The sequence below is a fragment of the Rhipicephalus sanguineus genome, chromosome 2, assembly GCF_013339695.2.
Source record: "Rhipicephalus sanguineus isolate Rsan-2018 chromosome 2, BIME_Rsan_1.4, whole genome shotgun sequence".
NCBI classification, from domain to species: Eukaryota; Metazoa; Arthropoda; class Arachnida; order Ixodida; family Ixodidae; genus Rhipicephalus; species Rhipicephalus sanguineus.
In genome coordinates, this window is record NC_051177.1 from 182,000,160 (window position 1) to 182,144,338 (window position 144,179).

At 48.4% G+C, this 144,179-nt stretch overlaps 1 protein-coding gene across 1 annotated transcript; it reads right to left on the reverse strand.

The window, feature by feature from the left end:
• Positions 1-5,750: 5,750 nt before the first annotated feature.
• Positions 5,751-110,870, reverse strand: LOC119382077 (uncharacterized). The gene is made up of 7 exons (XM_037649808.2): positions 110,707-110,870; positions 90,328-90,502; positions 76,575-76,690; positions 45,777-45,924; positions 39,238-39,456; positions 7,022-7,147; positions 5,751-5,945 (listed from the first exon to the last, which is right to left on the reverse strand). Exons 2-7 carry the CDS (start codon positions 90,475-90,477, stop codon positions 5,751-5,753), a joined length of 954 nt encoding a protein of 317 aa, XP_037505736.2. The 5' UTR covers positions 90,478-90,502; positions 110,707-110,870.
• Positions 110,871-144,179: the final 33,309 nt, after the last annotated feature.

Sequence of the window (144,179 nt, forward strand, 5' to 3'; positions counted from 1 at the left end):
GCCTGCAGGAACCTCGACAACAAAGACCCGCTCGTGTCATACCACGAACTCACCTTTCATCATAGGTTAGGACGCCGAACTTTTCCTCCTCCTTACACAAAGCTCAACAGAGCACAAGCAATCACTTACAGACAGTTGCAGACTCGAACATGCATCACACCAACGACACAAAGCGGGATCAGTCCTGACTTTCCTATTGTATTCCCACACTGTGGCCACGAATATAACAATTTAGAACACATGTTATGGCTGTGCCCTGCCAACGCGGGCACAGACTTTTCTGACCAATCCTCGTGGGACTCAGCGCTTAGAAGCACAGAGCTCATTGCTCAGTTCAAGGCTGCCCAGAGGGCCCGGGCCGTCGCCGAAGGACTCTGTCTACCGGCCCCGACCTGGGTGAAAGCGCCGATTTGATTGGCGGGGCCTTCGGCGCCGCTTCCTTTCTCCTCAGGACCTCAATAATTAAAGTTACACTAAAGGCAAATAATAAGTTGACGTTATTGTTGAAATAGCGGTCCAGAAACCTCGTAGTGCTAATTTTACGCCAATGAAGTGCTTATTTTGAAATAAAATCGCGTTTTAGTGGCCCGCATCACGTTAGCGCACTTCAAATCACCCGCCTGAAAGCGGTATTTCGCACGTCACTCGCACGTCAACGTTGCCCGCCTCTACTACGCGGCGGCGTGCACTGGCGGCGTGCACCATTCGGGCATCCGGCAACATCACATGCATGCGGTATTTTGCCGAACTTTCTGTCAGAGCGACTTTCACGAACGTGCAAAACACACGCGGCAGTACACGATACCGAAAATACCACTGAGACGCGACCGCGTGAGCCAAGCAGCGCGCCGGGCGAAGCGCAGTTCGGCGAAAACGAAACTTTCGAACCACGCGCGCCGTTCCCCATGGCAACGCCAAAGAGGTTCTTTTTTCCATGAATCGAACAGAAACGAACAGGCAGCATTTTATTACGTCTCTTGATGCACGGAAGGTTCTTTTTTATTGCAGCTAGTTTGATTACTAGCGATTAATTCTATTCAGACTCTCTCACGTCATCGGGATCACTCCCAAAATGTCCCACTCGTGGCGCTCGTCGTGTGATACACTTAGCCTAATTTCTCGGTAAGTAGGGCACTGCTGTTGATTGCCGTTTTAGAGACCCTGCGAGTTTTTTATTGAGATAGCAATTAAATGGACAGTCTCGGCTGGAGTTTGCCGTATATATATATATATATATATATATATATATATATATATATATATATACAAGCTGCAAAGAAAAGCAATTCAGAAAAATGCTTCCGAAGCGCGGAATCGAACCAGGGACCGCTTGTTCTGCAGCGAGTGGCGCTAACCACTACGCCACGAAACGCAGATCCTCCACGTAGCTAACGGCGAGCGTAATATACACACTTTTTACCGCTGGACGGACTCGGAGACGGCCGGCGCTTATAAGCGTTTCTTCATTACCAGCGAGATGGCGCTAGGAGCGCGACGGGCGCACTTAAAAGTCGTCGGTAGTGGTTTGAAGAGGAAAAGGCGCCTAAATTCTGCAGCCCGGTCGAAAGCACGGCGCAGCGCCTAAAAAAAAAGCCACAGTTTCGCCGCAACGGCGAAGAAATGATTGCGATAGCAATAAATTGTAATGTAACGCGAAGAACGGAAAGCAGCTCGAAATTGCCAGCGCATCGCTCGAGCCCAAAGGACGCACGAAAATAACGCACTCAGGACGAGCGCGAACTAATGCGTCACAGCTCGACGCTTGGAGCGCACTGCTCAAACATAAAGCAGGACGCACGAGACAAACGAACAGGTACACACAAGACGAGCGCGAACTAATTGTCACAGTTGTTACTTATTTCTGTTTGAACAGCGCGCTCCTTTCGCAAACGTGGCCGCTGCCGCGAGCGAAGCGAAGCACCCCACTGGCCGCCCCTTCTTTCCTTGAGATAAGGGCACGAAAGCGATGACGCCCTGTAGAGCGAACAGCAACGGCGTTCGCAGGGGCGGGGCGACGATCTTTAAAGCGCGCAACACCCGCGCACGTCGCGCCATCTATGTGGCCACTAAGAAAGCATGCTGAATTACATGGTGTATATAAAGAGCTCGCCGTTAGCAGGCTGAGAGACGGTGCCGTCGTGGCCTAACGTCTAACGCGGCGGGCTGCAAAGCGAGAGGTCGCCCGTTCGATTCCGCGCGTCGGAAAGAATTTCTTAATTATTTTTCTTTGTGGCCTTTTTATATATATACATACTTATACATATACGGTGAATGACGGGGACGGACATTTTCCAGCCGAGACTGTCCATATAATTGCTATCGCAATAAAAAAAAAGTCGTCGGCGAGCTCGCTCGCTTCTTATATTTGCGCAGGGAGAACCTTGCCCTTCCGCTGTCTGCTCGCGCGGTTTTCTCGTGGTGAAAGGAAGAGGAATGTTGCGTACGAAAGTCACTCGAGCTCAAGAGACGCCGCTAAACGAACAAACAGAAGATGAGCGCGAACTATCAAGTGTCACAGCTCGACACTTGAAGCACGCTAGTTTCCTTCGCTGCTTCGGCTGCCTTCGCAACAGGAGCGCTGTTCAAACTGAGAGTATCCATTGGCGAGTCTCACTTCGTATAACATTAGTTTCTTGCTATCGCATTCATTGCTTCGCCCTTGCGGCGAAACTGTCACATTTTTTTATTGAAAACTTCTTTGATCCAGTTGATAATTTCGGGCACGGCTTCTAAATCTTTCATTATCTTATGTAACAAAATAAAATAGACAGAACTGCACAAATTATTTCTCATGCAGAGGGAGCCACTCTGGACAACCAAATTTATGGCAACAAAAATTTCAGCACGATATCTACGATCATAAATAAAACTCTGGTGCATCTCAAAAAGCCCGGTACATAATCTCAGAAGAAGGCGCGAAGAGTTCTCGAATAAAGGACTTACAGCCGCCTGTTTTGGAATGCTGCGAAAAATGCATTTTCGGCTTCCCACATGTCCGTGTGCTCATGAAGGCAGTATTTTAAGCATATTCACCTTTTGCACTATTCGCTTTAAAATAGCACCATACAGAAGCGAAAGTTTTTAAAACTTGTTCAGCATGTATTGATTCATTTTAATTTGAGAAAAACAGCGAAGAACAAGAAATGAGGTGAACAATATACCCTCTCGTTCTTCATCTTTTCATTCAATGTGCACTTTCCATATAAAGAGTAGGAAATAGGTACTTTTATTTTTATCTTACCTGGGAGACTTTGATTATGGCGGCATTCACTGCATTGCTTAACTCGATGAACTGAACAAGGCAGGTATTGGTTCGTACTGCCGTTGGACAATGAGGCTTCTCCAGAAATGCGAACTAGTTTGCATTTATTATGCGTTTAGTATCAATACCTGCATGTGTTTTGTACACCATTGAGTGTAGTGTAAATGACAGCATTTATTGGTGAATACGGTATATTTTCGCACGTTGTGTTCGTAAGTAGAAGTAGTCAAAATGCGAGCTACGGAGTGAAGTTGATCTATTTCAGCCACATTGGCTGTGTCCCCTGCATTATTAACATGACACCGTGGTTCCCGCATAAATGCTTCTTGGCAGTGAGTATTACAAAATGCCTGTATTTTACACTGATGAGTATCGACGAGAATAAAGAGTGCGAAAACTCACTACTTGCCACGTTTCATGAAACTATTTCATTACCATGAAATCGCAGCTCCTTTTGTATGTAGAAAAGATGCGGGTCACATGAGTGAGCATTAGTGATGAAATGACTATGTATATTTCAGGTGGTTCGTGGACAGCGGCATAGAGGTGGTGGTGCACCTACTTAGTCTGTGGAGAGCGGTTTTGGACATGATAAATCGACACAACATACCCCAGAAGGTTCACAGCCACCTGTAAGGCTGAATTCAAGTTCCAAGTGTTGTACTGGAGGCTAAAATAATAATTCCTTCTCCGGGTACTTATAGTACGTGTTCCATTTCAGGCAAAAGTACACATGGGATTACCTCGTTTCAACACTTTTTTTAATTGCCTACATTTGAAGATGGTTTACCTCAGTCGCACACATACGTAACGTAACAATTTTGTTAAGAACCACGTTCCTCTGCGCTAGCATGACAGTGGACTTAGGAAACATAAAAAAAAACATAAAGTGGATGCGTTAGTTGGCACAGCTGATCATGCTACAACACACCAATAGCAAGGGCTTTTATGGTATAGCTCGTTACAACCTTCTAGCGCATAGGTCAAAGGGTTAGGTATCGCTCATCACACCCGTACGCCATATACAGAAGCGGGTAAAATATGTTTCTATAACACCATCAGTCTAGAGGCTTTAATGAGCAATATTGTTAGCAGGCATTGTGCATGAGCACGCCATCTAAGAGTACCCAGAACACCCACCAAATTGTCATAGCGATCAAGAATACAAGGAAAAGACGGAAGCGAGTAAATTACAATATTTACAAGGAGCGATGCAACAGAATGGCTGTTAACATCACACGCGGCATGCCACCTTCTTCTGTCTCTCTTCGCTGATGCGTAGTCATCAGCGGCGTGCTAATGCAGAATACCTCGTAACACTATTGCTTATTGCTTGTCATACCAGTTTTTCCTCAAGTAATGAACCAACTAGCTAGCAACAAGTCCTATTGCTTATTATACCCTCCAGGCTGAAGGCGTTATAGGAATCAAGGTACCCGGCATAGAAAAGTAATCTCCCGTAACGTGATGCTTAAGTCTTTCATGTGTGTGTGCTATATTTCAGTGTTCTGCCTTAAAGTACCAGTATTAAACTAACGTGCATCGATGGCCGAGACCGTTGTTCTGTGCATGGTCGCGGCGTGCAGCCTCGTCAAAATAAAGCTAGGATTCCGACTAGGGCGGCGAGATGTCATGCGAGAGCATTAGAGCGCACACTCGAAGAAAAGGCCAAGCCAAAAGCAAAATATAAATCACCGCTTTGTAGACTCATTTATTGGTGCTGAGTTAGCTTCGTAATTAGAAATGATGGCAACTTTTAAAACTGTGGTTACCTGCCGCGGAATGGAAATTTCTTCCTTAGAACAGGAACTTTGTAAAATTCGCTTTCGTTAGATCGAGTTTTAACTGTGTATCTGTTGAATGTGTCATGCTGAGGGTTTTAAATGTGAATTTTAAATGTGATTTCTAAACTACTCACGCCTTGTGTAGAATACACGAAATAAGTAAACACCGGAGTCCACTATAACTCGCAATTTCCAATTCAGATACATCTTTCTCATACGCAGCCACACTTCGTGTTACGCTTCAAGTAGTCCGTAATGATGAATCAGGTATTCTTGGTGTCACACCTATTTTACCCATTTATTAAGATATTATTCGTGACTAGACTACCGACTTTCATGCCTAGATGATCTACGTCATGAAGAATAGACGCAGCTCCATTTACACAACAAACGAGGTTGTTTTCTTTAAATAGGCGCTGCAAAAATCCTGTAAGTACAACGAAGTTTAGCCTTTGAGATGAAAAGGCAAATGAGTGGAGTACCTTTCATGAATGACTAATTGATCAGTGACGCTAACTTGCTTCCGGTCATTTCAACGTCCCCGCACTTATGCGCTCAACGGCAAGCACCGTCTCGCCATGGCTTGAAACAATTGCCATTTGCGATAATCTCACAGTGGTGCAGTGAATATTCCAAAATGGGAATCAGCGAGCTCCAGACTTCGTATTGAGACCATGCTCTTTTATAGAATTTTTCGCCTACTTCTAGGTGATTGCCAAGCATTCTGCTTCCTTGGCGGGAGATGTATAGCTGTAAGAAAAGAATTCCGACAGCCGCTTGAGCATGTTGAGTCGCGGGTAGCGCCCGTGCCCGCACGTATTGTTGTAGTCCTCGTATTGAATGTCCACGGCCGCCATGAAGTTTGTGACGTTTGTCGCTAACCTCTTCAAGTGGCATAGCTGTGTCGTCATTCATAGGAAGAAAAGTTAAGGATGGTTAGATATACCGTGAGAGTTGCAGATACACAAGCAGTGTCAAAAATTATATACAAAAATAAGTGAATGGTCTGCTTCGTTCTTGACTCTAAAACGTAGGTGGTTGTCACGCACAAGCACAGTTTCAACGCTGAGGCTTAGAAAAAGATGCAAAATATTAAATTGATACCTGTAAGCTTGCTTTCTCATTTGAGTTTTGAGGCTATCAGCAATGAAATTGATCACGTGTGCGCAAGAGCTGGTACATTTCATATAGTGTTTTGTGAACCACTCAAGGACCAACCTCACCAGCTGTAGAACACAAATTCGCTCCTTTAAAATTTTTACTTCCGCGTATGCAACGCCCAGAAAATCTGGGAGCCTAGTAAAGACATTTAAGAAGTATCGAAGCTAAATGGGCAACAACAAAATCAAAGGCGCGCCTGAATAAAAACGTGGGATAAATTGCAGTGCATGTTTAAAAATTACACCATCTCCCGCTAAAGGGGACCATGAGGCGATGCGAAGCCGGAGCACTTGCACGATCGCGTTTCGTTGGCGTTCGTTGGGCATGCTACCGACCTCGCGTCGTGGAACGCGAAGAGGGACGCTACGCGCGTCGTATCTTCCATTTAGCCTGGCCATTAATTCTCACAGGGCGAGCGGGGAACGCGGTCGACAGGCGGGCGAGAGGGGGGCAGCGTAGGAAGGGGAGAGAAGGGGAGGGGACGCGCATGCGCTCGAGCTCATCGCGGCGTTGTGCAGGAGAGAATTTTGGCATGTCTAGCCCGCGTTTCAGAGGAAGAGTGGAAAGGGGGAGGGGAGAGGGAAAGTGGAGAGGGGAACGGGGAGAGGGGTAGAGGACAGGGAGAATTGTGAGGGGGAGTGGAGAGGAGGTGTGTGGAGAGGGTATGCGCATGCGCAGTAAGGGTGGTCACGCCGCACACCACCACCACCACCGGATTGAGCTCCGCCTTAAGATACTTCGCATCTAAAATATGATGAAATCTGTGTTTATGTGAAATCCTATGTAGTGGTTCGGCACGAGCAAGTGGATTCACCTTGGAACGGAGGTTGGAAGCGCTGTCATAGGTGAAGATTATCTCTTGCTTGACGTCAAAGGCAACGAGCGCTTCAAAAGTGGTGTCCAAGTAGAAGGATCTATTGTAGGCAGGTTGCATGCAGGCCTGCAGAGATTAACAGAGATGACCATTAGTTTTTCATTTATATCTGCAAGTACCATAAATATCAGCAACCGCTTTAGAAATGAAGACTGTTTTTACACTGGTGTCGTACTAAGTGCGGGTCCCTGTGCCCTTTTCCATCGTGTGGTGATAGGCTCTCGTACGTATTTCTACTAAGATATTTGGTTACCACATTCTAGCGCCATTTTAAACCCGACGGCGACGGTATTGTAGTTACAGTGGGTCAGCAGCACAGAATATGCTGCGTCTGCTGCGCTCAATGCACCCGTCTTCGACACCTTGCCTGCCGGCGCACGAACATGAATGCAAAGCTCCACCAGGTACTTTGCTGCAAAACAATCGACTCTGACGATCGCAGGGGCTTGTCGACAGTGAGACTCCTGCTGCACCATAACAAACAAAAGTGATTTAGGTAGCATCGGCTTTCACAGAATGGGACATGGCGGTTGTTTTAAATATGAATTTCCGCTACCACTGTCACCTGAATTCCCCGCGAGCGATCAGTACACATGCGAATGCATGGGACTACATTTCGTGGCATTCTGCAAATGGGACTGCCTCATGGCTAATAGTGCTGATCTCCTTATTTCTGATTCAAAAACTGTGTGGTATAATTATGTGGTATATATCTGTCAACTGGAAAGGTTGTCTGTAGCAAGGCCCAAGCTTTTTAGCTAAATATATTCTATGTGTTACCAATGTAACAGTCTCGCTATCTTTTGCTACATATTTCGTGGCTCCAGATGTTTCTAGCAGAGTCCTGTTATATCGACACATATTTTCACACGAATATTCGTGCTTTTTCTTCATAAATTCCAACTGGAATTACGTGGCTGCTGTAAATATAGCGCAGACCAGTGTAGTAATCGTCGCTCGTTTCTAGCTTTTCTTTTATTGCTCATAATTTAGTCATAACAAGTCCTGCTAACAACCCATGGCACGCATTTTCCTGCATCCAAAAGCTGAGTGTTTTAATTGATTTCTTTCTATACCATGTAAAACTGTGATGCATTTAAATCATTCTCACATTAGACTAGCAAATATCCTGTAAATTATTTTGTGTGAGCTTCGCTGTTACCGCATTGTGTATGACATACACAGTTTCACCCTTTCTCTCGACTTTTGCTTATTACACTCGCTGCAACATTTGTGAAATCACCGATATGGCGTATTGGCGCCTAACGTAATACATCCCTTAACGTTTGAGAAATCATCTTCGTGGCCCCTGCAGTGTGCGAAACTACATAGGGTTGCTACGAGGGAGCCTTTTATTTTCATGTAATAAAAGATATTTGTCCGGCAGGGCGAGGACAGTTCTTCACTGGAAACCACTTGGGTCAGTACACTGCAAACCGTTTCACACCCTTATAGGTGTATTTGCGATAAAACACCTATCGTACACCCTTTTTTCTGTCAATATTATCCGAAAGGGTGTAATGTCTTCATCGCACAACCTTCGCACACCCTTTTTTCATTTTTGGGTGTACAATGGGTGTATGTTCTGTTAAACACCCATGGGTGTTCTTTGGATTTTACACCTATGGGTCAATTCACGCAGTGAATTGACCCGTAGGTGTAAACAGGTATCGTTGTACTGCTGAATGCAATTAACTGAGACATTGAACAGCACGGGCAACGCCTCCTGAAACCACGGGTCACCACCCTGTTCGACAGAGCGTCTTGGCACAGGATACTGTTTCACGAGGCACCTGAGTGTGAAGCTACCTGCTCGTGAATCAGTAATGGTTCACCTTGGTCTGCTAAGCTTGCCACTCAATTTTCATTCTTTTAGTTGTGCATCACAAGTCTGCTGTAATTGCAAAGACGCATGTATTTCGCCTACTTTATTAGCAAGTGGTAGTGAAAATAAAATATAGCATTGTCGTGCCTGATGTTCTGAATGCAGTGAGTCAACTGATGTTACTTATTTTGAGCTCACATATATTTAAGCCCTTACATCCAGATTTATTTTTGAGAAATCATTTCCAAAATAATTTCATTTATTGCTTGATTGGATTGACACGTTGAATGAATGCCCGAAATACATTCGGAATAATATATGTATTTGTTTAGCATTCATAAGCATTTGTTCAGTTTAGAGACAGTTGGCTTCACTGCTCTGTGATCATCGCAAACACCTCTCCTAACGCTTAATCTATAGCATACATATACAGTGAAATCTCGTTGACACGATTCTGCATAATACGTTTTTTAGCCTAATACGTTTTCGTTTTTATTCCTGCCAACATCCCTTGAAAAATAATGCATTTTCATGAGTTTAATACCATCACATTTTGCCAAAACTGGATAATACGACCGCGAAAGTGGATCTTGACCGATATATCGAGAAATCCTGCGTTTATTCTTCGCTATGACAGCTCGCACCGCGTTCCAACAAGCCACGATCTGCGCGTAGCAGAGCCGCTGAGACCACAGCAGCACCAGTTTAGCGGCGAAAAGATCGCTGCTAGGCGATCTTTTCTTTGACATTATATATGTACATATATATTGCCGCTTTGTGAGGGCCTCCCCTCCAGTGAAGGGAGACTTTAAGCCCTGCTTGAAGTCAAGCAGCCCTTACTGTGTCGTCGCAATGCTTACTGCGATTCGAATACACTGTGTAAAGCATAACAAAACATAACACCGCCGCAGAAAGAAAGCTGCGCCCACGCGATTCAACAACGGCCGGGGCGCCACCTCCTCTGCCGGCGCAGCCGCCGCGCGTGCGCAGCCGATGGCGCAGCGCGCGGAACAGCTCTATCACCACGTGACCTAAGCAACGCGCTCAGACACGCCGCCGGACTCCATCGTTTTCTGCGTGCGTTGTGCATCGCCTCCCGATCGGTCGAGTTTTGCAATCGGTGTGTTTCGGTTGTTTGAAGTGTGCGTGCGCTGTGTGCTCGTCCTTTACCTTCTGCCAGTGCTGCTTATTACGAAGATGCACTATACTCAAAGGGAGACCTGCAGCTTCATATCGTGGAGCACTCGAACTGAAACGGTATGTACCACTATCACGTTGCTACGGCCAGCGCTTTGTTAACTCCGAGAGCGCGATCTAATGCCGTTAACTAAGCTTTTCTTAACTGGTTGACGATCGGTGAGCATTTGTTAACGTAGCGAGCATATGTGAGTGTATTGTTTCATCGGGATGAAGGCAAAGTTGTGTGACATTAGGCGCGGGCAAGCTTTGCTTTGTTTGGTGTTGAAAGCAGTGTGCGCATGCGCGGCTGTGATTCGGTGGGGGATTTGAACGCAGTTGTGGCGGTGCCCTCCTGTCGGCGGTGGTGTTGGAAGGGGGCCCCGCTCTCGATGAACCACTATTTTGATTTAAGAATAGTTGGGTTGTGACGGCGCCTGTTACCTCTAAGCGTCAAGCATGTCTAAGGCGCGTATGCTTCGGCCTGTTGGTAATTCAAGTGCATTTTTTTCGCACAAGAAAAACAAACAGGACAGAAAACAACGACGTGGTGTCCGCGTCGTTCTTTTCCGTCCGTGTTCGTTTTGTGCGCTAAAACTACCGTGATGCTCGGGTTGATGCGTGTGGGTCATTTTAACGCAACATGTTGCTTCGTTTTAGGTACGCCGCGCGAAGCTCGCCTAAGTGCTAATACATTCCGTTTCGTTAAATTCGTACCGACGTTTTAATTCATCCGTAACATAGGTTTCCTGATAATGCCGGCACCCGTGCACGGGGAGCCGTTCGTTGAACTTGACTTGTGTTCGAATGAATTTTTCATGTCTGTGTGTGGCCGAATCGCCTTAACTACCTGAACTGTGCAAGCGCTAGTTCGAGCATCAGTGTGCACTTAGACGTGCGCAGGGTTCCCCATCAGGGGGGAGGGAAGTAGGAAGGTTAATCGCTGCCCCCCTCCCCCGCCTTACTACAAAGTCAAAGTAGGGGGCAGACATTGCGCCCCCCCCCCCTCTGTCTGAATTGACTACGGGTGTGCGCCCCCCCCCCCCCTTCGGGCGTACGCCTGAGTGCCCGCGTTCGAGCACAATTTATTTTATTCTATTTGTTTCCATTATGTCTAGCTTTCATTATTTTGTTGTGGTTATTAAGAGTTATATGCGCCTCGCCTCGCTTTGGCGTTGTAACTTCGCTAAATACTTTTACATGTACAAACATTAAAAAACGCAGTTTGTACGACCATCTCCAATGATATTATTTGGTAAAAGACAAGCCTAATGATTTATAAGACCTTTGATTATAAGATTTATAAGACATTCAAGGCTGCAACTTGCAGCCTTGAACAGAAGTCCTTGTGCAGAGTTTTGTTTTATATGCTTTTTATTGCTGTGCAGGAATCCTTCATGCCACTAAAGAATGCTCCTTTTTCTTTAAAAATGCGGATGATATTTGTCAAATAGTACTTTCTCTTTCCCAAACAAGCTAATTGCACGTAGGAAAGCTGTTAATTCTCTCCAGTTCTATATGGGCCATGTTATGAGCTTCATTTTTGGATGGTACTATCGTGAACAATATGAGCTCGAACACGCGAGCGCGTGGCGAACAGCCTTCAACCTTACGTCGGCTGATTCGCAGCGGCTAGAGTCACTGTATATGCTACCTTTAGGTAGCAGAGTTGCGCATAGGTCCGGCTAGCAACCAACGCTATGCGGTGAAGTCGCACTCCGTTTGTGCAGGCGACATGCCTACCGTGTCGGCGATTAACATGTCTCGCGTGTCGAAGATCGGCGATAAACATTGGCTCTCGATGAATAGTGTTAATTCATTTCGCTGCAGCGGCGGCGTCGAGAAATACAAAAATTGGCCCGAGCGCCAGCTTCTCCGCAATGCGTGGTTGCTAGCGGCGTTTGGAAGACAGATGCGCAACTCTGCTACCTACAGGTAGCATATACAGTAACTCTAGCAGCGGCGGCTGTCGGAAACAAAGCGGAAAGGGCGCCGCGCTTCCACTAGCTGTTGACCCTCCCGCTTCGATATTGTTGATGCGAAACGGCATCTTAGAGAGTGTCAGTGGCTGCTAGCGGTGATATGAATTCCCATCAACGCGAACAGCCACATCAGACTAGGTAGCTGCTGAGATATCGGCTGTGACGTAGCCTGCCACGATGCGCAGGCCATGCTTGCGCATCGTTATCTCGGTGGTGTCGGCTGATGATTTTGCTGCGCCTAATTTATTTATTTTGTTATCATTGCTAGCGGTCATTGGCACGCAATCAGCCGACATCTCGCAGCAATGCTAGCGAGGCGGGAGTACCAACAGTCAGCGGAACAGCGCCCCCCCTCTCCCTCCAGTTTCGGTAGCGCCATCCACGTATCACCCTATATCAGTTTTAAGGCTATTTTCCACGTGCTCTCATGTTCGAGCTCATATTACTCACGATAGTACACGGTACAGAAACTGTTATTTACTGAACAAATAATTGAAGTCTGCGTAGCGCTTTCCAGACAATGATCTTTTATTTTTTATCATGCAGGGAGCGAGCGTTCCAATAACACCTTGCATTGTGTACGATGGCCCCGATCTTCCCTATGCAAGCAAGCTTTTCCTCCATGTGGACAAAGAACTGCTCTTCAGTGGGTCCAATGCCGAAGAATGAGTAGCTGCACTCATGGCAGCACATTGGCTGTTAAATATCGACTGCCATCACAATGCGTTCAACGTTCTCGTCGCTGTTGAATGGCTCCTTCTTGGCCAGTGGGTAATGACTCCGAGGACACAAGTAGTAAAGCTCCTGAACATTTTCAAGAAAGCCTAGAAAATAGGCCTTAGCTTCTGCTTAAAGTATGTCGCCACCTGTGATTAACTCGAGCTTAAGCCATAAAGTTATATTTTCATATGGTAACGAGCAGTTATTTGTTTTACGAATACTATGGCGGTACTAGTATTTCATTTCAATTTCTTGCTCACTTTCTTGTGACATTTTAATACAAGCCATATTGTCTCTGCCGATTTCAACATGTTCTCACAGGTCATTCCACTTTGTGGGTTATTGGCTTAGTTTTTATATTCAAAGGAGTTTGTGACTTTTTTGCAGTAGTTTTAATAATTGAGATCTTTTGCTATAGAAACTTTTGCTTAACAAAACTGCCAGTACTTGTCAGTGAAATCATTGCATCGAATATTGTTTTAAAATTTATTTTTGAGCTATATGACAAGCTTTAAGTTTTGTCAATATTTTTAAAGGAAATAAATACTCGTTTTATTCAATTACCAATGATTCTGTTGTCTTTGCTTGGAAAGGGATAATCTTTAAATTTCTCTGAACATGCCCGTGTAAATTTGATTGAACTGTTGTTATGTAGGTAATGCTTCTGCAGGGCTGTCGTGGTCATAACGTCTCTATTCCCATGCATTTCCTGCATATTACCGCATTCAGCATGCGCTGCAACGTGCGCGTCATGGCCCGATTGCTCACTTTTTTGTGTTGGAGCCACAATGCATTGCTTTTGAGAAAGTGGGAAAGATTTCATAATTCCAGCAATGCGCACAGTTTTCTACTTCACTCATGTACTTTCCCAGAAAAGAGATAATATGGAGGCCTGCTGTGGAAAACGACATTCTGAGTCCTTAAAATGTTGCGTGAGTTGTCACGGAGCATTGATACCCTGCTCGTGTATCAGCTACAGCTGTGTGATGACAGTGTTTACCCTACTAAGAAAGTCGACAACAGGCACAATGGTGTGGGCATTGCTGGAATTTTGAAACTTTATCAATCCATTTTCTCATCAAGGAATTGCACATTTCTTAACTATCTCTTTAACATGAGAACGACCAGACAGTACCTTGTGTGTTCCTGTTGATTTCAAACACATACACTGATGTTATGCAGCCCATTTAAGACGATGGCACCTTATTTTATCAACTGCATAAGTGCAGGTATAAGAAGTGGCACCAATATTTCCCTTCTTAGGAAGGGCAACTACAGCGGGAAAATTCATGCTGGGGTGCGCCCGAAGGGACCAGGTGTCTGTAGTGCCCCAATGGGGCTGACAGGGAAGAAGATTCATTTGTGCTTCTCCCTGTAACTGCTACCTTTTCGAGGGCGGTTTCATCTATTACACCCCACTCGCACGGGTGTAGCTTGTTCTAAGACCCATACTGCACTATGCGGCTGTGTTACAATGAAGCATGTTAAATTGAATTCCTCATTATGAAGTGGAAATAACGCCCTTGCTTCATATTTTGACACAAACGCCTTGGTCATTTGTGCTCCATGTCATTTGTGCTCCTTGTTTGGCGGCATACGCGATACCGCTCCGCACACTCGAAAGGTCATTGAATACCGTAGAATTTGTCTCGGATGTACGAGCTTTGTGTTTATAAAAGCTTGGCTTTATTTTGTACTATTGGATAACTGTGTGAACATCTTGCAATGTGTGTCAACACTTTTTAGGTAATGACTTTGTATCCAGTCACGATTGCACTGTATATGTAAGGGCCATATATGCCGTGCTTCATATGCACCACAAAATCAGTGCTGCTGCCAGCATTTTCCTTCTGTGACAGGAGCCACTATAATAGGTCATGCGCCCTTCAAAGGACTGGCTAAAGGGTAAGCTTTCTAGCGTTTCAATGGGAGCCAAGTTGGAGGGGGGAGCCACTAGAATTATGGAAATTTTTGCCTGGGTGTTTGGGTGTAATTGTGCATAAACACCCTAACGCCCTTTTTCTCGTTTGGGTGTAATGTGCTTTTACACCCTACACCCTTTTTTTCATTTGGGTGTAATATGCTTTTACACCCATTGGGTGAAAGTTTGAAATTACACCCATTGTATAGGTGTAATACTGCTTGGTACACCTATTTTTTGGGGTGTAGGGGTGTGAGTTATAGACACCAAGTTACACCCATACGGGTGTAAAGTGGTTTACAGTGTAGTTCCTTTGAAGCAGTGTTTTCATTTCGATTCCTTACACTAGACCAACGGCAATATGGTGTCATAAATGGTCAGGGGGTAGGTGTTCGTTTCCGACTTACTCCACCGTAGTTTATTGCGTCTGAATCTGTATGTCCGTCCATTCACATCGTGACAACTGCGCACACCAAGATTTGCCATGCTTCCGCCTTTCAACAGCTTGCCGAGTTATGCCCTCCGCCACTGTTTGACTTCGATAATCGCGTTTAGTGTACCTCGTTACTGCCACAATACGAGGATTAAATTTCGCTTCGGCCTCTTTAAGGCTACGACGAAAACTGAGGTGCGCTCCATGCTTCACTGCATGGGCCTGCATGCCCGCTTCGTATTCGCGACAAGGTCTGACAGACTACACTCTCGACAATGTTAATATAGATTGAAGATAGAGAGTGCATATGCACGCCGTAATTCGTAGAATGCATAGTTTTCTTGAGGCACTGGAATGAAGAAACGCGTCTAATGGTTGAGGCCTTGCACATGGACAGTAGTGGTATCGCATGCGTGAGCCAACCATTGGTTAACTTGCTCAAAGCAGAAATCAAATCTCTCCCACGTACACCCCCCACGCGTGCCGGATTGATAGGTACTGCCTCTTGCTTGGGCATGCGCAGAGCAGTTTTTGTTCCTACTTTCTTTTCCGCCACTGTGGGCCTCTTCAGTCAGTAATAGGCGTTTGTGGTGACTTGACTTCCCTCTTGCGTCCGTGTTTGCACGCCCTGTCTCTTCAACATGAATGCGTACCAACTAGCTCTCAGCCTTCCCTTTATTGTAAGCTTGCTTTCTAAGTAGTTATTTCATCCGCTTGGTCGGCTGTACGAAACGGCCCACTTTCACTGCCCTGCCCGACAGCCAGGGGAAACTGCCGTGCCGTCAACCCCTGTCATGTCAGTAATAAAGCACTGCAACTACGCGACGCCAGAATACCAAGACATGCTCGGCTCTGTACGCTTTTTTGCCGGCCTGCTCAACCGTAACTCTCGGATGAAAAGCAAAACGCGGTTTCACAATTCCGGCAGCATGAAGACTTAGTGGCAGAGCGCCGGCCACGGCATTCCGCAGATGCTCCTCCCCTGGCTGTAGACGTCGCTCCCGTTTGTAAAGTTGACGCTTCGTCGCCGGACACATCTAAGACAAAAGGCCACGCTTTTTCTGGGCGCTCGTCGCAGGAGCCAGCTGTTTGTTTAGCTCGACATGGCACGTACGACATATGCCCCCAGAGCAGAAATTGTAGGTTATCACAAAGACTAGGGTCGTTCATACGAAACCGCGGCAGTTGGGTTCCACTACGAAGAGCTAGCACTAACCGTCAGATAGTCTTGGAAGTTAAGGAGCTCGAGCAGTACCTCCATTGTGTCAATCGAGGAGGGCGCCACCCACTACTTATGGGTCGCAAGTCTTCCTGTGCTGGCGAGTGTCTAATAACTTCACGCATGTCTGCATGGCAACCCTGGCAACTTCACAGAAAGTTGGTGTCATCCAGGAAGTCACAACACGCGACGGGAGGAAAACCCGTCCTTCTTTTTTTTGTAGCGTCGAACGTGAGAAATCAGTAGAGGGTTTCATTGCGCACGCATGACAGAGCCGCCTCGCTTGGCCTCACGGAGTGGCATAGATTAAGTTAAACTCTACGGTTAGCATGCCTTGCGTCTAATCTTGCACGCCGCTCGAAATGCGCCTCAGCAAGTAATTCGGTATGGTGTAGCGAATCTAGACAGCGCAAGGAAGCGCTCGGGAAATTAACAAGGAACGGGGCGTGTGTCACTCCGTTCTTTCTGATCCCACAGTGACCAGGTATGCACAGTTTAGACGCAAGCATGAGAAAGTGGACATGGAAGAGGTTAGATAGTGTACATAGTACCAGTACATAGATTTTATCTCATTAATATTGTGTGTAACTAAGAATTGAGAACTTAAAAGTCATAGTATTTGCTTGAGTACATAGACATAGATACATAGTACATAGTACATAGATAGTGTACCACTTGGTAGATAGTGTATTGTCATGTGCGTGCGAAGTGTCACCTAGGAGGCTCGACAGGCGGCTTCACTATTTGTGCGCTTCAGCAAATTGCAGGGATTATGTGTTGAGCAGAGTAACGGCTTTTGCAACGGCCGTGATATCTTCGCGGCATCACGCGGCGATGTTTCAACGGAAGCCGCAAGAGAGTCGTACTCCATCCGAAGATATTCTTGCCCGGTAGCTAGTGATGCAGAACTATCCATGGTACTATCGATACTATCGATAGCTGAGTCACCATCAAACTATCGATGGTAACAAATACTATCGATAGCGCTCTCGATAGTAAAAAATTCGATCGTACTATCGATAGTATAAAATCAACAGAACGAACTCATTGCAGAATAAACTTGGTTCCCCGCGCGCGTGGTATACATGGGAGCCGAAGGAGCAGGCTCAAGGGCAAGGTTGACATGCTTGTGTTCTTCACCTGAGTGCTTTGCTGACACATGATCATAAAGTCAAAACTATTCAGCTGTAGCAGAAAGGAAGGTGTTGCATGTACCGGAACTGCGCGGCTTCAAATTTATATTACATTTTATGATTTCTAAATAAATAAAAATATCATGAACTAAGTTTCTTAATTGCAAAGCGTAACTGGTTGCTTTTGGACGTGAACTTATTGATTTATTTATGGACATATTCCGCCATTTTCACTGTCGAAGTAATTTATTTCTTTTGCCAAGAATTGTTCATAAATTAAGCGAAGCTGATAGTAGACTATCGCAAATATTTTGGCAATATGGCCGGCCCGCAACAGCATTATTATTCACAACACTATCGATAGTATTGACACGCGGTTGTAACGGTGAAGAATGCTGCAGCGAGACTGGGAAATAATAATAACTGCTGGGGTTTAACGTCCCAAAACCAATATATGATAATTAGAGACGCCGTAGTGGAGGGCTCCAGAAATTTCGACCACCTGGGGTTCTTTAACGAGCACCTAAATCTAAGTAGACGGGCCTCCAGCATTTTCGCCTCCATCGAAAATGCGGCCGCCGCGGCCGGGATTCGATCCCGCGACCTGGGGGTCAGCAGTCGAGACTGTCAAATACGGAGCTCTTTATTTGGGCGATCTGGTGCCCAGAAAATCAAAACTCAGAATACAAGCGATACAGACTACGCACTGATAGCGGCGAGAACAGTCGTCGGCCGTCGTGTAATCTGATAATCGGTGGAACGCGTCGTCTTTTGTACATCAATCATCGAACCACGGCCGCTCGATGAAAAACGCACGGTGTGGCCTGCCGCGTCGCGGCGCAGGCAATTGGCGAGAGCAGGGAAGCGGAGTTGACACTTGTCGCCGCATTTCGCTAGGAGGGCGCCAGTAGTAGGGGAGGGCTGGGAGGGCCAGAGGGGAGGGCTCCACGCGATGCGCGGGCGGGAAGGAGCGCGCGTTCAGCAGGTAGGTCGAGGTAGAGGTTGTTTTTCTCCACATGAAACGCTCGCACTGAGTGTCACGCAAGACGGTTTGCGCATGTGTGATATTTTATACGTTAGGCAAAATGCCGCGTAACTGTTGTGTGCCGTTGTGTTCCACGAATGCATCGAAGCACCCAAAAATACGCTACCACGAGTTTCGCAGAACGCAGGACAGCTAGGCTGCGAAACAATTCCCGTGAAGGACCCGGCGGGAACGGAAGAGTATGGCAGCCTAATGACAGGTTCCTGGTGTGCGCCTTGCATTTTACGGAGCAGGACTGCAAGAAGACCGAGAAGTTGAGGATACTTTTGCCAACGGCTGTGCCGACAGTGTTCCCCGGTTATCTAAGCTACATGAGCACGAGGAGCAGCTACATGAGCACGCTCCGAAATAGAAGCCGATAATGCGCAGTCGCGTGCCGAGTGCTCGGGCAATGCTGCTTCAAAATAGCCGTTTTTTCATTAGTCAAAACGGCTCGTCAAGTGACAGCACTGAAGCCACGACGCCCAACAACTTTGAACTAAGGAATGAAACGTGTGTGGAAATGGCATCATTTACAGATGCATCATGTCGAACTACATTCGACCTTGTTAAACTGAGAGAAGAAGCTAAAAAAACGCGCTGCTTCCAGGCGAAGATCGCTCGTATGAAACGAGCACTGCTGGCCCTTCAAGAAAAAGTTGATGAGGCCGAGGAGCGCACGCAGTTTTATGAAAATAACACGGACATTGCCTGTTTTATGCAGGTACTCAATGGTGCTGCGCAAGGTCACAAGACTGCCGAGTTCGTTAGAAACCAAGTGCGCAGTTTCTCGACGACCAAGCCCCACTACAGTGCCGTCATTCTAAGGGAACGTGTAATTTGGAAGGCATGCTTCAACGAAAGTTATGAGCATGCAAGGTACAGAAATATCTTTCAGCTCCTTTGTCGCTCAACGCTCCAGAAATATGTAGGCCATTCAATAGGTGAAATCGGCGTCACTTCGTTGATAAAGGAGCGGCTGTGCATTGAATTCAAGGGTCTCACTGTAGAGCAAGAAGCGTTCTGCTCCCTGATCTTTGACGAGATGGCCATACAGCAGAGGGTCATATACGGCCGACAAGTCGACAACCTTTTTGGTTTCGTTGACCGTAATGAAGAAGAGCACTCAACAGCGGTACCCCAAGGGGCAAACCGATTACTATGTTTTGTAATAAGAGGCTTGTCCACGTCATATATTATTCCTGTCGGATATTTTTTCACGAGATGTCTGAAAGCTGACCAGCTGTTCTCTATGACCATGGAAGTGCTGGAAGTGGACTTGCGGGGCGGACGACCACGCCATGGAAGTCTGCAAAGCTTTCATGAGAAAGCTCTTACGAACGCTTCTTGCCAACTGGGCAGGAAATGTTAATATGTCTGTTGAGCGCCTCGTACGCTTGGCGCAAAAACCTCCGGCCAGTAAAGTGCTGCGCCTGTGATTCCAATAACAAAGTGATCCTTTTTTCACGCACGTGCAATAAAGCAATTATGACTCCCCTGATGTTCACAATGCCTTTGTTTCTAAGGTGTGAGCAACAGTCATTCCGGAGATACAACCGCACCTGTCAATGAGCGACTCTCCTGTTGATAAAATAACTGTAGCACAAACATACATTATCGAGGGTGAACAGCGCAACGGCAACAAAAGAGAGAAAACATGACGCGAAAAGTCGCAACTCGCACGAGCAACCACTTCAGATAAAGCTAACACTTGCTCCATTTAGGTTGAAGCATCGCCGGCGCACATTCGGTAGGACGATTGCCAATATAGCTAACGCTATAGCAAGTTTATTGTAACCCTTTAAAAACTAACAAGCGCATAGCAGCTGCGCTGTCAAGCCGCGATACACCGCAATAATTCCGGCGCTCTCGCTTTCAGTCTCCCCAGAGGCTCCCCCACTGGTGGCGCCGCGGCGGCAGCCAGGAGCAGTAGGCGCGAGACGCAGTATCCGCTCCACGCGGCAGGCCGCAGCGTGTGTTTTTCATCGAGCGGCCGTGATCGAACCTTCCAGCATTATCACTGGTTCTCGCGTAAGCTCTCGAATAAACTTGACTATTCGCGTCCGGCGCGTAATCTTAACAGAATGATCTCCAACAATCGTGAAGCTTCTCCAACATTACTGCGCGGTCTGCGTCAAACTTGCTAACAGTCTTTGTGGGTGAAACCCGAATACATCAGAACAAAGCAATAAACAGGTGTGGCAGTAATATCGCTAGTAATATTAACCATGGTACTACCGATTGCACTATCGATACTTTGTCGGTAGTAGTACTATCGATAGTTTGTCCACACTATCGATAGTTTCAAAAGAGCTATCGATACTATCGATAGTCAATTTACCGATAGTTCTGCGTCACTACCCGTAGCGCTCAGAGTTATGAGACGGAAATGCGTCGGTGTAAGTTATCCATTCTCCTCTGTTTTTGGCTCATACTTGGCGACACCTTCGTAACTAATCTAAGTCAACGTGCATTGGAACAGACTTGACGGTGCTCTCGTCGAACGTTGTCAATTGGACTCAGGTTTATTATAATGCGAGGAAGGTCATTTCGAAAACGTGCCCTGGCTCATCTGGCGCGTCACCCGACAGCTTCACAGAGATTATGCGTGCCATCGCGCAGCTGTCGCACCAGCTCAATTGCCTGCCGCCTTTCCATCATCGACTTTCCGGGAACTGCCTTAGCTCCGCGGCTTCCTTACAACGCCAATATTTAGGTATGAACAGTCAATGCGCTCGGCTCTCGCCATGCCTAGATCATCATAAATGGTTCGTTGTCATTCATCTTCACGATGGCGCCAATGCATGGAACAACTACGATGGCGTCGGGCAGCCTGTGGTCATCATGGAGTCCATCCCTTATAGCTGCTTTCAACAATATTCGCCATGCAGACAGAGAGCACAGCCAGACCTGAACCGAGGGCGCAGCTCAGGAGGCGCGCCACCTCAGTGCCGCAACTGCGCACTCGAGCTCATCGGTAGGCAGCTTCAGAGCCTGTCCTAACATTTAAACTAGACTGAAGCTGTGCTCGAAGACGAAGCGGGAGACTGAGCGGGAGACGAATTACAGCTCATGATTACTGAACTGGATACGGAAAGTAGAAGAGTAGGTCTGAAAATTAATATGCATAAAACTAAATGTGGAACAATCTTGGCAGAGAACAGTGTTTTGCGATAGGTGGTGAGACACTGGAAGTTGTAAAGGAGTACGTCTACTTAGGACAGGTAGTAACCGCGGAGCCGAACCATGAGAGGGAAATAACTAGAAGAATAAGGATGGGATGGGGCTCATTCGGCAAGCATTATCAAATCATGAATGGTAGTCTACCACTATCCCTCAAGAGGAAGGTATATAACAGCTGCATTTTACCGGTACTTACCTACGGAGCAGAAACCTGGAGACTTACAAAGAGGGTTCAACTTAAATTGAGGACGACGCAGCGAGCGATGGAAAGGAAAATGATAGGTGTAACCTTAAGAGACAGGAAGAGAGCAGAGTGGGTCAGGGAACAAACGTGAGTCAAGGATATCATAGCTGAAATCAAGAAGAAATGGATATGGGCCGGGCACGTAGCATGTCGGCAGGATAACCGGTGATCATTAAGGGTAGCTGACTGGATTCCAAGAGATGGCAAACGCGTGAGGGGGAGACAGAAAATTAGGTGGGTAGATGAGATTAACAAGTTTGTAGGTATAACGTGGCAGCAGAAAGCACAGGACCGGGTTGATTGGCGGAACATGGGAGAGGCCTTTGCCCTGCAATGGGCGTAGACAGGCTGATGATGATGATGATGAAGCTGTGCTCACCAATTTGTGTCTCGAGCTGTGCGTTGGTATTAGATGCAAATCAAATCAATTGGCCGAGGCTACATTGCAACATCAGATGTCGACGACGCAGCACCCACCTTATATTCCCTGGGTGACATGGATGGGTCTGCTCCTTCCAATCTACTATTCCAGAAGCATAGCTGGCGACAGATTCCGGTAACTGGATGGACGCTCTACCACAACAACGAGACGTCTCCGCGACTAGCAACAAGATACGTTCGCGCCAGACGAAGGCATAGCTGCGGATTTACTAGCAGTCACTGGCCCTGTGCGAGAGTTTATTTAGAAGACACTAAGGTGTCTTAAGAAGTTGAAATACCTCCAGCCACAAATTCTTGGAGGAAACCCGACGTTTCGAGACCGGCTTGGTCTCTTCTTCAGGGGTGACTGTGCTGATCAGGGAGGCTTCGTCGCGGCTTGTTTGTGGCTCCGCCTTTCTCTTTCCCTCACGTTCCGGAGGCCGTGCACGTAGATCGGAGGCATTGTTCCGAGGGACCGGTTCACATTCGCAGGTGTGTTCTGGATGTGCCACGACTCGAGTAAGAGCCTCCTTCTCAGATTCCTTTCCGTTTCTATGATGGAAGCGCCCTCGAAGTCAATTTTGTGGTCGTGCTTCTCGCAATGCTCTGCAAGGGCACTGCGTTGCATTTCCATCTTCCTGACGTCGTTTTTGTGTTGGCGCATTCTTTCCGGGAAGCACTTACTCTCGCCTATGTAGCTCGCTGGACAGTCAGCACATGACACTTTGTAGACCACGCCCTGGTGTTGCTCCCGGGATGGTCGATCTTTCGGCCGCGGTAGTAAGCGAGCGAGCGTTGAGGCCGGCTTGTGAACCACCGTGACCCCAGCTTTTCCGAGAACCCTGGCGAGCTGTTCGCTAGTTCCCGGAACATACGGGATGACGACTCGTTGGGCTGGTTTCTTCGATAACATTGTATCCGGTGGGGTGGCCAGCGTGGGAGGGGGGTCGCGTGTGTCGTTCGCAGGTGCGTCTCCGCGGTGGGGAAGCTGATCTCTCGACATGCGGCGTGCCACACGGCGGATGAAAGCTGTCGTGTATCCGTTCTTTCTTAACTCGGCCACGACCCTCTCTTCTTCTCTCTTCTTCTCTCTTTCTCTCTCCTTCTGATGTGCAGATGACTCTTGCTCGTGAAAAGAGTGCCGACACCACGGAAGCTTTGTGGGCAGTGGGGTGACTCGAGGTGAAATGCAAATACCTGCCGGTGTGCGTTGGTTTTCTGTACACCGAGAAGGTCATGCGTTCGCCTTGTCGTCGTACTAAAACATCGAGGAACGGTAGCGCTCCGTCTTGTTCTCTTTCCACCGTAAACTGGATTGCTTGGTCGACGGAGTTAAGATGTTCGAGGAAGCTGTCTACCGCTGTCCTCTTTATGATGCAGAAGCAGTCGTCCACATACCTCACAAATACTTTCGGCCTGTCAATAAAGGAACGCAGTGCCGCCTCTTCTACGTGCTCCATTGCGAGGTTCGCAGCTGTAACGGAGACGGCTGCTCCCATCGCGGTCCCGTTGGCCTGTCTGTAGAAGTCCCCGTTGACACTAAAGTATGTTCCCTTGAGGCAGTACTCCAGTAGGCGGCACAGCTCATCGGTGCTCAGGCAGGTTCTTTCACTCAGGAGTTCGTCGTCATTCAAAGCTGCCCGTGCGCAAGACACCGCTAGTGCTATGGGCACGCTGGTGAACAGGGACACGACGTCGAACGAAACGAGGCACTCATCACTGCTCACGGTCACTTCCTTCAAGCGCTCCACGAAGTGGCTGGCGTTGCGTATGTAGGTTGGTGTTTTTCCCACGAGCGGCGCCAGAGTCCGGTGGAGATATTGGGACAGCGCACGGAGTGGAGAAGATGTAAAATCCACGATCGGACGGAGCGGGATAGTGGGCTTATGGATCTTTGGAAGCCCGTAAAATCCTGGTTCAGAGCCGTTCCTGCAGATGAGCTGGAGATAGATGGTTCTTGCCTCTTGGTGTCCTTTGAAGATATCCGCCAGAAGCTTGTTCAGTTGCCTTTGGACTCTTGGTGTGGGGTCTTTCGTCAGCTTTTCATAGGCCGGGCTTTGGAGCAAATCCTGGACTTTGTCGTCGTACGCCTCCCTATCAAGCAGGACCATCGCGTTGCCTTTGTCGGCCGGGAGGATGACAATCTTCTCCTTCTTTCGGAGCGCACGGATCGCATTGCTCTCCTCTCTCGACAGGTTGTGCTCACGGCGTTTTCCTATTTTTGATAGTACACCGATGGCCTTGAGACGGATGTTCTCTCGAATTCCACTGTCGAGTCTCCTGATGCCTTCCTCGGCAGCCGCAATGATCTTTGGTAGTGGCGGACACGTCATGGTCGTGTTAAAATTGTGTCCCTTTGCCAGCACGTCGTGCTCGGTCGGGGAGAGTTGTCTGGAGGACAAGTTGACGACGAAATTTCCGTTGACCGGACTGCGGTGGCGTTTCCCTTGAAGCGTCGCAAGCTTGCCTTTGTGAGCTGCTTGTTGCTTCCGAGCTGTTGTTGCAGCCACATCCCGCGCGAATTCTTTCAACGACGGAAAGATGTTGGGCAGTCGATGTTGTAGCTGTCGTCGAAGGAAGAACAGGTCTAATTCCTTCTTCTTGATCACGTTGTGGCACTCATGGATTCGGGGTTTGAGCAGGCGTCGTTCAGCTTGTGCAACGATCTCGTTGCCCTCCGCCGTGTGCACCATGCGTTTAAGTTGAAGGCTTTGCGGTATTGCGTTCATCTCCCGGCAGGTCTTCGAGAAGTCGAGATGAGTCCGATAGGTCGTGATGCCTCGTGCTACGTTCACGTAACGCTTTGCGAGAGGAGCCGCCTCTTGACCAAAGTCAGTGCGTAAAGACTTAAATGTAAACATTTCGACAGAAGTCTGTCTGGCCGGGTGGAAGAATTAAGAAGTTGAAATACCTTCAGCCACAAATTCTTGGAGGAAACCCGACGTTTCGAGACCGGCTTGGTCTCTTCTTCAGGGGTCACTGTGCTGATCAGGGAGGCTTCGTCGCGGCTTGTTTTTGGCTCCGCCTTTCTCTTTCCCTCACGTTCCGGAGGCCGTGCACGTAGATCGGAGGCATTGTTCCGAGGGACCGGTTCACATTCGCAGGTGTGCTCTGGATGTGCCACGACTCGAGTAAGAGCCTCCTTCCCAGATTCCTTTCCGTTTCTATGATGGAAGCGCCCTCGAAGTCAATTTTGTGGTCGTGCTTCTCGCAATGCTCTGCAAGGGCACTGCGTTGCATTTCCATCTTCCTGACGTCGTTTTTGTGTTGGCGCATTCTTTCCGGGAAGCACTTACTCTCGCCTATGTAGCTCGCTGGACAGTCAGCACATGACACTTTGTAGACCACGCCCTGGTGTTGCTCCCGGGATGGTCGATCTTTCGGCCGCGGTAGTAAGCGAGCGAGCGTTGAGGCCGGCTTGTGAACCACCGTGACCCCAGCTTTTCCGAGAACCCTGGCGAGCTGTTCGCTAGTTCCCGGAACATACGGGATGACGACTCGTTGGGCTGGTTTCTTCGATACCATTGTATCCGATGGGGTGGCCAGCGTGGGAGGAGGGTCGCGTGTGTCGTTCGCAGGTGTGTCTCCGCGGTGGGGAAGCTGATCTCTCGACATGCGGCGTGCCACATGGCGGATGAAAGCTTCGTGTATCCGTTCTTTCTTAACTCGGCCACGACCCTCTCTTCTTCTCTCTTTCTCTCTCCTTCTGATGTGCAGATGGCTCTTGCTCGTGAAAAGAGTGCCGACACCGTCACGGTGGTTCACAAGCCGGCCTCAACGCTCGCTCGCTTACTACCGCGGCCGAAAGATCGACCATCCCGGGAGCAACACCAGGGCGTGGTCTACAAAGTGTCATGTGCTGACTGTCCAGCGAGCTACATAGGCGAGAGTAAGTGCTTCCCGGAAAGAATGCGCCAACACAAAAACGACGTCAGGAAGATGGAAATGCAACGCAGTGCCCTTGCAGAGCATTGCGAGAAGCACGACCACAAAATTGACTTCGAGGGCGCTTCCATCATAGAAACGGAAAGGAATCTGGGAAGGAGGCTCTTACTCGAGTCGTGGCACATCCAGAGCACACCTGCGAATGTGAACCGGTCCCTCGGAACAATGCCTCCGATCTACGTGCACGGCCTCCGGAACGTGAGGGAAAGAGAAAGGCGGAGCCAAAAACAAGCCGCGACGAAGCCTCCCTGATCAGCACAGTGACCCCTGAAGAAGAGACCAAGCCGGTCTCGAAACGTCGGGTTTCCTCCAAGAATTTGTGGCTGGAGGTATTTCAACTTCTTAATTCTTCCACCCGGCCAGACAGACTTCTGTCGAAATGTCTACATTTAAGTCTTTACGCACTGACTTTGGTCAAGAGGCGGCTCCTCTCGCAAAGCGTTACGTGAACGTAGCACGAGGCATCACGACCTATCGGACTCATCTCGACTTCTCGAAGACCTGTCGGGAGATGAACGCAATACCGCAAAGCCTTCAACTTAAACGCATGGTGCACACGGCGGAGGGCAACGAGATCGTTGCACAAGCTGAACGACGCCTGCTCAAACCCCGAATCCATGAGTGCCACAACGTGATCAAGAAGAAGGAATTAGACCTGTTCTTCCTTCGACGACAGCTACAACATCGACTGCCCAACATCTTTCCGTCGTTGAAAGAATTCGCGCGGGATGTGGCTGCAACAACAGCTCGGAAGCAACAAGCAGCTCACAAAGGCAAGCTTGCGATGCTTCAAGGGAAACGCCACCGCAGTCCGGTCAACGGAAATTTCGTCGTCAACTTGTCCTCCAGACAACTCTCCCCGACCGAGCACGACGTGCTGGCAAAGGGACACAATTTTAACACGACCATGACGTGTCCGCCACTACCAAAGATCATTGCGGCTGCCGAGGAAGGCATCAGGAGACTCGACAGTGGAATTCGAGAGAACATCCGTCTCAAGGCCATCGGTGTACTATCAAAAATAGGAAAACGCCGTGAGCACAACCTGTCGAGAGAGGAGAGCAATGCGATCCGTGCGCTCCGAAAGGAGGAGAAGATTGTCATCCTCCCGGCCGACAAAGGCAACGCGATGGTCCTGCTTGATAGGGAGGCGTACGACGACAAAGTCCAGGATTTGCTCCAAAGCCCGGCCTATGAAAAGCTGACGAAAGACCCCACACCAAGAGTCCTAAGGCAACTGAACAAGCTTCTGGCGGATATCTTCAAAGGACACCAAGAGGCAAGAACCATCTATCTCCAGCTCATCTGCAGGAACGGCTCTGAACCAGGATTTTACGGGCTTCCAAAGATCCATAAGCCCACTATCCCGCTCCGTCCGATCGTGGATTTTACATCTTCTCCACTCCGTGCGCTGTCCCAATATCTCCACCGGACTCTGGCGCCGCTCGTGGGAAAAACACCAACCCACATACGCAACGCCAGCCGCTTCGTGGAGCGCATGAAGGAAGTGACCGTGAGCAGTGATGAGTGCCTCGTCTCGTTCGACGTCGTGTCCCTGTTCACCAGTGTACCCATAACACTAGCGGTGTCTTGCGCACGGGCAGCTTTGAATGACGACGAACTCCTGAGTGAAAGAACCTGCCTGAGCACCGATGAGCTGTGCCGCCTACGGGAGTACTGCCTCAAGGGAACATACTTTAGTGTCAACGGGGACTTCTACAGACAGGCCAACGGGACCGCGATGGGAGCAGCCGTCTCCGTTACAGCTGCGAACCTCGCAATGGAGCACGTAGAAGAGGCGGCACTGCGTTCCTTTATTGACAGGCCGAAAGTATTTGTGAGGTATGTGGACGACTGCTTCTGCATCATAAAGAGGACAGCGGTAGACAGCTTCCTCGAACATCTTAACTCCGTCGACCAAGCAATCCAGTTTACGGTGGAAAGAGAACAAGACGGAGCGCTACCGTTCCTCGATGTTTTAGTACGACGACAAGGCGAACGCATGACCTTCTCGGTGTACAGAAAACCAACGCACACCGGCAGGTATTTGCATTTCACCTCGAGTCACCCCACTGCCCACAAAGCTTCCGTGGTGTCGGCACTCTTTTCACGAGCAAGAGCCATCTGCACATCAGAAGGAGAGAGAAAGAGAGAAGAAGAGAGGGTCATGGCCGAGTTAAGAAAGAACGGATACACGACAGCTTTCATCCGCCGTGTGGCACGCCGCATGTCGAGAGATCAGCTTCCCCACCGCGGAGACGCACCTGCGAACGACACACGCGACCCTCCTCCCACGCTGGCCACCCCACCGGATACAATGGTATCGAAGAAACCAGCCCAACGAGTCGTCATCCCGTATGTTCCGGGAACTAGCGAACAGCTCGCCAGGGTTCTCGGAAAAGCTGGGGTCACGGTGGTTCACAAGCCGACCATCCCGGGAGCAACACCAGGGCGTGGTCTACAAAGTGTCATGTGCTGACTGTCCAGCGAGCTACATAGGCGAGAGTAAGTGCTTCCCGGAAAGAATGCGCCAACACAGAAACGACGTCAGGAACATGGAAATGCAACGCAATGCCCTTGCAGAGCATTGCGAGAAGCACGACCACAAAATTGACTTCGAGGGCGCTTCCATCATAGAAACGGAAAGGAATCTGGGAAGGAGGCTCTTACTCGAGTCGTGGCACATCCAGAACACACCTGCGAATGTGAACCGGTCCCTCGGAACAATGCCTCCGATCTACGTGCACGGCCTCCGGAACGTGAGGGAAAGAGAAAGGCGGAGCCAAAAACAAGCCGCGACGAAGCCTCCCTGATCAGCACAGTGACCCCTGAAGAAGAGACCAAGCCGGTCTCGAAACGTCGGGTTTCCTCCAAGAATTTGTGGCTGGAGGTATTTCAACTTCTTAATTCTTCCACCCAGCCAGACAGACTTCTGTCGAAATGTTTACTAAGGTGTCTAACATGGCTGCGGTTGCTGTCATCGAAGACTAGCCGATGCCGCAAAAGTCCGTGGCTAGGGGCATGCCTTCTGTCTGGGCCGCCCAGAGTGCGCGCAACGCGGCTTCACGATTCACTGTCGTGAGAACATCGGAAAATGCTGCATCGCGACAACGTTACAAGAACGAGCTGTATCGCAAGCGAGCACTTGAACACGGCCCCACTTTCCGGACGTCTCCGGAGCGGACGTCTCCGCTCAGTGCAGCAAGGAGCGCGGTACATCATTCATAATTGCCTGCCGTGTTCTCACAACTGCTAGGGGATAATTGACGGGAAAACATGGGACCTAATCGAACACTCCGTGTCTGCCAAGGTCACTCGCGTTAGCCATTGCTGACGAATTTGAAACCCAAGTCTCCATCCCACCGAGACCTTCGACCACTACGGTACAGCCAAAATCGGCTGAAAGAATTATGTTTGCCACATCTTCAATACAAGTCTCAGCGTAGCCGAATCCGACCACCGCGGCACAGACGATAGCGTCCGTCATTCATTTTCGGAAGCTCCACTTGCTCGCGCTGCGGCCGAGTTGAATGAAGTAGTGTGATACCAAGGCTCAGGCGCTCGCAGTGGGAGCGAGGAGAAAAAGGAGAAGACGAAAATCAGAATGAAACATCCGGCTCCGAGAAAGGGTGTTGTGTCTTTTTCTATGTGAAATATCAAACACTTTCGTTTTCGTTTTAAACGTTACCGAAAAGCTTGCCCCTGGGCACCTGGGAAGCCACATTACGAACTAGCTGCCAGTATCAAAATGAGAGAGAGAGTAAACGTTTATTAGCAATTCCTTAAACCTTACAGCTCAAGTGGGTGGCCCCTTTCGTGCAGTGCTCTACTGGGTAGAGCGAATCGACGGGCCTGGTCCAGGGTTGCCAGTTGGCTTCCCAAGGCCTGATCCAAGAGTCGCGCCTCGCACGACCAGAGTGGTAATGTGTGTCGTATTGGTACAGCGCAGCTCAGTTTTAGCATGAAGAAAAGAGGCAACAGCGAAGAAGGAAACACAGACAACAGGATGAGCGCTAATACGATATTATAATGCACCAACTTGCCCAATCTGCAGTACTTGTAGGTAATGTGTGTTTTTATGAGCGCCGAGTTCCCCGCCACAGGACGTGAGGGACAGCTGTATGTTACGTGTGTCAGTGTTGGTATCCCTCTGCACCAGGGGCACTCATCGAGATATTCGGAAAGGTGTACCTTAGAAAGCGTGTGTAGGTTGGGGTATATGTTATCTGTAGTCAGAAGTCCGGCGGAATCCCGTCTGGTCGGAGACAAACATGGTGGAATATAACAAAAACGTCGACCAAGGTAAACTACACAAAAATTAAAAAGACGACGTTTCGGCTCCCCACACGGGAGCCTTGTTCACAATGACCATTGTGAACAAGACTTCCGTGTGGGGAGCCGAAACGTCGTCATTTTAATTTTTGTGTATTTTAGCTTATTCTGAACAAGGCTCCCGTGTGGGGAGCCGAAACGTCGTCTTTTTATTTTTTGTGTATTTTACCATGGTCGGAGTTTTTGTTTTATTGTATCATATATGTTATCTGCAGTCGGCGCCAGTCTCTAGATTGCTCTCTATTCAGTTTCAGGTGAGGTGGTGCCATGGTGCTCCAGCCGGTGAGCTTGGAGGATGTCGGCTCGACCGGTTAGTCACTCATCGTCGGCAGAGACTATGGCTTCGTCGACAGGCGCGTCCGTCGCTCGGTATGTACTTGCGTGAGCGTGTTGGTCGGCCCGTTCATTCCCTGACGCACCCATATGTGCCAGGCACGAAATGATGCCGTGGTCAGATGCTATGGGAGAATTTAGGATTTTAAGAACAGTGCGTGGTAGTGTGCCATGCATGCACACTCGACATGCATTAGAGTCCAAGCTTTCGTGCTTAGCAAACAGCATTTTGCTACTGTAAAGGCGTTTATTGACGGCACTAGGCGACGATGCACAACGACGACAGTCAAGACGAAGCACGGACTCTTAGCACGAGGGGCGTGCTCTGAGAGACGAGCCGAAGAGGACGACCCACTAGAAGGCGCTCGAGAGGACGACCCATTACAGAGTTACAGCGCTTCGCTTCAATTACCCAGCGTACACGAAAAGGGAGCCGCCTGGCGACCTAAAAGCTTGTCACTATGAGCGGGTCATGGTAGGGCTTGACGCGCTCGACGTTGACAGTTTCACAATTTCACACCCTCAACGGCGCATTCCCGAAGATTGTTCAATGGGTTCGATCAGGTAGTTGACCGGGGATGTGTATTCGACGGCACGGTAGGGGCCTTCGTATTTCGGCAGCAGTTTTGAAGAGAGGCCAGTTGCAGTGGTAGGGACCGAGAGCCATACGAGCGCTCCAGGGAGGAACGCGGGCGCAGAAGTGGTGATGTCACCGCGAAAGCTCTTCTGCCGCTCTTGGTCATGCGTAGTAAAGGTCTTGGCAAGCTCTTCACACTAAGCAAATCTGGCTGTTGCAGAGATAGGCGCAGACTCAAATCGATCCGGCTTGTATGGAAGGATTGTGTCGATTGTGTGCGACGGGTGCCGGCCGTACAATAAGAAAAAGAATGAGAAACCAGTGGTGCTTCGGAAGGGCAGTATTGTAGGCATAGGTGACGAAGGGCAGACGGCATCCGCATTTGTGTGATTGGCGGCAACATACATGGAGAGCATGTCGCCGAGCGTGCGATGAAAGCGTTCGATGAGGCCATATAGCAGTAGTTTTGCGGTGAACAACGTTGACTCTTTGAGAATGGCTTCGACGACTTCCGACAAGAAGACACGGCCTCGATAGCCAAGCAACTCTTGGGGTGGAACGTGGCGCAACATGAATCGGTGGAGCAGGAAGGAGGCAACATCGCGTGCTGTAGCCGCTAGGAGGGCGGCAGTTTCGGCGTATCGCGTAAGGTGGTCCACAGCGACGATGGCCCAGAGGTTACCAGCCGACGTCAGAGGAAATGGCCCATACAAATCGATGCCAACGTGCCCAAATGGCCGGTCAGGGCAAGGTAATAGTTGTAGACCGGCTGGCGACACGTGCGTTGAAGGTTCTCGGCGTTGGCAATCGAAGCAGGAGCGAACGAACTTCTGCACGTAGCGGTACATCCCTCACCAAAAGTACCGTTGGCGAATGCGGTGATAAGTTTGCGATACTCCAGAGTACGCACACTGCAGATCAGCGTGGAACGATTCGCATATGTCAGAACGCAGACTGCGGGGTATTACTAGTAGCCACTGGCGGCCGTCGGCGTTGTAATTGGTTCGGTGAAGGAGGTCGTCGGGAATGACGAAATGGTGGGCCTGACGACGCAAGGCGCGAGTGGATGGTGTTGCCGATGAATCAGTGAGCAAGTTTACCAGCGAAGCGATCCATTGATTCTTGCCGTGTTCGGTAGCGATGGTGTGAATGTCGATGGAAGAAACGGCATTGGGAGACACTGAGCTGTGGGTATTGTGGTCAGGCAAAGGGGAGCGTGAGAGTGCGTTGGCGTCAGCATGCTGGCATTCGTTGTGGTACAGTACGCAGTAGTCCTGCAGGTGAACTGCCCCGCGAGCGCGGCGGCCTGAGAAAGCCTTCAATGAGAACAACCAGCATAGTGCATGGTCATCGGTGACATCAAATGCGGCGATCATACGAGTAAGGTCGGAACTTCGTAAGCGCCCAGATGATCGCCAGGTATTCCTTTTCGGTGACAGTGTAATTGGTCTCGGCTTTAGTAAGCGTATGACTTGCATATGCTACGACATATTCAGGAAACCCTGGTATGCCCTGCGCAAGGACAGCGCCGAGGCCAACACCGCTGGCGTGTGTGTACCTCTGTAGAGGCCGTAGGGTCGTAGTCAGGGGCGTAGCCAGAGATTTTTTTCGGGGGGGGGGGGGGTTCAACCATACATTTGTATGTTCGTGCGTGCATGTGTATGTGTGCGTGCATATATACCGAAGCAAAATTGAAAATTTTCCGGGAAGGTTTGAACCCCCCCACGCCCCCTTGGCTACGGCCCTGGTCGTAGTGGTGTAGTATGGGAGGCGACGTCAACAAACGACGGAGCTTTGCAAAAGCGTCATCGCACTCTGACGACCACGAATCGAGGGGCCCCTTACTTCCGAGGTGCTTCGTCAGCGGTGATATGATAGTAGCGAAGTTTCGAATGAAGCGCCGTATATAGGAACACAGTCCTACGAAACTGCGCAGTTCTTTGATGGACGTAGGTTTGGGGAACTTTGTCACGGCCCGAAGCATGGCTGCATCGGGGAGAATTCCGTCCTTGGACACGACGTAGCCGAGTATTGTCAGCTGCCGTGCTGCAAATCGGCACTTCTTTACATTCAGTTGCAGACCGGCGCCGCTCAAACGCGTCAAAACATGCCGCAGGCGTTGAAGATGCGTGGAGAAGTCCGGAGAGAAAACGACGACGCCGTCGAGGTAGCACAAGCACGTGTGCCATTTCACTTTGCGCAGAACGGTATCCATCATTCTCTCAAAGGTGGCGGGCGCATTACACAGCCCAAACGGTATGACGTTGAATTCGTACAAGCCGTCGGGCGTGACAAAGGCGGCCTTCGGTCAAGCGTCATCAGTCATAGGTACTTGCCTGCACCCTGAACTCAAATCGAGAGATCAAAAGAATTGTCCTCCTTGCAGGCTGTCATTCACGTCGTCTATTCGCGGTAGTGGATACACGTTCTTACGAATGATCTTCTTGAGTCGTCGGTAGTCCACACAGAACCGCACAGAACCGTCCTTCTTCGCAACAAGAACGACAGGAGACGCCCAAGGGCTGTTAGAGGGTCTAATAACATCGGGTCGAAGCATGTCGTCGACTTGCTCGTTGATTACACGGCATTCTGTGGAAGATACGCGATATGGACGTTGCCGCCAACGTTACTAGAACAAACTCAGTTCCAAAGCTCCGTATCTCCTCCAGCGGAGGAGGGTGGTCCGAACGGCGGTCGCGAGAACCAGCGGCGCTGCAGTTCCGTCTTGCGCCACTATCGGCGCGTCGTCTGCTGCCACGGCATATAACGCTGCGGTCCGCCGCGCAGTTGCTCGCGGCAACTGCGCGGCAACTTTATTATTGTACTAGTTAGGTGGACACTTAGGTGGATATGCATAAGGTCGTCTGTTTGCATTGGCCCGCGTACGTTGTTCATTAATTGGCTAAGAATCGATGTTCGGTCTATATTGCCACGCCCACTTCTTGTTTCATTTTGATGTATTCGAGTTTGACCAGAAAGGACGGTTATCAACGCTCGACACTGTCCGCGAAGCAGAGTTGGAGAAGCTTCGCGATTGTAGTAGATCGTTTTGGTAAGATTGCGCGCTGCACGCGAATGTTCCAGCTTTGTCGAGAGATAACGCCACCACCAGCGATATCGCTTGAAAGTTCGATAGCGCCTGTATAAAAGCCGACGCGCTTGACCGCTTGTCAGTTGATCGACGGTCGACGCTCTGTTCGCCGCTATCAGTGTATTGCTGTAGTTTGGCTTTCAGTTTCCCGGCCACAAGTTCGGCCAAATAAAGAGTTTCATCTCGGACCAGCTGACTGCTGCCTTCGTCGACGTCACGACCCTGTGACAATATTTTCAAGAGCTGTCTACATTGCGCTTAACTTCCAAGCATAGGAGTTTCTAAGCGAATGAATGTTTTCAGAGTAATTTTTATAACTACCACCACAATTTTAGCCGCTGCCGTCATATCTAGACCAAGAACAACCCAACACGTTTGTAAAAGCCTTTATAGTGCACAAAGAAGCGTACTTACTCGAGATACAAAAACGTTCTAGAAAAACAGTACTCATGTTTCTAAAATTTATTGAAAAAAACTTTCTCGAAAAACATCACCAATGCTTTGCAATGTTTACAAGACAAGTTTTCGCGACGGTTAAAAGGATACTGACCCAAAATCGGAAGATTTTACGAGAACTCGGTAAATGAAATCTCAGTGTGCGATTACATCGAATAGATGTCATCTCTGAGCAATTTTTTCAGCGAATAGTTGTATTTTCGGTGTCTCATCTTTCTACGTCGCATCCTTCTACGATGCCTTAAACAATTCGAACAGATCGGCCGTGATGTGAGCACCGAGCAGTTATTCGCGCGTACTGTGTCGCTAGAAGAGTCGTCAGTATTCAACTTCAGTTTTTCAACTTCACCGAGCAGATGTTCCATGCCCGCAGCACTTTACACTGTACGAAAGCCGTTTGCGTTTCGTATTGTAGCCGTTCACTACGCAGTTAAACTGCTCGTCAACTACAATTATCTTTTGCACAAGTAAGTCTCCGTTCCCAAAGCAAAGTGCGGGATTGGGCTAGTTGGTATTCCATTATTAAACTGCTCAGCGCAAAGAAGTTGACGCGGTACACATAGAAAAGACGAGGACCAGCGCTGGTCCTCGTCTTTTCTATGTGTACCGTGTAAAATTTTTGCGCTGAGCAGCCCGTTCCCGAGCCGGCGAGTGTAAAATATTCCGCACATCTTGCTCAATACCTCGTCTTAAAATCTCTCGAAAATCCACTGCTTTGAAGGCATAGCGACAGCTGACAACTGATCGAATGTTAGTGTGATGCAACTCTCAGTCTCGGTAGCGTATATAGGTAATCGCCTGCCTTTAGTTTTGCTGTTCTATTTCTGGCGGCTCCTCCTAATTGGGCACTGGGCTTTCGCGGGACGCCGTGCGTTTTGGGGGGGAATTACGCCTAAACCCCGAACATTTTGGTTTTGAAATGTGGGGTGGAAGTGCTGGGAACAAGCGCGGCACGGCACCTGGCGCGAGTTCCCACTTTCCACGTGGGATCAAAACTTCTTGTCTCGCAACGACACGACGATAGTGCTTTACAATGTCGTCACTCTCAATAGAGTGTACTAAAGCAGGGGAGTGCCCGGAACGAGCTTCAAAAAGTGAAGCCCAAAGAGGGTCAATCCGCTTGTAGCGCTGCGATCGGTAGTCTGCAATGTGTCGTTGTTTAAAGAGTTGCGCGCGGCTCCGCGAAAGTGGTGCAGTGGTACGATCCCCGCTTCCCACTCAAAATGCCCGGGTTCGAATCGCAGCTGTACAGGGTGGGTTTTTATTCGTAGTGTCTACCTTCATAGCTGTACTGGTTTCCCTTACTTTCTTAAAACTAGCTTCTGTTGCTACGTATTGCTGCAAAAAGTAACGCAAAATGAGAAGTAAAATAAAAAAATTCACAGTTAACAGTTATTTGCAGCACCATCTCGTGGGATTCAATCTCGGGGGCCATACCTTATGTTTTTGTTGAATTCCGCGGGATGGCGCTTCAAATAACTACGCTCACTGTGAATTTTTTTTTCTATTTTACTTCTCATTTTGCGTTACTTTTTGTAGCAATACATAGCAACTGAAGCTAGTTTTAAGAAAGTAAGGGAAACCAATACAGCTATGAAGGTAGACACTACGAAAAAAACACACCCTGTACAGCTGCGATTCGAACCCGGGCCTTTTGAGTGGGAAGCGAGGATTGTACCACTGCACCACTTTCGCGGAGCCGCGCGCAACTCTTTAAACAACGACACATTGCAGACTACCGATCGCAGCGCTACAAGCGGATTGACCCTGTTTGGGCTTCACTTTCTATACATTGGTGCTGCGGCCGTTCCGAGCACTCCCCTGTTCTAGTACACTCTACTCTCAAAATGCACGTCACAGACCTTGCATTTCGCAGTAAGTTTTCTATCTTTGCGATGCAAAGCTTGAATGGCGTAGGGTCTTTTGCAGGTCCGAAGAAGTGTCGTGAAGCGGAGTCGTCGTTGCGGTAGCCGCTCTTGCAGCCCGGCGCAAAGCAAGTCGGCATACCGCACTGTGAATCTGTTCGCCCTCGTTACGCTTCGTACATCATGCACGTGTCTCCGTACAAGACGCTAAGCCTGGTCAAGAACAGTCGCAAAAATGACGAGCTAACAAAGCGCAGACGACGCTGTAACCCACGTGCGCTCGTACATCGGCGGCGCCGATCACAACAAGCGCCAGCCGCGGGAGCTAGACGTGACTGCAGCGCCACTAGTTCTCACGACCGCAACACGGACCACCTCTCCGGCGGAGCTTTTAAACTGAGTTTGTTCTAGTAACGTTGGTTGCCGCGTTTGTTGTCCCTGGGTTGTCTCCAACGGCGTGCTCATGCAGAATGCCTCGTAACAATATCGTCCTGAGTATCTTCCAACTCGCCCAATTCAATAATGGGTTCCTAGGGCGCACTAGTTGGCTCAGGAACAGTACGGCAGTAAAGCGCAAAATACAGGACAGGGAAGCACGCAGGACACAGCGATGAATATCAACTGATTTTAAGTGCGTAGCATTCTAGGGGCCCGACAATCGTCTGCCCAGCATGCGGTCGTCGTCGACTCATGTCGCTTGGCGTCACGAAGTCAAAACCATTTATAGCGTAACCACGTATAGCATAGCCATGTATAGTACAGCAAAACAAGGGGGAGGAAAAGGGAAGTGAGGTTGACGAGGAGTGACGTGAGGGCGAGGAGGAGGAGGTAAAGGAGGAACAAAGAGGGTAAATCATAGCGCAGCCATGTATTGCGTCAAGCAGGCAAAACCATGTATAGCATAGCCATCTAAGTATGGTGTAGTAAGGGTGCGAGGAATGAAGGTGAGGGTGATGAGGAGCGAAATGAGGAGAGGAAAGGATAAAGCATTGCATAGCCATGTACGGCGCTACGCAGGCAAAACCATGTCATGTATAGCCCAGTCTTGTATAGCATAGTTATGTATATTCAGGATAGCACGGGGGCGGGAAAGGGGAAGTGAGGCTGAGGAGGAGTTATGTGAGGGGGGAGCATGGAAATGGGGAGGGGAGAACGTACATCATATCATAGTCTGCATAGTATAGCATAGTCATGTGTAGTGTAGTATACCAAGAGGTGAAAAAGGGGAAAAAAAGGGGGGGGGGGAGGGAAAAAGAAAGGGGACGTCAAGGACCTGAAAAATTACAGGCCCATCAGCTTACTGTCCGTTGTCTACAAGCTATTTACAAAAGTAACTGCAAAAGTACTTGCCGCGCTGCGCTCGGCGCCTTTGTTGCCCGAACGCACGTGTGCAGCGGCGCGCTACTTCACGCGAGGCGACGGCAAACGCGGCCCTGGGGCTCGCTAAGTCCGAACCCACGCTAGTGGCCGTACTCCTGTGAGATACCAGCACACTACAGAGCATGTCAGAATTATGATAAATTCGACGTCGTACAGAGCATCCTGAATCATGACGCGGGCTGTGCAAACCGCTGTAGGGTGAATACTTTGAGCGCTGGCTGCACGGAGTGGAGAGCCCGGAAAGTGGCGTCGTCTCTTTTCGCAGAATTGGCTAAGTTTTGCGTCCATAACGGATACGGCGGCTCCAGTGTTCACAAGGGCAGATGCGCGAACACCGTCCACAAACACATCTATTAGGAACGATGAGCTGCGCTGAGGGCTTTCGCAGTTCGATAGCGTCACAGCGACAACTAGTTTTCCTGGTCTAGAAGCGCCAGGGGCATCGAACGGGGACCGAAGGTGTTGTGAGGGCGCAGCACCTCCACCAAATTGAAAATGCGTTTATTGACGGCGCTACGCGACGATGCACAACGGCAACAGTCAAGACAGAGCACGAAGTCTCAGCACGAAGGGCGTGCTCTCAGAGAAGAGCCGAAGAGGACGACCCACTAAAACGCGCTCGAGAGGACGACCCATTAAAGAGTTACAACGCTTCGCTACACTACGATTAAAAATTTCTATGTATACTTTATAATATGAGAATAAAAACCCGCATGTTGTATGTAATAAGCAACATTGTCTGAATCTTTTGTTCTTGGTGAATCCTACTAGTGAATCGACATATGAAATAGCCAAAGCTGCTGTATTCTCTGTCAGTTTTAAACATGTTCCACACAAATAAAATCACCTTGTATAAAACCAGGGAATACATTTGCCATAACAACGTTTCAAGCTCACATTCAGAATGCTCGTTGTTTGATTTTTCGGGGTGATCTTGGCTTTCTTGCATGCATAGCCGCATCTGTGTCCTAGGGAGTAGTTCGCTGGCCGGTTGTCCACCACTGGACCCGGAGCACATGGAGTGTACCAGAGACCATGCACGCCCACGGCCACAGCGCGCTTAGTCTTTGAAGGCCACCTATCGCTGTAGGATGGTAGGATGGTAAAAGCGGGCCCCTGCAAAGAGCAAGTAGAATGGGTCACTCTAAGCAAGAGATTGTACGTTTCGATCGTCACGAGTGAAATTTAGACAGTTGAACCGGCTACAAACCGTTTCATATGATCGCTGCATTCAGTATAGCGTTAAACTGTTTCCTTTAATAAGCGAAGCTTGTTATGAGTTACAGGTCTCGGTAGCGGCGTTGTCGTACGCAAAAAACCCGGTTCGGGTGGCCTCAAGTGCGCAATTGTGTTATTTGTTTATTTATATTAAATTACTGTGAATCCTTTAATGGGATCGTTACCGGTGTGGGAAGGAGAAACATCTGGCGTCTTTCGTTAAGCAGCTGGCGTCTTTTCGTTTTGCTTTAGAAACACCTGGCGTCTTTTCGTTTTGCTTTTAGAAAAACATCTGGCGTTTTTCGTTGGTTTGTTTCATCAATCAACGGCGTTTTGAACAAAATTTTTATTGTTTAATCACGCACAGGAGAAATCTCACCAGGCACTACCTTGGAGGTAAACAATGGCTGCTAATGGGAATGAGAAACAGAAGAAGTCGGCTTTTAGCTAACACTTACACTTCTACTTCTACTAACGTTTCCTACTGGAACATGCCAATGGCTGCTAATGGGGAATGAGAGACAGAAGAATTCGGCTTTTAGTTAACGCGCACGCTGCGAATTTTTTATTGTTCAACAACGCACAGGAGAAATCTCCCACCGGCACCACATTGGAGGTCAAGATCTGGTACTAGCGTTAAGACTGGTTACGCACTACGACGGGGACGAACGGGTGCCGCTTTAGGGAGCTTCGGCCCTAAACACTAAAAAAAATGCATTGCGGGCACGCCCTGGTGACCACGCTGGCTTGTCACTTCTTCGTCTTCCCCGCTCTTTCGGAAAATATTTAACAGCTCCCGGCCGAACAATATGCGCGGGCTTGCTTCTTTCAAGACGATTGTTTATGAGGTATCGAAGCTTGCACAGCAGAGAATTCATGCTTTTAATCTCTAGACGTGAGCTGAGCGAGGTCCTTGAAGGTGCTCTCGTCGCCACCGGCTACCGAGATTGCTTAGCACGTGTTCTCTGTATTTTGACATTCGCATTCACGTTACCTTATTTCAGCATTCATCGTCAAAACAAATCTTAGGACAGGAGAAAAAATTGGGGGATGCTTAAGCTTCGCCTTTAAGAGCTGGACACGATAGCGATATCCTGCCCCTAGTGCGTACTTTGCCACTTAGTACATACTTCTTATTGTATGTTTTTACTCGAGAAGTTCATATTGTACATTACTGCAATGTAATTGACAAAGTACAAAGTGGTCGCATAGCCGCAGCACGCTGAGCTTTGGTGTCTGCCTTCTCTGCCTCCGTCTTGCGTGGCCGCCCTCGTTGTCGTGCGCCACTTGACACGGATGCCCCACCAAAACACCAAAACTCGCCGATGAAGAAGACACCGCAGTGCGGTTGGCGCTTGTAGACGACACAAAATTCATCACAAGCGTGTCAAGAGCGCGGTGGCGTGAGAAAATGTGTGTGCGCCTGTCATTTTTTTCGAAGCATCATTGCACCCACTACGTGTGTGTAACAGAATGAACGCACTAAGGTGTGTGTCTTACGTAATGGGTAGCATGCTTTAAACCAGGAGCAATTATGCGCGAGATAAATTTACGAAGTTGCGATGCACCCACTACGTGGTCTTAAGGGAATACGCGCAGTACTGTGTGTGCCTTTTATAATGGGTGGCTGGCTTTAAACAATGAAGTCGTTATGACATTCACGTGGTTCGACGCCCGATGGCAATATTTGCTTGTACCACGCAATATTACTGCGGTATTACATCTCGTCCCGTGACACCTGTATACAGGACGCGTAGGTTTGCGAAGCATGAAAGTACTTTCAGTGCAGTTTCAAGCAGAGGTGTGATTGTGCCGTAGAACAGGCCTGCTTGCCACGCAGGTGGCCTGTGTTCGATTCTCACGCGGACCCAACATTATTATTATTTATTTTATTTGCAGCTTTCTTGATTTTTCTGTCACGGACAAGATGATGGTTTTTCGCTCACAACCAACGACGGCTACACTGACGCCGACGGCAGAATTTCTGCGAAACGAGCTGTTTAACGGTATCGCGTTAAAAAGCCGCTATTAAAGCGGCTTGACAAAGGCTCCTGCCCCTACATGATTTGGCAGCAGACAGGCAACAGTTTTTACACGTGAATAAATGAAAAAAAAAACTGCACTGCATCGATATACAGATTATCTCTGGGAAAACATTACAGATAGAACACTGACATGCGTTCTACAAATATACAGCATTGCGAGCAGTTCTTCTTTTTTGAACATACACACCAAGAAACACTTCTGATTTCTTGCGAACAGTGCACATTTCAGGCACGACTAAGAAAATACTGCTTCAGCGTTAGACTTATGTATTCCCCTTCAAGGTTGTTGTTAAGTATTACTGATATCCGGCTCGGTAGCTTGTCTTTTCCATGACTGCTTCGTGAAGAAGGGACGGCCCAAGTTTCTCGATCTGGAATGTTATATTTGAGGTGATGCGGTTTGCTTAGATTAGACAGACAAATAAATACTGTGAGGCCTCGTTTTACGCTTTCTTTATATTTCATTGCATGGTTAAACTCACAATTGTAATAAAATGGGAGAATATTAAACTGAGAAAATGATGTATTAGTATGGCTGTCATAAGAAATACACGCAACGTGGCGCAATTCTTTTTTGTAAAAGAAATAACTACTGAATGTTTTTCTGTGACGTTGTTCCCCATACTAGATTATTAATTTCCATCTTCGATGAAGTATTTTGCGTGAGAACTCTGTCTCTTCGCAATCGTTCAAACAATGTGGAGAAAACATAACCAATCTTTGGTCTTTCAGCACTTAGGCCGTCGAAGGGTACTTATCTTCTAAGAGTTGGATGTGGAGTTGCAGAGTTGCGGCAAGGTGGAGAGGGCGGCTGCAGGCAGCGAAAGGAAGCATCGCTATGCGCAGTCTTCAAATTTAGAAGACCTTTCCTCAAACAAAAATAACAAAATGCGTCTCGTTCGTGTTTGGCCAGCGACACGTGAAGAAAGGCTTTTTCGATATCGGCGGAAATTTTAACCTTCGAACAGCAAAACTTCAGCAGTAAATCAAGGCTGCTGACGTCCAAATTCGGTCCTGTGCACAAGACACCGTCGAGGGAAGGTGAGTCCGAATCACGAGACGAGGCGTCGAATGCCCGTTTAGTTCTGTGGCGTCTCACTACATCTCGGTGTTAAAAAATTCATAAACATGGAGTGTGCTAGAGCCGACGTTTCGACAAGCGGACTTGTCTGCTTCAAGGCTGCCGTCTCCGCGACACATGTAGGTGTGTCTTAGGTTCACACATACTGTCTGTTGTGGCCTGCTCAGCAAACTCATTGTTGTAGCAGGGGATTATCGAAGAACCACGTTCCATGTGTAGCTCTGACTATCGACGTAGCCGTCTCTGCAGAGACTCCAACCTCTTGAAAGCTGCACCCCTGTTTGTCTTTAATCTGGGAACAATCGCTGCGTCCAGGCAGTTCAACTTGATGGCGTTAACTGTTTCGAAGAGTTGATTCAACGGAGTTCTTCAGGCCGTATTTGTTATATTTCGAAAGTCCATCTTCGTTGACTTTCTCCCAGAAAGAGCACATCTGCTTGGGAACATCGCTTTTCTGTAGGCATATATTAAAGATCCTTATGGTTTCTGGCTTGTTGAGATTATTTATACTTCTGGTAGCTCCATGAAGCGTCCATCCCATTATTGTTTCGATGGAAGTCAAGGATTCGTTCAGTCACTAAATTTTCCCCCTGACAAGTCTTGAAAGGGGGAAAATTCTCCCTGAATTTTCCCCCTTCCTGGAATCGGTATAACACAAAAGTGAAACGTGTCTTCGCAGACGTAGTCAAGCGTTTCTTGGGCATTCTTTCGCCCAAAGGGCGAAGAAATGAATGCTATAGCAGCAAATTGTAATGTGACGCGAAGAACGGCAAGCAGCTCGAAACTTGCAACACGCTGCTCAAGCAGAAAGGACGTACGGAACGAACATACACAGGATGAAACTGTCACAGTTGTAACTTTGACAAAAGCGGCCGCTGCTTTCGGCTTTCGCAAAAGCGGCCGCTGCAGTGAGCGAAGTGACCTTCGTGCTCTGAACGCAAACTTGCGGTGAGAGCACAAGACGTACAAACCACCGCGATCACGGGATAAGCGCGCGCACGAGTGGGGACTCCCTGTAGAGGTGCGCGCTCAACGCGACGCGGGGGGCGACGATCTTTAAAGCGCGCTCTGCGAGCCCTTCGTTCGATCTCGCTAGTGATAACGAAAACACGCTGATGTGCCACCGATGTCTGAGTACCGCCACCGCCAAATGGTGCATATAAATAGCTCGCCGTTAGCATGGCGAAGAACATGCCGTCTGTGGCCTAATCGTTTCGCGCCACGCGCTGCAGAGCGAGGGGTCGTAAGTTTGACTCCCGCTGACGGAACTTTTCCTTCTAGTTATTTCTTGGCCATCTGTTAAGTCTTGATACTTTAGAACGTCATATTCGTGAAGGAAATACGTCAGTGGAACCGTAGTGGCCCCGGCTTAAAACACTTCCGCGTTAAAAAACCAAGAGAAAGATCCGCCGCTGGGAATCGAACCCACGACGTTGCGGCCGCGACGGTAAGCGCCCGACGCTAAACCAACTAAGCTACCTGGCAGATGCTGGACACTTCACGAACGCGCCTTATATCCTTCACACATTCTGTCTCGCACAGTACTCTCTGTTGGCGGTGTAGGTAGGCGGGGCGGAGCGGGGAGGTGCTGCCGTCTGTGAGAGTTGAAAAGAACTAATGCGTCACGATCGACACTTACTAGCGCTTACCCCGAGATTGCGTGAGATATCGGAGGTCATGGTTAAAGCGCCTCGATACCAGCGAGGGACACTGGCCGCACTGGCGTCGCCGAGGCACCCTAGATGCTGTTACGTCTTTGCCTTTCACTTCGTGTGAGCGTGCGCCGGCTCGTCGGAGTAGTGCAGCTACCACATGCACCAACGAGATTTCTCCGCCACCGCTACTACAATTGCGAGAGCACCGACTAACAAAACTGCTGCAATACGCGTTGCAGAAAGGACGCGATTTCGACGGGCGAATGTCATGCCGTGGTGGAGCGAGACAGAGGACAGCGGGACGCACGCGTTTGCGGCTCAAGCTAGACATCTACGAACTAGGCGTCAACATGGGTGCGTCCACGCCAATCGGTGCTATAGCTGCCAAACACGAATAGACACTGTACAAGCTCAGATATATTGTGGGCATTCATTAGAGACATCTACCCTCTTCATACATGTTCATCATCATGGGTGTTCGTCGTCTTGATCGGTGGTGGGAACACTGCTTGATTGTGAGATCTGTGCCTCGGGTGTGGTCGCTTCACCGTGCCTTCGGGGCCTAATAAAGGTCGCGTTAACCGTTGCGTCACAATATCACTACTCAATAAGCACTACTTCTGTGTAGACACGTTTAACTTTCGTGTTATACCGATTCCTATGACAGAGGGATCAGCCATGTGTTTTTCTGTATCGCCGTCCTCGTAAAGCGTAAAAAGACACTGCACGCTACCACAGTGACACTGTCAGCTTCCCTGCGTCACCATAGGGCAGACGAACATAGAAAATTTTAGATGCGAAGCATCTTATAGCGGAGTTCAAACCGGTGGTAGAGGCGTGCGGCGTGACCACCCTTACTGCGCATGCGCAAGCCCTCTTCACTCCCTCTCTCCACACTCACTCTCCCCCTTTCCCCTCTCAACTTACCCTCTTCGCACCCCTCCTTTCCCCTTTCCCCCTCTCCTCTCCCTCTTTCCCTCACTCCCCTCTCTACCCCCACTCCCCCTCTCCACTCCCCCTCTAAAACACGGGCCCGAAATGCCGAAACGCTGCTTCGCATCGCCTCATGGTCCCCTTTAGCGGGAGATGGTGTAATTTTTTTACACTGCCAAGCTCTCTCACAGCTCTAATTCTTCATTATGGAAGAGCTATCTTTATAGATCTAGCTGTTAATGACACCTTATTTATTCATTTCGGGATACTTTCAATCGCATCAGGAATTCAAGGCTTACAAGAGTGGGTTAGAAGGGTACATGAAGTCACATAAATATACAATAGGTAGAAAATGTCATTGAACATAAGAATTTTGGAACTTCTTACTAATACATGACATTAACGGGCTACGGAAAGCTTATGAAAGGGTTGCAGACCTGAAGGTGTCATTTCTTCTGTGTTTATGTAGCAATAGAAAAGCATGCAAAAGAAGGGAGTGCTTACCAAGTTTCCCAAGTATGTGTCCTTCAAAGATGCCTCATCAAGGGCCGTAGGCAGGAAGGTTGGTGGTACCATGAAACACTCTTTAAAGTTAATGTTCGGCGTTCGGAAAAACCCCATGAAAACGAAGACATCCAACGATACCTCATTCCTGCGTGAAAACGTTCGTATCAGGTATCGAGTCTTCTTTACCGCAAATGCAGACATGCGAGTGAACGTTCCTTTCTGCACCCTCCGCCAAAGAAACGTTATTCTGAATGATGCGCTGCGCACTGATCATGCACTCAGAGCTCAGCGCAGATCACAAAAATTGGCGGGGGGGGGGGGTCGCAATAATCTTTACAAGTGTGAAATGATATTTATAGCCAAAACTTTTGTAAGTGCGAGACGAAACTTCCAAATATACAAATTCTTATCGAAAAGTGGTATATGTAAATGTTTCCGCCATTTATTAAAGATATTGTCACGGGAATCAGAAATACACTGAAGAAACAGAAGCGGGTATGTTACAATATTTACAAGTAGCTGTGGCACCGAATGGCTGCCAGCATCTCGCGCCGCATTCCAGCTTCTTCTTTGTCTCTTTGTCCCTGGGTTGTCTCCCACGGCGTGCTCATGCAGAATGCCTCGTAACAATATCGTCATGAGTATCTTCCAACTCGCCCAATTCATTAATGGGTTCCTAGGCCGCACTAGTTGGCTCAGGAACAGTACGGCAGTAAAGCGCAAAATACAGGACAGGGAAGCACGCAGGAGACAGCGATGAATATCAACTGATTTTAAGTGCGTAGCATTCTAGGGGCCCGACAATCGCCTGCCCAGCATGCTGTCGTCGTCGACTCATGTCGCTTGGCGTCACGCAGTCAAAACCATTTATAGCGTAACCACGTATAGCATAGCCATGTATAGTACAGCAAAACAAGGGAGGGGAAAAGGGAAGTGAGGTTGACGAGGAGTGACGTGAGGGCGAGGAGGAGGAGGTAAAGGAGGAACAAAGAGGGTAAATCATAGCACAGCCATGTAATGCGTCAAGCAGGCAAAACCATGTATAGCATAGCCATCTAAGTATGGTGTAGTAAGGGTGCGAGGAATGAAGGTGAGGGTGATGGGGAGCGAAATGAGGAGAGGAAAGGATAAAGCATTGCATAGCCGTGTATGGCGCTACGCAGGCAAAACCATGTCATGTATAGCCCAGTCTTGTATAGCATAGTTATGTATATTCAGGATAGCACGGGGGCGGGAAAGGGGAAGTGAGGCTGAGGAGGAGTTATGTGAGAGGGGAGCATAGAAATGGGAAGGGGAAAATGTACATCATATCATAGTCTGCATAGTATAGCATAGTCATGTGTAGTGTAATATAGCAAGAGGTGAAAAAGGGGAAAAGGGGGGGGGAAGAAAGGGGACGTCAAGGACCTGAAAAATTACAGGCCCATCAGCTTACTGTCCGTTGTCTACAAGCTATTTACAAAAGTAACTGCTAACATAATTAATACGACATTAGAGTTCAATCAACCAAAGGACCAGGCAGGATTTCGTACAGGCTTCTCAACAATAGACCATATTCATACTGCCACGCCCACTTCTTGTCTTGTTTTGATGTATTCGGGTTTGACCGGCAGGGACGGTTATCAACGCTCGACGCTGTCCGCGAAGTAGTGTTCTAGAAGCGTCGCGATTGTAGTAGATCGGTTTGTTAAGATTGCGCCCCGCACGCGAATGTTCCAGTTTTGTCTAGAGATAACGCCGCCACCAGCGATATTGCTGGAAAGTTCGATAGCGCCTGTATAAAAGCCGACGCGCTTGATCGCTTGTGGGTTGATCGACGGACGACGCCCTGTTCGCCGCTATCATTGTACAGCGTGCATTGCTGTAGTCCTAGTTCTCATTTTCCGGCCACAAGTTCGGCCAAATAAACAGTTTCATCCTACAAACGCCGACTGCTGTGTTCGTCGACGTCACGACCACGTGACATTTGGTGGAGGTGCTACTGCTTCCATGATCCGGACGCCCCCGCGAAGCGCTGACCCAAGCCCAAGCCGCGAGGAGGACGACGGCAAAGAAAACCCGGATCGTCGAACAAGCCGCAGGCAGAAGGGACTGCAGCCAGAGTACGGGCTCCTTCCCGAAAACACCAGGCAGCCCCAGGTCCCAACACCGACCGCAGCGACGATGACCGACCCCGTGCAGCCTGCGCCGATACTTCTCCGGCACCCCAAGGAGCCGCCAACTTTCCGCGGGTCGTCATTCGAAGACCCGGAAACCTGGCTCGAGACCTTCGAAAGGGTCTCAGCGTTCAACAACTGGGACTCCGAGGACAAGCTGCGCCACGTCTACTTTTACCTGGAAGATGCAGCAAGGACCTGGTTCGAGAATCGGGAGTCCACTCTTCGAACCTGGGACGCCTTTCGCAGCGCTTTCCTGGAGACGTTCACAAGCGATACAGGAGCTATCGAACTTTCCAGCAATATCGCTGGTGGCAGCGTTATCTCTAGACAAAGCTGGAACATTCGCGTGCGGGACGCAATCTAACAAAAGGGCCGCAGCCTTGCTGGAGACACGGGTCCAACTTCCAAATGAAAGCGTGGCCATCTTTGCAGAGGAAATGACCCGGCTATTTCGCCACGCTGACCCTGCCATGCCCGAGGACAAGAAAGTCCGCTTCCTCATGCGAGGAGTAAAGGAACAGCTCTTCGCTGGACTTATGAGGAATCCGCCGAATACCGTCGAAGAATTTGTCTCCGAAGCAACAACAATCGAGAAAACGCTTGAGATGCGATCACGGCATTACAACCGCAGCTTCTCGACCACAAGCTACGCCGACGTTCAAGCACTAGGATCCGCCGACCTGCATGAGACGATTCGAGCAATCGTGCAAGAGGAGCTGCGAAAAATTCTACCTTCGTCGCAAGCTCAAGTGGATTCCATCGCCGACGTCGTGCGCCAGGAGATCCAGCATTCACTCGGTGCGCCTCAGCTAGCAGAGCCGCAGCCGCAAGCTATGAGCTATGCTGCTGCAGCCCGCCGTCATGCTCCTCCTCCACGCTGTTGGGTAACAGGTGTCTCAGCTTGCGACTGCTTCTGCGCAGAGCTGATAGACGGAGCGATCAAGGCGACGGTGAGTTAAGGCAAATTTATATACATATATACAGAGGCTTTACATATTCGGCGCTGGGGCCGACAGCTTATTGGGCTCGCACAGCGGTGCGACGACGACCCGGGACTTCTTCGTTCGCTGTCTCGCTGTCTCTCTCTCTCCGCGCAGCTTGGCTCTTTTATAGCCCTGGGCGATCGCTTGCATCAGCCAGGAGCGCGAAGCCTCCAATCAGGAACCGCCGTTGGTCGCTGGCTCGAACCGGATCCGCGGATGAGAGGGCTTGCCGCACGTTGCGGGAGAGATTTCCTTCGGTTGCGTCAGACGCAGCGCCGGAGTTGCCGGGGATTGCGTAAGGCTCCCGCCTCGTTGCATCAGCTGGTGTTGACGCTGGTTGCGTCAGACGCATCGCCGGAGTTACCGGGGATTGCGTAAGACTCCCGCCTCGTTGCATCAGCGGGTGTTGACGCTGGTTGCGTCAGACGTTTTACCAGCTTGAATGCCTTGTCGAAGCAAGGAAGTTTGGGTTGGGAGCCCTGGCATAACAGCACCCCCGCCGCCAGACCATGCGCCGGAAAGACGAGCTGCTTGCACGTGGCTCGGATGCCGGGCGCGCTCGTTCGCCAGGTCCACCCAGGTTCACCTCCAGGGCCATGGGGACATTCGGCTCCACGCTTAGTTCCGTGAACAGATCCCAGTCGCCAGGCCGGATCCCGGCTCCAGTGGCTTGTCGCCAAGATGTGTCGACTTGCTTTGCTCGTCTCTTGTGACGATCTTTCGTATCAGCACTTGTTGATCGTTCTGCAACTTGTCAAGAACAGTCCGACAACACACGACACAAGCAAGTGCCCTCGGTCACCTGACAGAACACCAGACCTAAATAGAATAATACATTCCTAACTACGTTTCTGTCGAAATTTCGTTCCCTCTTTATCAAGAGGCACATGTGGGACACCAAAACTCTTAAAAGCAGAACTCAAAATATTACACGTGTAACAAACGCAATGAAACAGAATTCAAAATAATGTTGGCCCCTTGAGATCACTCAGGACGGAAGCGCTCAGCTGAGGCCGCAATGAGGACAAAATTTTGCCCCAATTTGCCTGCGAAAAACCGAAAGGATAGCCGAAGACGGCACTGATTAGAACGCGCGACTCAATGCGTCTGCGTTCGCGTTTAGCTTTCCTTTCTTGTAACGAACGTTCAAGTTGTGCTGTTGGAGTATCATGCTCCACCTCAGTAACCGCCCGCTTTTGGACGACATGTTATTCAACCAGGTTAGAGGACAGTGGTCCATTTCGACCACAAACTTGGAACCAGAGACATAACAGGCCAGCTTTTGAACGGCCCACACGAGGCAGGCACATTCCTTTTCAGAGGTACTATATGCCTCTTCTCTGCAGCTCAGTTTTCGGCTTAAATACAAAACTGGTCTTTCGTGACCAGTGTCATCTTCCTGGCACAATATAGCTTCCATTCCGCGATCACTCGCGTCGCACTGAATGATAAAGCCCTTGGAAAAGTCGGGTGCCATGAGAACGGGTTTTTCGCTTAAGGCTTGTTTAAGCTTGCAAAACGCATTCTCTTTCTCCGAGTCCCATGTCACTTTAACTGGCTCCGACTTTCGAAGTGCGTCAGTTAGAGGGCTGGCAATGGTAGAGTAGTTTTGCACATAATGCTGATAGTATCCCGCTAGCCCTAAGAAAGCCCTTATCTCAGACTTGGTGGTTGGTCGTGGGTAGTTCACGACGGCGGCTACCTTGATCTCTGAAGGTCGACGCTGGCCACGCCCCACAACGTGTCCCAGGTAAGACACCTCGCCGCATCCTAGGTGACATTTAGCAGGTTTCGCTGTAAGACCCGCTTCTTTCAACTTGTTCAGCACCACTCGTAAATGTTCGACATGTTCGTCCCAGCTGTTCGAGAAGACGGCAACATCGTCGAGATATGGCAGTGCGAACTCAGACAGGCCATTAAGAACGCGGTCCATTAGACCCGAAAAGCAATAAGGCGCATTTTTCAGTCCAAAGCTCAGCATAAGTGGACGATACGTTCCGAATGGAGAAACGAACGCGGCGTATCGGCTAGCACGCTCGGTAAGGGGGACCTGCCAATAACCTCGCACGAGGTCTAGCGTGGAAATGTAGTTTGACTTTGAGACTGTTTCCACCCTTTCCTCTAGATTTGGTATCGGATAGGTCTGGTCTCGAGTTATGGCGTTAAGGCGCCGATAATCGATGCATGGCCTAGGATCCTTTCCCGGCAATTGAACCAATATTAGAGGAGATGTATAGTCACTCTCGCCCGGTATTATGACTCCCAACTCAAGCATTCAATCGATTTCCTCTTTCATGATCTGCTTCTGCACAGGGGAACATCGATATGGCTTACTACGGATTGGTTCCTCACATGTTAGCTCGATGTCGTGCTTAATAACCGTCGTTTTTCCGGGACGGCTGGAAAACACGTCTTTAAACTCAGAAACAATCCTTCTCAAGTCCTCCTTCTGGACTTGACTTAACCTTGGCTCCAGGTTCAACTGTTCCAACATCACCTCTGAACCCCTTTCGCTGACATCGCTAGAAGTCAGAATTTCTGCTCCTTCCTCCTCTGAAGCATTCAACAGCAGATTTACCACCGCCTGACGTTGAACGTACGGTTTCATCAAGTTGCTGTGATAAATTTTGGTAGACCGCTTTCCTAATTTCACTTCGTAGTTGGTATCGGAAAGCTTCGATATTACTTTAGCGGGCCCCTCCCAATGAACCTCAAGCTTGTTCTTCTTGGAAGGCCGCAGCAACATTACCTGACTTCCCACTTCGAAGGTACGTTTTTTTGCTGATTTGTCGTAGTATTCTTTCGACAATACTTGCGCTGCCTTCATGTGGCTCTCCACAAGATCTTTTGTTTTTCCGAGCCTCTGAAGGAGGTCGAGAACATAAGCAACTACACTCGGGTCCTCATCATATCCCTCCCAGGATTCGCGCAGCATTCGCAAAGGTGTTCTTAAGCTCCGGCCATATACAAGCTCTGCGGGACTAAAGCCAGTGCTCTCATGAGGAGCAGACCTCAAAGCAAACATAGCGGGAGGAATACATGCTTCCCAGTCGCATTTGTGCTCATAACAAAGAGCTCACAGTATACGTTTCAGAACTGAATGCATACGCTCTACCGGATTAGATTGTGGGTGATGGACCGAACTGTGCACCACCTTGATTCCACATTTATCCAAAAAGGTAGAGGTAAGGCAACTGGTGAAGACGCTGCCATTGTCGCATTGAATTTCAGAAGGAAATCCGACACGCGCGAATATCGAGAGCAGAGCGTCCACGACGTGTGGAGAATTGAGCTCCCTAAGAGGTACCGCTTCTGGAAATTTCGTTGCTACACAGAGGGCAGTCAGGATTTATCGACAACCTTGCCTTGACTCCGGCAATGGCCCAACAATGTCGATAACCAGGCGCCGAAAAGGTTCTGTTATAACTGGCACAAGCTTCATGGGAGCCTTCCACTTGTCTGTGGATTTCCCCACCCTCTGACAAGTGTCGCAAGAGCGCACAAAGTCTTCGGTATCTTTCCAGCATTTCGGCCAGTAAAACTCAAGGGAAACCCTAGCCTTGGTCTTCAAACCGAGATGCCCTGCCCACGCGTTTTCGTGCGCAAGTTCCAACAGCTGGCGACGATACTTTTGCGGTATCAAGAGTTGCTCATACCTGCGACCTTGTACATCTGTGTAGCTACGATACAATAGCCCAGATTTCTCATAAAAAGAAACATTCTTTTTCTTTACTCCCAATTTTACGCTTTCCATTAGCGCTTTTATGAAGATGTCTTCACGCTGCTCTCTAATGAGCGTCGCTCGATCAACCCTCGACAGCTCACACCAACTTTCAGCTACAGGCTTGAGCGTATTGCCCGCCTCGCCCAACGGCGCCACTTCGGTTTCTCCGCCGACGGAGACGACGCTACCCGCTTCAGCTGCAGGCGGCTCGAGTAACCCATCCCGAGAGTTTTCTGTCCGAGGCTCGCTCGACTCGCTGCCAAGGTCACGCAGCTCGGCCACTTTTGCCGGTGGTGGCGTACTACATGGAACGAGATGAAGTTCCTGTGAAAGCTTCCGCGCTTGCGATCGCGTGAGGGCCATGTACGCAACGCTGGGAAAGAACGATTTACCCTGTTCTTTGAGAAGCTGCTCCGAGTTGTTCGAAAAAAGATAAGGAAAACAATCTGGGAGAGCAGCAGACACAGCCGCTTCGGTGTGAAGCTTACCGAAAGAGCCTTCAATGATCACCGTAGCGATCGGTAAGCAAGTGCTCTGCTCCTCGGCGACTTGCCTGATCCATGCGCATTCTCCTGTCAAGTCGTTCGGAGACACTAATGCAGGATGGACAACGTCCATAGTTGCCGCTGAGTCTCGAAGTGCTCGACACGTTTTCCCATTGACACTAATCTCCTGAATATACGGTTCTAACAACCGCATGTTCTTTTCTGATTCACGGATCGTTGCGAAAGCAACCTTTTCTTTACAATTTACCGCGATGTGCCCTTCTTTTTTGCAATTGTAACAGATTAGCGGCTTCCGTGACTCAAACGCCCGTGTAGTATCAGTGCGCTGTTTGGGAAGCTCACTCGACTTGTGCGCTTCCGTCTGCCCTTCTCTCACAGTCTCCTTCGTAAAAGACGGGTCTTTTCTGAAATTACGGTGCGGAGCAGGTTTCCGGTCATCAGGTTTTTTTGAAAAGCCCTCTTTTCTCTCCGCTTTTTCAACATGCACGGCCCTACTGTGCAAGTTTCTACGAGTGTAGTACTCTTCAGCTAACTCTGCTGCCTTGCTTAGCTGTACTTCTCCAAGCTTATCCTGCAGCCAAAGCTTGACATCATCCTCGATACAGCGGTAGAATTGCTCCAATGCTATGCACTCTACCACTTTATCGCGATCGTCATAGACATCTTCGCCCTTGAGCCATTCAATTAAATCGGCTTTAAGACGAAACGCGAAGTCAACGTGTGACTCATTCCCCCTTTTTGCATACCGGAACCTTTGCCGGAAAGCCTCGGGTGACAATTTATATCTTCTCAACAGAGCCTCCTTAACCTCGTCATAGCTCTCAAACGCCTCCCTCGACAAGCACGTTATCACGTCGGATACTTCTCCGGGAAGTAGAGCTAACAGGTTCTGTGCCCAAAGAGACCGCTCGATGCCATTTCTATCGCAGACGTGTTCGAACTTTACGAGATACTTCGCCATGTCCTCGCCTACTACGAACGGTGGCAGTTGGTCCCGAATTCTATGTCCACTAGCCTGAACCGTCGCCGAAGCTACGCTAGGCGCTGCGAACACTGACGGAGCGCCAATTCTATTCTTTTCATCTCGAGGCGCTCTTCGCGTTCCTCGCGCTCGCGGCGTTCTTGCCTTTCGGCTTCCTCGCGCTCGCGGCGTTCTCGCCTTTCCGCCTCTTCACGCTCACGAAGTTCTCGTCTTTCGGCCTCTTCACGCTCACGAAGCTCTCGTCTTTCGGCCTCCTCACGCTCACGAAGTTCTCGTCTTTCGGCCTCCTCGCGGCGTTCTTTGATATCCGCCCAGGCCTCATCGACTTCCTCAGCCGTTACTCCCTCCTTCTGCATGATCTCAAGGATCGCTTGCTTTCGTTTCGCACGGCCCAGAGTAAGGCCGAGTTCTTCACAAATTTCGATGAGTTCCTTCACTTTAAGGTTCTCCATCGTTCACACTAGCCTCTTGCTATTTGCCCTCGTTAGAATCTACTTGCCGTATCCCCTATAAGTCTACTAGAAAGACACGCAAGCAATTCTCAACCTGCCGTGTTTACACCCTCCGCGTTAACTTTGGTTTCAAAGCACTCCGACTTGGCTCGAAACAATCAAAGCTCACTCCAATGCTTCACACAACCTTCTCTAAACTAAGATAACCTGTGCTAGAGAAGTCTGGTGAACTGAAGGGAAAACATCAGGCACTCACCGCATCGAGGTAGCTGACGCCGGCCGATCCCGCAGCTGCCATCCACTGTTGGGTAACAGGTGTCTCAGCTTGCGACTGCTTCTGCGCAGAGCTGATAGACGGAGCGATCAAGGCGACGGTGAGTTAAGGCAAATTTATATACATATATACAGAGGCTTTACATATTCGGCGCTGGGGCCGACAGCTTATTGGGCTCGCACAGCGGTGCGACGACGACCCGGGACTTCTTCGTTCGCTGTCTCGCTGTCTCTCTCTCTCCGCGCAGCTTGGCTCTTTTATAGCCCTGGGCGATCGCTTGCATCAGCCAGGAGCGCGAAGCCTCCAATCAGGAACCGCCGTTGTTCGCTGGCTCGAACCGGATCCGCGGATGAGAGGGCTTGCCGCACGTTGCGGGAGAGATTTCCTTCGGTTGCGTCAGACGCAGCGCCGGAGTTGCCGGGGATTGCGTAAGGCTCCCGCCTCGTTGCATCAGCTGGTGTTGACGCTGGTTGCGTCAGACGCATCGCCGGAGTTACCGGGGATTGCGTAAGACTCCCGCCTCGTTGCATCAGCGGGTGTTGACGCTGGTTGCGTCAGACGTTTTACCAGCTTGAATGCCTTGTCGAAGCAAGGAAGTTTGGGTTGGGAGCTATGGCATAACAACGCCCACGCTGTGATGGGATTCTCGAGAATGAACAAGAGACCAGAGTACGTTGCGTCGAAGACAGTAACGTTCTCCGGAAAAAGGCGAGGCTGTTTTTTTTTTCGCTTTATGGAGAAACTCACGAACATAACACACACAACATCGAACACTAATAGTAAGACGACACTTTACAACCTATGAAACCAAAGAAGACATATGAACAAGTTTAGTCCTAGCGTGATCGAAACAGTCTCACCGGTGAGTTCTATGCGCCGACGCGGGACTCGTCGACGTGGAAGATATGCCAGCGCGGGACTGCCGTTGTCGTCGGAGTTCGGTGAAGAGCAGGGCACCGCTCACGTGGATGCCTAGACGGAGATGGCGTGGAACGAAGACCGTGGACGCCCAAGTCACGCAGTCTTCTACACGAACGTGTGGATAAGGGACCGCAACCAACACTCGGGCCTACACCCGACGGTGTTACTGGTGGCTGCGGTAGCTCCCGGCTGGCTCTATGGACTCGCCGTCGAAGTTGAGGCCAAGTGAAGCAGGCCACTCCGACCCTTGAGCTCTGCCAGGCACTCGGGACTACACCCGACCGTGACGCTGACGACCAGCCTCCACGTTCCTTCCGCTCGATCGAACACTGCCCTTGCAGCTGCCTCGCACACCACGCGCACGCTTCTCGCGCCCACCTTCAGCTACGTCATTCGGCCCGCCAATTCTTTTCCACTCGTGGCCTCGTGGCACAATCCATCGTCATCTTCGTCTTCGCGCAAGTCTTGCCGCTGCGCTTCTTCCCGTGTCGCTCTGTCCATGTCGGCTCCGTTACACCACACACAATATTCGCGCACTTACAATATTCACGCACTTCTCCCATCACACAAGTCCCCCTTTTAAAAGTTTTGTGCACTATAACAAAACTTCAGCTAAGTGCACGATAAGTCTCACCGTCCAATGTACAGTTCAAGGTGACAACACAACCCAGAACTACAAGAACTACATCATATATCAGTATCTTTTTTTTTCCAGTCTTGAAGTGCAACTCATAATGTCTTAAATGTAAACATTTTGACAAATAATGTGCAACAAAACGAAACTAGCGTTCATAGTATTTTTTTAGCATGTTAACGTGAAAGAGTTTGACTTTGTTCCCCAGGTCAAGCAAGAAGTCTACGTCGTTTTTCTTACCGACAACTGGAAACGGTCCTCTCCATTCGAGCAGAAGCTTGTTTTGAGTAGTTGGTAAAAGGAGAAGAGCCTGATCTCCAACCTTTAGATCACGCTTCTTTGTTTTCTTGTTATAGCATCGACGCTGGTACTCCCTTGATGTTAACAAATTTTTATGGGCCAGGTGCAGGGTGTCTTCAATACGTTCGCGTAGATCCAGAACGTACTGATAAGCTGTCCTTAACTCGGGGTTCACTTCGTCTTGCGTCCACAGCTCTTTCATTATTGACATTGGTCCGCGTACGTGTCGGCCATAGATAAGCTCGAACGGTGAGAAACCCATACTTGCTTGGGGAACCTCCCGGTATGCAAAAAGCAGGGGTGCTAGATACCGATCCCATGATCTAGGTTTCTCATGACACAACTTTCGGAGCATTTGTTTCAGGCTTCCGTTGAAGCGCTCCACTAGACCATTGCACATGGGGTGATAGAGTGTTGTGGTCATCATCTTGGCAGACAAAATCTTCATGGCTTCCTGCATTAAACTAGACGTGAAGCAGGAGCCTCTGTCTGTAAGTATTTCTTTAGGAATTCCAATCCTTGAAAACATCTCAAGAAGTCCATCTGCAACAGTAGGTGCATCAATGGATGGTATCGCGACAGCGTCGGGATATCTCGTCGAAAAATCTATTAGCACCAAGATGTATCGGTTGCCTTTCAACGAAGATGGTTGCATTGGTCCTACTATGTCTACCCCCACCCTCTCAAAGGGCGTATCGATAATAGGCATCTGGCCTAGAGAAGCCTTAGCTAGTCGTCCTTTAGGCACCGTTCTTTGGCAGACGTCGCATGACAGAACAAACCGCTTTGTTTCTGCCTGCATTCCGGGCCAATAAAACGCCTCCTGCAAGCGGTCGCTTGTGCGTTTCATTCCTTGATGTCCGGCCAGAGGACTGTCATGGGCTACCTTCAGGACATACGCACGCAAACACAGTGGTAAGACAACTTGCTTGATCTTCTTCCCGTTGCGAAGATAGCACTCTCTGTAAAGTAATCCGTCTTTCATAAAGAACACTTCTCGGGTGCCCCACTTAGTAAGGCGAACCACATCGATTCGTTCAAAACACGAGTTTAGCGATGGATCGTTCCTTTGGGCGGCACGAAGATCTTCTTTTGTGATGGCAGAGTACCTTGTTCCTTCCCCATACTGGCAATTCGATTTTCCGCCTTTCGCTGTTGCCACACTCACGGGACTCAGTACCCCGCTGTCTTCGGGTCCTTTCTGAGCGTTGCGCTCCTGATCCTCCCTATAGGTCCATTCCAGGTCAGGATCGTAAGGTGCTCGTGCCCCTGGTATATTTCCTATAATCACTTCATATAGGGGACGTGCCATGCATTTGACAAATAGACGCCCTGTAAAATACGGCGAAGACAGGTGTATCCACGCTTCTGGAAGCTCGTAGGACGTTCCGTCCGCAAGGATGATGGTACCACATCTTCCTGTCAAAGCTCCGTCAGGAACCAAGTTCCGTTGCACTATCGCAGTATTGCTACCTGTGTCACGTAGTACGGTTACCTTCTTTCCGAAAACCCACCCAGCGGATGTTGGCATAGACCTCTTCTTCGCTGTGCAGAGTCCCTTCTCTTGCTCGTAGCCCATAAAAACGCCAAGGAACTCCTCCACCGGGTCAGTCGTAAGCTCTTCCCTCTCTTGCGTTTCTTCCCGTTTGCCTGGAACCACTGCGCGCGTAACTTGGCCTTTCCCGCTCTTCTTCTTACAGTCACTGTTCACTTGATGGCCGACTTTCTGACAAACGTGACAAAAGGGCTGCTTGGTCCTCGCTCGGCATGAAGAAGCGTCATGTCCGGCGCGGTCATACAGGAAACATATCTGGGAAGATTTGGACGATTCCTTTCCCTGCCTACTCTCTCCTGCTGTAGACGAGATTCCAAACACTTCCCGAAACTGCCCAAGATTACGCTGTTGTTGCGCCTCCATGAAGTGGTCACATGACTCGGACATCTCTTTCAGGGTTTTGCAGTTTCTCTCCTTTAGAAATACTGCTAGTTTGAAGTGACAGTTTTTCAGAAACTGCTCTGAGACCAAGAGGTCTCGCATGCCCTCGTCGGTTTTTGGCGTCTCTGACATTTCGACCCACCGGTCAAAATAACCCTGCAGACGAACGGCAAATTGTTGGCCAGTTTCGAGGTCCTCCGGCTTGCTGGAGCGGAATTTCTCCCGGTATCCATCGGCAGTAAATCGAAATCTCTGCAATAGGGCCGCCTTTGCCTTCTCATAATCTAAGGAGTCTTCCGGGGACAGTCGACCAAATACTTTCAACGCTTCACCCACCAACAGCATACTGAGAGCAGTGGCCCACTTGTCCTTGGGCCAATCTTGTCCTCTTGCGATCACCTCAAATCGACGAAAATACGCATCTAAGTCGTCTCTCTTCTCGTCGAAGAGCGGTAGAAAGCTACGGGGACATATTGGCTGCTGAGTCACTCGGTTCATAGCACCGATACTTTCAACGTCCACGGGTGCGCGAGCATCGGCAGCATTCTGTGCCTCTAACAGACGTATGCGAAGCTGCAAGTTTTTTTCCTCGAGAGCTGCTTTTTTTTTCCTCTAAAGCTGCTTTTTCCCGCACTAACGTCAACTCTGCCTCACGGGCACATTCCTCGCGCTCGGCCTGCTCACGCCGGGCATCGCGTTCCTCAGCGCGTATGTTCCGCTCGCGTGCATTTTGCTCTTCTATCCACGATCGCAGCGCGTCTCCCGACAAACCAAGTTTCTCACCGAGACTAACTTGTTCTCTCAAATCCATGTCGCGGTCGTTATGTCACTCGTAACTCTTGAAAAAAACAAAAATCAGCCTCGCCACACGTTGGGCGCCATTGTGATGGGATTCTCGAGAATGAACAAGAGACCAGAGTACGTTGCGTCGAAGACAGTAACGTTCTCCGGAAAAAGGCGAGGCTGTTTTTTTTTTCGCTTTATGGAGAAACTCACGAACATAACACACACAACATCGAACACTAATAGTAAGACGACACTTTACAACCTATGAAACCAAAGAAGACATATGAACAAGTTTAGTCCTAGCGTGATCGAAACAGTCTCACCGGTGAGTTCTATGCGCCGACGCGGGACTCGTCGACGTGGAAGATATGCCAGCGCGGGACTGCCGTTGTCGTCGGAGTTCGGTGAAGAGCAGGGCACCGCTCACGTGGATGCCTAGACGGAGATGGCGTGGAACGAAGACCGTGGACGCCCAAGTCACGCAGTCTTCTACACGAACGTGTGGATAAGGGACCGCAACCAAACACTCGGGCCTACACCCGACGGTGTTACTGGTGGCTGCGGTAGCTCCCGGCTGGCTCTATGGACTCGCCGTCGAAGTTGAGGCCAAGTGAAGCAGGCCACTCCGACCCTTGAGCTCTGCCAGGCACTCGGGACTACACCCGACCGTGACGCTGACGACCAGCCTCCACGTTCCTTCCGCTCGATCGAACACTGCCCTTGCAGCTGCCTCGCACACCACGCGCACGCTTCTCGCGCCCACCTTCAGCTACGTCATTCGGCCCGCCAATTCTTTTCCACTCGTGGCCTCGTGGCACAATCCATCGTCATCTTCGTCTTCGCGCAAGTCTTGCCGCTGCGCTTCTTCCCGTGTCGCTCTGTCCATGTCGGCTCCGTTACACCACACACAATATTCGCGCACTTACAATATTCACGCACTTCTCCCATCACACACGCCAAGACGACACACCGCCGCAGTACCGTCGCCAGACGCCGCCAGCGACGCCCTACCGTCCACCTGTCGGCCAGACGCCGCCGCCGCCACCGACGCCCTACCGCCCACCTGTCGGCCAGCGCTACACCCCGAGGAAGACCGATGTCTGGCGTGCCCCTGACAACCGCCCGCTCTGCTACCACTGCGGGGAGGCCGGCCACACGTACCGCCGCTGCCAGTACCGTCAGATGGGGCTACGCGGATTCCCCGTCAACGCGCCGCGCCCGCAGCCAGGCGAACGGCCTCGCGACATCGACGACTACCTCACAGGCACACAGTGGCAAGAACGACGACCTCCCCGCTCACCGTCGCCCGGCCGCTACATGTCACCGCACCGCCGGCAGTACACTGGCCCAAACCGGGGCCGGTCGCCTAGCCCGTATCCGGAAAACTAAGGGCAGCAACCGATGGAGGTGCGGTTGCTGAACGACGAAAGGCTGAAGATCCTCCGCCGTCGACGACGACACCGCGACGAAGTTCCGAGCCCCCGCCGCACGCCGAACGACGTCGACGTCGCGAAGACGAAACTTTGCGACCGGAAGCAGACCTGACGACGCAACGCGGAAGCAGCGGTGCAAACCGACGTAGCCGTGACCCGACGCCGCGACGTAACCGCAACGCAAGACGGCGGACTAGCGACCTCGACGTTCTGATCGACGGCCACAACGTCACCGCTCTCGTCGATACTGGAGCCGACTATTCCGTCATCAGTGGGCCGTTCGCAGCAAAGTTGAAGAAAGTTAGGACCGCTTGGGAAGGCCCCGAGATCCGTACCGCTGGAGGCCATCTAATAACGCCGATTGGTGTCTGCACGGCGAGTGTCACTATCAACAACCGGACTTATCCTGCGAGCTGTGTAATCCTACAAAACTGCTCCAGGGATGTGATACTTGGAATGGACTTCCTAAGTGACCACGGTGCCGTCATCAACTTAAGAACCAAGTCGATAACCCTATCGTCGGAGAAAGCGACACCACCGGATACGAACCCATGTCAACATGCCCTGAACGTGCTCGAGGATCAAGTCACCATTCCTCCTAGATCCAGCATCATAATTCCCGTCGGCACCGAAACGGCTGAATGCATCGAAGGTGTCATCGAGAGCGATCAGGGTTTGCTGCTAGACCGTGACATTTGCGTCGCAAGAGGCATTGCTCGGCTGTATGAAGGGAAAGGAAGCGTGATGCTAACGAATTTCAGCCACGAATACAGACACCTGAGCAGGGGCACGACGATTGCATACATCGAAGAAATCTTGGCCGTCAGCGATGCGTTTGCCTTTTCAGATTCTGACGAAGCTACGACGACGATCCCTGAGCCACCCTTCGACGTAAACCCAAGTCTTCCCGCTCGCCAACAGCAACAGCTTCGACGCCTTCTGCAGGAATACAGGGACTGTTTCTCGTCGTCGTCGCGGGTCCGACAAACGCCCCTTGCTAAGCACCGCATCATAACAGAAGAAAATGCTCGACCACTCCGTCAGAGCCCCTACCGGGTTTCGACGCGGGAACGGGAGGCCGTTAAGAAACAAGTCGATGAAATGCTACGCGACGACATCATCCAGCCGTCCAACAGCCCGTGGGCGTCTCCCGTGGTGTTAGTGAAGAAGAAGGATGGGACCCTACGTTTCTGCGTCGATTATCGTCGCCTGAACAAAATCACAAAGAAGGACGTATACCCTTTCCCACGGATAGACGACACCCTGGATCGACTCCACAACGCGAATTACTTTTCGTCGATGGACCTCAAGACCGGCTACTGGCAAATTGAAGTCGACGAGAGAGACCGAGAAAAGAGCGCCTTTATAACGCCGGACGGCCTGTTCGAGTTCAAGGTCATGCCCTTCGGTCTTTGCTCGGCACCTGCGACTTTCCAACGAGTAATGGATACTGTATTAGCTGGCTTGAAGTGGCAGACTTGCCTTGTTTACTTGGACGTCGTCGTTGTGTATTCCTCGAACTTCGACGAACACCTCCAGCGACTTCAATCCGTACTTCAAGCAATCAAGAACTCCGGGCTCACCCTGAAGCCAGAAAAGTGCCGCTTCGCGTACGAGGAGCTCTTGTTTCTGGGTCACGTGATCAGCAAGACTGGAGTGCTCCCAGACCCGCAGAAAACAGCTGCCATCGCCGCTTTCCCGCCACCCACCGACAAGAAAGCCGTGCGCCGATTTCTCGGCTTGTGCGCCTATTACAGACGCTTTGTCAAAGACTTTTCACGGATCGCCGAGCCACTAACGCAGCTCACGAAGACCGACGTCGAATTCAGGTGGCAAACAGCGGAAGTCGAAGCATTTCATGAACTGAAACGACGCCTGCAGACACCTCCGATACTTGCGCATTTCGACGAATACGCCGATACGGAGATTCACACCGATGCAAGCAGCATAGGACTCGGCGCCGTCCTTGTGCAGCGGGCGGGCGGACTGGAAAGGGTTATCAGTTATGCTAGCCGGTCGCTGTCTACAGCAGAGGTCAACTATTCCACAACAGAAAAGGAGTGCCTCGCCATCATCTGGGCTACGTCAAAGTTTCGCCCCTATCTCTACGGCAGGCCCTTTAAAGTTGTGAGCGACCATCACGCCTTGTGTTGGCTAGCTAACTTGAAGGACCCTTCAGGTCGCCTCGCACGGTGGAGCCTGAGACTTCAAGAATTTGACATTACTGTCGTGTACAAGTCCGGAAGGAAACACTCCGACGCCGACTGCTTGTCTCGTGCCCCCGTCGACCCACCAACGCCCGACGACCAGGATGATGACAGCTTCTTGGGAGCCATAAGTACCGAAGACTTCGCCGAACGACAGCGAGCCGACCCTGAACTGAAGGGTCTAGTGGAATACCTAGAGGGCAGGACCATCATTGTCCCAGAAGTACTCAGGCGAGGATTGGCATCATTTTCTTTGAAAAACAACGTCCTCGTAAAGAAGAACTTCTCTCCGGCCCGAGCCAGCTACCTTATCGTTGTACCTTCGGGAGTGCGACCAGAAATTTTGCACGCCCTGCACGACGACCCGACGGCTGGACACTTCGGACTTTCCCGAACGCTCGCACGAGTACACGAAAAGTACTACTGGCCGCGCCTTGCCGCCGACGTCACTCGCTACGTAAGGACGTGCCGAGACTGTCAGCGACGGAAGACACCGCCCACAAGACCAGCAGGCTTCCTTCAGCCGATCGAGCCTCCTCGGCGACCATTCCAGCAGATCGGGATGGACCTCCTGGGGCCGTTCCCAACGTCGACTTGCGGAAATAAATGGATCGTCGTGGCTACCGACTACCTCACCCGCTACGCCGAAACAAAAGCCCTGCCCAAAGGCAGTGCCGCTGAGGTAGCCAAGTTCTTCGTTGAGAGCATCGTCCTTCGACACGGCGCCCCAGAGGTTCTCATCACCGACAGAGGTACGGCGTTCACGGCTGACCTAACTCAGGCGATCTTGGAATACAGCCACACAAGCCATCGCCGCACCACCGCGTACCACCCACAGACCAACGGCCTCACCGAGCGTCTAAATAAGACCATCGCCGACATGCTGGCCATGTACGTCGACGTCGAACACAAGACGTGGGACGCCATCCTTCCGTACGTGACCTTCGCGTACAACACGGCCGTACAGGAAACGACGCAGATGACGCCATACAAGTTGGTCTACGGACGGAGCCCGGCCACGACGCTCGACGCCATGCTACCAAACGTGACCGACGAGGAAAACATCGACGTGACCACCTACCTACAGCGCGCCGAAGAAGCACGACAGCTCGCCCGCCTACGGATAAAGAACCAGCAGACGACTGACAGCCGCCGCTACAACCTTCGACGACGCCACATGGAATACCAACCCGGTGACCGTGTATGGGTACGGACGCCAATACGCCGACGAGGACTTAGTGAGAAGCTTCTTCGACGATACTTCGGACCGTACAGGGTACTTCGACGCCTCGGCGCACTCGACTATGAGGTTGCCCCTGACGGCATTACGAACTCTCAGCGGCGCCGTGCGCGACCTGAAGTCGTCCATGTCGTGCGCCTTAAGCCGTTTTTTGCGCGTTAGCGAGCCTTGGGACTTCGTTTTCCTTCGTTATTGTAATTTATTTGTGTATGCACTTGTTTTGTTTTGTTTTTTTTTCTCTTCTATGTTCTTTCATAAGCATCGGGACGATGCTTTTTCAGAGGGGGGAATGCCACGCCCACTTCTTGTCTTGTTTTGATGTATTCGGGTTTGACCGGCAGGGACGGTTATCAACGCTCGACGCTGTCCGCGAAGTAGTGTTCTAGAAGCGTCGCGATTGTAGTAGATCGGTTTGTTAAGATTGCGCCCCGCACGCGAATGTTCCAGTTTTGTCTAAGAGAGAACTCCGCCACCAGCGATATTGCTGGAAAGTTCGATAGCGCCTGTATAAAAGCCGACGCGCTTTATCGCTTGTGGGTTGATCGACGGACGACGCCCTGTTCGCCGCTATCATTGTACAGCGTGCATTGCTGTAGTCCTAGTTCTCATTTTCCGGCCACAAGTTCGGCCAAATAAACAGTTTCATCCTACAAACGCCGACTGCTGTGTTCGTCGACGTCACGACCACGTGACAATACTATCAATCAGGTGATAGAGAAATGCGCGGAATACAACCAACCCCTATACATAGCCTTCATAGATTACGAGAAGGCATTTGATTCGGTGGAGACATCAGCAGTCATAAAGGCACTGCGGAATCAGGGCATCGACGAAGCCTATATAAACATAATGGAAGAAATCTACAGCGGATCCACAGCCACTGTAGTTCCATAAAGAAAGCGACAGAATCCCAATAAAGAAGGGCTTACGGCAGGGAGACACGATCTCTCCAATGCTATTCACCGCGTGTTTAAAGGAGGTTTCCAAGCCCTAGATTGGGAACATTAGGAATAAGAGTTAATGGAGAGTATCTCAGTAACCTGCGATTCGCTGATGACATTGCATTGATGAGTAACGCGGGAGACGAATTACAGCTCATGATTACTGAACTGGATGCGGAAAGTAGAAGAGTAGGTCTGAAATTTAATATGCATAAAAGTAAAGTAATGTGGAACAATCTTGGCAGAGGACAGCGCTTTGCGGTGGCGAGACACTGGAAGTTGTAAAGGAGTACGTCTCCTTAGGACAGGTAGTAACCGCGGAGCCGAACCATGAGAGTGAAATAACTAGAAGAATAAGGATGGGATGGGGCTCATTTGGCAAGCATTATCAAATCATGAATGGTACTCTACCACTATCCCTCAAGAGGAAGGTATATAACAGCTGCATCTTACCGGTACTTACCTACGGTGCAGAAACCTGGAGACTTACCAGGAGGGTTCAACTTAAATTGAGGACGACGCAGCGAGCGATGAAAAGGAAAATGATAGGTGTAACCTTAAGAGACAGGAAAAGAGCAGAATGGGTCAGGGAACAAACGGGGGTTAAGGATATCATAGTTGAAATCAAGAAGAAGAAATGGATATGGGCCGGCCACGTAGCACGTCGGCAGGATAACCGGTGGTCATTAAGGGTAACTCACTGGATTCCAAGAGATGGCAAACGCGTGAGGGGGAGACAGAAAATTAGGTGGGTAGATGAGATTGAGAAGCTTGTAGGTATAACGTGGCAGCAGAAAGCACAGGACCGGGTTGATTGGCGGAACATGGGAGAGGCCTTTGCCCTGCAGTGGGCGTAAACAGGCTGATGATGATGATGAAAAAGAGCAGTGAGGGTGAGGAGGAGAGAAAGGATGACGAGGGAGGGTAGAACATAGCATAGCCGTGTATAGCACAGTATAGCGTGGGGGAAAGGGCAGTGAGAGGGAGGAGTGATGTGAGAATGAGGGAGGAAAAGGAGGAAGGGTAGAGTAGAACATAGAGTAGCTGTGCATAGTACTGTATAGCAAGGGAACGGGAAAGGGATGCGAGGGAGAGGATGAACGAAAGGGGAAGGGTAATGCACAGCATAGCCATGTATACAGTATAATATAGCAAACGTTTGGAAAATGACGCGAGGGTGAGGAGGCGGGAAAAAACACCAGGCCTGCGCTGAAACCGCAGCACAGTCACAGCGAAAGCTGGAAGAGCGGCGTTTCTAGAGCATGTTGTAAGCTCTCTTGGGGCTACAATACAAGTACACTAGAAAGGTACCCACTACGCCATTAATCACAATTTTTGTGAAGTTGGGAAGCACCTACTAACCCATTATTCGTCATTCTGCGGAGAAGCGAGGCACCAACTACACGTCTGTAAGACATTATGTTTTACTTTGTTGACGCGACGACTGATGACGATGAAGAATTATGGCTCAGCCCTTTGTAATGGGTTGGAAGCTTTAAACGGCCCACCAGTTATGTAATTTGCACTGCGTGACGCCCGGTCGCTATTTCCCTCTCCCGTCATGCTGTATAACATACGTTGACGTGGGAGAGAGACGGGGAGGGGGGTGGGCGAAGAACTTTACTGAGACCCCGAGGAAATGGATCATGCGCTTATGGGCTTCCTTGGCAACCAATACAAGTGCACTTGCGAGGAACCCACTACGCTATAAATCACTGTAATTTTTGAGAAGTATGGCAGTAGGCACTGTGACATTTTTCGTCATTCTACGGAGACCCGTAGTACATGCTAAACGCATGTAAGACATTATGCGCACTTTGTTGATGCTTTGCCTGATGACGATGTAGAATCATGCAGAGCTCTTTGTAATGGGTTGGAAGCATTCAACAACCTACTCGTTGCGCAATTCGCATTGTGTGACGCCTCGTTACAGAATTCGCGTTGTGCGACGCTTGGTGCTTATTTTACTCTTCTACCACGCTATATTGCATATGCTAATGCGGTTCCTTCCCGACATGAAGCCTGTATAGGACCTTTTTGCAAAGCAGTTTCAAGCACTGGCATGGCTCAGAGGTTGAATACTGGGCTCCCACGCAGAGGGCCCAGGTTCGAACCTCGTTCCATCCTGGAATTTTTTTCTTATTTCGTTTTTTTTCTTATTTCGAGCGATACTGGTTACGGACACCGGCGGCGGCGGCGGCGGACAACTACGGCGTCAAAAACGGCCGGTGAAACGATCTCATAACAGCTTTCGCTGTAAAATAGGGGGAAGGTAAAGTGTAGCATAGCCAATATAGTATAGTATATAGGAAGTGGGTGGGAAAGGGAAAACAGCATGAAGAGGAGAGACGTGTGAGCGATGGAGGATGGAGAGAAGAAGGGGAGGGTAGAGAATAGCCTGACGTGCAGAGCATGATATATTAAGGGGATGAAAAAAGGAAGTGAGGGTGGGAAGGACGGAAAGGAGGAGGGGGAAGGCCTTACGGCACCGCAAATGAACAAGAACGCCAGCGCTTGCTTGCCCGTGTACGCGAGCGTCGCTGAAGGGCAGGCGAAACACTGCTCCGCACTTCCTACAGCTTTCACGTTCAGTAAAACTGCATATATTTTTTTATTGAAATTGCAGATCGTGTAGAGGCAGGAGGACAATGAAAAGACTAGTTGATAGTCATGCCAGCCGGCCGAGTAACTTGATAGCGCTTGTGCTTGCATGGTCCTTTTTTCATTGTCCTCTTGCCTACATATACTCTGCCTTTTCGACAAAGAAAAACAGCTGATAGCCAGCGCTGCGTCCCGCGTGTTTGACGGCATGCCCCGTATTTTGTGATCTTCTGTCATATACTTTGAGAATTTTTATCGTTCACCTTCTGCAATCTCTTTTTTGGTAATAATACTGGAAACACATCCCACATGCTAAACCTATTTCGAGCAATGAGTATTACATCGGAATATGTTTTAGTTATTCGCAGTATCTGAATAGGAGAATATTGCCTTGAGGTTCAGTATGTTCGAAGGAAGAGACAAATCACACAAAAAATCAGCTGCAGCCATAAAGGCGGGACCACAACAACATGATTGATACTACTGTTATCTTCTTCACCTTGGTGGTGTATTCTTTCCCGCTCTCAATGGATCGTTCTCCAGTGTGTGGGAATGGCTTGCTACATAGAACCGCTGCCATTTGGATCGCCGTGTCGACGTTTAAGAAACAGGAGGATCGTTTCGGAGGTAAGGCTTCAAACGGAAGACGAGCACGATTCGAGCGTGCGAGATGTCAATATCACATCTATGCCGTAGGAATTTATCGTAGGACTTTGTAGGGCCATGCGTAGCGCGGGAGAAACATGAGCGACAGGCTAACGTGGCGGCGAGGTGTGCAGTGCAGCGTGGAAGAGCGTGGAAGTAGCAAACGACCCTGCAATGTTACTACGTCCGGGCCTTCTGAGACAATTACGAGGCAGAAAGACGATCTCGTGCGATCTGACAAGCCGTTTGAGACTGAGTGGCTGCATCGCCAACGTGCACTCCAAAAGTGTACGTAGCTCTTCGTAGAGGTCTCTCAAAATGTAACGTGGGATAGGGGTGGAACAAGAATATAAGGCAAAAACTCCTTGTTTCTCTATTTCTTTCTTCTCTTTGTTTCATCTTATCTTTTTTTTCTTGTATCTCTTTTTTGGATCTGTTTCTTTCCATTTCTTTTTTTGTCTTCTTTGTCCTTTCTATTTTCTTTCGCTTTCTTTTCGGTCCTATTTATTTCTCTCTTGCATTCTGTTTCTGTCCTGCTCTGTGTTTTTTAATTTCCTTTCCGTGTCTTTCTATGTCTTTCTCGGCCTCTCTACCGTGTATTTCTTTACTACCTTTATTTCTCTCCGTTTTCATCTTTATATTTATCTCGAACGCTTTCTTTCTCTCCATCTTTCTTTCTCTCATGTGCTTTACGTGCTCCACCTCACCAAGCAGAGTTTTCGTTTAGGCACTGACTACGGTGACGGGGTCCGTCAGCGCAGTACCGTCGTAAAAGTGACGGGGCCCGTCACCGTAGTGTAAATTGTAATAGTGACGGGGCCCGTCATAATAGCGACGTACTTATAGTAACGGGCCCCGTCATCGTAAAGCGGTGACTACGGTGACGGGGCCCGTCAGCGCAGTACCATCGTAAAAGTGACGGGGCCCATCGTAAAAGTGACAGGACTAATAAGCAGCAGCGTATCGGCACAAATATTGGTAAAAACCTGGCCAGAACAACCGACGCCGTATGCAACCCTATTTACGGGCAGCTCCGGGATGCCCAGGACGTGTGGCGTCTTGAAGCAGTTGAAGAACGGACGAACAAAATATTTTGGCAACTGTTAGTACAAGATCTTGGCCCTGACATAGCGTTGCATCACCCGTGGTAGCTATCACGGAGCAAGTACTGCCATGGCTCAGAGTTGTGAGAACGTAGGGCGGTAGATAATGAAGCGCACGTGTGCATGACTGAGAGGTTCACTGCGAACGTTGGTGAAGTGAAGAAGACAGACGATGATGATGCAGGGGGAAAAGCGGAGCTACACAGCATGACGGAGTAGGTGCTTTCTGTAGAGGGCGCGAGTGCCAAGCCGAATAGGCGCCCTCTGTAGGATGTAGTACATAAAAGGAGTATTGACAATAAACTGGATCACTTTGGCTGTGGACTTGGAGCGTGCGTGTTGACTCCGCGACCCTTGGGCTTAGGCGAGCATCCTCGGCCGCCTCGGAGCGAACCCACCCACCACATGGTGCCAGGTTCTTGGCATTCGACATGGCTAATAAGGACGCTCCAGTTCCTGCCCTTGCAGCCGCCAGTCTCCGGAGCCCGGCCCCATTTTCCTTCGACGATGCCAGCGAGTGGCTTCCCTGGTTACAGCAATTCGAAAACTCCTCCTTCGCCGCTGGCATGCACGCAGCGCCGGACGAGACAAGGGTTAGGACCGTCCTCGACTGCATGGGTCCACGGGAACGCATCGTCCTCAGTTCGCTCATGTCCGACGGAGACGCGTACAAGTCTTACGTGGAAATCACCCGGCACCTACTTCGTGCACCCTGTAAACGAGGTGTACGAGAGCTCTCGGTTCCACAAGCGGACGCAACGCCAGGCGAAACCGTCGACAGTTTCTTCACGGCCCTTCGGAACATGGTACGCAAGTGTAACGACCCGTAACCTGCCGCTGAAGAGCGTCTTGTTCGCGACCGTCTCGTCGCGGGTTTGTCGGATTCTCACCTCTCAGACAAGCTGTGCCGCACTCCGAGCCTCTCCCTGGACGACGCACTCGTGGAAGCCCGTCAGCACGAAGACGCCGAGCGCGGGAAGCAACGCCTGTCGTTCACCGCTGGGAAACCGCCAACTGCAGCGCAGGTGGACGCGGCTACTTCACGTAAACCCGCGCAGCGCGCACGCAGACGACACCACATACGGGACTCTGGTAACTTTGCTTCATGTGACCGGCCCGACGGTTCACAAACCAGCAAAAGCAACGTTGGCGAGGCTTCGAAAAGCGGCGCGGGTACACAGTGCCACTTCTGCAGTCACGAAGTTCAACGACAGTCTGATTGCCCAGCTGCTAAAGCGGTCTGTAACCACTGCAAGAAGCGAGGCCACTTCGCGTCGGTATGTCGCTCAGTAGCGCCTTGGTTCCGTGGAGCTCCACTCTGTCGCGGCGGTGGCTCGGAACGTGCGGTACGTTGAAGTTCGGGTCAACGGGCGCCCTCTCGTCTTCAAGGTGGACTCTGGTGCCGACTTTCGGTGGTTCCGCGTACGTTTCCCGGCTGCCCAGCCATCCTCGATAAGTCGCGTGGCGAGAAACTTTTCGGACCCGGGAAACAATCACTGAAGCTTCTCGGCACCTTCTTCGCGGCGCTGTCGTGGAGAGGCAGACAAGTCAACAGGTCTTTCTCGGCTGTCCCGCCATCGTTGCCCTTGGTGTCGTCAAGTTTGTCGGCGCCGCCTGGTCAGTTCCGGCGAACACACCACCACTGCAAGCCCCTCCAGGACCTTTGTCCGGCCTGGGCGCGTTCCCGGAAGAGTACGCGATCCGTATCAAGCCTGAACGGTGTCGTGTTCTCTCAGCACAGCCCGGTGTATCCCAATACCCCTACGAGACGTCGTCAAAAAGGAGCTCTACAAGATGGAGGAGGAGGGCGTGATCAGGCGCGTCGACGAACCGACTAACTGGTGCGCGGGCCTTGTCGTCGTCCCGAAGTCAGCGGTGGGTTACCGCGTTTGCGTGGATTTGACCAAACTCAATCAAGTCGTTCTGCGTGAACGCCACGTACTTCCGACCGTCGACCAAACCCTCGCACTGTTAAGCGGTGCCTGTGTTTTTTCGAAGCTGGACGCAACTTCAGGCTTCCACAAAAAGCGCGTGGCGCCCGACTCCAAGAAGTATACGACCTTATTCACTCCGCTTGGCAGGTACTGCTATTGGCGCCTCTCATTTGGCATGACGTCGGCCCCAGAATGCGTCCAACGTCAGATGTCTCGCCTGCTGGAAGGGTTGGCTGGTGTTAACCTCATGTACGACATCCTTGTGTTTGGCCACACTACAGAAGAGCACGACCAACGCCTCGGGCTTCTCGGCTCGATAATCGGCTTCCTCGGCTCGAGCCCGCCCACTACACTTTCGGCCGGACTTGTAAGTGGCGTCAAACTATTACTGAGGGTTCAAGTCCAACACATCAAGCTGTCCATTTGTATCTTTGAAGGCGTACAGTCAATGCATGGTGATCCATAATGATAAAAAAGGCATGGTCTTGACAGAAGTAGTTGAATGTTTACTGCACGTTGATATAAGAGAGCTTTCACAGTGTCTATTGGCTATAGTACCGTTTAACGTGCATTCACCCACGCGTGCGCTTGCTGGCACATCTCCATCCCACGACTAGCGTCGAAGATCAATGATTAAGCAAACCTTTGTGGTAGTTGTAGTAGTTAAAGGTTAGAACGTAATCAGTGAAATTGGTGTGACAGCCAGAAGAGCGTTGCTGATTGGACGCAGAATGTGGGCTAACTGCGCTATCCCTCCGTATGTTAAAGAGTTAGTGAACACCACGGCGGTACTACACGGAAACGCAACGCGCGGCGTGTGTACCCTCTAGCCCGGCAGCGATTTTTCTCGGGGCGAGCGTAAGCGCGGAACACGGTGGTGCAGCCAAGCGACGTAGGTGCGCGTCGCAGAGTTATTTTATTGCGATAGCAATTATATGGACAGTCTCGGCTTATTTTTTTCCGTCTCCGTCATTCACAGTATATGTATAAGTATATATATATGAGTCACAAAGAAAAATAACTTAGAAAAATGCTTCCGAAGCGCGGAATCGAACCAGGGCCCTCTCGCTCCGCAGCCCGTGGCACTAGCCACTACGCCACGAAACGCCGATCCTCTAGGGAGATAACGGCGAGCGTTATATACACACCCTTTACCGCTGGCCGGACTCAGAGACGGCAGGCGCTTATAAGCGTTTCTTCATTGCCAGCTAGATGGCGTGAGGAACGCAACGAAGGTAAAACGAAGGTAAACTTTAACTTTAAACGAAGGTCTTTCACTCGCTGCAGCGGCCGCGTTTGCGAAAAGAGCGCGCTGTTCAAACAGAAATAAGTAACAACTGCGACATTTAGTTCGCGCTCGTCCTGTGTGCGTTCTTTTCGTGCGTCCTTTGGGCTCGAGCGACGCGCTGGCAATTTCGAGCTGCTTTCCGTTCTTCGCGTTAGATTCCAATTTGTTGCTATCGCATTCATTGCTTCACTGTTGCGGCGAAACTGTGACTTTTTTTAATATGGATGGATGCTATGAGCGAGGCCGATGCTTGGGCTAAGGTCGTCACCTCGCAGTCTGTTAAGGTGTTGACAAAACTGCACTTCTGCTATTGGAAACGCACCGAATGGGACGAACGCGCAGCAACGACGCGTTGCAGGAGCTAATCGCGGATTCCACGGTCATCCCAGACGCCGACACCACCCCACAGAACAAGAACACTGTGAGTGGAAAGTGTTAGATATAAAAGGCGCGTTTGTAAAGCTTCCAGAGTGTGTGACCGTGGTGCAGTAGATGGCGTGCCCGGCAGCTGTTGTGGCGGACCGACAGGTCGTAGGTTGGACTCCCGTTGATGGAACGTTTTTCTTTGCCATCGATCATGTGCATTTTCTCGACGTCATTTCCGTGACGGAAATTCGTCACTGAAGTCTTGGTAGACTCCGACTTAAAACGCTTTGACGTTAAAAAGCTGCGCCAAAAGAGGTATGGCCGAGATTTTCCGACTGTCGAAACTGGTGCAAGGCACTCGCGCTCAGAGATCTGAAAAGGGCACTCGCAAGGCGAAAAGAGGCGACTGGAATACGCGATGAAGCGATGTTTTCCTTGTTGCTTGGCGAGAACAACACCGATGCAACGTCCGCTGGCACCGGTGTATGCTTGTGTCAGGGTTGAAAGCTCCAAATGGGCCAAGGTGTTTAGGGAGGTAACGTAGTGAGTGCGCCAAACACTCTTCGGAAACCCAACAAAATCACATCCTACGCGGAGCGTCGAAGGGGGAATATTTTGACGACATGATTTTTGTCGGATCAGGGAGGCCACAGAACTTCTGGCTCGGATGCTATACGCCTTGTGCACCGCCTATAGAGGCGCCACAGAAAGCCACCTAGCGGGCGCCGCCGACAGTACGTGCGGGAAGCCGAGCAGACGACAGCGCTTTGCACAGCCTTGCTGTGAGGAGATGAATGAAGTTCGCGGCTGCTATTTCCCCTTCGTGCGGGTGCCAGACAACTAATTCTGCACTGGCAGCTGTAGGAAAGGCGCGGGCCTCGACGAAAGTGGACTTGTGCACGATGTTTGCCACGAACGAGCGCTTAACCAAGCGCACGTCGCCGATTTCGAACGTCGGCATGAAAGCCTGGCGCCGACGGTTCGCGACAGAGCGCGCGCATCGAAAAAACAAGTATAAAAAGGCGCCGGGAGCGCGCTCGCGCGAAAGACCGGGATATTCGAGAAAGCAAAGCCGAGCCAGCGGCGCCGTCTGATTCGCAGACTAATCGGTGAGAGGATCTCGCCCTTTCCCTAGCTTTCGCTGTGCTACGCGCAGACGAATCATACGCACCTTCCCGAACCCAGGCGCGAGCCGATACAGGCAATGCAAGCGCAGCAAGCGCGCGGGGGCAGAGGGGCAGAGTCAGTCAGTGAGGAGTTAGTCGGCGAAGAAGTTATGTCGTTCTAGTGATAGCATCGTTCGCTCGATCGCAGAAGACGTGTTGTTTGATGATCTAGTGCTGTGAGTTAAGTGTCAAGAGATGACAGTGACAAGTTTTGAAGAGGGTCGCCGAGAAGACATGTGATGACCGACTGCGGAGGAGAACGAACGTCCGCGTGGAGTGAATCGTCATGCCGGTGAATATCAAAGGTGCGTCGCGCAGAGCAGCGTAACAAGATCCAGCTATGAGGTGCAGCTCGTGGTGAACATCCGCTTTGTTTTGTTTACAAATGTGACGTCTCAATCACTTCTTGTTCTTTCTGGAGTCAACCATTGCTGCATTTCTGTTTCTGTGAATAATAAATATAGAACTTAGCTTGTAATAGCGCGGTACATGTACCGCGCTAGTACAAGCTAAGTTCATGGATGACCAACTCGCCCGAACTACAACACTTTTGAAATATAGAACGTTTGAGCGAAGTGCCCTGCACGGCGGTCGAACCGAACCAACGCATGCTCAGGCTGATAACTTTGGTCGTCTACCAGTGTCAACATGATCAAGTGCATCCAGCGAGCACCGATATGACAGAACGAAAGCATTAGAACAAGAAGCGACGTGTTAACCCGCACAATGACGAAGCGGCTCGTCTTTGCCAACGAACAGCGGCGATCCATTGCTTCAGTCGCTCTTGCTCAGGAGGCCTTGCGGTAGGTGAGTAAAACCGTATTCCGGGCGCGTTTTTGCAGGTGTTTAAGCACTCCACTCCACAGCAATTGTTATTCGACATCCCTTGAAGTTTCGGCCACCACACATACGACGAACGTTGCTTATTTCACTACGGAAACGTGAACGTCGCGGAAACACACGTACAACGACGTAGGAAACCACGGCGGCCGTCTGCTTGCTTTCCCGAGAGCAATGATTGAGTTCGCCGCCTATGGCGCTTCCGTCGGCGCGCACTAGGCGTATACCGAAAGGCGTGTGTAAAAGTCTGTAGCTGCCAGACGGAATAAGCATTGCGCAATATTTTAGAACTTCCTTCGCCGAGCTTCATCTTTCAGAAGCCTGAATGAATTGGAATCTACCAGTGTTCCACTAGAATCACTTCCATTCAATTTCGCGCGGTGTGGATTGATGCGTACTTTGTTATTCTTCGACGCCAAGACCACCAAGCTGGCCATGTCTGTTGGCTTAAGCCCTTTCTCGATCGCTTTCACGGCTTCCATGCAAGGTAGTTCCTTTGAGGGGCGATGCACCTTAGGGTCTCGGCGTGTCGGCGTGCATCGTCGTCTGCTGTCGTGACGGTTTATTTGCTTGAGCGCAAGAGAGGGCGTCATCGCCTCAGCGCTCACCGTGTCGCAAGAGAGCGAACGGCGCGCGTTGACTATGGAAACGCTCTTTAAGCAATGAACGCTGAACTGCCAGCTCACAAGGAACGAGAACGTGCCCTCGCCCGCGAGGAGACAATGGCGACGCAGGCAGCGTCTGCTAGAGAGCCGTCCAAGTTTCGTCTTCATTCCTTTTTCGTGCAGCAGCAGACTGGAACGGCCCTTCTAACGAGATCACAGCCATGACCTGTCCCTCCACATTTCTGACCACCATAACAGATTACTTTGAGCTGTAATAAAATATGGCTTTCATTCGTTCATATATGTACTCACCCCTAAGTAATACCCCTTCAATGGGGTCTTTAAGGAATAAAATGAAATGAAAAGTGAAAAGTTTTGCTTGAAGAGCATGAATACAATAATAGTGACTATAATATAATAGAGTATTGTAGCATTTTTCTGCACTGTACACTTAGAAATCAATGTTAAGTCCGTTCTTGCTATATGTTCAACCTCTTTCTTACATCAACTGCCCTTTTTAATCTTGTCAAAGCGCAAGAAGTTAATTATTCTGGTTTATAGCACAGTTAAATAAAAAAGAACTATTGATGGTTATATATCACGGATATATTTCGTCTCCGTCTCCGCTTAAGTGAGACGCAACGCAATCAAGCCAAGGCGGTCTATGTGATTAGGTATATCTGTAGAGCAATACGCAAGACAAGGAATATATGCGCTAATATGTACTTGAAATGGTCATTACGCTATATCTAGCCAAGCCGATACTTACGTAAATCTCTGCGCCAGAAATTTGACACTCTCCGGCGAATTTGCCCAAAAGAACACGATCGTGTAGCTTGGCCGAAGTTTCGCATTTTTTCTATCGTTCATCAGTGCGGACATCATCTGTAGAAACAAGAGTGTAGTTAACTATCCATTGAAGTGATACCTCAAAATGACAATAAAGTGTAAAGCAATATGCTTTTTTACTTTTGCCACTGCTCCCACGAGTGGTAAACACTTACTTCCTCATCTTTCGCTGCAATATTCTTTCTTCCTAATTTGGTTACTTCAAACCGACACATTGTCCAATATTTGGCACTATTGTCTTTCGTGTGGTTTGTTTTATGTAGGCTGTCTTTGCAAAAAATAGTTTCCCCTAGAACCACAGTTAACACTGGGAAACAACACAGATACATATGTTTTGAAATGTTACGACTACACAGGGTATGCTAACGTAATCGCCGAAGGGTGTCTCCTGTGTGGTACTTTCTGCATTAAAAAAAGAAAATGTCGCGTTTTCAAGCCCGAAGGAGTTTGCATAAGGTCATTGGTACAACTTTGCATTTTCCTGAAAACACAACAGGAACTATAAGAAAAATTGGGAATGGTTGGAACTTTTGGGTCATGTCCGGCGAGCAGCCAAAGGCATTCGCGCCCTGGGCTTCGGGCCTTGCCCGTAATGTTTACGTGTCCTCTCCATATTTCCTATTTATTAAAGTTTCGTTTGTTTCTCGCAGATGCACCATCTGCCAATGAAATGAGGGCCTCAGACGCTGGGCAGTGCAGCGCCTCGAGGCATCGCCACAGAACAGGTTGCAGCAGTTCCTATTCTGAGAGGAACTGGGTGACCATGAAGCGTCACAAATCATGCAAGGATACATCGACTACTGGGTGACCACTCCACAAGCACATTTCGGCCGATTTCAAGTTACGACAATCCACTTCTTCAGTACCTCCACACATCAAAGCTTGAATGATGAGCGCCCCGGCTAACAAAAGGTGGCGCATTACGTCACAACCACCGGCTCTAATTTCGTAGCCCCTACACTGAGGCTCTCCGGGAAGTTACAGGCTGCGCACGTCATGTCCGAACGCTTCCATCCACGAACAATTGGTCTTGATCTTTCTATCTGGCGCGAAAGCTAAAAAAGTGATGGCTGGTGCACTTCCAGTGGCGGCCTTTCAGTGGCGTCCTCCCAGTGTTAATCGAGTGACTATCGGCGTAGTTTCACTACGCCGGATCAATATCTCCTTTCTTTATACATGACTCTTGCGCTCCTCTCGCGGGAAGCAAATCCTACAGCAAGACCATTTTTATGGCGGCCTACTAATAAATAGTTGTCCAACGCTCGCAGTCCTTCTTGCTCCACATTCGTATTTGGTCTGCAGTGGTCAAACGTAGTTAACGAGAATCACCGGCTGCCTTGCTAACCGAGTCCTTTAGTCCTTTCTGGTTTCCATGTATTCAACCTAAGGGCGGCTGGATTAAGAGTAAGGGTACATGGTGTCTACGATCAGCTGTCACCGTATTTCCATGCAGCGAAGCAAGACTGTGGAATGAATAGCAAAGTACCCTGAGTATAGAAACTGCAGGAATTAAGGCATGATTAAAAGGACCATAAGGTGAATTTAATAAATAAAGCCTACGAAGAGTCGGAGAATTCATGATTGGCAGGCAGCCTTTATTATCTGCGTAAACATTCGTTTCTCTATGAGGGGCTTACAAGGCACGTTTATCGTGAGGGTAATATTACTAGAAGTAAAACGTGCTGGCGTTCGCATGTAAAACAGCACCTAGTCATTGAGCGTAGCTTATCGGTATCCTTCAATAGCGCAGAGTTATTGCTTCTTATAGTGCTTACACATGAGCCGGCGACCTAGAATTTAGCGCAGAGCACCCAGAAGGCTTCAAAGAGCACCCGAAGAGCAATGAGAAATGCTAGGACACCTTGTACTTCTTGCAAGCGTTGAATTGAAAAGCATTATTGTCCCATGGAAGGTCGCTGTCCGGTCCTTCGAGTTTTGTAATGCAAGCAACGTCGCTGACGTCCAGCGCGGCGACAGACCGAGAAAGCAGCCACACGGCCACCAAGGCTGGTAGGCGCACAAATCAGCTAAGCCCGTGACGCATCCTAGATAGCAGGACTTTGCGATCTGCTTTATCATGTCAGTGTACCTATATGAAGCAATATTCCAAAAAGTCCATTGATAAGGCTGGAGCGATGAAAGCACTGATGTAAAGTTTTGGTGTAAGAAGCATTATGCCATAAAGCAGAGTGCACACGCCTGTTAACTAAAAGGTGCTGTTTTAGCCCTGGCGTTAAGACAGCCGCCTTCCGAGCGTGCGGTCGAAGGTTCGAAACTCGCGATCCCGAGCGTTTTCCTCCGGAATTAGGTCTGCCTTTTTATTTCATTACAGCACAAAAACAGCGCGCACTTGAGGACCAAAAATCACGAACCTAAAGGACCGCAGCGTCAGTACCCCTTCCATAGCCCTTATAGAGTTACGTTTCCTATCGGGCGCTGAGTAACCATAGTTCCTTATCGATTTCTCCTTCTAATGTCTATCTATCATGCTTTGCTGCTTTTGTTGTTTTTGATGCCCACTGTATATTTACCGCGGTACACACGGTATCCAAGCAATAAAAATTCAGCCCTTAGTTCAGCGCCTTAATTTATGAAGTGCGCGTTGGTTTTGCTTTGTGATAATGGCAAACCAACTACGAGATGTGTGACTTATCTTGTTTATTGTGATTTCTAGCTACCGGATTTTAGGCAAACGCATATTTTGTTCCTTGCGCTCCTGTTGCATAACTTTTGATATAAGATCATGAATTAGGGGTTAAAGAAGGGCTTCTATAGTGTTTTTATAGTTCCTATAAATCCTGTTTTGGTGTCGGCGCCTAAATGTCTACAAATGCTTAGTTTTCATTTTCGGCGCCGATATGAACGCTATTTAGCCCAAAGTTACGCTTGCGGATGCCGTTTGAGACCGTTATTCATGCTATCAGGCAAGGTTGTTCGGAAAGCTAAAAGGTTCAACCTCGTCTTATAATTCAACCAACTCCAGGCAAACAACCGCTAGCAGCAGTGAAGTGGGACGCGACGGCCACCATACGCCGCCGCGCTCACATGGCGCGAGAGGTTGGCGAATGCAAAACCACGGAGAGCCGTCAGGGGAAAAGATAGTGAAGAGCAAAAGAAGCAAGAAAAATGTGATGCGTTCGCGGCTTTCGTTTTGTTTGTAATTTGCTTTTTCACCGCCAGGACAGAAATTTGACTCTACGTGATTTGACCCGGCTAATAGGAAGCATCCAACCCTCCCTTTTGGTTTTATAGCCTTCTGGCTATCTGCTCCTGTTCTGACCCTCACGGCCTTGCTGACTAGAATGACACCCAGGGGCATGTTGATTCGACAGTGGACACTTGACTCATCATGCTACAGAATACACCGTGTTATGCGTACCGTGCGGGAAAAAGGACAATTGCACGGCTATATTCAAGTACAGGCGCGTTGTGTCATCATTAACAACACCGTTTTTTGTTTTCCTCTCGCAGATACAGGTCGCGAACGTCTTCGATTGAAATTATTTGCATTTATGTAAAGATTTATTCTGGCTATATTTACGATGTTGTTAGCCTAAAACGTTCCTTTGAATGCCTATTTTTGGCGCCTAAAACGCGCTTTTTCAATGCCTGAAAATCCGGCTTCTAGTGATCACCAACGTCACGCTAGAAGGCAAGAGCAAACTTGGACTTCTGGGAGTGCTAGCATGGGTGACGTAGAATCACACAGCACCCGTTGCGGCAGCAATTGTTTGTTTTCCCTCGCTCTTCTCTCTCGAGGCGCACACATACTAGATTCGCTTTCCCTGTCTGTTACGGGTGTCAGGCGTCCTCACCTGTGGGACAATAACTGATCACACCTACCCTATTCCCTCGCCCTATAAAAAATCATGGTCTCTCGTGGCGTTGCTGCCAGTGGCTAATTTAGGTTGGGTGGTCGACGGGGCTACTAGGACGATGCTATAGGTTGACCGCAGAGACGAAGACAGGGACGACGATAAATAAAGAGAGACAAGCGTTTCCTGTTTCGGTTATCTTCAATTACAAATATCACCCGTTAGTAATATTTCGGTTGGTCGTCTGTGCTATTCTCTGTCTTTATCGTCATACTTCTTTTGTTTTGTCTGCGCTGCACACCTAATGTAATTAAGTGATGTTTAGCTGCGACATACACTAGCTCTTGTGCTCAACGTGCCATGTAATTGCTTTGCTCACCTGTGGGACAATAACTGATCACACCTATCATATTCCCTCGCCCTATAAAAAATCATGGTCTCTCGTGGCGTTGCTGCCAGTGGCTAATTTAGGTTGGGTGGTCGACGGGGCTACTAGGACGATGCTATAGGTTGACCGCAGAGACGAAGACAGGGACGACGATAAATAGAGAGAGACAAGCGTTTCCTGTTTCGGTTATCTTCAATTACAAATATCACCAGTTAGTAATATTTCGGTTGGTCGTCTGTGCTATTCTCTGTCGTTATCGTCATACTTCTTTTGTTTTGTCTGCGCTGCACACCTAATGTAATTAAGTGATGTTTAGCTGCGACATACACTAGCTCTTGTGCTCAACGTGCCATGTAATTGCTTTGCTCACCTGTGGGACAATAACTGATCACACCTATCATATTCCCTCGCCCTATAAAAAATCATGGTCTCTCGTGGCGTTGCTGCCAGTGGCTAATTTAGGTTGGGTGGTCGACGGGGCTACTAGAACGATGCTATAGGTTGACCGCAGAGACGAAGACAGGGACGACGATAAATAGAGAGAGACAAGCGTTTCCTGTTTCGGTTATCTTCAATTACAAATATCACCAGTTAGTAATATTTCGGTTGGTCGTCTGTGCTATTCTCTGTCGTTATCGTCATACTTCTTTTGTTTTGTCTGCGCTGCACACCTAATGTAATTAAGTGATGTTTAGCTGCGACATACACTAGCTATTGTGCTCAACGTCCCATGTAATTGCTTTGCTCACCTGTGGGACAATAACTGATCACACCTATCATATTCCCTCGCCCTATAAAAAATCATGGTCTCTCGTGGCGTTGCTGCCAGTGGCTAATTTAGGTTGGGTGGTCGACGGGGCTACAAGAACGATGCTATAGGTTGACCGCAGAGACGAAGACAGGGACGACGATAAATAGAGAGAGACAAGCGTTTCCTGTTTCGGTTATCTTCAATTACAAATATCACCAGTTAGTAATATTTCGGTTGGTCGTCTGTGCTATTCTCTGTCGTTATCGTCATACTTCTTTTGTTTTGTCTGCGCTGCACACCTAATGTAATTAAGTGATGTTTAGCTGCGACATACACTAGCTCTTGTGCTCAACGTGCCATGTAATTGCTTTGCTCACCTGTGGGACAATAACTGATCACACCTATCATATTCCCTCGCCCTATAAAAAATCATGGTCTCTCGTGGCGTTGCTGCCAGTGGCTAATTTAGGTTGGGTGGTCGACGGGGCTACTAGGACGATGCTATAGGTTGACCGCAGATACGAAGACAGGGACGACGATAAATAGAGAGAGACAAGCGTTTCCTGTTTCGGTTATCTTCAATTACAAATATCACCCGTTAGTAATATTTCGGTTGGTCGTCTGTGCTATCCTCTGTCTTTATCGTCGTACTTGTTTTTGTTTTGTCTGCGCTGCACACCTAAGGTAATTAAGTGATGTTTAGCTGCGACATACACTAGCTATTGTGCTCAACGTGCCATGTAATTGCTTTGCTCACCTGTGGGACAATAACTGATCACACCTATCATATTCCCTCGCCCTATAAAAAATCATGGTCTCTCGTGGCGTTGCTGCCAGTGGCTAATTTAGGTTAGGTGGTCGACGGGGCTACTAGGACGATGCTATAGGTTGACCGCAGAGACGAAGACAGGGACGACGATAAATAGAGAGAGACAAGCGTTTCCTGTTTCGGTTATCTTCAATTACAAATATCACCCGTTAGTAATATTTCGGTTGGTCGTCTGTGCTATTCTCTGTCTTTATCGTCGTACTTGTTTTTGTTTTGTCTGCGCTGCACACCTAAGGTAATTAAGTGATGTTTAGCTGCGACATACACTAGCTATTGTGCTCAACGTGCCATGTAATTGCTTTGCTCACCTGTGGGACAATAACTGATCACACCTATCATATTCCCTCGCCCTATAAAAAATCATGGTCTCTCGTGGCGTTGCTGCCAGTGGCTAATTTAGGTTGAGTGGTCGACGGGGCTACTAGGACGATGCTATAGGTTGACCGCAGAGACGAAGACAGGGACGACGATAAATAGAGAGAGACAAGCGTTTCCTGTTTCGGTTATCTTCAATTACAAATATCACCCGTTAGTAATATTTCGGTTGGTCGTCTGTGCTATTCTCTGTCTTTATCGTCATACTTCTTTTGTTTTGTCTGCGCTGCACACCTAAGGTAATTAAGTGATGTTTAGCTGCGACATACACTAGCTCTTGTGCTCAACGTGCCATGTAATTGCTTTGCTCACCTGTGGGACAATAACTGATCACACCTATCATATTCCCTCGCCCTATAAAAAATCATGGTCTCTCGTGGCGTTGCTGCCAGTGGCTAATTTAGGTTGGGTGGTCGACGGGGCTACTAGGACGATGCTATAGGTTGACCGCAGAGACGAAGACAGGGACGACGATAAATAGAGAGACAAGCGTTTCCTGTTTCGGTTATCTTCAATTACAAATATCACCCGTTAGTAATATTTCGGTTGGTTGTCTGTGCTATTCTCTGTCTTTATCGTCGTACTTGTTTTTGTTTTGTCTGCGCTGCACACCTAAGGTAATTAAGTGATGTTTAGTTGCGACATACACTAGCTCTTGTGCTCAACGTGCCATGTAATTGCTTTGCTCACCTGTGGGACAATAACTGATCACACCTATCATATTCCCTCGCCCTATAAAAAATCATGGTCTCTCGTGTCGTTGCTGCCAGTGGCTAATTTAGGTTGGGTGGTCGACGGGGCTACTAGGACGATGCTATAGGTTGACCGCAGAGACGAAGACAGGGACGACGATAAATAGAGAGAGACAAGCGTTTCCTGTTTCGGTTATCTTCAATTACAAATATCACCAGTTAGTAATATTTCGGTTGGTCGTCTGTGCTATTCTCTGTCGTTATCGTCATACTTCTTTTGTTTTGTCTGCGCTGCACACCTAATGTAATTAAGTGATGTTTAGCTGCGACATACACTAGCTATTGTGCTCAACGTGCCATGTAATTGCTTTGCTCACCTGTGGGACAATAACTGATCACACCTATCATATTCTCTCGCCCTATAAAAAATCATGGTCTCTCGTGGCGTTGCTGCCAGTGGCTAATTTAGGTTGGGTGGTCGACGGGGCTACAAGAACGATGCTATAGGTTGACCGCAGAGACGAAGACAGGGACGACGATAAATAGAGAGAGACAAGCGTTTCCTGTTTCGGTTATCTTCAATTACAAATATCACCAGTTAGTAATATTTCGGTTGGTCGTCTGTGCTATTCTCTGTCGTTATCGTCATACTTCTTTTGTTTTGTCTGCGCTGCACACCTAATGTAATTAAGTGATGTTTAGCTGCGACATACACTAGCTCTTGTGCTCAACGTGCCATGTAATTGCTTTGCTCACCTGTGGGACAATAACTGATCACACCTATCATATTCCCTCGCCCTATAAAAATCATGGTCTCTCGTGGCGTTGCTGCCAGTGGCTAATTTAGGTTGGGTGGTCGACGGGGCTACTAGGACGATGCTATAGGTTGACCGCAGATACGAAGACAGGGACGACGATAAATAGAGAGAGACAAGCGTTTCCTGTTTCGGTTATCTTCAATTACAAATATCACCCGTTAGTAATATTTCGGTTGGTCGTCTGTGCTATTCTCTGTCTTTATCGTCGTACTTGTTTTTGTTTTGTCTGCGCTGCACACCTAAGGTAATTAAGTGATGTTTAGCTGCGACATACACTAGCTATTGTGCTCAACGTGCCATGTAATTGCTTTGCTCACCTGTGGGACAATAACTGATCACACCTATCATATTCCCTCGCCCTATAAAAAATCATGGTCTCTCGTGGCGTTGCTGCCAGTGGCTAATTTAGGTTGAGTGGTCGACGGGGCTACTAGGACGATGCTATAGGTTGACCGCAGAGACGAAGACAGGGACGACGATAAATAGAGAGAGACAAGCGTTTCCTGTTTCGGTTATCTTCAATTACAAATATCACCCGTTAGTAATATTTCGGTTGGTCGTCTGTGCTATTCTCTGTCTTTATCGTCATACTTCTTTTGTTTTGTCTGCGCTGCACACCTAAGGTAATTAAGTGATGTTTAGCTGCGACATACACTAGCTCTTGTGCTCAACGTGCCATGTAATTGCTTTGCTCACCTGTGGGACAATAACTGATCACACCTATCATATTCCCTCGCCCTATAAAAATCATGGTCTCTCGTGGCGTTGCTGCCAGTGGCTAATTTAGGTTGGGTGGTCGACGGGGCTACTAGGACGATGCTATAGGTTGACCGCAGAGACGAAGACAGGGACGACGATAAATAGAGAGACAAGCGTTTCCTGTTTCGGTTATTTTCAATTACAAATATCACCCGTTAGTAATATTTCGGTTGGTCGTCTGTGCTATTCTCTGTCTTTATCGTCGTACTTGTTTTTGTTTTGTCTGCGCTGCACACCTAAGGTAATTAAGTGATGTTTAGTTGCGACATACACTAGCTCTTGTGCTCAACGTGCCATGTAATTGCTTTGCTCACCTGTGGGACAATAACTGATCACACCTATCATATTCCCTCGCCCTATAAAAAATCATGGTCTCTCGTGGCGTTGCTGCCAGTGGCTAATTTAGGTTGGGTGGTCGACGGGGCTACTAGGACGATGCTATAGGTTGACCGCAGAGACGAAGACAGGGACGACGATAAATAGAGAGAGACAAGCGTTTCCTGTTTCGGTTATCTTCAATTACAAATATCACCAGTTAGTAATATTTCGGTTGGTCGTCTGTGCTATTCTCTGTCGTTATCGTCATACTTCTTTTGTTTTGTCTGCGCTGCACACCTAATGTAATTAAGTGATGTTTAGCTGCGACATACACTAGCTATTGTGCTCAACGTGCCATGTAATTGCTTTGCTCACCTGTGGGACAATAACTGATCACACCTATCATATTCCCTCGCCCTATAAAAAATCATGGTCTCTCGTGGCGTTGCTGCCAGTGGCTAATTTAGGTTGGGTGGTCGACGGGGCTACAAGAACGATGCTATAGGTTGACCGCAGAGACGAAGACAGGGACGACGATAAATAGAGAGAGACAAGCGTTTCCTGTTTCGGTTATCTTCAATTACAAATATCACCAGTTAGTAATATTTCGGTTGGTCGTCTGTGCTATTCTCTGTCGTTATCGTCATACTTCTTTTGTTTTGTCTGCGCTGCACACCTAATGTAATTAAGTGATGTTTAGCTGCGACATACACTAGCTCTTGTGCTCAACGTGCCATGTAATTGCTTTGCTCACCTGTGGGACAATAACTGATCACACCTATCATATTCCCTCGCCCTATAAAAAATCATGGTCTCTCGTGGCGTTGCTGCCAGTGGCTAATTTAGGTTGGGTGGTCGACGGGGCTACTAGGACGATGCTATAGGTTGACCGCAGATACGAAGACAGGGACGACGATAAATAGAGAGAGACAAGCGTTTCCTGTTTCGGTTATCTTCAATTACAAATATCACCCGTTAGTAATATTTCGGTTGGTCGTCTGTGCTATCCTCTGTCTTTATCGTCGTACTTGTTTTTGTTTTGTCTGCGCTGCACACCTAAGGTAATTAAGTGATGTTTAGCTGCGACATACACTAGCTATTGTGCTCAACGTGCCATGTAATTGCTTTGCTCACCTGTGGGACAATAACTGATCACACCTATCATATTCCCTCGCCCTATAAAAATCATGGTCTCTCGTGGCGTTGCTGCCAGTGGCTAATTTAGGTTAGGTGGTCGACGGGGCTACTAGGACGATGCTATAGGTTGACCGCAGAGACGAAGACAGGGACGACGATAAATAGAGAGAGACAAGCGTTTCCTGTTTCGGTTATCTTCAATTACAAATATCACCCGTTAGTAATATTTCGGTTGGTCGTCTGTGCTATTCTCTGTCTTTATCGTCGTACTTGTTTTTGTTTTGTCTGCGCTGCACACCTAAGGTAATTAAGTGATGTTTAGCTGCGACATACACTAGCTATTGTGCTCAACGTGCCATGTAATTGCTTTGCTCACCTGTGGGACAATAACTGATCACACCTATCATATTCCCTCGCCCTATAAAAAATCATGGTCTCTCGTGGCGTTGCTGCCAGTGGCTAATTTAGGTTGAGTGGTCGACGGGGCTACTAGGACGATGCTATAGGTTGACCGCAGAGACGAAGACAGGGACGACGATAAATAGAGAGAGACAAGCGTTTCCTGTTTCGGTTATCTTCAATTACAAATATCACCCGTTAGTAATATTTCGGTTGGTCGTCTGTGCTATTCTCTGTCTTTATCGTCATACTTCTTTTGTTTTGTCTGCGCTGCACACCTAAGGTAATTAAGTGATGTTTAGCTGCGACATACACTAGCTCTTGTGCTCAACGTGCCATGTAATTGCTTTGCTCACCTGTGGGACAATAACTGATCACACCTATCATATTCCCTCGCCCTATAAAAAATCATGGTCTCTCGTGGCGTTGCTGCCAGTGGCTAATTTAGGTTGGGTGGTCGACGGGGCTACTAGGACGATGCTATAGGTTGACCGCAGAGACGAAGACAGGGACGACGATAAATAGAGAGACAAGCGTTTCCTGTTTCGGTTATCTTCAATTACAAATATCACCCGTTAGTAATATTTCGGTTGGTCGTCTGTGCTATTCTCTGTCTTTATCGTCGTACTTGTTTTTGTTTTGTCTGCGCTGCACACCTAAGGTAATTAAGTGATGTTTAGTTGCGACATACACTAGCTCTTGTGCTCAACGTGCCATGTAATTGCTTTGCTCACCTGTGGGACAATAACTGATCACACCTATCATATTCCCTCGCCCTATAAAAAATCATGGTCTCCCGTGGCGTTGCTGCCAGTGGCTAATTTAGGTTGGGTGGTCGACGGGGCTACTAGGACGATGCTATAGGTTGACCGCAGAGACGAAGACAGGGACGACGATAAATAGAGAGAGACAAGCGTTTCCTGTTTCGGTTATCTTCAATTACAAATATCACCCGTTAGTAATATTTCGGTTGGTCGTCTGTGCTATCCTCTGTCTTTATCGTCGTACTTGTTTTTGTTTTGTCTGCGCTGCACACCTAAGGTAATTAAGTGATGTTTAGCTGCGACATACACTAGCTATTGTCCTCAACGTGCCATGTAATTGCTTTGCTCACCTGTGGGACAATAACTGATCACACCTATCATATTCCCTCGCCCTATAAAAAATCATGGTCTCTCGTGGCGTTGCTGCCAGTGGCTAATTTAGGTTGGGTGGTCGACGGGGCTACTAGGACGATGCTATAGGTTGACCGCAGAGACGAAGACAGGGACGACGATAAATAGAGAGAGACAAGCGTTTCCTGTTTCGGTTATCTTCAATTACAAATATCACCCGTTAGTAATATTTCGGTTGGTCGTCTGTGCTATTCTCTGTCTTTATCGTCATACTTCTTTTGTTTTGTCTGCGCTGCACACCTAATGTAATTAAGTGATGTTTAGCTGCGACATACACTAGCTCTTGTGCTCAACGTGCCATGTAATTGCTTTGCTCACCTGTGGGACAATAACTGATCACACCTATCATATTCCCTCGCCCTATAAAAAATCATGGTCTCTCGTGGCGTTGCTGCCAGTGGCTAATTTAGGTTGGGTGGTCGACGGGGCTACTAGGACGATGCTATAGGTTGACCGCAGAGACGAAGACAGGGACGACGATAAATAGAGAGACAAGCGTTTCCTGTTTCGGTTATCTTCAATTACAAATATCACCCGTTAGTAATATTTCGGTTGGTCGTCTGTGCTATTCTCTGTCTTTATCGTCGTACTTGTTTTTGTTTTGTCTGCGCTGCACACCTAAGGTAATTAAGTGATGTTTAGTTGCGACATACACTAGCTCTTGTGCTCAACGTGCCATGTAATTGCTTTGCTCACCTGTGGGACAATAACTGATCACACCTATCATATTCCCTCGCCCTATAAAAATCATGGTCTCTCGTGGCGTTGCTGCCAGTGGCTAATTTAGGTTGGGTGGTCGACGGGGCTACTAGGACGATGCTATAGGTTGACCGCAGAGACGAAGACAGGGACGACGATAAATAGAGAGAGACAAGCGTTTCCTGTTTCGGTTATCTTCAATTACAAATATCACCCGTTAGTAATATTTCGGTTGGTCGTCTGTGCTATCCTCTGTCTTTATCGTCGTACTTGTTTTTGTTTTGTCTGCGCTGCACACCTAAGGTAATTAAGTGATGTTTAGCTGCGACATACACTAGCTATTGTCCTCAACGTGCCATGTAATTGCTTTGCTCACCTGTGGGACAATAACTGATCACACCTATCATATTCCCTCGCCCTATAAAAAATCATGGTCTCTCGTGGCGTTGCTGCCAGTGGCTAATTTAGGTTGGGTGGTCGACGGGGCTACTAGGACGATGCTATAGGTTGACCGCAGAGACGAAGACAGGGACGACGATAAATAGAGAGAGACAAGCGTTTCCTGTTTCGGTTATCTTCAATTACAAATATCACCCGTTAGTAATATTTCGGTTGGTCGTCTGTGCTATTCTCTGTCTTTATCGTCATACTTCTTTTGTTTTGTCTGCGCTGCACACCTAATGTAATTAAGTGATGTTTAGCTGCGACATACACTAGCTCTTGTGCTCAACGTGCCATGTAATTGCTTTGCTCACCTGTGGGACAATAACTGATCACACCTATCATATTCCCTCGCCCTATAAAAAATCATGGTCTCTCGTGGCGTTGCTGCCAGTGGCTAATTTAGGTTGGGTGGTCGACGGGGCTACTAGGACGATGCTATAGGTTGACCGCAGAGACGAAGACAGGGACGACGATAAATAGAGAGAGACAAGCGTTTCCTGTTTCGGTTATCTTCAATTACAAATATCACCCGTTAGCAATGCTTCGGTTGGTCGTCTGTGCTATCCTCTGTCTTTATCGTCGTACTTGTTTTTGTTTTGTCTGCGCTGCACACCTAAGGTAATTAAGTGATGTTTAGCTGCGACATACACTAGCTATTGTCCTCAACGTGCCATGTAATTGTTTTGCATGAAAGAGTTGTGGTAGTAAGGAAACTGAAGAAAAATCAGTAGGGGGGGCTAGTCGAGGTTCCAGTTTCTACTAGAATGCGAGAAGTGGAAATCTGTACGTCATGTAATCACTGCAGGCTGCGTCACGGTTCGTATATTGCAGTTTTGGAGGACAAAACAATCAGGCTACATGCAACACTAAACGAAACCTCTTTTACTCCGCTTTTCACATACAAGGCTTTCTTCGAAAAATGTTATAACACCGCTCACTTGCAAGTTTACCGTGTGTTGTTAGAATTCACCCCAAGTTTTCCCATTCACGTAATGGATGTACCTTTGATACTGGTTTGAGAATTCTAGGGCAGAGGAGCTAAAGTGACATATCGCTGCAGATTTGAACACTCACCTCTAATGCTTTCGCTGTTGCTGCCACATATGCTGAATAGTATCCTGGATACGAATGCTTCTCCCCCACATAAGCATAGTGGTAGACACCGTAATCGTCCCATAGCTCGTCCAAATGCTTCTTCGTCGAAGGGTCGCTCACAAGTTGCATCGTAGCGGTTGCATTGGCGATAATGCTAATAAAACAGACCGCATGAAAAATTCAAATGGACGACAAGACAAACACGTCAAACAATGGCACCATAGAAATTAATAATATTGCCAAATGGCTAATACGCGCAGAAAGGAGGGAAGTGCTGCAGGTGCCCCAACTCAATAAATTGCCCTTAAAAGCTGGGCACTGGAGCGTGAATACTGTAATCGCTCGGGAAACGAGCTGCACTCTTTCACCTAACGTTAAGCGAGTACGCACCCGCTAAGAATCTAAACCATTGCGTACCGCAACTATTTCCTTGCAGTAATCAGCAAGCATGACCACTGTCTTGCAAAAAAAAATTACAGCAGACTCCATGCTGTAATTGGGGATTATTGCGTTGCATGAATGGGGACCCATTTCATGCAATGCAATAAGCGAGCCTACGCCACTTTTTGTGCTTTTGAGCGAACCATTACCTGGTGGATCGACGTCTTTGTGTATATTGAGTAGTCGCGCGCGCAGGTGCGGTGATCAGGCACGCTGACTACACAAGAGCTTGACACTACACAAGAGCGTTGACTACACAAGAGCTCGAGCTGAACGAGTGAATTGGCGGCCGGGAGTCAAATTGTTTAACCCTTTCGGTCTTGGCGTCTGTCAACTGACGACACCACATAAAATTTCTCCTAGCACCTCAGAAACTAAACCAAAACTGCAATATCTTGGGGGAGTATTTCTTCAACCATCCTCACTGCGATGGACACCTCATTGTGGCATTTTTGCGATGTTGGGAGCCGCAAAGAAGAAGAAGCTTGACCGCAGTCACGGGTGGCGCCGAGGCGGGTTAGCTGTGGCGGGTAGGTGCTGTTTTCAGGACGAAGTCCTGAAGTTGTTTCAAAGACTTCCACGAGCCCAAATACGACGTTGGCCAGATTTTGTGTACTCTAGTGAGTAGCAAGAATAAAGAAGCCATCTTTTCGTTTCATGACTACTGAGCCCTGCAGACCTAATGTCACGCCATGTCTGTAAATCCATAAATACTTGCACCACTGGCTCAATTTTTTGTTTGTGGTCTTTTGATACCGTAACCTTCAGGTATCGAAAAAAAATAAAGTTCCATGGCCGAAAGGGTTAAAGTGGCATACGGTTCACTGGCAAGAAGCCAGGCTTAAACCCCACGAACGATATTTGTTGTCAACCGTTTCGGTCGATTCCAGCAGCAAATGCTCGTGAACACGGGCCTTCTCGTGGAAAAAAGCGCTTCTTGTTCTTCGGTGCGACACGGCGCTGTGCTTGATTAAACACACTCCCGACCGCCAAGTCACTCGTCCAACTCGAGCGAATAAAGTTTTTGTATCGGCCTGGTGGTTGGTAACAAGGGTACCCACGATCCGACATAATGTCAGCACTTGCTCCAGAGCCGAGAGGTGAACTATTATTTCTCGGGTTTTACGTGCCAAGAACACTATATGAATTTTGGGCACGCCGTAGTTGGGGGCTCCGGTAATTTAGACCTCCTGGAGTTCATTAACGTACACTGTCATCGCACAATAAAGGAGCGCGTGGCGTTTCGCCTTCATAGTAATGTGATGTCGCGACCGGGATGAAACCCACGACTTTCGGGTCAGTAGCCTAGCTCCTTAATCACAGTCACCGCGGCGGCCTCGAGCACAAACGTCGGTTTTATCGAAACGGTAGGCACGCTGTTGTGCGCTGATGTGCATATCATAACCAGCGTTCGTTGGCGTATTCCCGCGGGAACACGCAACGCTTGACTGCAGCTTGGTAAGACATACGATTACATATGTAATGTAAATAAATTGCTATAAGAACGTATCGCCAACACTATAGACGTCAGGCGAGCACCAGCGCCACAACTGATGTCAGGCGACCAACGCCACCACTGCTCATGTATAAGTTTATCTACAATCTGTGCCGCGTATTTGATGACTGAATGCATTTGCAGCACGTTTGTACGCGCTTTTCTGCTGCATAAAATTCGCTGAATATAACATAACGGTACGTATTTTCCTTTAGTCCACACATTATGCCTTATAAAATTTTCACTGCCTGTATTCACTGTTCCCGAGACTGTGAATCACATGTGGTGCATACTCGCATACCGTAATCCAGGGTATCGGGGATTTACCACACGTGTGATCACACCATTTACTGGTTCCCCGCGCATATCAGCTCAGTAAAGGGCGTTGCCCTGAACCCGAATGAGTCGGCCCACACAGCAGCGCGCGCGCTCACCGACCGCGCTGCTCTCGACATGGGCGATGGCTCCAGCGCCGACAACGCAGGACATAAGGACACTCCAGCCACACACAAGGAGATTACCAAGTAATATTACATGGCGAGGCGGGCTTTCCCGATCCCACATTCAAAACTCAATCGAGCACAGGCAGTCTCCTTGCGCTTACTTCAAACCCATTCGTGTCCATCTTTAGCACACCTAAATGAAAGTTATCCACACAATTTCCCCGACGCCGCCTGCACCGCTTGCGGTCAGGCCGCAACATTAGATCACATGCTTTGGGAGTGCGGGTCGCTCGGCCCGACTTACAGCAAGGCCGAGCGGGATGTGCTTTTGCGCAGCCCTAACCTACAGTACCAAATCCTGGCCGTCCAGTGCGCCCGCGACAGGGCCGTTAGGCTAGACCTGCCGGTCCCAACGTGGGAGTAGCCGGGTGGCGCGGGGCAACCTCTGCGTCTGCACTGGACTCTTAATAAAGTTGTACTCTCTCTCTCTCTCTCACCACACGCGATGGGAGAAAGGGTTTCATGGCGTGCGCAAAAGGCATGTCAAGTTATTCATGTCTTGAACTGCAGTCACGTTTGTCAGGCACTCATGCCCTTCTATGCTAATTTTGGTACATACCATGTTAGGGAGGCTACCACGAGACAACCAGACGTAGGCGGCTGACAGACAGACAGACAGACAGACACAGACAGACAGACAGACAGACAGACAGACAGACAGACAGATAGATAGATAGATAGATAGATAGATAGATAGATAGATAGATAGATAGATAGATAGATAGATAGATAGATAGATAGATAGATAGATAGATAGATAGATAGATAAATATGAACAAAGTGCCTTTGGTTTGCTAAGAAATACTCCTCTTTAAGAAATAGGTAGCAACAACTGTTAGTTTTGGCGAGTCAGTCCATCTTGCAAATAACTTGAAGCAGCGCGAAAAAAAAAAAAATTGGCGAAGCTTGCACAAAGCTCTACAAGGCTTGAAACAGCGACACTGGACAATTCTGAAGACTAATCTAGCTGCTTCTAGGTTGTATCTAGGCCTTAGCTAGATGACGCAGGTTGCTTCTAGATTGCTTCTGGGTCGCTGCTAGGCTTTACGTAGGTGATGCCAGGTAGTTTATACGTTGATTCTCAGCGCAGAGAGATTAGAGTTAAACCACAGGCAGTTACAAACACGACACGGATGTCCAAATTGCAGAGACAGAACATCGCGCTGAAACCAAGCGTTCGCGCCTCTCATAGAACTACGGACACGTCGTCATTGTAGCAGGCCTTTCATCGATTTGAGGTCTTCTCGCCGCCGCCGCCGTTGCCCTTCCCGTTCCTTAGCATCCTTTCGTTGTACGTAGACCTGTGCGCTGGTCCCAAAATCGCCGGCGGCTGCGCGCCGGCGTTTCCACCTCCGGCGGCGGCGCGTGAACGGCGCGGGGTTCATCGGATAGGCGGCGAAGTGGCGCGAGGCGGGGGTGTATATTCAAGAGCTGGTGGGGAGAGAAATTTGTCCCTTGAACTTTGGAAAAAATTATTTCCCTGAAAAGGCGAAGCAGTGATTGCGATAGCAACATGTCGTAATGTCATACGAACTGAGGCTAGCATCTAATTTTTTTTTGTGCGACCTCGTGTAACTCTACTAAACGCTCGTATACGGGAATATGGCAGCTCCCGAGAGAGAAGCGGTTTTCATGCAGTTTGTCGTATCAGCGGTCACAGCACACAACGGTGAGGTCACAGCGCGTAGAAAGGTATACGAGCCGTTTGGTGATGTCTGCCGAGATAGCGAGCACTATACTCGGCGACAACTTATCTTGGCATTGGAGTGAAGGCCACGGAGGCCATTTGTGTTACTACGCACATTTGTGTTACTACGCAAGTGGTTCGGCATCTTGCAGCCGATTTCAGTTCCAGTTTCGGTTTCGCTTGCTCGCATCGCTAGAGCGTTTAGCACCACGTATATATGCAGGATGGGAACATAGTGAAATTGTGATCAGTGTGCGTAGATGCATCTACCTACTGTATTGTATATAGTCACGTGTTTGTTACGTTTGCGAAGGCAGCAGTGGGCGTGTCGAAGATGAAACTCTTTATTTAGCCGAACTTGTGGGCGGGAAACGAGTCAGTCAGAGCGTCGTTAATTCTGACACATTGTAAAGCGTGTCGGTTTTATACATGCTCTATCGAATGTTCCAGCGTTATCGCTGGTGGCCACGTAATCTCTAGACTATTCGCGTACCGCGCGCAATCTTTACGGAAAGATCTAAAACAATCGTGACGCTTCTGGAACATGGCATCCCGGTCTGCGTGGAGCATTCCAAACAGTCTTTGCGGGTGAAGCCGGAAGACAACAAAATAAGACACATGGCAATATGATGAACACCGCCAAGCGCACACCGCAGCCTGAATACGGTGTTTGCTCGATTGTAACGCGATCATGATTATAACGCGAGGGGCGACTTTAGGAGCAAAAATTTGGAGAAAAAGCTCGCATTGCATTCGAATAAATACGGAATGCAAGTACCATGATGCCGCTGAATTGGGTTTAGATTTAAAGAGAGCTCACGCTTAATTAAAAAGAGACTGACGCAGATTATTTTATCAAGCTTTGCTTGTCACACACCTTCACAGAGCGTAACGGCCACCGATGTTTTTTTTTTCCATCCGTACATGCAGTATGTAACAGGTATTGTTCATAATACCGACTGTCACTGGTAGAAAAAAATAAAGCATAAAAAACATGGCTGATCCCTCTGTCATAGGAATCGGTATAACACGAAAGTGAAACGTGTCTTCACAGACGTAGTTGAGCGTTGGTTGTGCATTCTTTCGTCCCAAGCGCGAAGGAATGAATGCTACAGCATCAAATTGTAATGTTACGCGAAGAACGGCAAGCCGCTCGAAACTTGCAATGCGCTGCTCAAGCAGAAAGGACGCGCGGAACGAACATACACACGATGTGCTCGAACTGTGATAGCTGTAACTTATTTCTGTGTGAGCAGGGCGCTCCTTTTGCAAAAGCGGCCGCTGCAGTGAGCGAGGTGACCTTCGTGCTCTCAACGGAAACTTGCAGGCAGAGCTCAAGACGTACAAACCACCGAGATCACGAGATAAGCGCCCGAACGAGCGACCACGCCCTGTCGAGGCGCGCGCTAATCCGCGTGGGGGACGACTTTTAAAGCGCGCTCTTCGAGCCCTTCGCACCATCTCGCTAGTGATAACGAAAACACGGTGTACCACCGATCTCTGAGTACCGCCACCGGCAAACGGTGTACATAAATAGCTCGCTGTTAGCATAGCAGAGAACATGCCGTCTGTGGCGGAGTCGTTTCGAGCTGCGTTCTGGCGGTCGAGAGGTCGTAAGTTCGACTCCCGGTGACGGAACTTTCAAATGCGAAGCATTTCTTAGCGAACTTCTGCGACTTTGAGCGTATCTATCTATCTATCTGTCTATCTATCTATCTATCTATCTATCTAGCCGCCTACGACTTTGTGCTCTCCTGCTCGCTTGGTTAATCCAATGTACACCAAAATTGGTATGGCGTAACATGACTGTATGACGAGCATAAATGACAAGTCATAACATGAAAATCATGGCACGCATGTCATGTACAGCATGATTTACATGCCACACTCATGGTGCGCTGGCGGCCGTTTCGCTAGCTTGACATACACCAAAATTGGTATCTTGCGACGTGACTGTGTGACGAACATAAATGACACGAGTTAACATGAAAATCATGACACGCATGTCATGTAGAGCATGACTTACGTGCCACGCTCATGGGGCGCTGGTGGCCGTTTCGCTAGCTTGATATACACCAAAATTGGTATCTTGCGACGTGACTGTGTGACGAACATAAATAGCACGATTTAGCATGAAAATCATGACACGCATGTCATGTACAGCATGACTTACGTGCCACGCTCATGGTGCGCTGGCGGCCGTTTCGCTAGCTTGATATACACCAAAATTGGTATCTTGTGACGTGACTGTGTGAAGAACATAAATAACACGTGTTAACATGAAAGTCATGACACACATATCATGTACAGCATGACTTACGTACCACGCTCATGGTGCGCTGGCGGCCGTTTCGCTAGCCTGATCTACCCCGGAATTGGTATTGCGCGACGTGACTGTGTGACGAAGATAAGAACACGAGTTAACATGAAAATCATGACACGCATGTCATGTACAGCATGACTTGCGTGCCACGCTCATGGTGCACTGGCGGCCGTTTCGCTAGCTTGACATACACCAAAATTGGTATCTTGTGACGTGACTGTGTGACAAACATAAATAACACGGGTTAACATGAAAATCGTGACACGAATGTCATGTACAGCATGACCTACGTGCCACGCTCATGGGGCGCTGGTGGTCGTTTCGCTAGCTTGATATACACTAAAATTGGTATCTTGCGACGTGACTGTGTGGCGAACATAAATAACACGTGTTAACATGAAAGTCATGACACACATATCATGTACAGCATGACTTACGTACCACGCTCATGGTGCGCTGGCGGCCGTTTCGCTAGCTTGATCTACCCCGAAATTGCTATTGCGTGACGTGAGTGTGTGACGAAGATAAGAACACGAGTTAACATGAAAATCATGACACGCATGTCATGTACAGCATGACTTGCGTGCCACGCTCATGGGGCGCTGGCGGCCCTTCCACTAGCTTGATCTACCCCGGAATTGGTATTGTGCGACGTGACTGTGTGACGAACATGAAAATATGAGTTAACATGAAAATCATAACACGCATGTCATGTACAGCATGACTTACGTGCCACGCTCATGGTGCGCTGGCGGCCGTTTCGCTAGCTTGATCTACCCCGGAATTGGTATTGCGCGACGTGACTGTGTGACGAACATAAATAATAGGAGTTAACATGAAAACCATGACACGCATTTTCCTTAGTGACATACAAGACGTTGCATGCAGGTCTTTGCTGGCTGCTTCGCATTACATCGATTCCCACAATGAGTGGGATCTGCCGGCTCTATTACTTATAGTTTTTTTCTTTGCCATATGTTAGTCTTTATATTTTCCAATGTCATATCCGTGACAGAAATGCGTCAGTGGAGCCATGGTGGACCCCGGCATAAACACTTTCGTGTTAAAAAAACCGTTCATCTTTTATTGCATTGCGTCCAGGCGTGATTTGAAAGAACACGAAAGCAAAAGGCAAGTAATTATATTTTACAGCACAAGAAGGCACATTGCGAACAAAAATACCAAAAGTTCTTGTTGCTCTAAATCAGGATTTCCCAGACGCTTCGTTAACAAATCAGTCTTGTCTAATTCACAAATCACTTTACATTTTTTCAAATTAATCATTATGTCCGACAACAAAAGCATTTCCACACAGGCTTTCAAGCGCAAATAAGAAAGCTTTTCCGCAGTGGGGAATACAATATTTTTGGGCACTCTGTGTCGACATATTGTTTTGCACTTATGGCAGAGAACGTGATAACCATAACAACTTTTTGTTGACATTCATAACATTAATGCACTTGTGACATAGAACATGATAACCATTACAACCTTCTGCTGGCACTCGATGTCAACATGACATTTTACACGTGTGAGTCATGACACGGAACATAACCATAACAACGTTCAGCTAGAAATCCATGGCAACTGAGATTTCGCACTTGTGACCATAGGCCGGCAAAAAAAAAAAAACTGGAGCTCACTTACTCAAAAATATTTTGCGCCGAGAGCTCAGTGTGGCTCAGACTCACCAAATTTCCCTCATCCGGACTACCTAAATGTTTTCTCGACCAGACTCACTCGAGCTCAAACTTTTTTTATTTAAATAGAAAAAAAAATAACATGAGAAGGTAGGCTGCATTAGAGCCGGCTATCTCACCAAGAAGAAGAAAGAGACCATAACAAGAAAAATGGAAACAAACAATAAATAGACAAAGAAAAACGATCAGCTGAACTATGCACATATGCAACATGCGTCGTACAACATAGCACTTGCAGAGTCTAGCACATAGAGAGTTTTGTCGCATAACACCTCGGATACAGTCCACACAGCCAGTTTCCATACAAGGACGTATGACATGACTAGAAAGTATTCTCAATAATACAATGCCATGAAAGTAAAGAACCATGACAATCGTAAGCAGTTCATTAGGTCTGTATCAATTAAAATATCCCAAAGAGAACGGATAACTGGGCTAGTTTGTGGGAACTCATGTTAAGGCAGGTAGCGCAAAGAGACACGGACACAAGCGAAGAATTGGCGCTTGTCCTGTGCACTTATTCTTCGCTTGTGTCCGTGTCTCTTTGCGCTACCTGCCTTAACATGAGATCCCAAAGAGCACTCATAGCCCGTCTTTGGTTGTCAGGATTTGGCCATGGTCCAAACCTTGCAAATTGAGAGTGGTCGTTTGTCAAGTCCAACACGCTGTTCTTCATATTTCGGGTATTCTATAAGATTTATCACAATGTTCGCTGGCATTGCTCAGCCACATAACCATTTCTAATCAACAAATTTTAACACGCAAGAGTAGGAACACATTGATAACAAGGAAAGCCAGGGTAGAATAACTCAGTTATTAAGTAAATAAAACACAAAAATGACAAGTGGTATCACAATTTCAGGCCCCATTGCGACAGAAATGAAACAAGGCAACAAGCGCCATTGATATGACATCAAAAAATTAGGCAGATCCCACGTACCGTGGGAGTCGATGTTATGCGAAGCATGTGGCGGGTAGGCGACTGTGGCGTAACTTTTTTTACTGAGCGAAAACGTTACAAAATGACGCGAAAGATTTGTATATATTTTATACGCACACATATGTTGAAGAACCGCATATGTGTTATATAACCAGTTGTTTACGATTGGGTAACGCTGCCAATGGCAACGTGGGTATTACCAAAACCAGAAGCGGTAAGCTGATAAGTAGTGCTTATACGTGTCCCGAGAACACACGTACGTTTCACGAGCCCGTGTGCATGTGTGCAAGAAGGTCTTGACAGTTCTTGAACAAGGGCATCATCACCATGATCAGTGAGCACCAGCAGCTGGTCATGATTTGTTATAGGATGCGCTCGTGATCGTGGTGACTAGGGGTCCATGTGTAGTGGAGTATGTGGTGTAGTAGAGCTGTTGGAATTCGTGGATGCCTCGGTCATTTCGTCGACAAATTATCTGTCGACAGAGCCGGCGACATGTCCGAACCTGAAGCCACGCTTCGTGTTGGTGATGTATAGGCCGTCGAGGCTGGTAGGCCTGGATAGTGCTACGTAGACCAACTTCAGTGGATGGTGTTTGTCGTATTCGTAGACTACCTGGGCGTATGTGGCCTACGTAGCCTAGTCTACAAAGCGGCTGTCAATTAATCTGGCATAATCCTCGGTCAGCATGAGGCCATCGCCCAGCCTCGTAAGAAATGAAGAGGACACTGCGTCGTTCTGGTGGACGAAGTGCACTTTACGGTGCGGTGACGTGGATATGATATGTACCTTTCGTTAATGTATTCCTCCTGGGTCGAGCGATGCTTCAATATAGGTTCCTGAATCATAGAAATACAAATGTAATGTTTATTAGACTGCTTAAAAGAGGAGCCAATACTGAAACTACAGACGTTCATCTGATATGACGCCTGTATCGTGGGAGCACACATCGTAGGAGTATCTTGTAGTGTTTATTGCTGTCTTGTAAAATTAGATAGCCAGCACCACAACCACAGGTGACGTTGCACCTGCGTAGGCTGTTTTTCCAAACCAGTTTATAGACTTGGCGTGGCTCAGTGGTAGAATACCTGATTGACACGCAGAATGCTTGGGTTCGATTCCTGCTGGGATCCTAATTTTTATTCTTTCCATTCGTTGAGTCAACGCTGCCGATGTTGGTTTTCCTTAACGCTCTAGCATTTAAGTTACCAATGTCTGTTCTCGCCGTTCCTGGGTAGATATAAACTGTCAATCACCTGTGGCGCATACCCGTACACCGCGGCCCATGGTAAACGGGTATGTGCCACACGTGTCTAGTGGAAAGGGTTTGACGACGTACGCGAAAGGATTTTAACGTTATTCATGTCACGACCCGGCAATCATATTCGTCAAATCCTCTTACCCTCCTATGCAAATTTTGGTCTACACCAAGTTAAGGAGGCGATCATGAGAGCACCCAGATGTAGGCGGCTGATAGATAGATACGTAGATAGAAACGCTCAAAGTGCCAGAGGTTCACTACGAAATGCTTCGCATTTAAAAGAAAAGGCAACCTTATTTTGAACATTTCAAGTCTCAACTAATCAATGTGGTTCTCGCTGATGCAGCATATAATGTTAACATTGACGACCAAGATAATCACATCCCAGCCACCGTGACGGTACACTGCTTACAGTACCTGGCTGCTGACAGAAAAGGCTCATGTTTGAGCGTGTCGCATTTCAATGAACGGGAAATGCCAGATGCCCGTGTATTTATATTTGGGTGCGCATTAAACAACCCCCACAGGTCAAAATCTGTAGAACCTCAAGCATAGCATGCCTCATAATCACAACGTGGTTTTGGCACACAAAATCCCTGCAGTCATTATCACATCATGATAACGTAACCAGAACATGCACGAAATGCAACAAAAGAGATCAGCAGATAAAATCACAATGAATTGAATAAGCGATAAAAATGTAAAGAAACAGCAGTGACCGGTAGTCCTGGTTAGGTACATGTGCAATCATTTGCTCGAAGCATTGGCAAGGCACACATGGAGATGTCACGGCAGTTCATCATTTCCACTCATGTCAGAGCTGCTCGACTCATCTGAAGAACTTGAGTCTGTGCACAAAGAAATTATGAGACTGTCTGTTTGGCTGTCTGTAATGCCATCACGCTCCCGCGCCTCATCTGCAAGCCTCATCACGTGAGTGCAGTCATGAAGCCAGTTCTGTTGGGTCACACTTGCGATTCCTGCCTGCAGAAGCTTCTCGACAGATCCAATCTTGAAGTCTGTGTTCCTTGAAGCACCATAGCCTTTGACTTGGCTCCATACAAGCTCTATAGGATTTTGCTCGCAGTGGTAAGGAGGCAAGCGCACAACCTCATGTCCGGCAGCACTGGCAAGCTTGTCAACCTGGTAAGCAAGGAAAAGATGCGTATTCTGCTTAACAAGCTGCAGCAGTTCACTTATCAGTTGCTCATCCAAAAAAGGAATATTTTTCGATATCAACCAGGACTGGATTTCCGCTTTTCTGGATTTTGAGCTTGGTAGCTTCTCAACCTGCGCACTGTGATACGACGCATTATCCATCAAGATCACACTGCGTGGCGTGATGATCAGCAGCAGCTGTTCAACAAACCATTTCTGGAAACTCGAAGCATTCATTTCTGTGTGGTAATCACCAGCGCCCTTCTTGGCAAGGAAAGCTGGGACGGCTCCATCAACAAAGCCTTCTGCGCTTCCAGCATGCAAAATGATTAGGTGTCCTCCTCTACCGCTCGGTGCATGGAGGCCAGTGAGAGCCCTTGACGAAATGGGTCTTGCCGAGTCATCACGCTGGTGTCTGTCCAAACTTGAAGGCGAGAACGAAGCCAATAAAAAGGCGCCGGATTATTTGGTTATTCAAACGGACGAACTCTTTACAGCGGAGTCAATACAGCTTTCCAGGAAAAGGCGAGCCCGCTTCCACGGTTTCTGTATATATTTATTGCGATAGCAATTAAATGGGCACTCTGGAGAGGTTTTCACCGTCGCTGTCATATTCCGTATAAGTCCAATTCGATAACATCACTCCGCGCATCGTATGTTCTTCCCGCGAGTAAAAGCTCGCGAGCGCTGGCGAGGAATACAGCTAAAGCCGAGATTAAACAAGCTGACCATCAAGCCACGTGCGAGGCTTGCCTCCTCAAGCAGAAAGGAGACGCCCCGCCCGTTTTTAGCTGGGCGAAGGAGCATGAAGGGACGACGGGGGAGAGGACTGCTTGGCTCGAGCAGAAACTGTGAACTTTTACTGTAAGGCGTGGTTGCGAGCGCTTGCATGAGCACTATCTCGGCAGATATCACGGAACCGCTAGTATAGCCTTCTACGTACTGTGATCTCAACGCTTCGTGCTGTTAGCACTCATACGACATACTGCAGGAAAACCGCTTCTCTCCCGGGAGTGGCCCTATTATACACCAGCGTTTTGTAGATTTTACCCGAGATCGGATCAAAAGAGTTAGCTGCTAACCTTCGTTCATATAAAATTGCGACATGTTGCTATCGCATTCACTGCTTCGTCTTTTTAGTGAAACAGATTTTTTTTTTTCAAAATTGAAGGGAGAATTCGCTCTCCCCACCAACTCTCGAATATATCCCCCCCCCCCTTCACCCCGCGCCACGCCGCGGGTCATCTTATGAATCCCGTGCAGTTCACGTGGCGCCGCCGCCGATTTTGGGACTGGCGCACAGGTCTAGCTGCAGAAGGGTGTTATTGAAGAGTCGTGCAGCCCGTGTGCAGCACCTGTCATTTTGGTCAGAAAGAAAGATGGTTCCTGGAGATTTTACTTTGGCTACAGACGACTAACGCCTTCACCAAAAGGGATGCATATCCTAATAAGGCGGCAATAGGGGCTGGATGGTACGTCTTCGTGTATGTGATGTATATCCGCTGCCTCGTGTTGACGATGTCATCGACTACCTTCATTCGGCTGCGTACTTTTCTTCAGTACATCTACTATCAGGGCAGCTCCCTATGCACCCTGCCACCAAGGAAAAGACAGCATTTGTGACGCCCGATGGACTGTACCAATTTAATGTTATGCCGTTTGAGCTTCGCATTGCCTCCGCTATCTTTGAAAGATTCATGAACTCTAGCCTTCATTGTCTTAAATGGAAGGTGTGTTTGTGCTACCTAGACGACGTCGTCATTCTCCGACGTACCTTCGAAGAGCATAACGCCCGCTTGAGTCTCGTTCTAGACTGCGTCGGAGAGGCCAGTTTGCGTTTGAACTCTAAGAAGTGCCGGTTTGGTGAACGACAAGCATTAGTCCTCGGTCATCTTATCGACAACGACGGTGTCAGGAAAGGCCCCCGAAAAATCGAAGTATTCAGGACATACAAGCCATCCCAGACTCTAAAATAACTCCGCAGCTTCTTCGGATTATGCTCCTACTTTTGACGTTTTGTGCCCCGATTCGCGGACGTGTGAACCCATTGACAAGCCTCTTGCGAAAAGACAGCCAATTAGAAAGGACACCTGAATGTGACACCGCATTTCCTGAACTGAAGTTTCTACTGGCATCAGAACCTATTCTTCGTCACTTCGATTCATCTGCTCCTACTCTAGTGCACACCCACCGAAGTGGAATTGGCATCGGAGGTGTGCTTGTTCAGAGCCATAGTACTGCAGAGCATGTCGTTGCCTATACGAGTCGATCTCTAAGCAAGGCTGGAAGGAATTACACGGGAACAGAGCAAGAATGCTTAGCGGCTGTATTCGCCATTCAGAAGTTTGGCTGCTACCTCTACGGCCATCCGTTTGCGATTGTGACCAGCAGTTATTCACCGTCTCGGCTTGTTACCCTCCGAGACCCTTGTGGCCGCCTTGCACGTTGGGTTTTACGGCTCCAAAAAATTGACTTTAGTATTTCGCATGGAAGTGGAAGACGTCATTCTGAAGCTGATTGTCTTTCTCGCATTCCTTTGGCCACGACAGAAGATAATGCGGACATCTTCAACATCTATTTTGCTACGGTCTCTCGCACACTTCCTGAGGCCAACATCTTCCAGCGGGAACAAAAAAAAAAATGACTTAAGTTTCGACCATTTGTTCGCCGATGTCCGCAGTCCCAAAAGCAGTGGTAGCTTTTGTCTTCGCGATGGATTGTTGTACAAGACAAATTCCTCAGCACTTGGTGAGCGCTGTTCACTGGTTGTTTCTGAAAATCTTCGATGCAATGTTCTCCAATTTATTCATCATGATCCAACCTCACGACATCTTGGATTCATTCAGTTCTTACATCGAACACAGCATTATTTTTTTTCTTGCCTAGAATGCGACATTCTACGAAGCAATACATCTCGAGCTGCGACAAGTGCCAGCGCCAGAAGCGAGCCACGAGCTCCTCGCACGGCCTTCTTCATCCCGTAGCGTCGCCTACTACGCCTTTCGAGCAAGTTGGTATCGACCTGTTAGGATCGTTTCCGCGACCTTCGAACGACAACCATTGGGCCATTGTCTGTGTCGATCATCTTACCAGATACACGGAAGCCGCTGTGAGACCATCCTCCACAACTGATTGCCTTCTTGTTGCGCTCCACAGTTCTTGGCCTTGGTCAGCCTCGCGCAATCATCAATGACCGTGGTCGCCAGTTCATCGCCGACGCTGTGGAACGATTGCTTCGCCTCTGCATGTCGCAGTTCCACCATTCAACACCATATTAACACCATAGTCTTGTACAACGTACAAACCGCACACTTTAGAATATGCTGGCTATGTGTGTCTCATCCAATCACAAGAAGTGGGATGAGATCTTACCGTTTGTCACCTATGCGTACAATAGAGCGAAGCACGAAACCACGGACTCGCACATTTCTCCTTGCTCTACGGTCGATCGTCGCGCAGCTCCCTCGGTACGATTCTCCTATTGACACTCCATGCCGAGGACCCAGTGGCCACTACGTTGCGCCGTGCTGAAGAAGCCCGCCAAATTGCTCGTCTGGCTTCACAAGATCGCTGCAAGCAATGGTATGATAGACGCCTCGACGGCATTTCATCCGACAACGGCAAATTTGTGTGGTTGTGAACCCCACAACGCAAGCGTGGCTTATGCCACAAGTTTTCACCGCAGAATACTGGCCCGTTCGTTAATGTAGATCGCTTGAGTAACCTGACGTACGTCGTGGCGTGCTTGACTTTAGCTGGTCGTCGGTCAAGCCAAACCAAGTTGGTGCATCTTGCTCTTATGCAGAGGTTTCACCCCGCCAGTGATTTTGACTCGCCCAGTGGCTTTCGTCTGTGAACTGGAGATAGCTACGGTATGTGGAAGAAGACGAGGTTGGCTGGTGCGGCCTGTGGACTACATCTTTGTCTGTCATTGCCTGAACTAATTCATATTCTGCAAATGAACACCGTGAACTTTAATTCAACCGTAACAATACAATAATAGGCCAACCATTTGTCCTACGATTTGCAGGCGAGGTCCCTCTCTAGCGTTTGGCTCTGTTTACGGTGGGCCATCTAGACATAAAAGTATTGTCACGTGGTTCTGGCGGAGAGGATACAGCCAGTGAAACTGATAAGCATTGAAATGTTTGTCGGGCGAACGTGTGTCGAGCAGAGTATATTAGTAAAACTCTCAGTACAACGATAGCGGCGAGTATAGCCGTCGGTCGTCCATAATGTGATCTTAGATAAACGCGTTGACTTTTGCAGATGATTCTTCGTTCATTAGGGTGCCATTATTAGTGATAACGTAGGTTCCAGAATACACTCAATACGGAGCATGATGCATGCAATCTGAATACAGTATTCACTGAAATTGATGAGGGCTTCCATGCGTTCAGGCTCGTAAGCGTCTAAGATGGTAAAACCAAGTGGCGATGAAAAAGTCGCAGTTTCGCTGCAAGGACGAAGTGATGACTGCGATATCAAGTAGTTGGAATTTTATAGGAAGTAAAGCGAGCGCCTAACTCCTTAAGCATCGGGCCTTCGCCACTAACAAAACGCTCGCGTAAAGAAACGCGGTCGCTGCACCGAGCGAAGCGACCATGGTACTGTACGTTGTTGCAACGCAAACATCGGTGAGATCAGACAAATGTAAAAGCCATCTGCGAATCCCGGTCAAGCTAGCTCACGCGCAACCGCGGCCTGCTGGTGAAAGCACGCAGTTCCTGCCGAAGCACGCAGTCCCCGCCCACCCCCTCCTAAAGGACCACCTCACCATGTGCCTTTCGCCTGATGGAGGCGATCGGCGCACTTCCCATCCGCTTGAGCTGTGAACTTCGGCTGTCCACGCACGTTTTCATTCGCACATTAAAACATAGGATACGCGGCTCGATGTTATCGCAAGTTGGACTTAATAAGGAACCTGTCGGGCCCTCACATCGTGCAAATTCATCCGACCTGCTCGAACCAGCTCAAAATTAGAGGGCTCGTTTCATCTTCTCTTCATATGCGGCCCAAATGTATCCACCTTAAAGATGCCGCTGAATATGCCTAGTCTTAACATGCGCAGGAAATTTCCGCGGCTCTTTTTTCCCAGTCTCTATTATAGTATCATTCCGATTGCTCGCGCTCATGCTCTACCTGTTTCACACGTATCTATTCGGCGTTATCGCATTTCTAATAATAATTATTATGTTTAAAGGGACACTAAAGAGAAACAATGAATCGGTTTAGATGGATAAATTGTGCTCTGAGAACTCTAATGCCGTTAATATCGCCATCATAGGTTTATTAATAGAGGAGAAAATCAAGTCCAAAGTTTCATTTTTAAATTTCGTGCCGAAATCTCCCCGCAGTGACGTCATTGATTTCAAAGTGTATTTATCGTATTTTGGCGCCATTGGCTCGACAAAATTACCCCAAACTTTGTATGTTAAGTCTATGGCCCCCTCAGAGGGCAATGTACTTCATTTTTACCGAATACGAACTACGTAGTCCCTAGTAGGCGCCTTCAAAACATGTGACGTCACGGCAAATAGTGCGGAAACTTCAAGGTGTCGTCGCCACCCACATTTTGTTTTTCGCTATTTTCTCGCTTACGAAAGCTCTGCTCGCCGTAACAATGGTACCGTTATAATCGTAATAAGACAATCTACCATCGATGATCAACTTCCGGTTTCTCTTTAGTGTCCCTTTAACGTGCCAAAACCACGATATCATTATGAGAGACGCCGTAGTGTAGGGTTCCGGGAATTTTGACCACCCGGGTTTCTTTAACGCGCACCTCAACCTAAGTACACGGGCCCCAAACATTTTCGCCTCCATTGAAAGTGCGGCCACCACGGCCGGGATTTGATCCCGCGACCAGCGGGTCAGCTATCGAGCACCATAACCACTAGACCACTGTGGCGGGTTCACATCGAGTTCCTAAGGTCAAATCTATAATGGCCCGGATGAAAGTTCATCGAAATTTTTCTATGTTTTAATCTATCATTGAATAAAATTTTTTACCGTCATGTAATGTCTCGCCTACTGAATAAATATTCGAAGCTGCTCTACTAACTTCGAGCAACGCGTATCGTATAGACAAGAGTTTGTACTAGGGGTGTGCGAATACAATAATAATATCAGGGACTTTATGTGCCAAAACCACGACATGATTACAACACACGCCGCAGTGGAGGGCTCGGGAAATTGGTGTTCTGTAACGTGCACTGACATCGCGCTGTGCGAATACAAAAGTTTCAACTGCGAATCAAATTCGAATGGTGAAAACGTAGTGCAAATAGAACCGAATATTTTTCAAATATTTTCAAGTACGATTAGTAAAACTACTGACCTTTGAAGAAAAAGTTGTTTTCAGCAACGTGATAAAGCAAGACTGTTGTACAGCTATGAGTGTACACGAAGACTATTCAGTGCACGACGCTATGGTAGATTTACGGTACTCTATATGCAGTTATTTAATGTTGTCACGAAGGATGGATAGCAGCAGCTATGTCCGAGAAGCAGCGACACCATTGGGCGTGTCACCTTTCCTCCTGGCAACGAAAACAACCTCTCACATGGCACACTGGTGCTGATGGGTTAATCTTGTCGTCATAGTTTAATCCTGTAAGCTTGCTTTCACAATAGGAAGCAGCACAGACAACTGATCGACACGATGCTCATTGCGGGAGCTTCACCTTAGGGCAACCCAGAGTATTGCTGGTTTCTCTTATTTTGTAGACGTTTTTCCTTAATTTGGCGACGGCTCCCAATTTGTTTCGGCGGTTTTCTTCAATATAATTTCGGCACCTCATTGCAAAAACATGCTCGGCCTCATAAACAAGCCCATGCCCTGGATGTATACTGTATACACTTGTACACTGGACACAACATTTCCCAAATAGCACTATGGGGGAGAGGGGGGGGGGAAGTAATGTGGGAGCTGAAACTAATTTGCCTATTTGTACATCAAAGTTCGCGAAATTTAGCACAGGTGTGTAATTCTTGCTGATGCTTTCAATAAAGCCGTGAAGTGCCTATTTGTACATCAAAGGTTGCGAAATTTAGCACAGGTGCGTAATTCTTGCTGCTGCTTTCAATAACAGCCGTGACGTGCCTATTTGTACATCAAAGTTTGCAAAATTTAGCACATGTGTGTAATTATTGCTGCTGATTTCAATAAGAGCCGTGAAGTTTAGAACATTTCGAATAGTAAAAGTGCCTTGCTAATCGAAGCAAATGCCGAGTTGTTATTCAAATCGAATGCTCGAACTTAAGAATATTTGCGCACTCCAAGTTAGTATATTTCTTTAAAACGTGTTTGTCTCTTCTTGATTGTATAATCAAACACTGTAGTAAAAGAATTTCCATTTCGTTTGATATGTGTATTCTCGCTCTCTCTTTTTTTTATTCGATTCTACTGTATCTCTTCATAGTATGTAATACTGCGTGACGTTGAAAGTTTCTCACATTTTCATCAGCGATATTAGCTGCACTTGATTCATGGTTTACGCACTGGATGTTATATAATACTCCTGGTACTTTTTATTATACTGTCTATGCATAATAATCTCGTATTGCACATACAATAAATAGGGTTCCTGTGAGAGCTTGCCATGAAGCAGACGACTCGTTTCGAATTAAAGTCAGCATCAGCACTTGCCTCTGAGGCTTTTTCCCTTTGTGTTTTTGTTTGCTACATGCACACTGAATATGCCCTATACGGTTACTGTTTTCTCACGCATCACCGTTGTCGGGACACGCTTCGTTAGAGTGACTGGGTTACCCGCATCGGAAGCAGCTTCGAGACCACCCCAATTACTCTTCTACTCGAACTTTGTTCACCTCTGACGCCGTGGGTACGTTACTGTGTGTGAAACCTGCGCGTTTGGTTGCGGTCTCCATGGCTAGAGCTTTGTCCCGGCCTTCTGGTAAGTTAGCCTTGTTTTCTGCCGTGAGCAATACACGCTAAACGCCCTCGCGGAGCAGGCCGCAAGAAAACGGTCCATGAGCGCTACGTCCAGAAAACTTACAAATTCGTAAATCAGCTCCGAGTTTTTGAAACAGCGCAGCTAGTTCGGAAATTGACTCACCGCTTCTTTGACCGCTAGTAAAATATCGCTCGCTCTGCTGTGACAGACGGCTTGGTGCCCGGCGATCGGCCAGGCTTCTCAGAAGACAGTCGAACTCTCGTGAGGAAGAGCGTCCGTTGCCGGCAACGATATGAGAAGCCCGTAAGCTTTCGCACCGATGAGACTTAGAAAAGTATGATGCCTGTTGTGTGAGCGAACATCGCTGACTGAAGCGCAAGTTTTCAGCATTTGCTCATGCGAGCGTCAGTCGCTCATGGTATCATCGACTTGTCCAATATGAAACATGGCTATGTTGAAGCTTCGGCGGCAAACCGTACTACAGGAATTTCGTCAAAGTGCCATCTTCCAGGTAGAAATCTCTAAGATGGCAAGAGCTTTGCTCACGTTTCGATTTACGTACGGCGATCCCATCATCGTCGCCGGTATTCCACGACTTGGTGTCCCGGGAGAGAGCGGCAAATTCACCATAGCATCGAAGTAACGTTTATTCCGCCTAATTGGCCGGCAGCAAGCAACACACTGAGAGGCGTGGAACCATGCAGGCGGTCTTTTAAGGCGAGCACGAGCTATCACATCACTGAGAGCCAAACAGTGTGTACACACGTAGAAAAGCACCAAACCGCCAGTGTAACCGATCCTCTACACGTGCATCAGTACAATAAACCGAAGCCAGGCAAACTCGACCAGTATAGCTGCACACGTCTACGAATCTACCGAATCGGTTGCAACACTTCGAAAGCAGATACCATGCCCAGTGAAGTGCACTCACCTTTGGTGGATGCCGATGCCAAATTCAGATTGATTTGCCTGCTTGGCCGTTTCTAAGAAATACTGAAAGTCTTTGGGATAGGGTGGTTCCAATGATGCGTCCTTACGGTACAAAGAGTCAAAAGTAATTATAGCGCAGAGGCCATCCGGTGGAAATGTGTACGTTGACTTCTCAAAACCTTCACCAATGGTGCACAGCAGTGATCCTGGTTTCAGCGGCACCTCTGCAAAATAGAAAACCAATTACTCAGTGCTCCACAACTCTTGCAACAAGAGGGTCTGTGGCTTATAGCCCGCAAAAGACGGAAGCTAACAGTTATTACTGGGTCAATATTTACAAGGGGCTCTTAGAAATTAACCGCAAAATCTTGATGTTGACCATAATTTTATCTAATGCGGGCAGTGAATTGCGACGATCGTTTAAGGTATACATATATGTGACCTCCACCCTAGGTGAAGGTACTGCAATTTTTGCGTAATGTCTCACAGTCATAGCTGAAGGGGCGACCCCATCGGAGCCATTCGCATACAGTTTCGGAAAGCCTACAGAAAGTACGTGTACACATTGCCGTGAGGCGGGGCTTTGTTTTCTGATAAGCATTTTGCGAAGAATGTGCGAGGGGTTACGCATCCCTCTCAAAATTCATGATGAAGAACAGTAGCATAGGCCTTTCCATGTGTAGGCTGCCTAAGTGCGCCAACACGCCACGCACTTCGCTACGCGATTCGCATGAAGTGAAACCTGTTTGCGCACCTGCTACGCAGCGTCTGACATACGTAGCAGCTCACGATGCTCCTCGCGGAACAGAAGGCCGCTTTTGGCAGTTGTCATCAATGGTGTCGCAGTCCTTTGCAATGAATAGACAGCGCTATCACGAAAACATACTACGCAGTTCGCATGACGCGGCACTCGGTGCGATACAGCACTACATCACATCATGCGCTCCTACGGACCATCACCACTGAATGCTCGATCGATAGGAGGTCGCTGATGATGGTGATGAGGACGATGATACATCATTACGATCATCAAAATACTGAACCTTTTGTAATGAGTATACTACGTTATTGCACCCACACGCTGCTCAAGTCGCTTTAACAGATGCCTCGACATAACGCAATTGTAAAGCAACGTTTGGAACTAGTAGTGCACAATCGACTCTTCACGTGATAGAGCACCTCTAAGGTATATCTTTCTCAAGCAGTTGAGAAGCAATGGCGTGGTTCAGCGGTAAACAAGTGGACTTGTGCACTGATTACACTGACTTAACGCCGATGAGTACTGATATATTGTCTAAGTCATAAGAATCTAAGCAATCTGCCTATGAAACACGTAGGCAGATGCTTCGCCTCGATTTCCTTCAATCATTAAATAAGCGTGTATTATCCCTAGACACCGCGTTATATGAAACCCATCTCTCCACACGTCATGATCACACATATGCATTAACCCCAAATTTCGCTATGACAGATACCTAAAAATATTCCTTCTTCCCTAGGACAGCGTCGGTGGGGAACTCCAGGCATGTAATGAAGGAACCTTCCTGAATCATCACGTTACCCTTTTCTGTTTTGTGTTTGAAAATTTGTATATTCTTTGTACTAACCGTATTGATATTTTGATATCGTATTTCCTGTTTTGTATGTAATATGAGAGCCCTTCCTGCAAGGACCCTATTGTGGTCTGCAGTATGTTGTAAATAAATAAATAAATAAATAAATAAATAAATAAATAAATAAATAAATAAATAAAGTTCATTGCCTACGTATCCGTCAAAACGTGTGCGTGTGTGTCTGCTTGTGTGTGTCACAGCAAGGAAGCGTAACCAAAAATAGTTAATGTAAAAAGTAGGTCGCTACAGTATCCTCAGCATGCAACTATATGATAGAGTTCGGCCGAAAACAAAGCGTAGCAACAGTTGCGGCCACATCTAAGCATGTTATGAAGTTAGCGCAACAAGGAATTTCTATGATACGTTTGGCGCAGAAAGAAAGCCGGACATTGCACACGTGGTGCAGCAAGTAACAATCGTCGTCGCCTAAGGCAACCATAGCATCCTGTCGACGTAAAACGTGACTTCACCATTCCTTCAGTGCATGAAGCGAAGATATCATGTTGTCACCAAGAAAAAGACAATGCATTTACCGCACGATGTGACCGTACTTTACAGTTGGCGATCCAAAAAAGCAGAAGCCATTTGTCCTGCATCTTATACTATGAAATGATTTCACAGTGATAGCACTAAATACTATGTTTTCACAAATGACACACTGTTTATGTTTTCTTCAATTGTGTGCCATTTCATCATACTTAAGCTTCAACTTTGTACACAGTGTGTTGTTTCTCATTTATGTAACCAGTTCTGCTAAAGGAATCTCATCGTAGGCTGACAGCACTCTTGAAATAAATAAATAAATAAATAAATAAATAAATAAATAAATAAATAAATAAATAAATAAATAAATAAATAAATAAATAATCAGCACATTTTCAGTAAGGGCATCGGTGCGAGTGGTTTTGGTTAGTAAGGAAGCGATACTCCATGAAAGGTGCCCAGTTCCTTGTGAATTTTTACAGCTTTCACCGCCAAACAGCCGCCGCACACTTTATAGCAACTATCGTTACCGCGTATCTACACGCTACGGTTGTTCGCATCTGACGCCCGGTCATGATGACGTGCTCTTAAGAGTGAACACAATGGCTGAATGTCACAGCACATGCGTGCCGTTCAGGTATATGCGCCAGACGAAATTTGCACCGAACTCCTCTTTGTTATGAACGATTAGCTTGCCAACATTTGATTCTGTAGGGAGCATGCGTGGGCTAACTCACGTGTGGTAGTTGTGGTGCTAGAACTCGTTGGAGCCGGCGGTGTGGAGGTCGTCGCAGTAGATGTTATCGGAGTGGTGCTAAAACTCGTTGGAGCCGGCGGGGTGGAGGCCGTCGCAGTAGATGTTATCCGAGGCGCTGCTGTCGGTGCTGGTGACTGGTCTGGAATAAATAAGCAGATTGCGCTGATGCAATATCTTTCCTTCTACCAGAAATGCTGATTCCCGATTTCGCCACGGATACAAATAACATTTTTTGCCGTGAACCTTGACAACTTTGCCCGAAGAGAACTTTAGAGTGCATGCAACCGAATGAGCTGACTGAACACCATATGGCACATTCTGTTCATTAGCATAAATATCACTTTTGCAGAGATGATTCGGAATGAGATCTCGCACAGTCTTAACAGAACAATGTGCGCGTTGAAGTGGGAAGTGAACCAGAACTTTTGCTCGTGGAACCTGGCGGTCGCAGACGCGTCCTGCTGCCAATTTCGCTCCACTAACCGGAATTTCGGCTTACTTGTTCCAGATGAACGGCAAACTCGACTACCACCTAGCTTGTACTGTTTTCATCATTGCCAGTGAAAGCATCCAAGAAAGCTCTGTTTGAACAGTCAAAGCACGGGAGATTGCGTGTGTTTATAGGACCTAACGAAATAGCTGTACAGCCCAGAGGGACTGGAATAATAATAATAATAATAAAATAAAAAAATAATAAAAATCTGCTGGGATGAGCTGTGACTTCAAAGCGAGATTTATTACGTGAAACACCGAAAAAAAAAACCGCCGCTGCCTTAGTGCACACGTGCGTTCCCTAGGGCGGACGCTTAGTCAATCACTGGCCATGAGGACACTTCCTTTTTAAAGACGATAGTCTTTCTTGGGATACTTAAACGGAGAAATTTTGGTCTGTCTGTCTTTCTGTTTGTCGCCACGTCACTCGATTCAGCCACTCGGCCAAAGTTGAACCACTTGCCCAAGGGCCAGCCATCTTGAACGGCTGACTAGGTTCATACTTGTGTACATTGCCGATCAGAAAGCAAACATTACACATATCTGAGGCGCGACATCACTAGGTAAGTATTAGGTGGTGTGTTCCTTTAATAGAAAATGCAAACATACGTAATTCTTAAGACCTTGGTTTCTTAAGCTGCGCTGAAACTTGCCTTCTTCCGTGCCCTCTGCACGAGCTCATTGTTGTGTTTCGGTTTCGGTTCTGTATTGCACTGTACGAATGCCATGGGGCGCCGCTCTGGCATTCCTCTTTTACCCAGGCGACGTGTAAATAAAAGAGTGTGTGGAGAGTACTCTCTCAGTGTGGACGTTTCTTCTGCTTCAGCGCTTCGCGCCAAACCGCGTGTTCGGGCTGGCTGGCGTCCCCGCCGGTCGCGTTGGTCACCGCCGGTCTTCGCCTGCTGCTGCGCCGGGAATACGAGCCCGCAACACAACACTCATGTTTCCCGACGTATTGCCAGATGGCGTCCATATCTCACGCAGCGCCTCTTCTATCGTCTTTAGACGACATTTGCAGCGAAACACGCAGATACGCGGCCAATTTTTTAAAACGATGACATCCAATAACCAACAGATTCAGCGACAGTCGACAGACGCACGGCTCGACTTTTTCAAACATGCCTAAGAACGATCATGAACAGGATTTGGGGACATATGCACGTACCGCCGTCTCTCGTCGGTGACCGCGGTGGCCTGCCGTAACTTAATGCGAAATAAGCGAACAAATTCTATCTGACGAAAAAAGTTAGCTGTCAAAAACGACTCCCGGTTCTATACAGTAGAAACTTATTTTAACATTCTGCTAAAATTACAGTGTCGCACCACAAACCGCGTGGCTTCCGGGAGTGTTTAAAATTTTATAGGGCCCCACGTGTTTCTAATGGGTGGTGTTCAATTGTCCTGGGAAGCCACACGCTTTGTAGTGCAATACTGCAATTTTACCAAAACGTTCAAGTAGGTCTCTACTATATAGAACCCCGAGTCGCTTTGGATAGTTTGGTTTTTTCAAGAGATATGCTTTTTTTTTTCGCCCATTTCCCATTCAGCTATGGCAGTGCGCCGCCGCTACCGCCAAAAGATGGCGCCACGCCCATATGCCCCCAAATCCTCGAAATGTCTGCAGTCTTTCCTGTCTGCTAGTTAACATGCCTGAAAACAATGAAGGCGTCCGAAAGAACAGGTTCACACCCGCATTCGCGGAAGTGCAGTGCAATGCGAGAATATGCGGTACGCTTCACCGAGTTATTGCAGTGAGCTTTTACAAAAATCTGGCGGCATAAACCTATAATTTGCCGAGCGTGTGTGCAAGTGCGCGAGATGAACGCGAAGTGAAGGTGCGTTTTTTGTTTTGCCCTTCTTGTATTGAATTTCAGCATAAAGTCATCGCTCCTCCAGTCCGTCTTTTTCATCTTTCCACTTTTTTTGGCTCTGTTCCTACCCGATTAAGTATCGATTCCAACCTACAATGCTACAGAAAAAAGCAGAGAGGGAACAAGCAAACGTGCCTACATTACTCTAACTTCAGGTAGGGAACCCGCCTTAAGCTATTAGGAGGCGTGTTTCTCGTCAAACGCTGGAAGCATTAGCGTCATGCACGCACATTAACAGTGCCTACAACGAATACGAGACATTCATCGAAATATTTGTGCAGAAGCTGAAATAAAGTCACTGATCAAAATTCTTGCATGGAGGAGCCCTATAGATGATGTCTTTTAATCTATCTATCTATCTATCTATCTATCTATCTATCTATCTATCTATCTATCTATCTATCTATCTATCTATCTATCTATCTATCTATCTATCTATCTATCTATCTATCTATCTATCTATCTATCTATCTATCTATCTATCTATCTATGAGATCCACAATTTGCCGACCTATAGACATATCTACGGATGCTTCCTCACGTCTACTCACACATACTTCAACGCAGTAACATTCATACGCCAGCTCAATATTTCTTGACCAGAGGCGTGAATTACGTGGGTGCCTTGATCACCCCTCCCCCTGCACAAACTCTTTCACGGGAAGTTCTTGATAAAAATATCTCTTGTGAGTCACCTTCTGCAAAAAATTACAGCATATCCACGGGTGAATGATGAAGACCTTGGGCAAAGCTCCTGAAGCAATCATGGTCTCGGGATCCACTTCTCGTTGAGCCCGTTTCGCAGCGGCGTCCTTGGCGCGCACCGTCTCAGGATCCGCCTGGCTGCCGCCAAGCGAGCGCCAAGCAAGCGAGCCTCTCGGGATCGAGAGGCTGCCGCCAAGCGAGCGCATCGCCAGGCGGTTCTCGGAACGGTGCGCGCTCGCGAAGCCGCCGCCAAGCGCGCGCGGTGCCAGGCGGCAGCCTCTCGAGCTCGCACCTCGGGATCCTGCCGACGAGCACGAGACGCAGCGGCCTTCCGCACCCGGCGCTCCTCGTCGTCCATGGCCCGCCAAGCAGCACTTTCCGGCAAGCGCACTCCTCCAAGTACGGCGACGATCAAGGCGAATGAGAGATAACGGGTGCAGCAGCCAATCTGAGAGCAGCGGCACCTATAACGCCATCTAGCGTGCATTCACCCAACCGCCATATTGCACATATCTCTATGGGACAGCGCCATCTAGTATATCGTCACCCAACTGCAGTTTGCATGCATCTCTATGGGACAGCGCCATCTATTTAATGATACGGGAGACGCGACGGCGGGGGAACGCCGGACGGAGCGACGACCCACCAGGTGATGCTATAAGGAGCTTCGCCCCTAATAAAGATGTCCTTACTGGAATGTAACCACTGATAACTCTTATTTGAAGGTACGAGATCAAAAAGCGCCAATTCGAGCACAAATTATGCAAGATATTGGTGCTGTAGAGCATTAACACCATGGTTGACCAAGCTAATTATACGCTAACAGACACATGAGTCCGCTCATTCAGACTCACTCAAGCTCATATCGAGCCGTCAGTCAGTCTGCGTGGGCCCGGGGGAGTAATATGTTACTGAGTTTCAGCCCGAGTGAGTCAGGATGGGAAAATTCTACTGAACTTGGGTGAGTCTCAGTGAACTCCACAGGTATGCCGACCATATTATATATATATATATATATATATATATATATATATATATATATATATATATATATATATATATATATATATATAAGTAAAACATTTGGAGTTTGTAAACTTTATTTTGATTTGTACCTGTATATACAATTTTTCCACACACCATTAAGCAAAGTGCTGCGCGAAAGAAACATGTACGGGAAGAGGACAAGGACGGGCGCAGTTACTGATGCGCCTGATGCGCCCGAACCCGACATGACGCCTGTATCATAGGAGTGTATATGCAATGTTCATTACCTTGTATTAAAATTAGATAGCCAGCACTACCACAACATTCATCGTTGCACCAACATGCCGCATGTATAGGGTGTTTTTCCAAAGCCGTTTCATGACCTGGCATGGCATTGCAGTAAAATACTTGACTGCCAAGCAGCATGGCTGGATTTGATTCCTGCTGGAATCGTGATTTTTATTCTTTGCACTCGTGGAGTCAACGCTGCCGACGCAGGATTTTGTTAACGCTCTCGCGTTCCAATTACCAACGTCTATTCTTGCCGTTCGTAGGTAGATATAAACTGTGAATAAGCTGTGGCGCATGCCCGCATATAGCGGATCGTGGTATAAGGCTATGTGCCACACGTGATTGGTGGAAAGTGTTTCACAACGTACTCGAGAGGATTTATTCATGTCATGACCAGACAGTAATATTCGTCATACCCTCATGCCCTCCTATTAGATAGATAGATAGATAGATAGATAGATAGATAGATAGATAGATAGATAGATAGATAGATAGATAGATAGATAGATAGATAGATAGATAGATAGAGAAACGCTCAAGGATCTTTGGTTCCCCGGTAAGAAATGCTTCGCATTTAACATCAACAACGAAGGAAAAATATTCAGCAGAAGGTTGATAAACACACTACGCGCGTTATATTTTGAGTATTCATTTGTTATGATATACTTAATAATGCATGTATCCATTCAACATCTAACTCTTCTAGTTATTCCAAGGAAACCGCGAAATGTGTCACTGGATTTATAAACGCGTACAAAGAGACATAGTACCAAGCAATGACAATTTTTATTTCGCAACCTCATTTCTATACTCAACTACGAGAAACTTTCCTCTTGTTTGCATTCATGTGTGAAGGCCTTTTGAGCATAACAGTCTCACCAATGACTACGCAGTATAAAAAGCTTATGGTGCACCTTCCCAGCGATATGATAAAATAAGAGAGCGAAATTTCTGATGTCATAGGACAAGTGCCAAGAATAAAGCAATCATAATTGGGATGCATGGAATTGTTGCTGCTCACGATTCGAGAAAGCCGAGCAGATTCACATAGAGAGGCGTAATTCTTCAAAAGTGATAAGCTCAATAATTTGAACGGCAACTGTTGAATGCGCCGAATCTGGAAACCACTCTCCTCCTCCCCAATTCGCCGCTCATCAAACGCATGTTGGCAGTCCGCTGTTTTACGTGCTGCAGTGAAATGCTTTGTGTCCGCATTCGAGCCTAGTTAGTGGCATGAGCAGTGCAACAACGTTAGACGATGCACGGACTTTGCCCTTCACGGCAGCACGTGTGATACTGCGGTCTGCTAACGCCTATCTGATCAGTGCCTCATGGTACACGGTAAATCATTTGGGGCAGCATATGCTGCTCGGTCGTGCATAAATTACGTTACGGTGACATATTTCCCATACAAGAAAAAGTCACAGTTTCGCCGCAAGGGCGAAGCAATGAATGCGATAGCAAGAAACTAATGCTATACGAAGTGAGGCTCGCCAATGGATACTCTAAGTTTGAACAGCGCTCCTGTTGCAAAGGTGGCCGAAGCAGCGAAGGAAACTAGCGTACTTCAAGTGTCGAGCTGTGACACTTGATAGTTCGCGCTCATCTTCTGTTTGTTCGTTTAGCGGCGTCCCTTGAGCTCGAGTGACTTTGGTACGCTACGTAACATGAGCGCGGACATCACGGTGAAAGCTTGAAACATTCCTCTTCCCCGCACCACGAGAAAACCGCGCGAGCAGACAGCGGAAGGGCAAGGTTCTCCCTGCGCAAATATAAGAAGAAGCGAGCGAGCTCGCCGACGACTTTTAAATGCACCCGTCGCGCTCCTAGCGCCATCTCGCTGGTAATGAAGAAACGCTTATAATCGCCTGCCCTCTCTGATTCCGTCCAGCGGTAAAGGGTGTGTATATAGCGCTCGCCGTTAGCTACGTGGAGGATCTGCGTTTCGTGGCGTAGTGGTTAGCGCCACTCGCTGCGGAGCAAGAGGTCCCTGGTTCGATTCCGCGCTTCGGAAGCATTTTTCTGAATTGCTTTTCTTTGGGGCTTATATATATATATATATATATATATATTGTAAGGACAGAGCGGCCTTCAGGCACGGGTGCATGCTCGGCTGGTGAAGCCGAGGAAGACGAAGACAGAGGATAGAACAGCCGGCCTAGCGAACAGGCGTTGTGTCTATTTCTCTCGTCATTACAATGGCGCAGTCGTCAAAAACGAAGTCTTAAGCCAGACACCACTTGTGCTCGTGCTTCTTCGGCGTTCCGGGCCGGCCATCCAAGGAAAGCCGTCCGCGCTTCCTCGGTCATGGAACCTGCCTACCTGCCGCCGCACCAAGCGCAGTTCCGGGACGGCGTCCATGCCTCCCCGCTACCGGTAAACCTGCCGGCTCTGAAAGCACCGTCTGGGGACGGCGTCCAGGCCTCCTCGGCGGCTTTACTTCAGTTTACAGACGCCTCGCTACTGGTTCGCGACCTCACGGCGCACGAGCTCTGTTCTAGGAACGCAATTCACGCTTCCAAAGACGTGGATCGAGTAGCAGAGACTCTACCAACATCTGAGCCGCCAAGAGACGCTGTTCACGCTCCCTTGGCCGTGGATCTCGCCAGCGTGAGTACTGCGACCGCCGCATACTCCGCGGACGTGATTTCCTGCTCATCAGGCGCCTCACCCGACAGAGTCGCGGAGGTGTTGCAAGCGCTCACGCAACTGTCGAAGCAGCTCGACGTCCTAGCGTCGACCAACTCCGTATTCTCATCTAGCGCTTCATCAGCTGTTTGGGCAGTGCCGGAGTTCCGGGGCTTCCAGGATGACGCTGCCCTGTGGATTGAGGCCATCAATTCTGTCGGCTCTCGCAATGCCTGGCAAGACAACCAAAAATGGCTGGTGGCTATAGACCGCCTTCGTGGTGGTGCCGAGGCATGGCACAAATATGAAGGCGTCAAGCAGCACTCCTGGCTTCAATGGAGTGCAAGGCTCATCGCTGTTTTCGGACAGATTTGCCATGAAAACTGCGACAATGTGGCACCACCACATGCACTACGTCGCGCCACCGAATACACAACACAGCCGCTTCCCACGGTACAGGTCTGTGTGGACGGAATCGGTGAGCTTACAGCTGTTGTCCAAACGGGAGCTCCACGTACTACACTGCATCGACGCCACGCCCCCGTCGCCCTCCAGCCTTGGTCCGAGGCACCCCTGCGCGGCCTCGGCGGGAGCGCATTACCAGTCGGTGCGCTGGATTTGCAGATACAAACGGAAGCCGGGAGCAAGTTCATTGCCGCCGTTCCCGTCCTCGAGGACTTGCACGCGGACATGGTTTTGGGAGCTGACTACCTCCTGTCTGGTGACGTTCAGCTCATTATAGATGGCGGTCAAGTAAAGCTCCGCTGCTTCACTCCGAACACTTTCTCGGCCCCAAATATCCAAGTTAAAAGACCGCAGCCACGGATGTCCAGCAGCGAGAGCATCCTCAGTGACCAGCCACAGACACATCTGCTGACTTCATGGCAGTCATCGGCTGAGTGTGTCGCGAGGGCTTCGCTCAAGAAATCCATGGCTGCCGAGGACACATTTATCGAGCATTTGCCTGTTTTGTGGGGATCTGCAAGCCGCGGCATGGCCGCGGTTATCGATGCGCCGCCGGAAGATGGAGCCAGCATCGACCCTTCCGGCCGCCTGGCGTGCGACTCTACTGACGACGACGGGCAGTTCATTCTGACCGCCAGTGTAAAACACGAATGCCGTACGGATCACCACAAGGCGGTCTGTGCCTACGGGGGACCCGACGCTCATCGGTCGGATGGCCGCGGTAGGGAACACCTAGAGAGCATCTTTGTTCCTTGCAGCTACGGAACAGGGGAGTGCGGTGGCGGCCGCGCAGAAGCTACAGCGCCAAACCATGAAGGCCAGGTCTCGCAGCATGACCAAACTCGCAAGCATGCTTCCTTGGAGAAGTATGTGCCTGCTCAGTCCGCTGACATGCACAAGCATGCGTTAGAGCGAAGCACGGAACAGCGACGACGTAACCTCATGGTAAGCGTGCGACGACCATCACGACATAGCCAATGGCGTCCACCAGAACCATCATCGCCTGACTTCTAAAGCAAGTCGCAGCGTGGCCGTGACCGGCCTCCGCGCAGCAGCCAATGCCGCCCGCCAGAAGCATTAGTGCTATCGATGGTGGTTCAGGGGCCAGGACCTCCAAGAAACGACCACCGCCACAGAAAGGCCGTCTTTTAGGAGCACTCCATGCTCGCAGTGTGGCCGAGTGTAAGGACAGAGCGGCCTTCAGGCACGGGTGCATGCTCGGCTGGTGAAGCCGAGGAAGACGAAGACAGAGGATAGAACAGCCGGCCTAGCGAACAGGCGTTGTGTCTATTTCTCTCGTCATTACAATATATATATATACGGCGCATGGCGACGGCGAGGGCAAAATTCAGCCGAGACTGTCGATATAATTGCTTTCGCAATAAAAAATAAATTTCTCTGTTGAATAGATGTTCGCGGCATGAACACGTAACGTGGTTTCGCATTGTTAATAGTTTTAGTTGTTTCTCTATCCCAAGTTGCCTGTGTTATGTCAGGCTTTTCAATAAACGTAAGTTGGATGACATCGCTTTGTCCGTCGTCTTTCGCTTCTCAATTGTCCCCCTTTTTATAAGCTGATCTACCAATTCGATATGTGCCACCATCCATTACAAACAACTACCCTTCTGACGAGAGAGCTCCGAGAAATGGTGCACAGGCGCCGCAATAAGCGTGACAACATACGCAGGCACATTGGTCATAAGGACAATGGCGAGTGATGTAGCGCCATGTCCCGCACTAGAAAGCGTCCACCTTGATCGAATTGCTATCCGACAACCTCAGGCTACAGCCAACGAGCGAGGGCGAGAAATAAATTTCTGCTCTTCTTACAAGGAAGGACATCACCGTTGTGCAACATGCGACATATGCCGACGACATAACAGTATGGACAACTACGGGTGGCCTAGCAGGAAAAGGACGACTACAACAGGCAGCTAGCACTATAGAAGAATAAACGAGGCCTGTACACCTCTAGAAACTTGCTACGCAACGATTCTTTAGTACAGTGGGGAGCTCAGCAAACTCATGGGAAACTCAGCGCTTCGGAGGCAACCGTGCTGCGAAGATTACAGACGAGCACCTGCGCAAGTCTTCACACTCTTCCCCTGATGCACCTTACAGCGTATGGAGACGTGTCCATGTTGTGGAGCAACACCAACACTTCATTACGCAGGAGTTGCCAGATCACGGAGAAGAGCACGACGCAAATTGCACATAGAACGAGGAGTCGCTGCCGTCTAGGCCGACCCCGGAAGATCAGTTACGACTAAACCAACGAGCTGAAGGGATGGCCCGTGCCAGTGGGGCCTTCTTAATAGGGCCACCACCCTGCCTTACAAACTCCGTTTTTATGCCCCCCCCCCCCTTTTCTGAGGACTAGAGTAGGAGCCTGTTCGGTTTCTGTTGTACATCATAAAGTTTTTCTTCTACTACTACTACTACTGCTGCTGCTACTACTGCTGCTGCTGCTACTACTACTACTACTACTACTACTACTACTACTACTACTACTACTACTACTGCTGCTACTACTACTACTACTACTACTACTACTACTACTACTACTACTACTACTACTATTACAACAACTACTACTACTGCTACTACTACTACTGCTACTACTGCTACTACTACTACTACTTGTTCTTCTACTGCTACTGCTACTAGTGAGAACTAACAGACAATAATGCCAAGCAAAGTATAGGGGATGTTATTTACAGTAATTGTGATATAAACGTGAACAAAGTAAAGTGGACGAAAAGATAACTTGCCGCTGGCCGTGACCGAACCTGCAACCTTCGAATCATGCGGTTTTCAGGTTCGGTCCCAGCTGTCGGCAAGTTATATTTTCGCCCATTTTACTTTCTTCACATTTATATGACAATTACTACAGATAACATCCCCTATACTTTCCTTGGCATTATTGTGTGTTACTTCTCCCTAGTATAGTGTCTAAGAAAGAAAGGCGAGCTCTTAAAGGTCCCATTCTTCCGTTACTACTGCCTGCAGTTAGAGCTCGTTAATTCGACCCCCGTTAATTCGGCAAATCTGGTAATTCAGACGTCTTCTCGGGTCTCGGCAAGCATATGTATTGTTTAATGGCATCAAACTCTTGTTAATTCGGTTGTATTTGACCTCAACCCGGTTTATTCGGACGATCTTCGGAGGGCGCCAAGCATGCCGCAAATGGGCGACGCAAAGGGGCAAAAACAACGCTCACGAACAACCGAAACGCCCGCGCGCCTTCAGAAAGGCGCGGTCGCCATTACCAATCTTACCACAAATCGCGTTGTTGGCGACCAAGCCTTCAGCGGCTGCGGCCAACTATAGTTGGATACAACTTTAGAAGTCCGCGGCATTTCCTCCTCAAAGGCAGATGCACGTAAGCCTTCAATAATGGGCGCGCACTCCAGAGTGACGTCATGAGCCGGACGGGGCCAGAGACCCCACCTTCGGAGAACATTGCCGAGTGCATGAACCGGACTACTTCGTCAGCCGCGGAGGCAATCGACTGCTGCGTTTCGGTAGCCTAGGCGGGCCTCTCCGGGCTTGTTAAATTGTATCCGGCTATAGTTTCGCTTTCGATTTTATTCGGCGCACGCGAACTACATGGGCTCTATCATCGCTCGACAGCGACGGGGGTTAAAGCTGCGACAAGCAGTAGTTTCGTTTTCGCCGCGTGCCTTCCGAACGGCGTAGTCGCCATCCAGGAATGTTCATAAGCGAAGAAGGTTTCAAACTGGAATTCGTTTTCTCTTGAGTTGTTCTCCCTCTCTTGTGGCACTCTGCAGTTTCATTTCGAGTCTGGAAGTAGGCTGCTCGTGTGCCTTCAGAACTGCGTGGACGCTATGATCGCGTCTTTACAGACTACAGTTTAGTCCACAGCGGATGCACACTCGGTAGCTTCGTTTTGACTTCGGGCAATGCGCGCGCAATGTCAGAAAACTAAAAAAAAATGATGGAAGCTGTTGAAGATGAAGAGCTTCAGCCGGGGCCCGCATGCTGGCATAAAACTCGCTAGCTACATTGCGATTTATAATCGATAAGTTGCCGGCCATTTTTCCGGCGAGAAAATTTTCGTCACGTGCGCGTGCTGTTAGTGGTGGCGTTACGTAATAAGGGATGGGATCAGAGCCCGTTCCAGCTTAATACACGGGCGGTCTTGATCCGCGGTCACATTCTGAAAGAAGTCGCGAATGATGCATATTGCGACTTTTACAGTGCTCTTATGCAAAATAAGTACTGGATTTACGTTATCACCAAGAAAATGAAAATGCATGGATGTTTTAGACACTCGTTCATTGTTTACTTGGTACTTTCGATAATTCGGCATTCGCCTAATTCGACATTTTTTACAGTCCCGTGAAATCTAAATTAGCGAGCTTTTACTGCGATACTCACCGGTTATTCTCCGTGTGCTCTTCGGTCGGACAAAAATGACATTAAGAGAGGATGTCTGATCTCCGCCACCACTTCCACCGTCGTCTGCCAAGTCGACATGGTCCTCTTCGTGTGACGATGCAGAGACTGGGAAAATGAACATGTTCTTGCAAATAGAACTCGGCAGTCCGCATTCAAATGACGCAAAGGTCAAATACCGCCTTTGCGGAATTTCTGCCGTACTTAGTTCCAAATGCTATACAAAGAAACGTGAAGTCGAAACAACTCTTAAAAATAGTAAAAGATCAAAGAAAGAAGTTGCGCAGAGAGAGAATTCCCAAAGCATTTTTTTTCTGGATATATCAATGCTTGTGTCTTTCTGTTTTTGCCCACTTGTATTCTGTCGACAGCTGTTCGATACCTTAGGAGCAAACAACCTCATTGTGGACTCAGTCAATGCCTAACCTTTGTAGATTGCTCGCAAGTATGAATGTGGTGACAAATCGAATCCTGGCCGCAGCGGCTGCATTTTCGATGGATGCGAAAATGTTTGAGGCCCCCGTATTTAGATTTAGGTGCACGGTAAAGAACCCCAGGTGGTCAAAATTTCCGGAGCCCTCCACTACGGCGTCTCTCATAATCATATGGTGGTTTTGGGACGTTAAACCACATATATTAATATTATGAGTGTGGTGACAAAATCTGTTGGCTCAAAAAGCGGCACATTAGCGAAAATTGTAGCATATTCGACGCGCCATAATGGACTTTCTGTAAAGCAAAGCACCTTCAAATTCTTTCACCCAGCGCTTTTATGTAACTGTCGTAGCATAAAAAAGTTCACGACGGTCATTTGGTAAACAGGACATTTTCTTCAGCGTGCGCTACTTCGGTTCCTCGTCCATTTCTCGCACGACAAGCACATCAGCCAGGCTTGAACACGGTTTGTGTTCTTCACAGATAATTCAGTGCGGGCAACATATCGCCTGCATTAAAGATATTAGGGCACAGATTTATTACATAAAATGCGGCTGCACGGGTGCTTCTAGAGCTCACGAACATCATGGTCTATGAAAGCTTATGTTATTCAATAGTTTCTTAATTGTTCTCCATTTTCTGATTCTCTAACTTTACACTTCTCTGCGTTGCGAGTATTCGTGCCAGTGATGTTCCGGATTGGGCAGCATGGAACGTTTGCCCACAAAGTCAGCAAATCCGTACGCTTTGCGCATGTTGTTGAATGGCTTAATGATGTCTCCTAAGATCACATGTTTGCTCTACTGCATTAGTTGGAATGGTTTCAGTAAAACTATGTACCCTAATGACACGCAACTACACGGAGTTCATTAATGTATGTCAACGGGGGGATGACCTGGAAAGTTACAAGAAAGGGCAACAAAAAGAAAAAAAAAAGCAGATGGGTGGAAAATTCGGCAAAAAAAGGTTGCCTTGTGACTATTGCGTACCGTCTCTCATGGTTTAAACTTTTGCGAAACATAAAAAACCCCCAACTCGTGCAGGTCTTCATATTTGAGATCTAAGTATAGCTCCTGCGCGAGCACTCCACACCGACCCTTTTCACTATGCCGTGCATCAACAAAGATTCAACGGGATTGCAAGAATTCGCTATTCGTATTTTAATAATGGCTGCGGTAAAGCTTTAGTTTACACTCATTTCATTATTTGCTCTGTATCTCCATGCATCTTATATGGTACTGATTTTACACAGGTTTAGCCGTCACTCACGATTTCGTAACTTCTCGAAAAAGTGCTGCCATTATTCCTTAAGTCTCGAACGTGCACACTTGTACCACGTCATTGCGGGTTATATAACTACCACTGCATTGTTGCAAACGAGCCGACTTTCCGTCGTCGCTGCAGATGCTCACTCGGCGCAATAAAACGGCAGCCACGTATTCCATGTACTGGGAACGTATCTGTTAGTATTCGTAAGATAACAAAGACGGCAACGCAAGTATTCAAGGAAGTTTGCCCACTCACCCAGTACCACAAGGACCACCACGGCCAACGTCATCGTAATCAAGATCGCACAGATTACTGGCACCGCCATCCAGGAATACGGGTTGGTGCTGCACGTTAATGCGTTATTTTGTGTAGTTCCTTTTCTCGCACAAGACAAACGTAAGGTGACCGTATGCACACGCACTTTAGGCTCGACATGGAAGTTAGCTTGAGTCTTCTTACACCATTACGTGGATGTTGTGAAGAAGTTAGAGAGGGTCTGAGGGAAGACAAGGGAGAGGGGGGTGTTCGGAATAAAGAACATGGCTGACACCACAGGCTATCCCAACTGTGTATTATTACACACCATTTTTATTACCGAGTAGAGAAAGCAACAGCGGCACATCTTGAGCGAGAACGCAGAGAAATTCACTATCGCCTCGCCGTTACCGAGTTTTTATTAAGTATACAAGTTTAACAAAGCACATCGTACTAATACGTCGTAGCTTATAAGGAGTATGCACGAGCGCGAACATTACACAAGCAATAATATAAATGGAAATGAAGCAAATAATAAGAAAATACGAAGTACTAGCCTATATATTGTCACGACGCAGAAACAGCAGAAGTCGGATACAGGACAGCTCACTTTAATTATGCATGGCACTGGAAAAAGCATCGGGCACGAACCTCGTCTTCCTTTCTTGCTGCGTGAGCTCTTCTTTGTTGTCGCTTTGGAGACTGGATGCGGCAATATTCATGGTAAAAGCAGCTCAAAAAGGCAACACGAGAAGAAGAACGACCCAGGACAGGACTTCTCATGTTGCCGTTTGTTTTAAGCTGCTTTTACTGTGAAGGTACACCAACTAGCCCACTTTTGCACGCTATAGCCTGTATAACATAAAATAAAAAAGCCAGCGAAGAAACTGTGCCTTTATGATTGCCTAATTGTACTGGGGTGTTTAAGCCTAAGGAAACACCAGCGATGGACAATAGCTGTGTAAAATTAGATAAGCTCGGCCTATTCCTGAGGAATTGATCACGAGAGAGCGTGCAGCATGCAGGCACAGAATAAAAGAACAAAAAAAAAAAACACAAACGCCGACTAGCAGCGGTAAGGCCGCACTGTGGCGGAAAATAAAGTAGAGAAAAAAAAAGAAAAACTTGGAGGACGCATTAAAGAGTTGAAGGCAATTGTGTTATCAAGCTCCCCGCGTCAACTTCTCATTCGCTTGCCATGCATCGCTTCTCGTTGGACACCTCAATTGTGCTGCGGGCAAAGGAACGTCTGTGTGCGTGGAACTGGCCGCTGTAAACTCTCCTACAGCGCCTATTGCAAGTACAGTTGCCAAGTGCCGGCGTCCGTAAGGCAATATACACTCCTGCGCACCTGCACACTTTCTTGATCCCGTGGCCAATGGAGACGATTAGTTATGCCTGAGCCTTCTGTAATTTGTGGGCATTTAAACCACTCACTCGTTCCAAAATTCGCATGGTGTGACGCGTGACGTGATTCTACACCTTTACCACGAAATATTACAACTGGAAAGGAGAGTTGTCACACTAAATGTCGTTTGTACATTGTCTTTTTCCAAAGCCGTTTCAAGCACTGGTATGACTCTGGTAGAACACTCCCTTGCCACGCAGAATGTCTGGGTTTGATTCCAGCTCGAACATCCGATATTTGTTCATTGTATGCCCATTGGCTTTTCGCTCACGTGCAACGCCGCCAATGTCGACACCATAATTTCTGCGACACGGGCCCTTCAACGATGTCGCGTTAGAATGATCTAATACAGTTATGGCAGCGCCGCCTGTGAATAGGCCCACGTGCGGGCCTATGCGAGAAATAAATGTTCGGTCATTTCATTTCTTCCTGATTTAAGTTAATGGAATACTAGCTGGAGCGTGCGCCGCCACTGCTTGTAATATGCGAAGCCACGGCCACTAAACGCATTTCTTTCTTTAATGGCGGAATCAGATGGCACGCGTACGGAATTTTGGTGCGCATTTACAGCATTGACGCTGCAATGAAGGTTAAATAGCGATTACACGCTTAATGAATTCTCATTGTCAATAATCCTCTGAATAACACATCCACCTGCTTGCCCTGTACTCCTTGTCGCGAGCTGTTGAAAGCAACTGCGGAAGGCAGCGGCGCCCTCAGCCAATCATGATAGAGCGCACAATATGACTGCGCACATACGCGCCTATCGCCTCCGTGAGTTTGATATGTCACTCTAGCCGTGTGGAAACTGGTGTACCATAGTGTCTCGCCTTTTTGTATTGCAGCAAGTGGCGCTTAGTGTATTTCTATTGCTTGTTTGTTTTTAAACTAGCGAACGGCCGTTCCAAAGGGACTTTTTATCGCTACCTGTTCCTATAATTTTTTTGTTTCTTCAATGTTTGTGCCACATATATAAACAAATATTTACCGCAGTATGATATTGCCCAAAGAAGCTAGGTGGAATACAGGCCGAGGCGGCCGTATGAAGACGGAGATGAAATCAATCAATCAATCAATCAATCAATCAATCAATCAATCAATCAATCAATCAATCAATCAATCAATCAATCAATCAATCAATCAAATGTTTATTTTCCATTGTAAGTCATGGGGTTTCTCGTGCCAGTCGCTAACTTTAACGCTTAAAGTTGTTGTTGGCAGAATTGCCATGTCATGCATTAAGTTCACTTTCACCAAATAGTGTCGGTACAAAAGAAGCACCAACTTCAATACCATAGATTTATACCAACTCGCCCAGTCTTCTGCTACCAGCTTCAACATGCAAATCACGTGTCTGTTAGAAGTAGGTTATCCTCACATAGAGCTAGTGTTGCTGAACGTATAAAGAAGTCCGTTGTGTCAAGCTCCAGCCTGGTTGCAAAATGCAATAGTAACGAGCGTGTCGTAGATATTCCTTGCATCCAGTGCTGATCTCACAGGCTAAAGAAAGTGCGAAGCAGGCAAGGCGCAAACGTCGTTTTTAAGGCAGCCAATAAACTAGGTAAGATATGCGCCGCCGTGGAGAGAACGGACAGGTAACAGACAAAAGGCGGTCTGACATATTTTTACATTCGTTTACAGGGAACATGGCCGCTTCTGAGACCTAAGCGGTTTTCCTGCTGTCAGTCCTCTCAACGCGAAGTGTCGACACCACAGCAAGTTTACAAGCCGCCTCCTGATGTCTGTCGAGTTAGCGCTCGCGACCGGGCCCTTATGAGGAAATTTCGCAGCTACTGCTTGAGCAACGCAGCACCCCTCCCCCCTTCAACCGACGCTCCTTCGCCTGGCGAAAGACGGCCGGGGCGCTCGCTCTCTGCTTGAGTAGCCATCGATTTCAGGCTTCGCACGCGGGGTGATGTTATCGCGCGCACTCTTCGTGCGACGTATATGGCCGGCTCCTTTCTTCTTAGCTTCACCCGCAATCATCCCCAGTGCTTGTGTACTTTACGTCGGTCGTAAAACATGCGATGCGCAGGGCGATGTTATGGATTTGGACCTTATATGGAGCATGACGGTGACGGCGACGCCGCTGGCAAAAACCCACCGAGAGTGTCCATATAATTGCTAGCGCAATAATGAATATAGACAAAAATATGAATCTCGTATTGCTATAGCGCAGCTCAGACTGAGCCTGAAGGAAGGACACAATAGCAGGGAACGAAAGGATAGTCAACAGGATGAGTGCTAGCAGTACTTGTCGACTTCAACCATATCATGGTGGCGCAGGTGGCGGAGCGCGCTCAAGTGGCGGCGCTTCCCTCGTGGTATAGTGTGGTGGCGCGGCGGCTCTGTGACGTAGCCCCGGGGGCTGAAACACACGGCCCGCGGACCCCTCGCTAGCGGCCCGCGGGCTCACATTACTGTCCTCATCTCATTTTTATATTTTCTTTATAAGTACGTTCTTGAGCTACACGGGCATGACAGGTCAAAAGCATTTTTCTTTCGTGAGGCGCCCGCTCTGGTCTCCACGTGTTGATACATAACCGTGAAACAAAACTCTATATTTCAGAATCGGCATCCAGATTTTAGTAATTTTGGAGATATGTATTGATATGTTGTTGGAATCTTGCCGCCAAATCCCCTTCAGAAATGACCTATATATGAGACGTGGGAAATGTCCTCTTTCAAATGGCGGCGTTAGCTGACATTTTGTACAGCCTATTCACCCCTCCCCGCTCTTACCTTCGTCGCTGTCCTGGCCCTTGCGGGACTAAATTTTCGTGAATGTGGCCCGTCAGCTGAGGTGAGTTTGAGACCCCTGACGCAGAACATTGCGAGAAACCGAAGAAGGCAGACGACGAAATGGGGCAGCGCGTTCACGCCAGAGAAAGAAGCTAACAAAGCAGAAAGGTGTCGACAGCAGCAACGCAAGTACAGACACCGAAATCGGAACAGTGCAAAAGCGGTGAATGTGACGAAATATAAGAAGAGAAAGGAAAAACTTTGCCGTGCGCAGTCGCTCACGCCGAAGAAATGAGCGGACAGGCGTCTGCAGCAGAAATGCGAATGCACTTTCGCTGGTAAGTCGCCCCTATATGATTTCTGCGGCCCGAGAAATTTTTCGTGGAACACACAAAATAATTTTCTAATTTCCATACAAGTGTAATATATAATGTCTCGTTTAGCTGTGATAGTTTCTACGTAGGGCAGACGGGCCACTGTGTTAATCAGAGATTAATGCGGTCTCACGTGGTTATGAATGTGAAGGTGGCAGTAAGACTGGTAAGCACGTAACTTTTCACTGGGCGAACTTCTGCCCAGAAACTGAAAACTCAAAGTACAACCCACTCTCGCTGTACAGCGATAGCGGCGAACATAGTCGTCGGCCGTCGATTACCTTATCCTCGGCGGAGCAAGTCGCCTTTTATACATTAGTGACAGAACATTCCGTCGTTATTGCTGGTGCTTGCATCATTGCAGAATAAACTCGACCACTCGCGTCGCGCGCGCAATCTTCTTAAAAACAGCCTAAATCATCCTGAAGCTTCTCAAACAGTGAGGCGCGTCTTGCGCCGAGTGGTGGTACACTCTAAGAAAAAAAAGAGTCAAAAGAGGGTCACGGCCGCGTGACTCTCTTCGGGTGTCCATTTGACCCCTTTTGGAAGGTACAGGCAGAGAAAGAGAGTTCGCAATTCGACTGGAGTCACGGGACTCTCCTGAAGCGCGTTTCGATTGGCGGCGCCGCCGTATACGCCATACATATCGCGCGCTTGCCCTTTGGCCAGGCTAGTGAAAGAAACCCACGTGACCGGTATGGCAAATTGAGGCGCCATCTGTTGACTGGGATCAGAGTTAAAATCTGGGCACTGACTACGGTGACGGGGCCCGTCAGCGCAGTACCGTCGTAAAAGTGACGGGGCCCGTCACCGTAGTGCAAATTGTAATAGTGACGGGGCCCGTCATAATAGCGACGTCCTTATAGTGACGGGCCCCGTCGTCGTAAAGCGGTGACTACGGTGACGGGGCCCCTTTACCGCAGATTTTTGGTCGTTTTAGCCCACGTCGTGTGGTGTTCGTGGCGTAGTTGATCAGCCTGCAGGTCGTCAGTTCGATTCCTCCCGGTTTTTTTTTTTGTCAGGTTATGCGTCAACGTCAACGTTACTGCTCTGACGGAGTCGTAACTTTTTCGTTCATGTCTGCGGCGGCTGTGCGTTGTTCCTATGCGACCTCGGTTCTAATCGCGCTAAATAAAAAAAAATTTCCGTTTTTTTTTTTACTTTTTTCAATATTGTTTCACAATACCGTCCCCAGCTTCCGGCTAGTCAACAATAGTTACTCATTCGTGGTAGCACGGCACAGTGTGGGAGAGCGGAGCCCGTTAATCAGCATATGTCGCTGCGCCGCTGACGCTGCATATCAGCATGCCGCCAATGTCGCTGCGTCGCTGCTCCCCCCCCCCCCCCCCTCCGAAATGTTTTCGTACTGATGTGCACCGCCGACCAAAACAGCCACCTGCGCCTGAAGTCTTCCTGGATTTTTTTCTAGAGTCCATGGTCGCGAAATAGATCTCGGAGGGAACATATTGCTGATTTGACTGGCTGTCCTCGCTGCGCCCATCGTCCCTGTAACTGGCTGCGCAGCGCATGACCGTCAGCGGCGCAGCGACAGGCTGATTAACGGGCTCCGCTCTCCCACGCTGAGCCATGCTACCACGAATGAGTAACTATTGTTGACTAGCCGGAAGCTCGGAACGGTATTGTGAAACAATACTGAAAAAAAGAAAAAAAAATGGAAACATATATATTTTCTTATTCAGCGCGACTGGAACCGAGGTCGCATAGGAACAATTAAACTAGGTTTGTGCGAATAGTAAATTTTAGGTCCGAAGCGAATTCGAAGCAACTTTGAGTAGTAGCAGGATTTGACTTTCGGTTGAATGCAAGTGATAACATATAAAATATGTTAATTAAAATTTACTATAATTAGAGCATATAAGCCGGCATAACAAGCTTTTAAACTTAAAGAATGACGAATCGATGTGAGGGTAATACAGTTAAAACCTCATTAATTCGAACTTTTATTTCGAAATCCCGCATAATTAGAAGGATTTCTATGGCCCTGTATTTTGCAATGTAAATTTGAGTGGATAATTTGAAGCGGCGGTGAGTACCATACAGCCCGGTTAATTCAAAACCTTTGGGTGCCATGTGCCAATTCCCGATCCCGATTTAGCCGCAAATCCGCAGAAACGATGGCCCTTAGGAGCCACAAGGCAATGCAATGTAGCGATACTAATGAGTGACAAGTGAAGCATCCCAGCCTCGCTGGTGCCAGCGCAAGAAAAAAACAAAACAAAAGGCGGTCTCGTGGTCAACTGAAATGTGCGCCTGCAGAAAAGAAGACGTGCTTCACTGCAACACAGCGTTGACACGCGGGCAGCATGACGAATGCTTCTCTCAACGTCAGTGCGGCATGATTTACCCATTCTTTCAAGGAAAATCGAGACATTAATAAAGGGCGGTCTGACGGAATTTGTGATGTGTGTGAACCTCCGATTGGTGGTTGTTCCGGCAATTTGCGCACTTGCACTGCTGGCGGAGTACTTGCCCGCAACGCCTACTTCGAAAACTCAGTCGAAAGCTTCAATGATCCTCTTTTTCCACCCAGAACACATCGCGAATTCCGTCACACTGGTCATTATTACATTCTTTATTTTACCAGAAAGAATGGGCGAATGGCCGCATCATGACGCACTGACGCTGCGAGGAGCAGGTGACATGCTGCCCGTGTGTCACCACTATGTTGCAGCGAAGCACGTCTTTTTCACAGGCGCGCATTTCAGTTGACCACGAGACCGTTTTTTTTTTCCTCTTTCTTTTTAGGGGCGAAGCTCCTTAAGGCGGCACCCGTTCGTCCCTCGTAGTCGTCGTGGTCGTAGTAGTGAGTAACAAGTCTTACGCTTTGACCTCCAAGGTGGTGCCGGTGGGAGATTTCTCCTGTGCGTTGTTGAACAATAAAAAATTCGCAGCGTGCGCGTTAACTAAAAGCCGAATTCTTCTGTCTCTCATTCCCCATTAGCAGCCATTGGCATGTTCCAGTAGGAAACGTTAGTAGAAGTATAAGCAGGCCCCGGAAAGTCTCAAGTTCCAGCGATCGCCGCAGAGGGCGAAAAAATCGACCGCGGCGAGTTCCAGCTTCAAACACCGGGAGTGGATCTACTAACCTCTGCGTTAGGATAACATGGCGACGTTGTGGTGGCCGCCATTCGCGCTATTTGACTTTTTATGTAGGGGCGCCCTCGTCGGGCCCAAACTTCAAATTAAAATATTCTTGAAATAAGGAAGTTTAGTTGTTTGCTTACTGTTACACTTCAATAAACAAATTGCTGTTTATACGAAGTGGCCTTGCCTTGCCAGGTACCACGTCATCAATCTTTTGTAATAGTTTTTGCTCCAACAAACTCGTAGTTGTCAGCAGCCTATCGGCATCATTATCTTCATTTCAAAATATACCGCGGCTACCGCGGCGCAACGACAGGTAACGGTTCGCGGTGCTTTGGGATGGGTCTCGCGCTGTCTCGTTTCGCTGTAAATGTTTCGAGCCACTGCCGGCCGACACACTCGCTTTTGTTCTGTTCGTTTTGACTCGTTAAAATTCCTTCGCGAAGTGCATTCAGCTGACTTCAGGGGAACGAAGGGACCGTTGAAGCTTTCACCGGATGACACTTGTTTCAAGCCCGAGAATACACGGACCGGTGAGTAAAAACCCATTGCTTCAGTTTTTTTTAACTAATGGTTTTCTGTGGGTGTCACACGGAGGCGACGCACTGCAATATTCAATTTTTCAACGCCATACTCTGTCGTTGAGAAAACGTGCGTTCCTTGCAGCGTGGCTTCACGTGGGAGCGGGTTGCTGAGTTTTATCGTTCGGTTAACATTACCCAGGCCACTGCAATAAATAAAGGGAGGCAATTGCATCACCAACGCCTCGCATGTATCTTCGTAACTAGCCCGTATATCAGTGCAAAAAACATATGAGTTATAGTTTGCCGGATCGCATTTGAGAAGCCAGGTTTAGAGGTCTCACTTCTCCTGCTGTTAGTTTAGGTTACCTTTACTACACATTTAGTGTAACAAAAGCTTCACATAATTATGAGCGTACTTTCACTTTGGTGTGATAAAAAACCGTCACTATAATCAGAAATATTTTTTTTTTCTGCTGTAGCCTCCTGGCCTGACAAGGAAACAGCTGTGTGCAATGAGCAAGGCACCCGTTACATGACACGCCTTGTAAAGAAGCTAGCCCGAGTGATACAACATGCATTATGAGGTACGTTTACATATATGTATAACAAACCGCTGTTTTTGTTCACTATGTTCATATGTTTATTTTGCAAAATTTAATATTTCATTGATTATGCTTATCAATATCTGGTGATGTCATTACTTGTTTTTCCAGGATTGCCAGGCAACGACAGGGTGACTACCCCCGAATGTCCACTCTGCAAGTGCGGCGAAACATGTGAACGTCTGCTGCTACAACAGGTCATCTTGAACCTCACGCTTGCAATGCTGTATTGTGAATGGTTTACCAGGCATCTCATGGAGCTGTGCCTACAATCGTCTACAAGTATTAGCTGTCTACTGTGTCATGCAATCTACACCGCAATAGCGTTGAAATTGAGCACTAGCTCCGTGCATTAGTTACGTTACCTGGCACTGCTGAGCTCAACGACGCAGGTTTTATACCCAGCCACGGTGGTCACATTTCATCGGGGGCGAAATACAAAGACACTCGTGTGCTTAGATCTGCGTCTGAAGTTCAGGGAAAGACGGAAGCTTGAAGAGACGACAAATTTGTGAACAAGAGGTGTCACTGGAGCAAATGTTTCGACAAGCAGTCTTTTCTTCAAGGCTACAACTGTGTTTGTTAAACGCCAGTCAGTTAGAATCAATCTAGAGTTGCCCACTACTGTATGACTCATAATCATATCATGGTTTGCATGTGAATCATCAGAAATTATAAATTTAAAGGTAAATATATAGAAGTCTGTCTGGCTGGGCAAGATGATAAAAATAGAAAGACTCTCCAGCCACATTTAATCATTATTCTTAATTTAAAAAAACTAAGACCAAACGTGTCTCGAAACGTAGGGTCAGTTTTTTTTTAATTATAAATCACATTACAAAACGAACATCACGGCAGTGAGGGGAATTAACAGTTTTTCCAACATCTAATAATATCTGGGGTTTAACGTCCCAAAACGACGATATGATTATGAGGGACGCCGTAGTGGAGGGCTCAGGAAATTTCGACCACCTGGGATCTAAGTACACGGGCCTCAAACATTTTCGCCTCCATCGAAAATGCAGCCACCGCGCAACATAAATGGAACATTTAGTTGTGCATTACGAGACAGTTTGCAAACTATGCTCAAAACTGTTTTGCCTTAATTAACTGTGTTTAGATCATAGAAGTTTACAAAAAGATACGGCAAAGCTTTAGAAGGCTGTGCTCAATTACATTAGCCTTTGCACATATGTTCAAGTGGCTCCTTCAAATTATTTACAGCTAATAAACAAATTATAAGTGTGACGAGCACTTCTTCCAGCACAGCTTCACCAAGCACGTTTACGTTGTCGTGACGAGCGAGATTGTGTTCAGTGAGTGTGGTAGTGTTTTCTTTTTTACATATCAGAGAAACGTCCCAAATTTGTTTGAACACACCTACTTCTGCTGTTTAATTAAATTAACATGTCACAGTTGTAGCACCTACCACTATGAAGTGAAAGTTTGTGAACTACTGTCACCAAAAAAACCTAGGAAATCGAAGAGGTAATTTAAAACATACATGAACTTGGACTTATCCACAGCAAACGAAAGGTCAAACTACAGCAATACACACTGCACACTGATAGCGGCGAACAGGCGTCGGCCGTCGATAAACTGATCTGTGGCAAGGCGCGTCGGCATTTATACCTGCGGCATCGAACATTCGAGCATTATCACTGGTGGCTGCGTTAGTTCGACAATAAACTGAGCTGTTTGCAGTTGCACGCTCCAGCCTAACAGAAGATCCTAAAATAATCTGGAATGTTCCCAGACATTCTGGCACGGTTTGCGCAACGCAGTAACTGCACGTGCAATTGGCCAATAACATAAAACATAGAAACAAAGGTGCGCATGTGGCAGTATTTCAAGCCGGAGCTTCTAAAAGTAGCAGGGCGAATACATACTTGAGCTCCCAAGCCCAAATATATTGAAAAAGTAAATAACACAATAACAAGTATGCAATATATATATGACCTTTATTTATCCAGCATTGGCACAGGTTCACATCATGCCCCACAGCTTGATTTCGTGAGTCTGCTTGCAATAGAGTGCTCAAGTTCTATCGACATGTCTGTGATACAGAGATTGTGCTTACGGCTGAGAAGTTGTTTAGTGTTCTGTGCGAACACCAACAAAGATGTACACTGCATGCCTAAAGCTTATTTTCTTAGAATTGTGCTTCTAGAATCTGTAAGCACTCGCCTTATATCTCTGTTTCTTCAGCATTCATCTATGCTGCATACTCAGCAGTCCGATTACTACTAGCGCCAAGAAATTCTAGCTGTAGAAACTGTGTAACTGAACTATATCGAGGAACAAAACGAGCCTGAAATATTTTCTTCCACCTATTACCTGAATACGTAATACCTATGGTTTGGCTTCACGGCCGAGAATTTAGCCGAGAAATTCGTGCCTGCCCTGTAGACACAACGCGATATTCTTTATTTGTAACGCATTCAAGGTGACATCGCAGAGCGAGAAGGATGCAGAACTGTACGCATCCGCGATTGTTTGCGTAAAAGATTAATCAAAACTACATTACTCTCACTGCGCCAACTATCTGTCGGCGTAGCGCACGTTTCGTTTCCGACTCCACACCGTGCACTCAAAGATCAACACAACCTGGCAAGCGCCGCGTAACTAACGGAAGGATAAGACCCCTGTCCTAAAGCTATGCTGTTAAAACTCGGACGCTGCTATACAACGAGAGCAACGTTCTTTCAGCGATCTCGGTGTTCAGTTATATGCACATATTTGTCAGCTTTCAGACTGATTACACACGTACGGGTTGAAAGCTTTCGACGTGTATGAGTGACTTGTTTTGATTGGACCTGACTGTATACATTGCTTGTACCAGCTTGGGCACTCACAATAAACGATGCAAACCTTACTTGATTGACGTTGTTTCTGCCAGTCGAGGCCAGTTTGGTCACCTGGCGATAAATATTACACACGCGAGCAGCGATTTAGCAACGACAAAGAACAAAATACCACAGGGAACAAAAAGCGCAGTAGCGCGACCAGGGCGAACCAACCGCAAAAACGCGTTTTTCTAATGATGATGATAGTACTTGCAGCGCCATCTCGCCTCGCTCTATTGCAGTTCAGTACGCCGCCGCTACCCTTATTTCCGTACTACAGTCAAAGGTACAGTTTCCGTTCTCTAAAGTGGTAGATATTCTCTGGTATAAGTGTAAGTGTTAGCTAAAAGCCGACTTCTTCTGTCTCTCATTGACATTAGCAGCCATTGTTTACCTCCAAGGTAGTGCCTGGTGAGATTTCTCCTGTGCGTGATTAAACAATAAAAATTTTGTTCAAAACGCCGTTGATTGATGAAATAAACCAACGAAAGACGCCAGATGTTTTGTAAAAGCAGAACGAAAGAACGCCAGATGTTTTTCTTAAAGTGTAGTAGTTGTATTTAGCCACCTCGCCCGATCGTCAACGGGCGAGGTGGACCGGCAACGGCGCGAGGACCCTGCCGTACGAGAGTTAATCACACTAAAAGACATACTTTGCGGGCGATACACTCTAGTGAGCTTTCAACTTTTCGTCTTAATGTACATGATAAAGAAATTATTTCTACGAAAAACGCAAGGCACACCTTGAGCAATATGTTTGGTTTGGGACGCTAAATGGAACCATGAGGCGATGCGAAGCCGGAGCACTTGCACGATCGCGTTCCGTTGGCTTTCGTTGGGCATGCTACCGACCTCGCGTCGTGGAACGCGCGTCCTGTCTTCCCTCTAGCCTTGCCTTTAATTCGCACAGGGCGAGCGGGGAATGCGGTCGCTCTTGGCGCTCTTTCGCTCGGGAGCGGACTTCTTCCTTGCATTTCACCGATCACAAGTGATAATGAAGGGACCACGTAAACCAACAGTACAATAAAAGTTTGATGTTTAATATATACGCGATGTTTCACACTCTTTATATTATGTACTGGGCGCATTTCACGGAAGAGTTTCACGGTTTACAGATGATTCCCTCCGTAGCTTCGCCCCCACTCATCATCATTCACCCCGTGGATATGCTGTGATTTTTTTTTCTTGCACTGGCCTCAGCGAGGCCCGCCGTTTCCCCGGTTTAGCGGCAAAATTCGGACCAAGTATTGCTGGAAAAAACCCTTGTAACCGCAAACTAGCAGGCACAGCAAACGACCACCTCTGCTTACTTCCAGTAATACAGAGTTCCTTGCATCCCGCCTTTTGTATGTTTGGTTAATTCGAAAACCCGCTTAATTAAAATTTGTCACAGTCCCAGTGACTCTGAATTAACAAGGTTTTACTGCATGTTCATTTAACCTTGAAGTGGGGCTTCGCGGCAGTGCGGATTTCTCTTGGAAAGGTGTGTTCACGGTATAGCACACCTTCACTGCAGTGAAACCACCTTTACAGAGAGTTACATGCGGTTTATATATGTCTATTCGTTCATTTCGAATACTTTGAAATTTCCTAGAATTTAAATTCGTTTCGAAGCGAATTCGAATACTGTAATATTCGTTCGAATATTCGAATTGCTCGAATATTCGCACGAATAGGAACAACGCATCATCCGAACGCTAGGGCTGTCTAACCGCCGCAGACATGAACGAAAAAGTTACGACTCCGTGAGAGCAGTAACCTTGATGTTGACGCATAACCTGAAAAAAAAGGAAGAAAAAACGGGAGGAATCGAACTGACGACCTGCAGCCCTAACACTTCATGGAGAGCGCGCCCACCGACTACGCCATGAACGCTTTTTTTTTTCTTTATTGCCTCACACAAGTAACTACTACGCCCCGAACGCCACACGACGAGGACGGTAAAGGGGTCCCGTCCCTTTTACGATGGTACTGTGCTGACGGGCCCCGTCACCGTAGTCACTGCTTTACGATGACGGGGCCCGTCGCTATAAATACGTCGTTATTATGACGGGCCCCGTCACTATTACAATTTACACTAAGGTGACGGGCCCCGTCACTTTTACGACGGTACTGCGCTGACGGGCCCCGTCACCGTAGTCAGTGCCTAAAATCTGCGTTCCGTCTCTTTCCTCCCAACTCTCTTCAACCCCCTCTCTGGCGGGATCAACTCCCTTTCCTGCGGGAGGCGCGCTTTCCGCCGCCTTGCTGGCGCCGCCGACTTTGAAATCCGTTAAGGCCCGAACACACGTACGCGTTGCAGCGCGTCAACGCGTGACTTCTTGACGCGGCGTCGCGCCCTCTCCCTATGGGGAGAGAGGGCGCGCGGCTACGCGAAGCCTGCGCGCCCTCCCTCTCCATAGGGAGAGGGCGCGACACCGCGTCAAAAAGTCACGCGTTGACGCGCTGCAACGCGTACGTGTGTTCGGGCCTTTAGAAAGTTTCGTGTCTGGCGTTGGTAAGGCGTGCGTTAGCTGTCGTCGCTCGCCCGTTTCATGGTGCTCGCTCGCTGTGTGCTTGTGCGACGCGATGTTTTACGGCTCGCGCTGCTCGTGCATAGTGCTTTGTTGCTTGAATACTTCCAGAACAAGTCCCGGAATATATGTGCCGGTTCCTCAAAAGAACGACAGGTGAGCGTGCCCTTTGACAGACAGACAACGAACTTTGAGTCGCGGTTTTCATTGTGTCAATTTGAATTCACGTCCATACCGAGTAGCTGTTCTCTGCAGTGGGGCTACAGTTACTGTTTTCAAAAATGACTGATTTGAAAAGGGCAGGATGCTGCGTTTAAATCGTTATACGAACAAGCAGCGGACACGAAGCCCATGCAAAGTAACTATAGTTACAGGTTTACAACTCTCACAGAACCGCGTGCTTGAGTGTGTGCTTTGCATTTGTCTCCGGTTAATTACTCCCCATCGCCTATAACCACGTTTGTGAGACATTAGGTAGATGTATGAAAACTTATGCTGCTCTGAGACGAACAAACGAGTTCACTTTTGCACGAATCGACGGCACTCTTTATCTGATTGAAACTTGCCCTTTTCTTTAGGGCGTATCTCGGAACGCAACACAGCTGATCGGTGCGCCCAGAGAAAAGCTGAAGAATTGCAGAATCGGCGCACTTCAAGAAGAGATGCCATGAATCATCCGATATCAGCCGTTCATTTTCTCCGCGTTTATCATCACTAGTTATATGAAAATCAACGTTTTTGGAAATGTAGTCAATAAAGTGCGGCCAATATTAGTTGTGTTATATGTGGAGTTCATTTTGACATCTTTAAAATGGTCGTTACATTATTATTCTACTTTTAGGTATTTCAGCTGCTTTCATTCTTTTTGCATTTCAGGAATGTTCAATTTTGTTAGTTATGATAATTTTGTGCAATATTGTGCGCATATATCAGAAGCTGTTCTGCACTTTTGTCAGTATAAATATTGTGTTTTTGAATATGTGCCCTAGTGTTATGTTTTTTTTTCACTGTTCTTTAAATTCTTAACATTGCCGAGAACTTTCGTGTTGTTTAGTGATCATGAACACGTGTATGTTAATATCCTGAGCCTGTATCGCACCACATTTGATAGAATGTTGATTTTCGGAAACGAGGAGAATAAAAAGAGACCAAAGATGTTTTGTGTTGTGAGTGCAATTCATTCTTTTGCGTTCTGGCACATGCTGCACGACTGCAGTGTTGGCAGAATGCCTGATTGCAAATTGCGCACATTCAAACGCGCAACGAACGCGCGGCGCAGCACGCGCAGCGGATGCAAAAAAAACAAGCGCCAGGCGGGGGGGGGGGGTAATTCTTAAAAGGAATAAGGAAATGAAAATGGAAATTGGGTGTGGAGTGCACGACAACTGTCTCTCAAGTGAGGACACCTCAACCGATACACTCACGGGGGATTGGGGATTAAAGGGACAGTGAGAGTGAAAAGAGTATGGTAAAAGAAGAAAAAGAAAGGTATGAGTGGAAAAAAAACAGTGAGGGGGTGGGGGGGGGGCAGGAGAACGGGCGTCCGAGTCACCGTGGTGAGCGGCTAGAAAATTCGTTCGACTAGGCGGCATCCTCGAGAAAAGCGAGTAGGGCCGCAAGGGCTGATCGGCGACGGTGCACGTGGCCGGTGGAATGGAGCAAATCCTGTAGGGTCGCACACGGCAGTCCGACGAGGTGGTACTTCATGGCGAGCCGCTTCCGCGCAGTGTTGAGAGACGGACAGTCAAACAATCGGTGGCACAGGGTTTCGATCGCGCCGCAATCGGTGCAGTTCGGTGCAGCGGCTCCGCGAAGACGGTGCCTGCGTTCTGCGGGCCACACAGAACCGGTCCTCAGGGCAAGAAGAAGCGCGCGCTCGCGGCGAGTGAAACCAGTGGCTGGGATGGGAGGAGGCGGGTGTCCGGTGGCGACCCGTGCGTCAGGATGCTCGCGCACCAGCTCCCGGCGAAGGTTGTTGCGTGCCGAGTCGAACGAGCTGGCGTAATCCGTCAGCGAAGTCTCGGCGGAGTGTGCTCGTTTCGCGAGTTCGTCTGCAGCCTCGTTGCCCGCGATGCCGACGTGTGAAGGGAGCCACTGAAGGACCACATCACAGCCTCGTTCCTGGAGGGCCAGCAGGCTGAGAGCGGCACGCTGAGCAAGAAGGGGGCCTCGTTCCTCCCTCGCGAGCTGGCGGAGGGCAGGTTTCGAGTCGCAGAAGATTGCTGCGCTCGTGACGGCCGGCGAATTGCGCAGGAGGTCTGCAGCCAGCTGGAGCCCGACTAGCTCAGCTGTTGTTGAGGATGCACAGTATCGCAAGCGGCACTGTCGTTCCGAGCTGAGCTGAGGGGCTATGCAGGCGGCCGCGGCTGAGCGATCCTGCAGGACGGACCCATCGGTGAACACCTGCGTCCTCCCGGCCAGGTCCTCATACATCCGCGCCGCGGCCTCCTGAGTAATGGCACTGATGGGGGTGTGGCGTTTGGATCGAATGCCCGGCAGGTGCAAGTTCACTCGAAGGGGCACTCGACGGTGAGGGGGTGGCCAGCGCGAAAGGCGTGCGGGGTCGTCAGCCACAACACCGTCGTACACGTCGATAAGTTGGCCGACACGTGAGTTTAGCACAGCACGTAACCGCGAGAGGAGGGGACCTGCATCAGGCGCTCGGTGGAGACGCTGCAAGTGGCACAATG

What these genes read in the sequence shown, in the direction of transcription:
- LOC119382077 (XM_037649808.2), bottom strand. Translation starts at nt 90,477, where the DNA reads ATGCAACTTGTGAGCGACCCTTCGACGAAGAAGCATTTGGACGAGCTA. An exon ending in TTTCTGGCGCAGAGATTTAC is followed by an intron (nt 45,925 to 76,574) that starts GTAAGTATCGGC and finishes GTTTTCACGCAG; the next exon opens with GAATGAGGTATCGTTGGATG. An exon ending in CTTCCAACCTCCGTTCCAAG is followed by an intron (nt 5,946 to 7,021) that starts GTGAATCCACTT and finishes ATGACGACACAG; the next exon opens with CTATGCCACTTGAAGAGGTT.